At 42.6% G+C, this 144,179-nt stretch overlaps 7 protein-coding genes across 10 annotated transcripts in view; 2 read left to right on the forward strand and 5 right to left on the reverse strand.

Moving 5' to 3' along the window:
• Positions 1-4,843: 4,843 nt before the first annotated feature.
• On the forward strand, positions 4,844-6,297 carry h1-0 (H1.0 linker histone). The gene has a single exon (XM_024007901.2). It carries the CDS (start codon positions 5,076-5,078, stop codon positions 5,670-5,672), a length of 597 nt encoding a protein of 198 aa, XP_023863669.1. The 5' UTR covers positions 4,844-5,075; the 3' UTR covers positions 5,673-6,297.
• Positions 6,298-13,944: 7,647 nt separating this feature from the next.
• Positions 13,945-25,183, reverse strand: rhot2 (ras homolog family member T2). Its single transcript, XM_024007862.2, has 19 exons — positions 25,007-25,183; positions 23,975-24,033; positions 23,348-23,429; positions 23,053-23,096; positions 21,835-21,888; positions 21,603-21,655; positions 21,338-21,446; positions 21,046-21,147; positions 20,829-20,927; positions 19,447-19,555; positions 19,148-19,268; positions 18,738-18,822; positions 18,332-18,477; positions 16,436-16,536; positions 15,527-15,657; positions 15,211-15,291; positions 14,990-15,112; positions 14,612-14,814; positions 13,945-14,423 (listed from the first exon to the last, which is right to left on the reverse strand). The coding sequence occupies exons 1-19, from the start codon at positions 25,041-25,043 to the stop codon at positions 14,306-14,308; spliced, it is 1,857 nt and encodes a 618-aa protein (XP_023863630.1). The 5' UTR covers positions 25,044-25,183; the 3' UTR covers positions 13,945-14,305.
• Positions 25,184-29,939: 4,756 nt separating this feature from the next.
• Positions 29,940-40,942, reverse strand: LOC111978052 (adhesion G protein-coupled receptor E3-like). 2 transcript variants are annotated; one of them, XM_024007824.2, is made up of 10 exons: positions 40,331-40,942; positions 40,018-40,107; positions 39,557-39,700; positions 36,010-36,373; positions 35,774-35,887; positions 35,500-35,659; positions 35,217-35,339; positions 34,749-34,903; positions 34,149-34,310; positions 29,940-33,990 (listed from the first exon to the last, which is right to left on the reverse strand). In XM_024007824.2, exons 4-10 carry the CDS (start codon positions 36,226-36,228, stop codon positions 33,841-33,843), a joined length of 1,083 nt encoding a protein of 360 aa, XP_023863592.1. In that variant the 5' UTR covers positions 36,229-36,373; positions 39,557-39,700; positions 40,018-40,107; positions 40,331-40,942; the 3' UTR covers positions 29,940-33,840. The 2 variants fall into 2 exon arrangements, with proteins under 2 accessions (XP_023863592.1, XP_023863593.1); XM_024007825.2 differs by lacking the exon at positions 39,557-39,700.
• A 126-nt stretch (positions 40,943-41,068) lies between these two features.
• Positions 41,069-45,557, reverse strand: LOC139029144 (WD repeat-containing protein 90-like). Its single transcript, XM_070448409.1, has 6 exons — positions 45,489-45,557; positions 44,287-44,461; positions 43,942-44,072; positions 43,575-43,718; positions 42,082-42,286; positions 41,069-41,767 (listed from the first exon to the last, which is right to left on the reverse strand). Exons 1-6 carry the CDS (start codon positions 45,555-45,557, stop codon positions 41,610-41,612), a joined length of 882 nt encoding a protein of 293 aa, XP_070304510.1. The 3' UTR covers positions 41,069-41,609.
• Positions 45,558-45,634: 77 nt separating this feature from the next.
• wdr90 (WD repeat domain 90) lies at positions 45,635-92,271 on the reverse strand. Of its 2 annotated transcripts, XM_024007118.2 has the most exons (36): positions 91,940-92,271; positions 91,682-91,773; positions 91,200-91,376; positions 85,110-85,248; positions 84,722-84,892; positions 81,285-81,411; positions 80,905-80,972; positions 80,592-80,704; positions 80,123-80,383; positions 79,895-79,957; positions 79,684-79,752; positions 78,580-78,690; positions 78,171-78,316; positions 77,830-77,887; positions 67,897-68,015; positions 67,308-67,469; positions 66,471-66,601; positions 66,205-66,321; positions 65,109-65,344; positions 64,610-64,746; positions 62,120-62,250; positions 61,193-61,323; positions 56,099-56,260; positions 54,337-54,465; positions 54,047-54,180; positions 53,859-53,899; positions 53,567-53,698; positions 53,097-53,285; positions 51,053-51,135; positions 50,844-50,946; positions 49,251-49,372; positions 48,850-49,006; positions 48,512-48,702; positions 47,983-48,151; positions 47,678-47,801; positions 45,635-45,863 (listed from the first exon to the last, which is right to left on the reverse strand). In XM_024007118.2, exons 1-36 carry the CDS (start codon positions 91,950-91,952, stop codon positions 45,650-45,652), a joined length of 4,722 nt encoding a protein of 1,573 aa, XP_023862886.2. In that variant the 5' UTR covers positions 91,953-92,271; the 3' UTR covers positions 45,635-45,649. The 2 variants fall into 2 exon arrangements, with proteins under 2 accessions (XP_023862886.2, XP_070304427.1); XM_070448326.1 differs by lacking the exon at positions 45,635-45,863 and having other exon boundaries at positions 47,713-47,801; positions 47,904-48,151.
• Positions 92,272-97,212: 4,941 nt separating this feature from the next.
• Positions 97,213-113,593, reverse strand: LOC111977616 (glucagon receptor-like). Its single transcript, XM_024007120.2, has 13 exons — positions 113,534-113,593; positions 109,903-110,005; positions 103,913-104,020; positions 102,768-102,889; positions 102,243-102,349; positions 101,787-101,943; positions 101,432-101,588; positions 101,278-101,338; positions 101,101-101,170; positions 100,825-100,916; positions 100,485-100,623; positions 100,329-100,370; positions 97,213-97,602 (listed from the first exon to the last, which is right to left on the reverse strand). The coding sequence occupies exons 1-13, from the start codon at positions 113,591-113,593 to the stop codon at positions 97,531-97,533; spliced, it is 1,290 nt and encodes a 429-aa protein (XP_023862888.2). The 3' UTR covers positions 97,213-97,530.
• A 15,163-nt stretch (positions 113,594-128,756) lies between these two features.
• cluap1 (clusterin associated protein 1) overlaps positions 128,757-144,179 on the forward strand; it is a 27,566-nt gene continuing 12,143 nt past the window's right edge. For both annotated transcript variants that reach the window (XM_024008137.2, XM_024008138.2), the window contains exons 1-5: positions 128,757-128,870; positions 129,145-129,215; positions 142,450-142,561; positions 142,678-142,762; positions 143,201-143,380. In XM_024008137.2, the coding sequence (XP_023863905.1) occupies positions 129,194-129,215; positions 142,450-142,561; positions 142,678-142,762; positions 143,201-143,380 (399 nt within the window). In that variant the 5' untranslated portion in view covers positions 128,757-128,870; positions 129,145-129,193. The remainder of the gene's footprint in view (positions 128,871-129,144; positions 129,216-142,449; positions 142,562-142,677; positions 142,763-143,200; positions 143,381-144,179) is intronic.

Raw genomic sequence — 144,179 nt, forward strand, 5'->3', positions numbered from 1 at the left:
ATTACATTTTACTTTCTATCTCACATCTTTCTTCTGACACAAGATTGAAAACAAGACTGCCCTGGCGAAAAACATAGGTCGAGGTCACCCTAGACTGTAAGCTATATGTAGGCTAAGGTTAATACTGTTCTAGTGCCCCTATTAGGAGGCTGCTGCCATCTGTTGGTGAAAAGAGTTAACATCAAGGAGCAACTTCAGAGCTAAAGCCCGGGACCAAAAAGTATTTGTTTTCTTTCAAATACCTACGGTGCGTGGGCGGGGTTTGTACTTTCCCGTTGATTCCATTCTGTTAATTCAGGAAGCTATATGAATCAAGTGCACCTTAAGTATTTGAAAGAAAACAAATAGGCTGCCGCACGGCAAGAGGTGCTGGAGCGCCAAGTCTAGGTCCAAAAGGCTCCATAACAGCTTTTACCCCCAAGCCATAACACTGCTAAACAATTAACCAAACGGCTACCCGGACTATTTGCATTGTCCCCACTCCCCCTCATTTTTTAAATTAATACTACTGCTACTCACTGTTTATTATCTATGTATAGTCATTTTACCCCTACCTACAGGTACATATTACGTCAATTACCTTGACTAACCTGTACCCCCACACATTGACTCGGTACCGGTACCCCCTGTATAAAGCCTCCTTATTGCATTGTGTTACTCTAGTTTATTTAGTAAATCTTTTCTTGTTTTCTTAAAACTATTTTGTTGTTTAAGGGCTTGTAAGCAAGCATTTCACGGTAAGGTCTACTACACCTATTCGGCGCATGTGAAAAATACAATTTTATTTGATTTACTATTTCAAACCAGGTCGTGATATCTGTCAGTCAGCAACCAAGCTTTATGTTTGAAGCTTAAACAATGCTCACACATCAAGACATTGTTAGGCTCTGTGAATAACTAAGGGTTTACAAAATAATTCTGATGATAAGAATGGTTTCATAACACCTAACTACGCTCCAGTGAAATATGATCAATATATCTAACCTCAAAACCAAATCAGCGCTGAAAGAGGTAGCTAGGATACATCTAGATGACCAACAGAGAAAAAGCCTTGACAGTCTTGGACCTCTGCTGCTGGTCCAAAAACAAGGTGTCCGTTGGCCACACAACTTTACTGCATTACTTTACTGAGAGCTGTAGATTATGTAGCCTTATGTTTTCAGTGCTCGTGATGTCAGCTAAAATGTACGCTGCTCTAGAAAGGAACCTGCGACACCATGAAAAGATCAAAGGCCTTTCCCAAAAACACTGTGATAGGATGGTTATAGCACGTGATCAAATTGAAAGCGGTCCTTATATATTCAATGTCGGTGTTAAACTGAAATGAAACATACTTCTGCTGACACGACATATCAACTCAAAAGCAATAAAAAGTAAGTCAATGGTTATATCCTTATCATGGATCAAAGGCATGGACTATAATAGCTAGAATAGCCTTGATCAGACTAAATCTGCTGGCTTGACTGACATCACACAGATGCTTTTCAGATAATGGGACTGTCAGGGGGGGAGGGGGCGACAGCTGTCCCAGTGGAAATAGTTACCTGCTCTAAATACTCAGCTCAGGGGGAGATGCAGTATTTAGGGGGCAGGAAGGTCGAGTGACTCACAAAGAGAGCCTTTGGCTGGTGCCCCATACAGACAAACTGCTCACTGTGTGGCGTTGTGTGTGTGTGTGCGTGCGTGCGTGCGTGCGTGTGCGTGTATGTGTGTATGCATGAGGGTTGTGCTGCAGGCGGCTGCACTTGTTCTCTGTCACCTGCTCACACAGACACACGTGTTGTCACAACTGTCAAAAGTAAACACACACAGTAACAGCATGTGTGTGAGTGGACACAGAACAACTGTGTAAGGACATAACATCAAACAAAATAGTTTTACAGTGCACCGTCAGGATAATTGATTTACTCTTTCATGTGCACTCACTTCATCTGAATGTATTCAAAAGTGACGAAACGCTACAGAGTGTCTAACTACAGTTGAGGGTCTCAGATGGAAACCTTTTCATATCACGTAGTATATGTAGATCCAATTTGCTGTATTTGTTTGCACCCTAAGACAATGGTTCCATGGCAACCATCCATATTAAACACACAAGACTTGAGCAACATGGAGATTTACATTTCCCATAATACTTTGAGACTGTGGCACCGCATGCCAGATCCAGAGAGGGTTTAATAAAAGGCTAAAATTACTATTTGGCAAAGGGATACATTTAGATGTAACTAAGACTAAGAATTTCTGACACTATGCTTTAGTTCTCCTCTAAGAATATATTGACGTATATGTGCAAACTTAGACCTCACTTGCCTATACTTCTTAAAGTATTGTAAACTACCTCACTTGCCTATACTTCTTAAAGTATTGTAAACTACCTGACTTGCCTATACTTCTTAAAGTATTGTGAACTTTGATTTCTGAATATGCAAGCTTTGAAATATGTAATTATTATTATAGCCCTACAGGATATGCGCATGACAGGGAGTTGTCATACGAAAAATGCTGAATAACAATTGTGTTTTCTTAACAGTCAATTGTGTTCTTATCATTAGGCTGCACTGTCCTCAAAAGTTAATTGTTAATAAGTTAATAAGTTATTGATTGCCTACGCCTGTCATAATAATTATTGATAAAAAATAATAATTAATAACAAACAATAATGTATAATTATGTTACTTATTATTACTAATTCCATAATTCTAACAACCATCACCATCATTAATCAATAATTGTACATTTCCTACATCTAACAATCACAACACACCTTACATCAGAAACAGGAGCAAAACACCCAAATATGGCACTATTATGCAATGATTGCGAGGTGTTACAAATGGCTGTAGATCATGCACAGATTCAAGTGAGGGTATGTTTACAGTAGCCATAAGTCAATTAATTTACAAACCCTACAGTTGGCGCATTGACTACTGATTCATTATGGTCTTCAAATAATCTAAGAATAATGCGATGGATTCTGTTGACCCAACAGGCCGTCCGTCCATTGTTAAAGACGTCCCTCTGTTGGTGAAAGGAGGGAGTGGCCTTGTAGCGCGAGAAGTGCGTTTGGGTGCTGTTTTCAGCACCAAACCCTAGGCACAACCCCCGACGGAAGAACTACCCTTCTTCTGACACTTTTGAGTGTTCTGTGACCATAATGACCCACTAGAAAATTGACAAAAATATCGATTAAGGAGGCCATGAACGTCCGAAAGAGGTCGACCACTACTGCTCTCAAATTGTCGGCACTCGTCAGCGTGAATACGAATTTTCACTACATACCGAACGACAGTGCGCGCGCATTCATTCGTTCATTTAGCGCGCTCCCTTATGAACACTCACTCCTTCACCCACTAACAAACACATACTGTCGCAGACGCACTTATAGGCTACTCATCTGAGAGAGGGAGGAGAGAAAGGGTCAGAGCGAGAGCATACAGCAAAACTGTTTTGGTCCGTCTTTGTGCAGTCTATTCCATAAGATTTTGAATACATTTTTCATACGATTTTGAATCCATACGCTATGATGACTAATAGGCTATTGGCATAACTAGGTATCCTACGACTTGAATAATGGTCAAAATTGGAAACATCACCTGCTACAATTAGCCTAAACCTGCTTGACAGTGTTATGTGACGTTATGGACCAACTGCAAAGAATGACATAAAAAGTTGTGATTAATATATATATATATATATATCAGGAAAAATAGTACGTCACAATTACTTTATTAAAAACAGTCATAAAGGCCTAATAGCAGAAAATGAATTAAAAAATAATATGACTTTTACTAAGGGATCCAAGATGGCGTTTGGGCTACAGGGAAAAAATATCAGATGAAAATCTGAAATAAAAACAAACAATTGCAATGTTTCCTGTTGTAACAAATGTAGCCTGTATCACTGCGCATTAAACATTTATAGCAGTGGGAAATATGTGTTGATCCACGCATAGTCATGTCGTTCAGTCGACGGTCCTATAGACTACCAGCCACTGAACAAAAGAATGTCATCAATGCGCCCTATGTTAAATGATAGGTTTAGTTTTGTGTAGATAGTAGTCACTCCACTTGAGCGAATACCACGTCAAATATCAGATAATCATGTTTCTTTGATGAAAATGTGGACAGATTCCGTGAATTATTATCAGAGAAGCAGATCTTTGGAGGTGTTGGCAACTTTCCTGACAATGGAGCACAGTCGCAAGAAGCATAGTGCCAGTTTGTTTATTCCCAATTCTGCCTTAAAACATCAAAGAAATGAAACGTAACCATTCCACTAAAGCCTATATAAATCTATATTAACATCAGATGCTTTACCCATACATCAGATATTCTGTCATTTATTTATAGGAGGTTTAACAGTAAATAATCTCGACCACGTCACTCAAAGTCAATGGCCGGACTGTGTTAGTTCGAAAATTATATCGGTGTATTAAAAGCAAAAACGAGCTGTTGCACGGGTCAAACCACGTGCATTCGTTAAAGTATTGATTCATTTTCATTATGCATTCGTCATTTGTCTCGTCGGTTCTGTCTGTTTGGGTCAATTTAATAGGAATTCTTCAATATTGATAACAACGCGCAGTGCTTCGGGTAGGTTTTCATGAAATAAAAGTTTATCGGTCAGCGAATTCTATAAAAATATGAATATGCCCGTAAAGCCCAAAGTGTCTACTTTCAAGCCAGTCGATTTTGTAGACATATGCAATTCAATACTTTTTAAATTTAGCAAGAGTTCGAGGATGAAGAAACACAAACGGGACTACGTGAGTTCCATGGAGCCTGCTGGATCAGCTGCTGGCGGTTGGTGTTCTCAATCACGTCCGCGCTTACGCTTCATAAAGTCAGAGGAACGTTTGTAGAATAAGATGCCTTAATAGAAAATCAGCTGTGACGCGCCATCGTGTGTGGCAAATTTACATTAACTTATATGTTAATAGCAAACCCGGACCTTTCCAGGACTATTACAAGTTAGGAAATATTTATTTAGCAGCTTTTGACGTTTTCTGACAGACGGGAATACTTGAACTGAACCCGCATATTCTCACAGAATTCAACAACTCTCACGAGTCAACTATGGCAGAGACGGCGGCAGCTCCAGCCCCAAAGGCAAAAAAGGCGAAGGCACCCAAGAAACCTGCTTCACACCCGAAATACTCTGATATGATTAAGGCAGCCGTCCATGCAGACAAAAGCCGTGGAGGTGCGTCCAGACAATCTGTCCAGAAGTACATCAAAAGCCACTACAAGGTGGGGGACAATGCCGATTCTCAGATTAAGCTGTCCCTGAAGAGGATGGTGAGTGAAGGGGTCCTGCGCCACACCAAAGGCATCGGCGCGTCAGGCTCCTTCAAACTGGCTAAAGCAGAGGACACCAAAAAGGCACCTAAAGTTAAAGCCGTTGTGAAAGCAAAGAAGTCGCCTGTTAAAGCCGCCAAGCCCAAGAAGGTTGCAAAGCCCAAGAAGGTGGCCAAATCACCAGCAAAAGCAAAGAAAGCAAAAGTGGCAGTGAAGAAAGTGAAAAAGTCCCCGAAGAAAGCGGCACCAAAGCCCAAGAAAGTAGCAAAGAAAACCAAGGTGGCCAAGCCAGCCAAGGCAACGAAATCCAAGAAGGCCAAAGCTGCGAAACCCAAACCCAAGGCCGCAGCCAAGAAAGCCGCAAAGAAGAAGTAAATGGACATTTCAGAGAGACTTATTATAATAAAAGTCACTGTAAATACTTTGAGGAAATGTTTTTCGTATATGTAATATTATTTTTGTATGGTCTCATGCGAACTTATACGTTTTTACCTATTGTTTTCCACTCCATTGATGCTGTAAAAGAGGGTCTGGAATTAAATTGTTGGTGTGTGACAGCATTAATTGTTGGGCTACTATGTACGCTATTAATCCCCTGTGATCTTTGGAAACCTGTAGCATATGGACCTGTTAGAAAATATATGTGACACTAATCTGGAATTATTATTGTTTAGGCTATTGGAACAAGTGAATAGTTATTGTTCTCTTTGCACGAGGTCATTCTGAAAACACACGTTTCAATAGCGAGCATTGTTAAACTATACAATGTATAGAACTGTGTAGGCAATGGACGTCAGCAAGATTTTTAAGTGATGCGTAATGGCTCCAAATGCGGACTCTATGCTACTACTTTGTAAACCAACCATGTTCAATTAATTAATGCTACTACTTTGAAAACCAACCATGTTCAATTAATTAAGTATATTTGTAATACACTGCGGACTATGTATTGCATTACTTTTGAAACTGTTTATAATACAATAAACTTTTCTCATCGAAATATGTGTCACAACTTCACGCGCATTTTAAGCATGCGTAGGCGTACATGTCTAAACTACCGTTCGCAACACTTATTTGAATGAATTGCACAGATTACGTAATCGAGGGGCTATTGACGAATGAAACAATTATTAACTAAATTCTACGCATATAAAACGAGTCAAAAGGAGAGCTTCCTTGACATCTGCAACCAGCTGAAAATGTTCGACTCGTATGAAGTTATGAGCCCCGGTATCCAAATTGGTAACATAATGAATAAATGTTTTATGTGGTTTATGCGGTTTGACTGAAACTATTAGCTACCGTAGACCTAAAAATGTCATATATGATTGAATTACCTAGAATTGGGGTCATTGAAAGCCCACTTCAAGGCTTTTTCTTTTATTGACCAGATGTAGGCCTACGCTACAGTTAGGACATCACGTCTGAAGACAAAAACAGACATCAACCAACACTACAACCATACATAACACTACCTACACAAACTGACGAAGCTATTACAGTTTCAGAACATGTACCTATCAATTACCAACAAATGGCGGAGTATTAAAAAAAACAGTGTTGTTAAATAAACGACTTGTCATTTATGTTCTCAAGGTACACCTTTCAAGAAAGTACATTTTCCAAATCCTGAACCAAGCCCATAGCCCGAACTAAAGGTCAGGAACTGAGTCGAGCTAAAGAAGCATCCTTCGCTAATTTCCTTGTATCATTTCTCTGTAATGTAGGCCTAAACTATAGGTGAAGCAACATTATTTGTTGAGCGGAGCATCTGTTTTAAGCCATCGCTTTTTTCTGTCCTACTGTACAGTGCAGATGGGATTTGGACAAGGAAAGGATGCCACCCCTAAAGAAAACAGTTTTTTTCTACCTGAAGTTAACTCGATACTTCCATCTCCTGGTCGCTCTCCATATTTTCATGCGGTTTTCAGTGCAGCAGTTAAAATGTTTCTAAAAGGACAAGAATATTCAAACGTTCTTTTCTTCAAAGTAGTATAGCATTTATTTTCTATTACTTTTGAACTTTAAACATCAATATTTCAGTTATTCAGCCATGCTACTTACTGCTTGTAAAAAAGGAAAAACTCTTGGTTGGCCTGGTAGGCCTATCCTACCATTTCAACTTTACAGCTGCCTGTGGCCAAGTGAACAGCTATTTTGCGTTCAGTAGTTCTTCATGGCAAATATGCCCTGGGGTTGAGACAGGAGTTCATTCCAAATATAAAATACACTGCTCAAAAAATAAAGGGAACACTTAAACAACACAATGTAACTCCAAGTCAATCACACTTCTGTGAAATCAAACTGTCCACTTAGGAAGCAACACTGATTGACAATAAATTTCACATGCTGTTGTGCAAATGGAATAGACAAAAGGTGGAAATTATAGGCAATTAGCAAGACACCCCCAATAAAGGAGTGGTTCTGCAGGTGGTGACCACAGACCACTTCTCAGTTCCTATGCTTCCTGGGGCTGATGTTTTGGTCACTTTTGATGCTGGTGGTGCTTTCACTTAGTGGTAGCATGAGACGGAGTCTACAACCCACACAAGTGGCTCAGGTAGTGCAGCTCATCCAGGATGGCACATCAATGCGAGCGCTACCTCCGCTTCTTGCACAAAGGCGGAGGTAACGGTCCTGCTGCTGGGTTGTTGCCCTCCTACGGCCTCCTCCACGTCTCCTGATGTACTGGCCTGTCTCCTGGTAGCGCCTCCATGCTCTGGACACTACGCTGACAGACACAGCAAACCTTCTTGCCACAGCTCGCATGATGTGCCATCCTGGATGAGCTGCACTACCTGAGCCACTTTGTGTGGTTGTAGACTCCGTCTCATGCTACCACTAGAGTGAAAGCACCGCCAGCATTCAAAAGTGACCAAAACATCAGCCAGGAAGCATAGGAACTGAGAAGTGGTCTGTGGTCACCACCTGCAGAACCACTCCTTTATTGGGGGTGTCTTGCTAATTGCCTATAATTTCCACCTMTTGTRTATTCCATTTGCACAACAGCATGTGAAATMTATTGTCAATCAGTGTTGCTTCCTAAGTGGACAGTTTGATTTCACAGAAGTGTGATTGACTTGGAGTTACATTGTGTTGTTTAAGTGTTCCCTTTATTTTGTTGAGCAGTGTATGTTTTAAAAGGTTGCCGTTTTTCACATTCCAAATATAAAATATGTTTTAAAAGGTTGCCGTTTTTGAATTTGTGAATGTTTTTGGTCACAATATAGTGACATGCCCATATATTATTCTTAACCGCAAAGTTGTCTAATTAAATTCAGAGGATGCCAACTGCTCACGTGCGAAAGAGTTCGAAAAAAATAGGTAAATAAGCAGAGGGCATCTCAGAAACTATTATTTTTTAAAGAGTTCTGATAGCATAACTAGTCACACCATTCTGTTAGGCTATACCTTTTACCATATTGTCAATGCATTTATGTAAAACCTGTATCATTTTATGTGGAGTTCTGCACAAAATCTATTTGATATTTAATCATTTGCCTTTGGGCCCTCACATTAAGCACACATTGAACCAGTGCACACTAGTGGTGTGTATTAATGGATTCAAAGGGAAGCCAGGCTTCCCAAAGAAATGGACAAATAAATAACAAAATAATTAATATTTTGTCTCTCTGTGTTTCATAATGTTCCGGCTGAATGGATCTCACAGGACAAAGCATTCGAGCGACATATTGCCCCTCTGTCTCTATGTGTATGCCATCTACAGTTGAAGTCGGAAGTTTACATACACTTAGGTTGGAGTCATTAAAACTCGTTTTTCAACAACTCCACAAATTCCTTGTTAACAAACTATAGTTTTGGCAAGTCGGTTAGGACATCTACATTAATTTTTCCAACAATTGTTTCCAGACAGATCACAATTCCAGTGGGTCAGAAGTTTACATACACTAAGTTGACTGTGCCTTTAAACAGCTTGGAAAATTCCAGAAAATGTTGTAATGGCTTTAGAAGATTCTGATAGGCTAATTGACATAATTTGAGTCAATTGGAGGTGTACCTGTGGATGTATTTCAAGGCCTACCTTCAAACTCAATGCCTCTTTGCTTGACATCATGGGAAAATCAAAAGAAATCAGCCAAGACCTCAGAAAAAAATGGTAGACCTACACAAGTCTGGTTCATCTTTGGGAGCAATTTCCAAACGCCTGAAGGTACCACGTTCATCTGTACAAACAATAGTACGCAAGTATAAACACCATGGGACCACGCAGCCGTGATACCGCTTAGGAAGGAGATAAGTTCTGTCTCCTAGAGATGAACGTACTTTGGTGTGAAAAGTGCAAATCAATCCAAAATCAATCCCAGACAACAGCAAAGGACCTTATGAAGATGCTGGAGGAAACGGGTACAAAAGTATCTATATCCACAGTAAAACGAGTCCTATATCGACATAACCTGAAAGGCCGCTCAGCAAGGAAGAAGCCACTGCTCCAAAACCGCCATAAAAAAGCCAGACTACGGTTTGCAACTGCATATGGGGACAAAGATTGTACTTTTTGGAGAAATGTCCTCTGGTCTGATGAAACAAAAATAGAACTGTTTGGCCATAATGACCATCATTATGTTTGGAGGAAAAAGGGGGATGCTTGTGTAACGGATGTGAAATGGCTAGCTAGTTAGCGGGTACGCGCTAATAGCGTTTCAATCAGTTACGTCACTTGCTCTGAAACCTAGAAGTAGCATTGCCCCTTGCTCTGCAAGGGCCGCGGCTTTTGTGGAGCGATGGGTAACGACGCTTCTTGGGTGACTGTTGTTTATGTGTGCAGAAGGTCCCTGGTTCGCGCCCGGGTATGGGCGAGGGGACGGTTTAAAGTTATACTGTTACACTTGCAAGCCGAAGAACACCATCCCGACCGTGAAGCACGGGGGTGGCAGCATCATGTAGTGGGGGTGGTTTGCTGCAGGAGGGACTGGTGCACTTCACAAAATAGATGGCATCATGAGGAGGGAACATTATGTGGATATATTGAAGCAACATCTCAAGACATCAGTCAGGAAGTTAAAGCTTGGTTGCAAATGGGTCTTCCAAATGGACAATGACCCCAAGCATACTTCCAAAGTTGTGGGAAAATGGATCAAGGACAACAAAGTCAAGGTATTGGAGTGGCCATCACAAAGCCCTGACCTCAATCCCATAGAAAATTTGTGGGCAGAACTGAAAAAGTGTGTGCGAAGCAATAAGGCCTACAAACCTGACTCAATTACACAAGCTCTGTCAGGAGGAATGGGCCAAAATTCATCCAACTTATTGTGGGAAGCTTGTGGAAGGCTACCTGAAATGTTTGACCCAAGTTAAACAATTTAAAGGCAATGTTTCCAAATACTAATTGGGTCTTTGTAAACTTCTGACCCACTGGGAATGTGATTAAAGAAATAAAAGCTGAAATAAATAATTCTCTCTACTATTATTCTGACATTCCACATTCTTAAAATAATGTGGTGATCCTAACTGTCCTTAGACAGGGAATTGAGTGAAAAACTGATTTCAAATGTATTCGCCTAAGGTGTATGTAAACTTCCGACTTCAACTGTACATGATGCTGTCTGGTCCGAACCAGTATGACATTGTTGCTGCCCATAGCACTGAACGCAAGGAAAGCATCTGGCCTCCCTTGACAAAAAAAAGTATACTAAACTGTGAATGGTCCTGGCGCACCAAAAAAAGTGACAGACTCAGCGGGGATTTGGAGTCACTCCTACAAAGCCCATTGAGAGCATACATCATTGCCAGAAAAACACGAATTGTTGCATCTCGTTGTGTTGTTGTCCTCCGGTGGCTAGCTAGCTAAAATTGGCCCTTTCCTTAAATTAGCCATGGATGGAGATAAGGATTTGGACTTGTGGTTTTACTTAATTCTCCATACTGGCCAATGATTATAACGGTGATTCTGATCCAACCATTAATTCATACATTGTTGTGCTCCTGGCCGGACAGGATGGAAGTTCAATATGTTGCTAGATGTAGAAGGCTAATGTTAACTAGCTAAGGTTACCCATTATTGGAAGGTAGGCTGGCAAGCAATTAGCCAGGTAGCATAGGACAACATTTTTTAAACGTGTACTGTATGACAGTGACAGACCATTTCATCAACATGAAAGAGGATGGCATTGGCGTTTCTTTAGAAGTAGGGTGAGTTAACATGTTTTTCTACTTCACAATGTCAATTACAAAATAGCCTCCAACACTCTACTCAGCAAATTGGATGCAGTCTATCACAGTGCCACCCGTTTTGTCACCAAAGCCCCATATACTACCCACCACTGCGACCTGTATGCTCTCGTTGGCTGGCCCTAGCTTCATATTCGTTGCCAAACCCAACTCCAGGTCATCTATAAGTCTTCGCTAGGTAAAGCCCCGCCTTATCTCAGCTCACTGGTCACCATAGCAGCACCCACCCGTAGCACGCACTCCAGCAGGTATATTTCACTGGTCACCCCCAAAGCCAATTCCTTCTTTGGCCGCCTTTCCTTCCAGTTCTCTGCTGCCAATGACTGGAACGAATTGCAAGAATCACTGAAGCTGGAGTCTCATATCTCCCTCACTAACTTTAAGCACCAGCTGTCAGAGCAGCTCACAGATCACTGCACCCGTACATAGCCCATCTGTAAATAGCCCATCCAACTTCCTCATCCCCATGCTGTTATTAGTTTTGCTCCTTTGCACCCCAGGATCTCTACTTGCACATTCATCTTCTGCACATCTATCACTGCAGTGTTTAATTGCTAAATTGTAATTATTTCACCACTATGGCCTATTTATTGCCTTACCTCCCTTATCTTACCTCATTTGCACACACTGTATGTAGACTTTTTTTCCTATTGTGTTATTGACTGTATGTTTGTTTATTCCATGTGTAACTCTGTGTTGTTGTTTGTGTCACACTGCTTTGCTTTATCTTGGCCAGGTCGCAGTTGTAACTGAGAACTTGTTCTCAACTAGCCTACCTGGTTAAATAAAGGTGAAATAAAAAAAAATATATTTTTCTATGTTTTTCTACTTGCATTTCTACTTACACACACAGAAATCATAACCATGGACAGCCACATATTTAGCTTATGTTGATTGGACTAAATTGTTTTTGGTATATTTTAGTTGTCACTGTCTTAAGACTTAGCAGAGTTGATTTGATGATGTCGAAATGTTGAAGTTCAAATGGTGCTGGAATAGCGGAGGCACCTCCTGTTTGCTTTGTAACTTTCGGTAACTCTCTGGGGTTCTAAATCAATAGTCGCTTAGTGGTCCGAATATGTCAGAAACATTAACTTGCTTGACCATGCAACTGTCTGTTGCTGTACATGCAATATGCTTTGTGGACGTCACTGGACAGAGGTTGTTATCCGGTTTTGTGATAAAACAAAAGGTGTGATTGAATTTATTCTACCACTGTCTTATTATCTCTGCCTTTTTGGGGGGGGGGGGGGGGGGGGGGGGGGGGTTGGCTTCCACAGTGATTTTACTCACGCACCAACAACACACTCTAATACTCAAACAGTCTGACAGTCAAGGATATAAGTTTGGCAAAGCAGTAAACAATCCTTGTTTTGTTTTATTCAGCATTTCACTTCAGTTGTTTTGATATCACTTTCAATCAATAAGATCCACATAACTTTTTCTGTGGCAATAGCAGGTCCCCAACTAAAATAACCCACCAATAAAAATTTGTGATTCCCATATTAAAAAAAGAAAAAGAAAAAAATACGTTTTTTTCAATTATACAATCAAAATCTTGACACACAGGTCCATGTAAGCACACATGCAAATATACATGTGCACCCACCCACACACATGGCTGATTTAGCAGAAATAACATTTGGGGCCTAAATTCCTATTTGTGGTGAATGCACATAAAAGCCAAGACTAGTGGAGGCAGATAATTTCCTTATAATGATCATTCAAAGCGTTAATTTGCACGGGGCAGGATTTAGTCTTAATACCATAAAATAAAAATGATTCGGCTGTTTTAACATGACTGATTACTTTGAGTAAGGAGGATGCATTACAGAGTTTAGTGTTTCTTTTTCATCAATCTAATACAATAGTCACTTCTCTCAACAAGACATTGCTTCCTTCTCAATTCTAATCTGGCAAGCCACAACTACTGCTATTTTGTATTATTATTTTTTACATAAATAAATGTATCTAGTTAATTTCACCCACAACTGTAGTATTGTAGCAGAAGTTAATGGAGTGATAAGCATGTATTTTACTGGAACGGTCCGTAAGAGAGAGGCTTCTGTATTTGGCAAATCAGGTCTGAAAGTCTATCTCAGTGGCTTGGTCAATGGGAAGACAAGTCTTTAGCTTCTGCAGGGGACTTCCTGTGCCCGCTCAGAGTGTATGTTGCTCGGTTACGTCCGTGCAGCAGGGTCCTCCATACCCCCCCCCCCGTGATATGGACTGTCTAAATTTGCCATTTTGGTTTCTAACCAGCACCAGACTTTTTAAAGTTTGATATGTTCTTCCAAATTGCATTATTACATTTTGAGATTCTTTTCCTTAGGAAAGACCACACATTAAAAATAAATCTATCCATTCTCCTGAACACCTTGTGGATGCATGTGGAAAAGTCTTCTTGTATCTGTATATCCTCATTTGATAAAGCAACCACATATTCTTAGCAGGTCTTGGGGGAATCGTTGCATTGCGCACAGGGAGGCTGCCTCCTTAGCCTGGATTTTGACACCATAAGGCAGAGCGAGCAAAGGTGGTCAAGAGAGGGTGAGAGATATTGTCACGCGCCTCCATTTTGACTGAGATTATTACAGTCAGTCAAGAAGACGTGACTAACTGGAGTAGACTGGAAGAGCAGAGTAAAGAAGAGGAGAGGGGAGGTTAGGGTATAAATCATGACAAAGTAAAACGTATCTGTGTTTTGTCTGTCTGGTCTAGGATGGTCTAGTGTGTCTAGGCGCTTGGTCTGGAGGATTGGTCTGGAGATTGGGGTTGTGGGAAAAAAGAGGGAAGGTGGGCTCCGGTCAGGACCCTAGTCATTTCTGTCGGGCGAAAGCTCTGTACATGGCAAAGCCTAGGACCGCGACTACTGCTGCTCCTAGCGTCACTCTCAGCCAGAAGGATGTATTGCTCATGTCGGAGCCGTTCAGGTGTCTGTGGGGGGGAGACAAAGGCGTCAATGAAAGGACATATGAAACCGCCTAGAGGTGCAGACATGAAAAAAGTGACATGATTTTCCAGTTTCTCAACACTGAATCGCAAAAACTATAGATTAAATGGCGAGTGATTGACAGAGGGACCAACAGTTTGCCAAATGTGACAGTCAGAGAACTAATACGTACGGGAACATGGCGGCCCAGGCCAGCTTGGTGTAGATGTTCTTGCTGGTGGAGTCCAGGGACAGGCCGGAGAAGGGGAGCGGCGGAGGCAGTCGGTGTTTGTAGCAGAACTCTGCCGGGGTCATCCCGTGGAGCTGTCTCACCTCGGGGAGGTCTGCTTTGGAGGCCACCATCACACAGGGAATACTGCTGTCCATGTAGTGTTGCTACAGAAAGGAGACAGATGTGGATGAAGAGGAATGGGATATGGCGAAGAGAAAGAGGATGTGGGGAAGAAAGAAAGGAGGGAGCGAAAAAGAGAAGAGTGAAACACTGAACAGATTCCTGATCATATCTGTGAAAACCAGAGAAGCTCTGAAGAAGACATGAGATGCCACACACCTTGTAGATGCTGGCACAGTAGTCGAAGGAGTGGGGGTCGCTGACATCATACATGAGACAGGCTACGTCACACACTGCGTCCGACTCCTTTAGGAACTTTGTTTCCACATCCACCTCGTAGAGCTGCCAGGGGAAGACGACAGATGGGAGGTGAGGCTAATGTACTCTACCAAAAGGTCAGGGGTCAGAGTTGAGGTCAAAGTAAAAGGTACGGAACTCACGATGAGGAACTTCTCCTGGTTGCTAACTTGAACAGTGTTTATGGTGTAGAGGGAAAATGCACCGGTGGAACACTCCTCTCTCTGAAACAAACACACCGACTGTTACTCTCATCATTAGTTGTAGCAATGCTAGTAGTTGGGGCTTTCAACATCCTTTCTCAGCTCGAACACGTATTGACAAAGTGGAATGGTTTTACAATGAAGAGTTCAAGGTGTACTACTAGTAACAAAGTACTAAACGGTTCTTCCAGGAATGTGTGATTCTGTATCGCTATTTAGTCTAAATAACAGGTCAACAACAGCGAGATAATCGTACCGCTGTGTTTCGGCCGAGGAAGGCCTGGAGGAAGGCAGACTTCCCAGTACCCCGTGGTCCGATCACCTTACATAGGAACACTGACCGCTGAGTCTGGCTCTTCTCCAGGTCCATAGCCTTCTCCCGCGTCACTGCAGAGGGACACACGCGGATAGCGCCAACACAGACACACCGAAAACACAGGGAGTACACATACACGGAAAAACAGACATATCAGGACAGGGAACCATTGATTAATATGATGGAGCGCTATCAAAGCATTTCAAACATAATCGTATTTCCCCTTGTGGGTAACGCGGGATACATTTTGAATCTGATCTAAGGTGGTAGGACCTCTCCCACATTTATAGCCGCGTCAGCTAAACCTTCTCGACTCTGCTGGACAGGCTGAGTGGGTGTGAGACTTACGTCACCCTACCCTAATCCTGCTACCCCATGCAGCCACGCCCTCAGTTTTACACACACAGACACACACACACCAACCAGCGTTCCTGAAGCACCCTTGTGGATGCAGGTTTTCGCTTCAAACAATCCCACTCGGTTTCACTGGATGGTGGGTTGAGGTTAATTGACTAATTGACCAATTGAAGGAATGCGACTACGGCATTATTGGTACCCTCAAATAAATGTGTGAATTTTGTGTTAGCAGCGCATATAATAACTACACAACACACACTCTGGTAGTCTTCACACCAGTCAAATAGCATATTCAAAAGTTGACCTTTCAGAGTCACTGTACATCCTCAGAAGGCATACATGTACTGTATATAATTCTGTCTGTAGGGCCTATAGTGAACCAGATTATAGTTCTAATCCTCCTCTATGTACAGCGAGTGAGGTTTATAGGTTCTTGTTAACATACATAAAATAAAAATAAAAAGATGTGTTGACATGCGTACAGACACAGACCTGTGACTGCAGTGGTTTGGGAGTCCTGCTCAGTGAGAATAGGGTAGCCCAGGTATCCCAAGTACTCCAGACAGCGATGGATGTCAAGGTACGCTGAAAGACTTTATATGAAGAGAAGTCACATTAGTGAAATTAGGAGGGAATAAGAACACTCACTGTCCTAATCTAAATCCCCTAACACATTCATTTGTACTCACGGACCTCCTTACACTGAAATTCTAAACATAAAAACCCCCATAGCTGACATACACACATTGTCTGGCACACAAAGCTACAGTGCCTTATTCAGACCCCTTGACCTTTCCCACATTTTATTACATTACAGCCTTACTCTAAAATTGATTAAAATGTTTTTTTTACCCCCATCAATCTACAAACAATACCCCATAATGACAAAACAAAAACAGGTTTAGAAATATTAACTAATTTATAAAAAAAGATAAACTGAAATATCACATTTACATAAGTATTCCCTTACTCAGTACTCTGTTGAAGCACCTTTGGCAGCGATTACAGCATCGAGTCTGTGGGTATGACGCTACAACCTTGGCACACCTGTATTTGGAAAGTTTCTCCCATTTTGCTCTGCAGATGCTCTCAAGCTCTGTCAAGTTGGATGGGGAGAGTTTCTGCACAGCTATTTTCAGGTCTCTCCAGAGATGTTCAAGTCCAGGCTCTGGCTGGGCCACTCAAGCACATTCAGAGACTTGTCCCGAAGCCACTCCTGCGTTGTCTTGGCTGTGTGCTTAGGGTTGTTGTCCTGTTGGAAGGTGAACCTTCCCCCCCAGTGAGGGCCTGAGCGCTCTGGAGCAGACTTTCATCAAGGATCTCTCTGTACTTTGCTCCTTTCATCTTTCCCTCGATCCTGATTAGTCTCCCAGTCCCTGCCGCTGAAAAACATCCCCACAGCATGATGTTGCCACCACCATGCTTCACTGTAGGGATGGTGCCAGGTCTCTTCCAGACATGACGTTTGGCATTCAGGCCAAAGATTTCAATCTTGGTTTCATCAGTCCTTGGTCTGAGAGTCTTTAGGTGCCTTTTGGCAAACTCCAAGCGGGCTGTCATGTGCCTTTTACTGGAGTGGCTTCTGTCTGGCCACTCTACCATAAAAGCCTGATTGGTGGTGTACTGCAGAGATGGTTGTCCTTCTGGAAGGTTCTACCATCTCCATAGAGGAACTCTAGAGCTCTATCAGAGTGACCATCGGGTTCTTGGTCACCTCCCTGACCGAGGCCCTTCTCTCACAATTTTTATTTAAAAAAATGTATTTAACCTTTATTTAACGATTGCTCAGTTTGGCCGGGCGGCCAGCTCTAGGAAGGGTCTTGGTGGTTCCAAACTTGTAGGCCACTGTGTTCTTGGGAACCTTCAATGCTGCAGAAATCTTTTCATACCCTTCCCCAGATATGTCCCTCGACACAATCCTGTCTCGGAGCTCTACGGACAATTCCTAATGGCTTGGTTTTTGCTCTAGACATGCACTGTCAACTGTGGGACCTTATATAGACAGGTGTGTGCCTTTCCAAATGATATCCAATCAATTGAATTTACCACAGGTGGACTCCAATCAAGTTGTAGAAACATATCCAGGATGATCAATGGAAACAGAAGCACCTGAGCTCAACTTCGAGTCTCATAGAAAAGGGTCTGAATACTTATGTAAATAAGGTATGTTTAAAAAAATAATAATAATACATTTGCAAAAATTTCTAACAACCTGTTTTTGCTTTGTCATTATGGGGTATTGTGTGTAGATTTTTTAACCGTATTTAATCCATTTTAGAATACGGCTGTAACGTAACAGAATTGAGGAAAGGCCCAGGGGTCTGAATACTTTCCGAAGGCACTGTACATACCAAGATGGCTACAAAGCGAACAAAGGTCAATACTCACGTCCATTGACACATGTAGCCATGATTGGAGATGTAACCCTCGTCTGTGGTTGAGACCGCCGTGTACACGTCTGCGCCCCAGGGCATGTAGGGAAACACACTAAAGAGATTCTTGAGCTCCGCGGGAGAGAGGGCAGAGTCCTTATCCTGGTGTAAAAATAAATATTGATAGAGGGGTAAAACACACCATTAAGTCCTAACAAACTTTCAGCAGCCCTAAAAACAGCCATGCTGTTGGAGAAGAGGGGTACATTTCAATGCCTAAAATGAACTGGGGGCATTCCACTTAAAAATGTGTATTCTATTTCCACTTAAAATATAACCTGCTTAGTGCTTTGTTGACAAATAGACAGATGGATATAAATAAATGGACTTCCTGATTGATGGCCACTGAGGTGGTCACACACCTCGTCATACTTGTCAAACAGCCTCTGGAGAAACTGGTGACCCAGATGATTGAGCTCGGTGGTGCAGCCCACGGGCACCCGTAACCTGGCAACACACAACAAACAGCCATATAAATACCTGGGCTTACCGTACACACACACACACACACACACACACACAAACCCACGAGACGTTACTTGCCTGAGGTTTAGCTAACGGAACGATCTATCGCTCTGGCTTGACAAATGAACATAAATCGTGTAAGGGCAGGATGTTTTCTGGAAAACACTGACTCACCAAAAACCTTTGTGACAATACTCGTGCAGTATCCTCTTCAATATCACATTACAACATGGGGGAGGTAACCAACTGTCTCTAACACGTCTGTGATTGGGTCAGAAACACAAAGTAGTGGAGCCAGAACACCTACTGTGGGTATAGGTAGTCATCCGTCAGCTCCAGCGAGTCATCGTAACCAAACTTCCTCAGGATGGTCCACGTGGTCTCGTGCCGACCCCTCTGGATGAACAACGTGTTGAGGAACAGGAAGCCTGGTGATAGAGGATACAATAGAATCATGTCTGTTATGTCGCCATCTTATCACGTCGGCTCCATACTAACTATTACCGCTACTAGCAACATTGAATTTCACCATTTTACCAGAGGCTAAACCCAACAAGTCCTATATCATTAAAGGCTGAGCCATCTCACTGTCGGTTCATCCCTCACCGTTCAGGGTAAGGCCGTTGTCCTGCACCCCGTCGCTTGTGTTCTTCCACACCACAGTCTTCACGTCCTCCAGAGCTTGAGAGGCTAGAGGGTTCCCGAAGCACGATTTCTGAGGAACCGCGCACACACACACACAGAGAGTTAAAACTATACCCGGCTGTTCCAACGGCCATGCCAGTTTTACACCTTGCCAGCAATTTATCTCTTACGTGTGGTACGTTATCTCTTACGTGTGGTACGTGTGGTGCGCGCATGTACACTTCCGTTCAAAAGTTTGGGGTCACTTAGAAATGTCCTTGTTTTTGAAAGAAAAACTATTTTTTTTGTCCATTTAAAATAACTACAAATTGATCAGAAATACAGTGTAGACATTGTTAATGTTGTAAATGACTATTGTAGCTGGAAACGGCAGATTTTTTATGGAATATCTACATATGCGTACAGAGGCCAATTATCAGCAACCATCACTCCTGTGTTCCAATGGCACGTTGTGTTAGCTAATCCACGTTTATCATTTTAAAAGGCTAATTGATAATTAGAAAACGCTTTTGCAATTATGTTAGCACAGCTGAAAACTGTTGTTCTGATTAAAGAAGCAATAAAACTTACCTTCTTTAGACTAGTTGATTATCTGGAGCATCAGCATTTGTGGGTTCGATTGCATGCTCAAAATGGCCAGAAACAAAGACCTTTCTTCTGAAACTCGTCAGTCTATTCTTGTTCTGAGAAATTAAGGCTTTTCCATGCGTGAAATTGCCAAGAAACTGAAGCTCTCATACAGCGCTGTGTACTACTCCCTTCACAGAACAGCTCAAACTGGCTCTAACCAGAATAGAAAGAGGAGTGGGAGGCCCCGGTTCACAACTGAGCAAGAGGACAAGTACATTAGTGTGTCTAGTTTGAGAAACAGACACCTCACAAGTCCTCAACTGGCAGCTTCATTAAATAGTACCCGCAAAACACCAGTCTCAACGTCAACTGTGAAGAGGCGACTCCGGGATGTTGGCCTTCTAGGCAGAGTTTCTCTGTCCAGTGTCTGTGCTCTTTTGCCCATCTTAATATTATATTTTTATTGGCCAGTCTGAGATATGGCTTTTTCTTTGCAACTGCCTAAAAGGCCAGCATCCCGGAGCCGCCTCTTCACTGTTGACGTTGAGACTGGTGTTTTGCGGTTACTATTTAATGAAGCTGCCAGTTGAGGACTTGTGAGGCGTATTTCTGATCAATTTAAAGTTATTTTAATAGATAAAAGAATGTTGCTTTTCTTTCAAAAACAAGAACATTTCTAAGTGACCCCAAACTTTAGTGTATATATTAGTAGATCAATTGATGTATGGTTGATAGATTAAAGGATGGATGGAAGAGTGTTATTTGATTCTCACCTGGAAGCAGTTGAGTTCAGTGTCACTGAGGATGCGGTCATGGTCCTGGTCTGAGATGCTGAAGACTCGGCTGAGTGCTCGGACACACATTGACTTTAACTGGAAGTAACATCAGCACACAGACACAGTTAACACTCAACAAAGCAAGATTCCGCAATAAAACCAGGTCATTCCAAAGGTATAAAGCTAAAGCGATCCTCAAAATGTCCTCCCTGACCTGTTTGTCTTCCGGGTCGTAGAGTGGGGCGGTGGGGTGGAGCACAGCCTTCTGAGCGTAGTAGAACAGTTCAGAGATGTTCTTCAGGTTCTTGGCAGAACACTTGGGAGAGAAAAGTCAAAACCTCAGGTTTGCCTAATCATAGGTGTGTTCAAACAAAAACAGTTCAACTAAATATTGTTTGCATAAGATCGGTGGGAGTAATTATTGGTGCGAAATCAGGTCCTCATTGCGTTGAGTGAGTGGGGAGGCAGCTGAAGAGAGCAGAGTGAGTTTGAGATGCAAGCCTTACCTCTACACAGGTCTCAATCTCAGAAAACTGGTTCATGATAGGTAGAATTGTCTCCATGGAGCTCCCAGAGCGAAGGTCCGATTTATTCCCCACTAGGATTATGGGAACTCTGTGACATCATAAGGAATGAATTTAAGATCAAAGATATCTAAATGTTTTATGACACAAAAGGCCAAAGAGGCTAGTTCAAGCACAACACTTTTAGGCAAGGACGACGCACACAAGCTTCTAAGCACATGTCATTAAAACAACAGTATGTACATACTTATTCCCCTTCTCTGCTTCGCCATTTACCAAGGGGATCCATTTTGTTCGGATCTGAAAAGTGAGTATCATAAAAAATTATAGCAAAACACAAATAAAATCTCTAATTTATCATACTGTAGGCTACATTATACAAATGCTTGTTATACCATGCCAAATGCTTCCATATTGGTTTCTCCAAGAAGGAAATGTAAGATCTATAAAAGACAGTGTACATGTGTGAGAGAGGATACCTTGTCTATAGTTTCCTCCTGGGTGACGTCATAGACCACACACACCACGTTGGCCTGCAGGAGTTGGGAAATCATGGTTGGAGTGCAAGGTCTTTATCATCAAAATCATCAAAGCACGCAATCGAACACATTCTTCAAATGAACTCAAATGATTGTGAATTTGTAAGGCACAGCTGGGAAAGGCTCACTACAACACATACTCAACACATTATTAAATAATGAGGCGAGATCAACTGGTGGTCATCTACAGATCCTTCTCCTGTTCGTTAGTGCACTTTGATGTCTGTTAGGTTTTGGTTAGATTAGTAATTTTATTTTTACATAAAAAATGCACTATGCATTATGTGGGTTGAATACTGTAACACAGAATAAAACTATTAATAAAAGACCCATGATGGTAGTGACTACCCATTACAGCTTATCACCTATTAACCATCAGTTAATACGTGAGGGCACATACTTAGTGTGTTGTGAATTCTGTAATGAATGTATTGTAATGTTTTTAAAATTGTATAAGTGCCTTAATTTTGCCGGACCCCGGGAAGAGTAGCTACTGCCTTGGCATCAGCTAATGGGGATCCATAATAAATACAACACAAAGTTATTCACATTACTTTAATAAAATATTTATGTTGTGTATATTACATTTGTTTTATTTGATCACTATTATTTCATTCCAAGTCATCAGCTCATCTCTTTAGAGCTGCTGCCTATGCTGTCTGACAAAATCACTATTTTAGTAGTTTTCAACGTAAATAAGGCATACTTTTATGACTGCTGAATAACAATACCTCGCAAAGCAACTGCTCTCTATGTATCCCCTCTTGATTGCACATTCTTCTATCTCTTACGTGGCAGGCGTAAAAGAAACAGACCAGACAAGTAGCCATGGTCATTGTAGTATATTATCATGTTTTCTGCGCATTGAGCTCACAGGGAAAAAAATTATAATAATTTAACCGACGTCAGTCAATTAGTTGTTTAAAAACAGAAAAATAACATATTTCGATTAATAGCTTAGCATTACCTGTTCAGCTAGGTGTAGCGTGTAGTTTCCCCTAGACGCTGATCTTGGGTCAGTTTAGTATTTTCCCCAACTAATGGTTAAGGTTAGGATTGAGGGTGGGGAAGCTGATCCTAGATCTGTACCTAGGGGAAACTTCACCCTTGAGCGTTCAGCTAAGGAAGAGGTGGGTCAACACTGAGAACTAGCCTTACCTTGATAATCTCCTCTCTGAGGACCTCATCTGTCTGTTCCGTTTCTGTAGGGCCAAAACAATGCACTCAATTTAATCAACTGATAACCAGTTGATAACATTTACAGCACCTCATCAGCAGCAGCACTGAATTGGACCGATAAGCAAGCAATTACACTTAACCAGGAGTTCTGTTAGCTTGCAGACAAGACTTTCTGGCAGCTAGGAAGATATTCGGTCTCCATAGAGACACACAGGTACATACATAGACTATAGCAAGAGAGTTGTATTAGGCCACTGAGCGAGCAGCACCTCACCTGAGTAGTCCACTATGTGTGTGGGAACCTTCTCTGGAGTGACATCGGCAGGGATAGTGATCTCCTCAGCTCGGAGGGGCACCTAAGGGGGATTACACAAATTCAACAGTCTGACAGAGGGACTCCATTAACCTTTAATTAGCTTGGAACTGACAGGCTGAAATTAACTTCATGGTTAGAGTGTGAGGAGTGTTTAGGCATTACACTGTCTGATACTGGGATAATGACTTGGAAATGTCCTCTTTTTGGATGAGGTGAGGAGAAGTGGCATATTATGAGTACCATATTACAATAACGAGTGCTTATAAATGCAAAGTAAAGAGGACTAGTGGAGGTTTATTTTCCCTACCAATCACACTTTCACAGTTGAATATAGCCACCCTCTGTGTGCTGTGGCGTAGATAGCAGACAATGTGTATGCAAACTTTGAATGTTCCAAGTCAATGAGAATGCTGCTTTTGTAAGGTTGTAGCAGTAGCCAGTGGATACATATTTTATAAATAAGCGGACTATTTAGTCATCAATGTAGTGTTTGCATTCGGTGGGTATAATTTCTTAGATGTGTCAGCACTGCACACAAAACGGAGAAATAAACCAGTGGGAATGTACAGTCATAGCTACACTTACATGCTCAGGAAATTCCTCCCCAACCAATGACATGATGAGTGATGTTTTGCCCACCTTGGCTGTTGACAGAGGGGTGAAAAGTGGAACGAGACATTATTGAAAAAGGAGGAAAATGAAGCCTGGAAGAAGAGTATTTCTGGTCTGCAAAACACATTTCACCTTGAGGTCATACCCTCAGGTAAATATATCACATTCTCCAGCTCATAAGTAGCCAGAGCTGGATTACATGGGGGGCTAATACTTAAGCTGAACTATAACTAAGTCCTAAGTCTAAATTTAGTCTAAGTTTATTATAAGTAGCTAGTTAAATGTATTTTATTTTATTAACAGCAGAGTACGGCCTGATAAGGGGTTCTCTCTGACATTCTCTTGTTGAGTTTCCATGAATAGGTCTGTTCATGAATAGCCTATTCAAAAAGAGGGGCAAACAAAGTAGCTAAAGTTACAATGCAGCTAGGGATACAAAGATAATTATTAGGAAAATACTTGGTGGTAGTTACTTGTAACAGTTTGCTAACTAGCTAGAATATATCTGTTTATATCTATATCTTTTTCTCCAAAAACCAACCACCAATATTGTCAGCAAAACATGTCAAATAAGAAACATCCTCTTTAGCACACTTGGTGGCAAGGTATCTAAGTTAGTTTGCTAGCTAACGCAGAGAAAACATTTGGACAGTTAACTAGTTAGCTAAATAGTTCTACCTAGCTACTAACTTGGCTAGCTAACGTAGGCTAGTACTGTAAGTACATGTGCAAAACAACACGTACTGACTTGTACTGTCAGATTTGGTGCTGGCTAACTAGCTAATGTTAGACTAACTATGTTATGTAGCTAAAACATAATGATGGGATGGCTGCCAATGCTATAACATTGGGTAATTAACTAGTAATTCACGGGGGGGCAGATTTATAGAAAACTGCAGGTTTCCATCAGGCAGTCTGTAGTTAACAACAATGCGTTAGCTGTACAGTAGCTAACTAACGTTAACGCGCTAAATATGTGTCAATATTAAAATAGGATTTACTTACGTTCCCCCAATAACAGTATCCTGACATCTCGTTTCATGTTTCGCTCCCTTTTCCAATGAGTGTACTCTGCTGGGTCTTATGCGTCTAAATTATTTTGACTTTTTAACCGCAGTTCAGGTAGCTAGCTACCTCTCGGACCCATTCCAGCTAGCTAGTAGCTACAGTTAGCTAGCAGCATCCAAGGAGAAATCTTGTGGCTTCCGGTTCAAGAGAGCCAAAAATAGCGCCCACTGTCGTCCATAGAGTGGGCGAACTTGCAGCTACTGTAACAATATAATGTGTACCAAGTACAGTAAGTTGAGGTTTTAAGAATGTCCTCTATAAGCCCGAGGCAAAAAAAGTAAAGAAAAAGCAAACAACCAATTTATTGACTCGACAATGTCAGATTTCATTTTTCCCAATACTTATATGAAATCAAATCGAATCCAAGTTTATTTGTCACGTGCGCCGAATACAACAAGTGTAGACCTTACAGTCAAATGCTTACTTACAGGCTCTAACCAATCAGCCTGATGGATAAGTCAGATGCTGTATTATAAATGTAAAAATTGCTAATCAGTATTTTTAGTATGTTTATTGGTCTTACCAAACCCTCTTTAATGTAACCTAAGTGTTGTGGGCCATGGCGGCTATCACGTTACTTTAAATAACAATCATATCATCTGCACATTGTCGAACTAATCAAATCAAAGATTGGTCACTGTTCAGACGTATGGTCCAGGTCTCCAGGCAGCCAACTAGACAATTTCATATACGTAGGCACAGGCTAGTTGTTATGCACATCATATAAAAAGGTTAAACAAAATCTGACAGATTGAAACCAATTGAAATAGTTCACTTTGCAATTTGTTATATCTATGTTGTAATACATTTATGTATTTTGGGGGGTTCAGACTATATCCACAACTTTATCTTGAGCTATTATGGGTCAGGGTTGCCTCTAGTAAAATCACAAGAATGTAAATAAAATATTAATATTGGCATGAGAATCTTAGAACCAAAACAATGACCATGTTTGTGACAATTAAAATGCCAAACATACAGAATCGTGTATTCAAAAAATACATATAATTAACCTTTATTTAACTAGGCAAGTCAGAATGGCGAATAACGACAAATTATTGGCAGACTATTGATAACATGTTATGAATGTGTTCTAGTGCATGAAGTTGCAGGAAAAAAACATTGATTTAAGTTGAGGTTAAAATGCTGTCGCGACCGGTGGCCTCCATTGCGTTTCTTAGCTGATAGAGTGACACCACAGGCCTTAAGCAGGGATAGGACCACACAGGCCAGCACCACAGAAATTCCAACCCACCCGCATCACCTGGTCACTTTTCTGTCAATGAGGAGTCAAACACAGAATGTCTAAACATGGATACTCAACTCACATCGAACACACAGCCTTGTAAAACAACATAAAACATGACAAAACTATCACCAAGCATAAAACACACTCAAAATGACATAGGCTGTAGTGTGTTTCTGTCACAGATCTAAGACTCTGTCATGGATGACAAAGTAGGCAACGAGACACACTGAGATATGTTATGCAAATATTAGGAGTTTTATTCCTTAAATTTGCAAAAAATACAAATTATGCCAGGAGAAGATAAACCAAAAAGTATTAAAATAGACAAACTGAATTGAAATTAAAACAAACTGTCCTAAAGCTTCAACTTCAAAAATAATTGAAGTCAAAAAGTGTAGAACAGAATGTAACATAAATAAACTCATGAATCAACTTCAAAAATAAAAAACTGACAAGAGGAAGTTACCTCATACACAGAGTACACAAAACATTAAGAACACCTGGTCTTTCCATGATACATTGACCAGGTGAAAGCTATGATACCTTATTGATGTCACTTGTTAAATCCACTTCAATCTGTGTGTAAATAAAGGGGAGGAGACCGGTTAAAGGATTTTTAAGCCTGGAGACAATTGAGACATGGATTGTGTATGTGTGCCATTCAGAGGGTGAATGGGAAAGAAAATATTTAAGTGTCTTTGAACGGGGTATGGTAGTAGGTGCCAGGCGCACCTCTTTGTGTAACGAACTGCAACGCTGCTGGGTTTTTAACACTCAAACATTTCCCATGTATCAAGAATGGCCCACCTAAAGGACATTCAGCTAACTTGACAACTGTGGGAAGCATTGGAGTCAACATGGGCCAGCATCCCTGTTGAATGCTTTCGACACCTTGCAGAGTCAATGCCCCGACCAATTGAGGCTGTTGTGAGGGCAAAAGGGGAGGGTGCAACTCAATATTAGGAAGTTGTTCCTAATGTTTAGTATACTCAGTGTATGGCGAGTGGACAGTTCCATTGTCTGGTAGAAGGTGAGTTTTGCAAGACATACATTTTCAATATACATGATCGTGATATAACGTTTCAGGGTACTGATCAAATTTGAAATACATACAGTTATTTTAGCATTAACAGTATCAATGTATGAAAGGTACTTTGGAATTTCGACATGTGAATCAAAAAGTGTTCCCCCCCAACTCCCCTCCGGAACCATGCTTTAACAATGGAAATCCGGTCGGACCTCCTTCACCAGAACACAGCTGGCTTCCATACTGCAGACATGGGGCTGGTAACTGCGGAGACAAACAGAAGACATTACCTAGAACTTTGACTGTTTGTTGATAAGGATATTAGTTCAATTATAACGTTAGATGATACCAGTGACTGTTACAACGTAATATGATAAGTCGACTCAACATAGAAAAACGATAATAACAAATGTCAAGACTAATTGTGCATTTCTGCAATAAAGCTATGGATGGGATATATGAAACCAAAACCAAGTGTCGTGTTGTTACTTATATTATATGTATAGCGCAAAGGCAGGGGGGTTTACTGTGCGGGCCGCGATGTGGCTGTCAGACTCCTTTCCCTCTTAGTAGTTCTACAGTGTTGTGCGTCACCTTTCTCTCTTGGATTCCCCTGAACAGGTTGAAGCTGATGAGATGGGTGCAGGGAGAGGCGAAGCGAGACGCTTCACTCTCGCCAAAATCTGTCCAAAATAAGACCAGTGCGTTTCTATGGGCTTATTTTGACCTAAGCTTGTCGCCTGCCTTACCACCTTTGGGACAACAGCTCCCAAAGTTAGGGCGGAGGCATGTGCATCTCGTCATTATATACAGATCTCTGGTGCAGGAGCATACAGCGTGGGTGGAGTTGGACAACATATTAGATGCAACGTTGGCTTGACCTCTCCACCCTCTGACCAATTAACCTAACGTAGCAGGAGAAAGAAACGCCTGAGTGGGGTCTTCATCAACCGGAATCATCTGGATTTCAGGCTTCGCCTCTTTAAGCCTGTTGTCACTAAGAAGCCTAATGCCACTGCTGCTGAGTGGGACTGTACTTGGGTAATTCCTGTCCTTGCTGATCGCTGTCTCCAAGGTGGTGTCAAGTAGGGCGTTCTCATTGGTCAGTCTGACTGGTCCTCGGGGTGGTGTCCTGTCCCTCTTCACCACAACCTCTACCTCTGTTTTACAAAAATCAACACTTGGCCATTCTTTCTCACCAATGTCTCCTAAATATACAGTTGAAGTCGGAAGTTTACATCCACTTAGGTTGGAGTCATTAGAACTCGTTTTTCAACCACTCCACAAATGTCTTGTTAAACTATAGTTTTGCCAAGTCGGTTAGCACATCTACTTTGTGCATGACACAAGTCATTTTTCAAACAATTGTTTAGAGATTATTTCACTTATAACTCACTGTATCACAATTCCAGTGGGTCAGAAGTTAACATACACTAAGTTGACTGTGCCTTTAAACAGCTTGGAAAATTCCAGAAAATGATTTCTGGAATTAGAAAGTTTTAGAAGCTTCTGATTGACTCATATGATGTCAATTAGCCTATCAGAGGTGTACCTGTGTATGTATTTCAAGGCCTACCTTCAAACTCAGTGCCTCTTTGCTTGACATCATGGGGAAATCAAAAGAAATCAGCCAAGACCTCAGAAAAAAATGGTAGACGTTTCACATCATCAGCATCAGGTCCTTTGCTGTTGTTCTGGGATTGATTTGCACTTTTCGCACCAAAGTACGTTCATCTCTAGGAAACAGAACACGTCTCCTTCCTGAGCAGAATGACGGCTGCATGGTCCCATGGTGTTTATACTTGCGTACTATTGTTTGTACAGATAAACGTGGTATCTTCAGGCATTTGGAAATTGCTCCCAAGGATAAACCAGACTTGTGGAGGTCTACAATTGTTTTTCTGAGGTCTTGGCTGATTTCTTTAGATTTCCCCATGATGTCAAGCAAAGAGGCACTGAGTTTGAAGGTAGGCCACAGGTACACCTCCAATTGACTCAAATGATGTCAATTAGTCTAACAGAAGCTTCTAAAGCCATGACATCATTTTCTGAAATTTTCCAAGCTGTTTAAAGGAACAGTCCATTTAGTGTATGTAAACTTCTGACCCACTGGAATTGTGATAGATTATTTCACTGTGTCTGTAAACAATTGTTGGAAAAATGACTTGTGTCATGCACAAAGTAGATGTACTAACCGACTTGGCAAAACTATAGTTTGTCAGCAAGAAATTTGTGGAGTGGTTGAAAGACTAGTTTTAATGACTCCAACCTAAGTGGATGTAAACTTCCGACTTCATCTGTACATTCAATATGAAAATATATTCAGGTCAGTCTGGCTGCAGTGAAACAAGTGATTTTAAGGTTGCAAATGAAAGGTTTTTATACTGTTCAAGACTTACGGCATGGGAATATATTTCAGGATGTAGAAGACATGTAGAGAACCCTGGAATGAGTAGGCGTGTCCAAACTTTTGACTGGTACTGTATATTCGCATTAACAAAAATGTATTTTTTCCCAAAAACGATTTATCAAGCAATAATTTTGCTAGGACTGTCTGGGTGGGTAGGGAAAAACTGAAAACAAGATGTTATTGGCAGAGGGGTTTGGAACTCTTTATTGGTCTATTAACCAATTTACTGCATAGTGATGTCACCATGGAAAGCCCAAAACTCCCACCCATGCACTCCTGCGTAGATTGTATTTTCAACCAGCAACTATCAGGAAGAAAAACAGTTCATATTTTTTTCACACTTTTACAGTGTTAGTTTCATCAGCTGTTCTTTTGATCAACATGATACAAAAAACCCACATTTTGTCTGCACTGAGCCTTTAAAAATAAAAGGAAGTAGTGCACACAGAGATCAGTGTGATGACAAGGAAAGGCTTACACTTAAGACAAACGCATACATATTATTTCACAATTCTTACCCAAACATTGTACAATTGCATCAACCATGAACCCAGGTTGGCACTGACAGATGTAGTTGCCGATGCAAATGTTCTCCACAGATGGAGGTGTGACACTCATCGATATCTATATGATACATACGGCTGAAAGACAATATATGTGTCAGCCAAAATCACAGGAGGTTGGTGGCACCTTAATTGGGGAGGACGGGCTCGTGGTAATGGCTGGAGTGGAATCAGTGGAGTGGTATCAAATACATTATTATGAGCGTTCTCAGCAGCCTCCACTGGTCAAAATACATTAAATCGTCAAGGATGCTCAAAAGCTGTTTTTCTGGTCGATGTGTTCATACATCTTATCACATTTTTATTGGGCGCATACATAAGACCAGCATCATGACAGATAAGTTGTAGAGAAGCACATTCTGAAACAGTTGCACACACACAACAAAACATTAAGAACACCTGCTCTTTCCATGACAGACTGACTAGGTGAATACAATTGAAAACTATGATCAGTTATTGAGGTCACTTGTTAAATCCACTTGAAATTAGCGTAGATGAAGGGGAGGAGACAGGGTAAAGAAGGATTTTTAAGCCTTGAGACATGGATTGTGTATGTGTGCCATTCAAAGGGTGAATGGGCAAGACAAAAGATTGAAGTGTCTTTGAACAGGGTGTGGTAGTAAGTGCCAGGCGCAACAGTTTGAGTGTCAAGATTTGCAATACTGCCGAGTGTACAAAACATTAGGAACATCTTCGTACTATTGAGTTGACCCCGCTTTTGCCTTCAGAACAGATTCAATTTGTCGAGGCAAGAGCGTTCCACAGGGATGCTGCCCCGTGTTGACTCCAATGCTTCCCACAGTTATGTCAAGTTGACTGGATGTCCTTTGGGTGGTGGATCATTCTTGATACACAGGAAACTGTTGAGCATGAAAACCCATCAGCGTTGAAGTTCTTGACACACTCAACCCGGTGCACCTGGCACCCACTACCATTCCTCGTTCAAAGGCACTTAAATCTTTATCTTGCCCATTCACCCTCTGAATGGCACACATACACAATCCATGTCTCAAAGGCTTAAAAATCCCTCTTTAAGCTGTCTGATACCCTTCATCTACACTGATTGAAGGGGATTTAACAAGTGACATCAATAAGGGATCATAGCTTTCACCTGGATTCACCTGGTGAGTCTGTCATCGAAAGAGCATGTTTTGTACACTCAGTGTTTATATACTGTGTATATACAGTGCCTCCAGAAACTAGTCACAACATGTATTTTTGGGGGGTTGTATTAAAGCTTAAATGTAAAATTGGTAAAATTTAGATTTTGTTTCACTGGCCTACACACAATACCCATAATGTCAAAGTGGAATTATGTTTTTAGAATTTTTTACAAATTAATAAAACATGAAAAGTTGAAATGTCTTGAGTCAATAAGTATTCAACCCCTGCTTTCCAACATAAACTGGGGGACAAATTCACCTTTCAGCAGGATAATAACCTAAAACACAAGGACCAATATACACTTGAGTTGCTTACCAAGACGACATTAAATGTCCCCGTGTGGCCTAGTTACACTTCCGACTTAAATCTATTTGAAAATCTATGGCAAGACTTCTCACACACTCTCTGTTAATATTTATCATTTGATCTATTCTTGTGTTTCCTCCCTTTCTCAATCATACTTTTCATTTGTGAGGATATGTACAGTATTTCATTTAACAGCAGAATGCGTAACTACAGCTACTCAGTTGCTCTATCAACATTAGGGGAACGGAGATAAAGGGTTAAAGCCATCCAGTCACATAACAAAAATAACTGATACACATGAGCTTTCGAGTATAACCCCAGTTACAAAATCGGAAATCATAAGCTTAAAAGGTCCAGCAGTCATATATTTCCCAAAGAAAATAGCGTTTGAGTGACTAAAACATCACCCATAATAACCCCCCCCCCCCCCCAGAATGAAATGCTCAGAATTGACCTTCTCTCATTTCCAACTATCAGTAAGGCCGAAGGACCAGTCTGAGTGGGTGGGGAGCTCACCTTGATTGACGGCAACTTAGATGCAATACTGTGAGATCAGCAGTGAGATCATCTCAAGCAAATGTGCTGATACACAAAGCTCAACTCAAACAAGATTCCAATCCTGTCATACATCACGGTTTCACAAATTATTTGTCTATCCAACTGCTTGGTTATTGTAACCACATCGATAGACAACATCCTGTCTCAGTTCATGTTGGACAATTTCAGTTGAAACTGGTTGGGAAAAGCCTGGGTTGACTTCATCAATTACATTTGCTGACTGCCAGACCATGTACATAAACCATGCCTTGATGTCAATAATTTTGTATACATCGTTTGGCATGTCTCTTCTGTTGCAGTTCATAGCAGCACTGACATGACAACTGAGTCGGAGTTCCAAACATAATTTCTTCCCCCATGCTGGCCAGTAACTAGCTAACACCAGATACAGATGAAAGTGAAAACCTAGAAGTATATTTGCCACAGATAAATAGGAGAAACCTATAACAGCCTGGAGTCAAATTTTGACACAAGTAGTCTAGCTAGCTATGTAAACCACGTCCCTTTGCGAACACGTCTTCTGCAATGATGGTTACAAGGCAGTACTTATTTAAACAAGGTATGAGAATAAGACGTTACGATTGGTGTATTAAAATGAGCGGCTAAATGTGATGTTTCACCGATCCCCAATAAGCAAATAGTATCTGGATTCCTGAATTCAAGATTTTGACATAGAGGAAGCAAGTCACTTTATGATCTAACTTTATCACTGTACCGGCGACAGTCGTTTGTCATACTCTGATAGGGTTTAATCCAAGTCATCCAATTTGATGATTAACATGATTTTGACTGTTCGGGACCTTTTAAAGATACTTTTCATTCTCTGACGTTCTAACCAAAACAGAAACTCAACCTGGACCGTCTGTTCTTCACCTACCCGTTTCAGGAAAGCCAGGTTTTAGGAACCTGCTGCTGATGGACTTGAGCTTTACTACGCAGCACTCTAATTTGAGCTTTCCTACTTAGGAAGCCTGAAATATTGAAGAGGGTTGCTGTTTTGTTCTCATCGTTTCATGTTTTCACGCAATCTGCCTGATGCACTTGAACTGGTCTCCAGGCCGCCGATCATAGGCCACATTACAGTATGTATGTAATGTAGGTACGCATGTGCAGTTTGTCCCTTTCTACGTGTACCGTATACACAGTGAGCGTAAAGGTGTGTGTTCCGTCTTTCATGAACAAACATGTACGTCCTTCCTTTGATTACAACAGAGCTGCTATTTAAACTTGTACAATAATACTGTATGGTAAGCTCGTCTACGTACAATTGAACAGAGATAAAAGTAAATTGACATTGATGGGAATCGAGAACAATCAATAATCTATCATTTCAAAATACATTTATATATTTCATGAAATCATGTTTATCAATTGACTGAGGTAGAAACTGAAACTTCATATTTACATTTTCTAACAGTTGACATAGGGTGGGATTATATACAAAACACAGGAAAGAGAGATTTTAGAAATCCCTGCTGTCTAAATTGAGGTGCTTTAGAGGTTAAAATGCTGTTCTGGTCGGCTCCCTCCATTGCTCTTTTTGCTGATAAAGCGACACCACAGGGTCATGAGCAGGGATAGGACCGCACAAGCCAGCGCCACGGAAGCGCCCGCCCACATCACCAACGGCAACTGTCTGCATTTCTGTCAATGTCAATGCGGAATAACAATAATCAAATACAGACCATACTACTGCCCCAAGGAAGGTCTGCTCGGGGTGTGAGTTTTAAGGCAAAAAGACCTTCTCACAGATCTAAGACCCTTTTCCCTCTTAGCAGTTCTACAGTGTTGTTGTGTATCACCTTATTCTCTTGGATTCCCCTGAGCAGGGCAAAGCTGCTGAGATGGGTGCAGGAGCACACAGTGTGGGTGGAGTTGGACATCACTGAGGTGCAGCCCTGGATTGACCACACCCCCTCACCATCCTCTGACCAATAAACACAGGTGGTATTCGCATCACTGGACTGGGGCACAGAGGAGATGAGACTCATATAATTAGAACAGCTAGGGTCTACTGCGTGCATATCTGTTAAACAAATGTATTTTTTTTTTTTAAATGTCTAATAAAACCTGTTTTAAAGGGATAGTTCACTTTATTTTGACGTTAAATCCAGAATAATCTGGCTAGCATTTTTTTATCCGTTAGTGGTGCATTCAAAAGCATGGGGACGTAGATTTTGAACATATCGCTAATGGATACAATACATTTCCACTAGCATTGCTACATTCCCCAAAAAATTGTAGCTAGGAGATTATAAACATTGCTAAATAACCGGCAATTTTTTTTTTTTTTTTACTTGTTTGGAGCAAACAATCACAGTCTAGGGAAGTCAAAGATAAGCGAAAGAAGTTAACTATCACTGTAACTGACAGTCAGCCTTTTAGAGAAACACAAGTGTTACCTTCAAGTGATTGAAGGTGAGAATGATAGGTTCAGACAGGTTTGTTGTGTTGGGGTTGCTAACAGATACAGTCACCACTCTGGAGGAGAGCTGCTCAGAGCTGTTGGTCAAAGTCTGCAGACTCTTGTAGCTGAGCAAAATGGCAAACCCAAATCCTGCAAACATCATAACACAAAACCAATCCACTTAAAACATACAGAAACACAAACAATATAAAACAAAACCAATTCACAAATCATCAAGTATACAAACCCATCAACCTAAAATAAAACACACACGGTACATAAAATATGCCCCATATAGAGTATAATAAGCCCTGCACAAAACACAAAAACCTCCACACAAATCCTACAAGATATAAAATAAAGAAACGTATAGAAATGTCAGTAAATACTTGTCACTCAGAAACTCCCAATTACTTTGTTTTTTTAAGAAGGCTAATGCCACTGCAGCTGAGTGGGACTGTACCTGGGTAATTTGTGTCATCTCCGATCGCCGTCTCCCAGGTGGTGTCAAGTTGGATGTTTTCATTCGTCAGTCTGACTGGTCCTCGGGGTGGTGTCCTGTCCATCCTCACCACAACTTCTACCTCTGTTTTTCAACATAGGGACAAAAATCTATACCGAGTAGAAATCACCATTATTGAAAGAACAAGTGGTCACTTAGTGGTCAATGTGTTCTGTGTAAGGTTAAGTTGTGGTACCGGTGATGTTAAAGTGATCACCAAATGTGTTTTCATTATAAGTATTACCTGTATGGCTTGTATTTATCCTGCTCACATTTTCTCTCAGCTGTGGAGCAATCAGTCTGATAGAGTTTTCTACTGTCCTCAGTAGCGTAGTCACTTTACCGCTGTTACCACCTTGACCATTGTACTGGAGTTGAAGAACAGCAGTGACATTGGCCAGGACCTTTAGAAAAGACAGACAACAGAGACGTGATGTAACGTGTGTGTGTGTGTGTGTGTGTGTGTGTGTGTGTGTATATCCGCGCGCGCTTGTATGAAGCTCAGGGAGGCAACATACTGTCAAAAGCGCCTCTCCAGTCTTTTCTGTAGCTCCAGCCAACCCAGAGGAGTTACTCAACACCAAACAGTTGTTTCTCAGGAGAGACAAGAGGCTGTCAAAACCTGGTAGAGTCTGAGAGAGACAGAGGAAGTACACAGAAAGAGAGAGAAAGATAAATGAGAAGAATATGGTGAATAATCAAGATGAAGAGAAGTACTTGAGAAAATAATCATTTAAAAAGAGGAAGAATTTACCTGTTCAGGTGTACTCTGAGTTGCAAAAGGGTCACAATTCAGCTCTAAAGGAAAACCATGAATGCAGATGACCTCAGATCGTACAAATACAACACAATACATCAGGCCGGTCATCGTGATTGCGAAACTGGTAACTGGTAGGCTGGGTGGAGGTTTCAAAAGATGGCCACAAGCGAAGACAACTGAGGTCAGCAGAAAATGAAAAGGTAGAACAAGCATTTCTCTCACCTTGACTTAGATTGGTTGTTGCCATAGGTAGTGAATCCAGGGGGACAATGACACCTGTAGCTGCCCTCCAGATTCCAGCAGGTTCCAATCTCGCCACAGGGGTATTTGTTCCCAGCCCCTATACACTCATTTACGTCTGTGAGTGAGTGAGAGAGAGAAAGAGGAAGTGGGGGAATAAGAAAGACGATGACGACATGGATGTGTCGGACAGTGACCTAACAGAGTGATACTAAAGACACGCAATACCCGAAACACAATGTGGATAAGACGTTTCAATCAGAAGAGATTGGTGGGGTAAAAAAGGTGGGGAGAGAGAGATGATGAAAGTATATGTGATGAAAATGGGGGGGTAACAAAAAAATACAACATTGCAATTGTCTGTATATACAGTGCATTTGGAAAGTATTCAGACCCCTTGACCCCCCCCCCACCCCAAAATACATTACAGCCTTATTCTAAAATAGATCATTAAATCTACACACAGTACCCCATAATGACAAAGTGAAAAAAACAGAAATATATTATTTACATAAGTATTCAGACCCTTTGCTATGAGACTCGAAGTTGGGCTCAGGTGCATCAGGTTTCCATTGATTGACCTTGAGATGTTTCTACAACTTGATTGGAGTCCACCTATGGTAAATTCAATTGATTGGACATGATTTGGAAACGCACACACCTGTCTATATAAGGTCCCACAGTTGACGGTGCATGTCAGCGCAAAAACCAAGCCATGAGGGCAAAGGAATTGTCCGTAGAGCGCCGAGAAAGGATTGTGTCGAGGGACAGATCAGGGGAAGGGTACCAAAAACATTTCTGCAGCATTGAAGGTCTCCAAGAACACAGTGGCCTCCATCATTCTTAAATGGAAGAAGTTTGAACCACCAAGACTCTTCCTAGTGCTGGCCACTCGGCCAAACTGAGCAATCGGGGGAGAAGGGCTTTGGTCAGGGAGGTGACCAAGAACCCAATGGTCCCTCTGACAGAGCTCCAGAGTTCCTCTGTGGAGATGGGAGAACCTTCCAGAAGGACAACCATCTCTGCAGCATTCCACCAATCAGGCCTTTATGGTAGAGTGGCCAAGTAGAAGCCACTCCTCAGTAAAATGCACGACAGCCCGCTTGGAGTTTGCCAAAAGGCACCTAAAGGACTCTCAGACCATGAGGAACAAGATTCTCTGGTCTGATGAAACCAAGATTGAACTCCTCGGCCTGAATGCCAATCGTCACGTCTGGAGGAAACCTGGCACCATCCCTACGGTGAAGCATGGTGGTGTGATAGACACATTACAAGATTATGTTTAATACTGTTTACGCATCAAATGGTTGTTTTATGCAATAGAATAGGTTTCTATTAGTACTTTCTCATGTGACTGTGTGAACTGAGAGGAGCCTCTGATGCTGACAATTTATTTATGAATGGTTTGGTGATACTATTTCATAGAATGAGTTGATGTTTGTACCAGGGAGAGATCGCTCGGGTATGGATAATAATAACGAGAGGAACCTTTTCTTAGGGTTCAAACTGGTTTCTATACAATAAGACCAGTCTTCACAGCAAATGCTATCTCGCTGGGGGATACTCCTTTCTCACATATCAAGGTAGAGAGGAGATAGTAATTCAAAAATAATGTTAAACACTATTATTACACACAGTCAGTCCATGCAAAATATTATGTGACTTGTTAAGCACATTTAGGATTGCCATAAAAAGGGGTTGAATACTTACTGACTTAAGACATTTCAGCTTTCATTTTTTATTAATTTGTAAAAAATTCAAAAACATAATTCCACTTTGACATTATGGGGTATTGTCTGTAGGCCAGTAATGTGGAAAACGTAAAGGGGTGTGAATACTTTCGGAAAGCATAGGATGTTGTTCAGTAACAGAATGACTACAAGGGATATTTAGGAATAGTTGATTAAGACCGAATTCCTTCATCCAAAGAGGATATGACTCACCAACTAAGCACTAATGCAATAGATAGATTTGTTATATTCCCGAGGTTTCTTATGTCTTAGATATAGGACAGACAGTTCAAAACCTTATGATTACATTTTTTGACTGTCTGTTTTAGACTTTTAGAGGTTAACAAGTAATACAATAAAAATCTTTAAAAAGTTAGGATCAAAATTATTGACACCCCTATTATCAATACCTCACCTTGTGAGGATAGGGGCATTTTAGGGATCTTAGAACATTCCTCCATACAGAATCCTTCCAGATACTTGATATATCTTTTAACTGCGCTTATGGACTGCCCTCTTCAATTTAAACCACAAGTTTTCAATGGGTTAGACATTTTTATTTGGTGGACAATAAACAATTTCTTTGTGGATTTTGATTTGTGCTTGGGGTTATTGTTTTGCTGGAAGATCCACTTGCGGCCAAGTTTCCGCTTCCTGGCAGAGGCAACCAGGTTTTTGGCCAAAAAATTAACAAGGGCTCTAGGACCAGTGGAAGCAAAATAGCCCCATAACATCAAAGATCCACCACCATATTTTATAGTAGGTAAAAGGGGTTCTTTTCTGCTTATGCATTGTCATTTCCACGCCAAAACCATCCCTGTAGTGCAAGTCCACTGGTCCTGAGACCCTTGTTAAGGTCAATGGCATCATGAACTTTACCCAGTAATTTAACCAAAAAAAGGGTTGCCTCTGTCAGGAGGCTGAAACTTGGCCATAAGTGGATCTTCCACCAAGACAATAAACCCCAAGCACACATAAAAATCCACAAAGAAATGGCTAATTGGACAAAAATATATATTTTTTGGAATAGCCATCTCAGTCTCTAGACTTGAAATCCATTGAAAACCTGTGGTTTGAATTGAAGAGGGCAGTCCATAAGCGCAGACACGTGATATCAAGGATCTAGAAGGATTCTGTATGGAGGAATGGTCTAAGATCCCTCCCAATCTGTTCTCCAATTCCAAACATTTTAGAAAAAGGCTCAGTGCCGTTATCCATGCAAGGCGAGGTATTGAAAACAGGTGTCAATTTTTACCCCTACCTTTGAGGAAAAAAGTATTACTTGTTTAACAAAATCTCCTTCTCTGAGCAATTGTACAAGTATAAAATCACATAATTTCCCAACATTTCTAAGCATACAATATAGCTCAGTATTTGAATTACGTATTTATTTTTTGATAAATCTTTATCAAGGGTGTCAATAATTTCAGACCCTACTGTATGCTACATTATCATAATGTTAAAACTGACAGAAAGTGGTAGCTATTAATTATCCTGTTTTATTCATATTAGTGGTAAGGAATTAAAGCTGTTATTAGTTATTAATAACATCTTAAAAACACAGTATTGACCTGTACATCCTCCATCTGCAGAAGTGAAATAAGTGATCCTAGATTCGAACCCAGGATGACACTGACAGTGGTAGCTACCAAGGGTGTTGAAGCAAGTAGAATGGTTCCCACAGATGGAGGGATCTTCCACACACTCATCTGTATCTACATAACACCAAATAAGTATTTGAGGTTAGGACAGATCTTAGGTATTAGTCAATTAGTTGGTTGGCTTGAAATGAGTGAGAATAGAGAATAGTTTCAGCTAATGAACAGTGAATGCATTCTTTTAGACACCATCATTCTCACTCTAACCTCTTGGTAAGTCTGAATTCTAAACTTCTTATCCTAGATGTGAACCTGTAAAAGGCACCAGTTAAATTCAAACAGATAGAGATGAATGAAACAATAGCCTGCTGTCTACACTTGCCATTAAAATACAGTGATCTTTTTCATCACCTGGGTAAATCAGTTGATCTTACCAGAACAGCCACTTCCAATCTTAGTAATGTTATGCCCTGTTTGATAGAGTGGAAGACATATCCCTTCCAAAGGTAGGGCCAGGTAGAGACCTGTAGGAAAAAAGAGAAGAAATATCAGACAAACAAACGATGCCTCTATATACATGCAAGCATATCCTTTAGACCAGTGCAGTCATGCCATTGGGCAGTGTCAAATTACAAACAGATATTCTCTCAATCTCTGAGACACCCTCATCTTTATTTCAGGCAACAACAAAAAAAACTCCTACAGTTGAAAGGCCCTCCAGTACTATGGGGAAATGAGCTAACTCACCAAGAATCCAGAAGCATAAATTCACTCCCATTACAAAGGCAGTTTTGTTGTTTGTCGATTAACTGTGTGTGCCGTGTAACTGACAGAGTAGTACTTCAACACGGTCACGTTATTCTCTCTCTGCAAATGTCTCCCATTTATTACTTTTCTCAACACCGTCATCTGAAGAGATTTCATCTTGAAGTAGAAAAGGGAAGTCACTAAAGCAGTTCCTCATCATCATCTCCACCTCCTCATTTACTCGATCAGTGATGGGGAAAGAGATGGGTAAAAAAAAAAAAAATGTCAAAGATATCACAAACATTAAGAGCTTTAGCGTGTCACCCTACTTAAGGAATACAAAAATCTGCCACTTTAAAAGATGCATTCTTCCCTCATTTCCCCCCCTAAATAAAACAAAAAACACAACTTGCAAAACTATGCATCATCCCAAACCTGGTTGTGCAATCAGAATCACACATTCAATAAACAAAAACATAATTTCTCAGTACTGGCTAAAACACACGTCACACTAGATGGTGAGCGATAATGCAGCTTCCAGTACATAGCTGTCTAAATACTTGCAATTCAATGCCTCTCTGCCCCTTCAGCTCAACCAAAGTCACAATTTAATTTGATGACATAACATTAGTGGAAATATACTTATCTTGCAATTGCATCACAAAAAACAATCACATTAATGAGACAATTTATGGTTTCATTTGAGGTGACAACCTTTATTGAAATTTCTTTGTTGAAAAAAATATATAAGTGTAGAACATTGATGGACAAAACATTTTTAGTGCATAATTTAGACTGAATGACCGTATTGGCTGATGGACATACCGTTTTATAATTTTAAGAACATAAAATGTCAACAACAACAAAAAAGACTCCCATCAAGTGTAAAACCACTGAACAGACAAAGGAGGCTCCCATATAAATAAAAATAAAATATTTTCTTCAAATATGCAAAGTAATTTACAGGACTGATAAAAACCTCAGAATTAAAATGACTAAAGTAAACAATTGATCAATTATTCCGTTTCCTTCGTCAGTTGAACTGAGGCACTTGCGTGCGTGAGTATTGATGACTTCTAATCTACACCCAACCGAGGGTTGATGCAGACAGGAGAGCAGTGTTTCAATTAACCTACATTACCACCACCCAACACCTCATGTCAATCTAGAAATCCATACTAACTAGGACCAATGGTGAAAGCTTGGGTCTATACAACCCCCTGATTGTCCTTTAATAATATAGTTCACAATCTACTAATGTATAGTGGTCTATCTTGTTCTAAAGGCCCTGCACCTCCCATAGCAGGATCTCATTGTAGGCAACGGTAAAAAGGAGTTTCCCTGAGGGGGAGAATCGACAGGTCTGCAAAGAGTCACTGTGGTGGAGGAAGTCCTGGAACCTACCACTGGATGATTTGATGAGCTTCAGCACTCGCTCTGAGAGAGAGAGAGAAACAAAACACACAGCTTCATGCAACCTATTTACATACATACACAATGTATCATTGCGTACAGTACTGTGCAGAGACACACATGCTGGTGGTCTGTCAAACTGATGCTGTATTGTAAATTCGAAAATACCAAGCAAGCCTGTGCCAAGCTGGTCTGCTTTTGATGGGTTTTTATTGCAGTTTATTTTAATGCTTCAGTCCTTGCTAGCAAACAAAGTGCTTTTTACAACACGAAACACAAGACACACCAGTCGCATTGTAAAACTGAAGCGAGAGAGGTAGAAGAGAAGTGACATGCACCTTTTGAGCCCACAGCTATGAGGCGACCCTTGGAGGAGAGGCTGAAGCACATGGCCCAATGGGACAGGGCAATCTTCTTTATGACCCGTTTCTTGGCCAGGCTGTAGAAGGACAGCTCTCTCTCCACTCCATAGCCTGTGTACACCACCAGGCCAGGGTCTATGGGGCTGAAAGCAGCCAGGCTGGGGGGAAGGCTGTCTGACTCCTGATGAAGACAGAGATAAAGAGAGGACTTTTAAAACACAGAAATGTTCACGGTAAAACTATTCAATGCTTGCAAGGTTGAGAAAAGTATTTCAAGTAAAAAAACAGTCATTGACTGATATCACGTCTCATCTTGCACTTCACGTCGGGGCCGATTCAGACTTTTTTAAAACCCGTTTTGATTGAAGCTCTTCTCAGTATTTAGTATTCAGACCTACCCTATGCACATGCGCAATGGGGTTTGCGGTTGTGGCTCCCTTGCAAGCGCTGAATAAATGTAATTCAAATCACAGAAAACACACCCCGTTTCCCACAGTGTAGTATAATATGTTTGTATGTTTGTTTTTTTATATACTTTTTTTTGTGGGAAATGGGGTGGAAATACCTGTCATCTTGATATGCTTTCCAGTTTGCTTCCATGAACGGTTTCACATTAGTCTCCAGCGATCAGAAGGAAAAATCATCTAAAACAATTGCTATTTGTATTTTACAATCCCCTTCTCCAAACAGATTACTAATTTACCTAGCTCTTATCAATTTGTAAATTAAATTGCATGGAGAGCGGTGTGTATTTCTAATCATTTCAACAACAACAAAAAATCCACTTGGAACAAACAGGTAAACTCAAACTTATTCATGATTCCCGTATCTGTAGACACACCTCTGCCACACCTTCAATTTCTGTGATCTACCCCCCAAAGAAATACCTTGCTGGCACATGCATTTCCCCATGCTTAAAGGTGCAATATGCAGAAATCACTCCGCCATTTCCTGGTTGATAAAATTCAAATAGTTCGCCTAATTTCAGTTTATGGTGACAAAACAAGCAGTCATTACGTAGAGAATCATTGTACCAGCTAATCCGCTGTGAAATCAATTTTCTATAACCAAAAATATTGKATTTTCATCTGTTTGAAGCTGGTGTACAAAACCGAAATGAAAAGACGAAAAAAACGATACTTAAGAATGGGAAGCATAGAAATTACACACATAGAACAAATCCACCAGTTTTTAGACTCGCTTTCAACGAGAATGACAGATCTATAACTTACTTTTCTATGTGAATTTGGTCGGGTCGCCTACATATTGCAGCTTTAAGTCCAAGTTCAGAATACATAGAGAGAAAAGTGCATAAAAAGGGAATAAAGTTACATTGATGCTAACGCGCATAACTTGGGTCTGAATTCCCACCATCCTGAACAAAATCCTCACATGAAAGTGCTTGTCTAACAGACTGATTTCCATGCTATTCATTTTGTGTGCATGTATGCCTATGAAGATAGGTTTACCTCAGGATTGGCAGGGGCTGGAAATGTGAGCCAGTCCAGGAGCTCACACTTGTCCTTCATCCAATCAGCTGCCCAAACGCTGACCCGTCTGTCTGTACTGGCAGCCAACCACATCTCGTTTCCTTCAAGCCCAAATTCTTTGTACTGGTGGACAAAATGCATGACGACACAATTCCTTCATGTAGATTCTTAGTAGCTCCTCAAAAACAGTTACACTAGTAACTTCAGAAGACGTCACACAGAAGTATGTTCTAGTCATTCTATTATACTATAGGATGGGGTCCCCCCTTTTATTCATTATAATTTGAAAGGCAAAACTGATCCGAGATCTGCACTCCTACTCAGATGCGTGAATATGGGCCCTGACCTGTTTCTTCACACACTGGATGGTAGTGATGGGTGCCCCCTTGTGGTCGCTGATAAGTCGGACGGTAAGCCCGGTTACTGGGCTGCTGACAGCCATCAGGCCGTCCCTCCCCGCAGAGAGGATCACCTGACCTGAGGGTCAGAGGTCACATATAGCCTCCGTTATTGGCAATGTGTATTATTATACATCCCAGTGAAATGACACAAACGGTGTCCCAACAGAAAGACTGCTATCACATCCTAAACATGAATAGGAAAGCAGAGTCGGCAGTGTCCGACTACCAAATTCACACACGAGACAATGTCCACTGGTAGCATTGACAGTGACCTTCCCAAACACACACACCGTTAGCAGAGTACTGGATGGCGGTGACGGCCACAGGGTGCGGGTGCAGCTTGAGCTCCATCTCTGAGGAGGCCAGGCGAAAGATCCTTAGGGTCCCGTCGCTGTACCCCCCCACCACACAGGCATCTCCTTTAGAGGGACTGACGACCGGGCTCCAGCACGCACTACCACAGCTCTGACAGACAAGATGGGGGACGGGGAGGGAAATCAGGTGTGTAGATATTGACAGTCAGACTCCTAGGCTTATAACTGGTGCATGATATGAGATCGAGAGAGCTCTCTCTCTCTCTCTCTCTCTCTCTCTCTCTCTCTCTCTCTCTCTCTCTCTCTCTCTCTTGCTCTCGCTGTCCTCTCTTCTCTCTCCGTCTCCGCTCTCTCGTCTCTCTCTATCATCTTCCTCTCTCTCTTCCTCCTCTTTCTCATCGTCTCGTCTGCTCTTCTCGTCGTCGGTCTCCTCCTCTCTCAGTCTCTCTCTCTGCTCATCGTCTCGTCCTCTCGTTCCTCTCTCTCGTCTCTTCTCTCTCCATGCCATTTAGCCTGTGTATAGGGCGGTAGTTGAAGATAAAATAGCTGCGGTTCATCGTCATAGGCTCTCCATTTAATGATCACATGCTTCACAAACCAGTTTTTTTGTTGTTTATCGAGTCGCGTTTATAATATTTTGTGTGCTATTAAAGATACCATATGGCGGCGGTTAACATTAAATGATGTATTGTAATGGTTATATAGTGTGTACCCCCCCCGTGAATAGGGCGTTAAAAAAGAAGCAAGTAACAGACGAAAAAATGCCCATGACTGGAAACTAAGTTGGATCGTCATTCGATTGTCTGCTGCCGCCAATCCCTCGTCCTTCCATTTAAAAGTCATGCATGACAGGCTTTAGGGAGAGGATGCATTTTGGGGGGGTTAAGTAATATTCGTAAGAACTCTAAAGAAAATTGGCGTCCCAACACTTCCCAGTCCTCCTTGATGATTAGAAGGAAAAGAAAAAACACAAAATAATGCAACCCATTGCCATACGAGTGGAAGTCCGTCGACAATATAGCGCGAAAGCATAAGGTAGCGTCTTTTTTTTTGAAAATCCATAGCGAAGCCTTTGCCTTGAGCGTTCGTGTTAGGGTTTGTTTGGATCTGGTGCAAGCCTCACGGCTGTTGAGACAACCTTGAAACTGCCCGACTCAGTTGTTTGTTGGGGCCGTCACAGCCTCGAGAACGGCCACCCCCACACGGGCAAAGTGGCGCTTCCGTGCGGCGTGAAAGAAACGTGTCATTACCTGACCACGTGGGGGGGGGGGGGGGGGAGTGGGTCAGTCAATGTACGGATAGAGGCGTCAACAATGAACGCTCATATAGGCTCCAAAAGTCACAAACGCATGCACACGCTGGCAAAAATGCTGCACTGTACCTTGCTCTTGTGTCCGCTGATGAGGCGGATGCTGGTGTTGTCCACCCAGTTGATGTACCACAGGGTACCCGCCGTGGTGCCCACGATGCCCATGTCCATGACGTCGTCAAAGGCCGCGCTCACCACCGTCCCGTCCAGCATCATCTCCTGCTCCAATAGCACCCGAGCACCTCTGATAGACAGAGGAAAGGACCAATGAGAGTAGACCATTAGATCAAATAAGCCAATTCATTGAATAAGAGTGGTTCTCTATATAAAACGTAATAGCCTCACAAGATCGCACTGATGCAATACATGTACACCGAACCAAAACATAAAAACACAAATAAACTGAGTTACAGTTCATACAAGGAAATCAGTCAATTGAAATAAACTAGACCCAGATCTATGGATTTCACATGACTAGGAATACAGATATGCATCTGTTGGTCACAGATACAGTTCCTTTAAAAAAAAAAGTAGGGCCTTGGATCAGAAAACCAGTCAGTATCTGGTGTGACCACCATTCGCTTCATGCAGCGCGACATCTCCTTCACATAGAGTTGATCAGGCTGTTGACTGTGGCCTGTGGAATGTTGTCCAACTCCTCTTCAATGGCTGTGTGAAGTTGCTTGATATTGGCGGGAACTGGAACATGCTCTCGTACATGTCGATCCAGAGCATCCCAAACATGCTCAATGGGTGACATGTCTTGTGATTTTGCAGGCCATGGAAGAACTGGGACATTTCAGCTTCCAGGAATTGTGTACAGATCCTTGTGACATGGTGTCGTGCATTATCATACTGAAACATGAAGTGATAGTGGTGGATGAATGGCACGACAACGGGCCTCAGAATCTCGCCACGTATCTCTGTGCATTCAAATTTCCATTGATAAAATGCAATTGTGTTGGTTGTTCGTAGATTATGCCTGCCCATACCATAACCCCACCATGGGGCAATCTGTTCACAATGTTAACATCAGCAAACCACTCGCCAACACAACCATATAAAGCGCTGTCTGCCATCTGCCCGGTACAGTTAAAACTGGGATTCATTCGTGAAGGGCACACTTCTCCAGTGTGCCAGTGCCCATCGAAAGTGAGCATTTGCCAACTTAAGTCAGTCACGACACCAAACTGCAGTCAGGTCAAGACCCTGGTGAGGACGACGAGCACGCAGATGAGCTTCCCTGAGACGGTTTCTGACAGTTTGTGCAGAAATTCTTCTGTTGTGCAAACCCACAGATGGGTATTCTCAGACAATCCGGAAGGAGAAAAAGCCAGATGTGGAGGTCCTGGGCTGGCTTGGTTACACGTGGTCAGCAGTTGTAAGGCAGGTTGGGCGTACTGCCAAATTCTCTAAAATGCCATTGGAGGAGGGTTATGGTAAAGAAATTAACATTCAATTATCTGGCAACAGCTCTGGTGGACATTCCTGCAGTCAGCATGCCAATTGCCCTCTCCCTCAAAACTGGAGACATCTGTGGCATTGTGTTGTGTGACAAAACTGCACATTTTAAAGTTGCCTTTTATTGTCCCCAGCAGAAGCTGGACCTGTGTAATGATAATGCCGTTTAATCAGCTTATTGATATGCCACACCTATTTAACAGGGATGTTAGACAGGTGTGACTAACAGGGATGTAAACAACACTTTACATGTTGTATGCTGAAATCGATCCGCCGTAAAAGACAAATAAACTAGAAGCATAGAAATAGCGCACATAGAACAGATCTACTGCTTCTTAGACTTGCTTTCAATGAGAATGACAGATCTGTAACTACCATTTCTATGTGAATTTGATCAGGTCCCCTCAAAAAGTTACATATTGCAGCTTTAACTAAATACCACATTTTCAAGGTATATAAATCAACAGGCCACAGAGATGAATGGGCTTTAAAGACATGTCATGAGAAGATACACTATGTAACATAGGAGGATGAGGGAAAAGGTATGTAAGGAGTAGAATGTGTAGGCTGAGAAGGAGTGTGCGGTGAGCAACAGACCTGTCCTCTGTGTTAGAGGCCTCTCCTCCAGGCCTCATGCCCTGTACAGCTGCTACGCCCCACAGCCCCAGCCTGCGAGTGTTACTGCCCGTCAACAGACGGTTCCCCCGACACAGCAGCACTCCTAGAAACACACACAAAAGTACACTAATACTGTACATAGAGACTCACAAACCTATTTTGGAGACGGCTTTATTTGCAAGGATTGTGATATGTGTTTATTTACCAACTTTAGTTGAATGAAGTCTGGATAAGCTTCGGATAAGAGTGCCTGCTATGAGTAACATTTTTTAAATGTAACTGACCGATCTCCCCCTGGTCAGCCTCCCAGGTCATGAAGCAACGCTGGGTGTTGCAGTCCCAGGCACACACATGTCCACTGTTGGTGCCCGTGAAGAGGATGGAGTTGGCGTTGTAGCACAGAGCTGTCAGCTCCACGTCACCCACCTCCTCTGGCACACATACTCTCTGCACCTAGAATTTGAATTAGAAAAACTTTATTGTCCACACAACGTGGACATATTTCTTCAAAGTCTTTGTTTAAAAAAAACGTTGTTGTCCTCGTTATGTGGAAATATGTCTTCCTATGAGGGAGGACATGTAGAACATACCTGGTGCTGGCCTGATTTTTATCCAAGCAGAGGGGCTCTAGTTAGCTCGACATGCCCAGCCCAAACCAGGCAGGAAATAAGCAGTGTTAAACAAAAGAAGGCTGGTATTACACCGAAACATGTTCTCTAGAAAGCAGGCCAAAAAAGCATAGATTGGGTCGGTACGATAGTTACCTTCTTAGAAAAACAATTAATTAGAAATTCATTCTAATTCTATTGTTACCTTGAGCTCCACGTCCAGGCCCTGTGTGTGGGTGTTGCAGAAGTAGAGTCCCTGGCGGCCCACACAGGCCAGCTGGCTGGCTGCAGAGGGGCTGAAGGCCACGTCGTGGAGCGGGCCGGACACACTGACCCTAGACAGCAGCTGGTAGGTCCTGGTGCTCCACAGTGCCACCTCCGGGTCGGTGAAGTCCCCTGCAGGAGGGCAGATTCAAATACCATAAAAAAAAAAAATGTTCTCTCTCATCCTTGAGGTAATCATTGATCTGTATGTGACTGGATAAGTGAATGCTATGTAGTGAAACTCTACTACACTTGTCCTTGAAGGACTGTTCCACTGACCCACAGTGAGGAAGAAGAAATCATCCCTGGAGAAGGACAGAGCCTGCACCGCCCCCCGGTGGTAGGAGATGGTATTACTGCAGGTTCCGTCCTGAACGTTCCAGATGCAGATGAGGCTCCTGGTGCCACCGCTGCCCCCTGCCGCCGAGGCCACCGTCTGAAAGAGAACAACACACCGTCAGAGACGTGCAATGACTCATAAAATCACCTGTCTAGTTAGAAGGGATCAAAGTCACATAAACACTTTAAACAGGATAATTCAGACTTAGCACAACTAGTCACAGAGAGAAACCACATTCAGACAGTGGTTGAGACGCAGAGAATGCATCATCCTTATTGGCACCAGCAGTCCACCACCTTCATCATCATCGCTCATGCTAGAGAGGAGACTGGAGGCCTACCTGCGCGTCATTGGTAACAGCCAGACAGGAGATCTCCTCAGTGTGGCCCAGCCAGTGTCTCTGGGAGCCAGTGTGTAGGTTCTCCACCACCACCACACAACCACAGGAGTACGCAAACAGACCTGCAATCAGTCAACACAACTAGGGCTGTGGCGGTCACGAAATTTCGTCAGCCGGTGATTGTCAAGCAAATAACCTCTAACCTCTAGTCTCTCACAATTTGACAAGCACTTGATGATGCCTCGAATTTCATGGCGGCATCTCCTTTGTGGTCGTAATGCACCATTAAAAGATAACCATGCCTTTTGAAGCCCGGAGTGCTGCGTTGTGCCCTTCTCCCTGAGTGTGCTGCGCAATCCGAAACGTCTCTCACTCACACGGCTCTCTGTCACGTGATCGAGTCTTTCTCATAGGCTACAAGTGAAGACGGACACGTCGGGGACGCAACTGTGCGAGTCATTATCCAATTCTGAGGTGCATATTGAAAACATCGGATGAACTGTCCACATTTACTTTTCGTCAACCAACAAGATGAGTAGGCCTAACGAACAGAAAAAGCACTAGCATATGTCAATCTACTATGCCCACAAAAGTCAACCAATTCTATTCTGTGCGAGAAATAAATATTCCAAACATAGTCTGGGACAGTTGTGGGATGCGATAGATCCCAAATTAATACAACCACTAGCATCAAAAAAACGTTTTATGCAATGTGGCTGACGCAACAGATCAGAATGTTTAGCTTAAAATGTTGGTAAACGATTAGGCTATTTCTTCACGTTATAAGCGCAGTAATGCGCACATGGTAGTAGGCTATACGTGTGAATGTTCCATTAGCGGAAAACCCCATTATCAATAGTGACCGCAAATGTGATTATGCCTGTAATGCTTTTATTATGAAGGTGCATTTTTATGGTGAAAATTATCTTCCCCAAACTTGAACTTAACGCGGTGCGTATATATGCCAGTTAGGCTCTACACCCCTTGTAAAGCAGATTGATGTGCTTAATTTTAAGAAGTTATTTGGCCATTTCAGTTGTGATACAAACCTTAAAACGCAATTAAATAGCCTATAGAAATGTTGCGCAACATGAGATCATGGGCTCTCATGAAGTGTTTGATTAGATTTTCAAATACATTTGCATTGATGTCAGAGTGATTAGAGGGACAATAGAGTGCTGAGCACCAGGCAGTTAGCAAGTTTGGTAGGCTACTAATGACCAGCAGCAGCATCAGAACTTGGAGAAGCCTAATTACCGTGACTAAACGGTCATGTGGAATTTGACTGACTTCATGACTCGTGACTGCCAGTGTGGCGGTAATATGGTCACCGCAACAGCCCTAAACAAAACCACATAACCCCCACACAATCACAGGAGTACGCAAATAGACCTGCAATCAGTCAACACAACCACATAAGATAAACAAACAGCGATGAAACTGTAAATAAGAAGGAAAGAGACAAGGGGTCGGGTCATACATGCTTACGCCAAGTCTTACAATGCATTATAACTTGCATCATAATATTTTCTGTATTCTATCAGTATATTTTAGTCAGCCAATAAAATCAGTTGAACAAGCGCAAGGTTTTACCTGTTTCTGGATTCCACACCATGTTGGCCCGCCCATTGCCATTGTAACCAATTACTGCCTTCAGACTCAGGCCCTCTTCGCCCAGTTCGGGAGTTGCAGTACTCTGAGATGGAGACAAGCAGACAGAATGCTTGGAAAGCAAGTCTTAATAATGCAGGCTTCCTTATTTCTCAATGACAGGACCTGAGCTGGCGAGAGGTGCTCTCTACCTGGTCGAGGGTGGAGGTTTTGAAACGTGGGGTGAAGTGCTTGTAGCAGTCGGGGCGCACTGGCTTCTCCACCTCCAAAGAATCTGTATTACATACAACAAAGTAAGAAAAGGTTAAAGACATGCTCCGGAACATTGGTAACTACTGAGTATTTTTAAACCTCCCGCTTTGGGCAGGATGTGTCAATGTGTAGAAGCTATGCTGTGCCATTTTCCCTACATTTCCCCCCCCACGTGGGCCCCTCCTCGAGCAGCTCAAGCAATGACCTTCAGCCCCTCACCGTATAAGTGTCCACAATATGCACATGAAGCACCCAGCAGAGCGAGAGAGAAAGCAATGAAGTGTTGCACGAATCTGCACATATGTGACATTGTACGCAATGTTTGGGTGACCATTTTTGGCTTGTTAGCGCTACTTTCAGAACTACTGGCTTAAAAAGTATACACAAGTACCGGATAATCCCTTTAATAGAGAGAGGAATGGCTTTGTCTAGAAATATCCACTATTGTCAAAGTCAACTATAGAGCATACTATATTGAAATAAATATTGAAATAAGTATATTAGACAAACACACACACATATATATATATATATACACACATACACATATAGCGCATTCGGAAAGTATTCAGACCCTTTTACTTTTCCCACATTTTGTTACGTTACAGCCTTATTCTAAAATGGATTAAAAAAAGAATAATCCTCAATCTACACAAAATACCCCATAATGTCAAAGCAAAAACAGGTTTTTAGAAATGTTTGCAAATTTATTATTATTAAAAGCAGAAATACCTTATTCAGACCCTTTGCTATGAGACTTGAAATTGAGCTCACGTGCATCCTGTTTCCATTGATCATCCCATACCATCCCTACAGGGAAGAATTGTGGTGGCAGCATCATGCTGTGGGGATATTTTTCAGCGGCATGGACTGAGAGACCAGTAAGGATCGAGAGAAAGATGTACAGAGAGATCATTGATGAAAACCTACTACAGAGCGCTCAGGACCTCAGACTGGGGCAAAGGTTCACCTCCAACAGGACAACAACCCTAAGCACAAAGCCAAGATAATGCAGGAGTGGCTTCGGGACAAGTCTCTGAATCTCCTTGAGTGGCCCAGCCAGAGTCCGGACTTGAACCCAATCGAACATCTCTGCAGAGACCTGAATATAGCTGTGCAGCGGCGCTCCCGATTGACTGCAGGAATGTCCAACAGAGCTGTTGCCGGAGAATTTCATGTAAATTTCTCTACCATAAGCCGCCTCCAACGTAATTGTTATAGAATTTGGCAGTACATCCAACCAGCCTCACAAACGCAGAACACGTGTAGCCCCGCCAGCCCAGGACCTCCACATCCGGCTTCTTCACCTACGGGACCATCTGAGGGGGGTGCTGAGGAGTATTTGTGTCTGTAATGAAGCCCTTTTGTGGGGAAAAACTAATTCTGATTGGCTGGGCCTGGCTTCCCAGTGGGTGGAACTGGCGACCAAGTGGGTGGGCCCATGCCCTCCCAAGCCCACCCATTGCTGCACCCCTGTCCAGTCATGTGAAATCCATAGATTAGGGCCTAATGAATGTATTTAAAATGGACTGATTTCCTTCTATGAACTGTAACTCAGTAAAATCTTTGAAATTGTTGCGTTTATATTTTTGTTCAGTCTGTACGCATGTACAGTACCAGTCAAAAGTTTGGACACACCTACTCATTCAAGGGGTTTTCTTTATTTTGACTCTTTTCTACTTTGTATAATAATAGTGAAGACTTCAAAACTATGAAATAACACATGGAATCATGTAGTGTGCAAAGCTGTCATCAAGGCAGAAGAAGAATCTCAAATATATATATTTTTTTTTTAAACATTTTTTGGTTACTACATGATTCCATGTGTTATTTCATAGTTTTGATGTCTTCACTTTTATTCTAGAATGTAGAAAATAGTACAAATAAAGAAAAAGCCTTGAATGAGTAGGTGTCCAAACTTTTGACTGGTACTGCATGCATGATGATATTCTTTGCCACTGAATTTATAAATAAATAATTTACCACTGTCCGCTGCTCTCTTCAGACTAGACTTCAGGGTTGATGAGTCTCCACCTGCTGCCATCTCAGTGACTTTGAGAAAGGAGCCAGACGCAGGGCGAGGGGAGGGGCCTGCCAGGTGGGCAGGGAGGGGGGCAGCGCGGGGAAGGACCTCGTCAATGTCCTCCTCACACAGAGACAGGTGGCTCAGAGCTTAAGAAGGAAAGAGGGAGACACAGGAGAAGGGCAAAGTGGTGGAGAACATGATACTTTAGGTCAGTTGTAAAACAACACCTTGCTCCTTATCTTTCTGTGTTTGCAGGAAGTCATAAGAAAAATGGTGGAAACCCATTGGCGGGCTAGGTGGAACGATCACCATCGTTTTTTGCACACTTTTCCAGGGGTTGGTGCTAGGGGTAATTTTACAAGTAAGGGTGAGAGATAAAAAACAAAGCGTAAAAAAAGTTTATGAAAAAGGGAGCAGCGATTCTCACCTTGTCCAATCCTGTCTATGGAGCTGATGTCCAAACAGGGCGGAGGTGAGGAGGGAAGGGGAGCTGTCCGTCGAGGCATTCCATTGGATAGCAGCCGACCGTTGACCTCTGACTCTGAATGACCTTTAAGGGCTACAGTAGAACCCCCAAATTCTGAATATCTATCGATAGCCAGAACTAGAAGACTTACTTCTTTCTGTAAATGGTATTCTATTCACTGGCAACCTTTTAAAATATGGTGTGAATGACATAGAAAGAAATGATGATTCTTCATCTCTGTTTTTGTATTTACCTGGTTTAGGAGGGGAAACAGAGGCGGAGTTGGGTGGTGAACTGCGAGAGAAAAATGAAAACTGATAAATTACACACAGATGCATGAATACAACCTACTTATACAATTTACAACAGTACAGTAATGCAATGCCACTGTGGATAATTATTTGGGAGACAGACAGACAGACCCAGAGGCAAGACTCTCACCGTCTGTCAGTTCCCGTCTCCTGAGGGTGGGCCAGGAAGTCCCAGAAGAAGATGGCGTCTCCTACTGAGACCACAGCCATCTGGTCTGGGGAGAAGTTCACCTGGCGAATAGGCTGGCTGTGGCCTATGAACATCTGGGATGGAATGTCGTCTTCAGTCAACACATTTCAAATGAATAACGTCACAACTTTAAAAACTACTTGAAATTTGGTAAGATCACAACACTGAAATCCATAAATTGCTAATACAAAATGCAGGTTGGCATGGTAACCGAACACAATCAACTTTACCTGCGAGTTGACATGCAGCTGCATGCTGTAATCCCACACCTTCACAGCATTGTGTCCTGCTGTCAGTAAGAAACGTCCATCCTCACTCACTGCCAGAGAGGAACACTGGTGCTTGTGTACCTTAGACACCTGGCAGGGAGACCATACAAACACTGAAAAACTCCACCAAAACAACGTAGATATATTAAGTACCTTGATTAATATATATTTTTTTTTTAAACACCAAAACACCCACGCTTTTCTTTTCTCACTAGCTCTGACTTTGCTGATAAGTTGCTTTGTTGAGGAAATGTTTTACTTACTACGATCGTGATATATGGTTGTCTCACCGAGCTACCTTATTAAGATGAATGCACTAAGTCCCTCTGGTTAAGAGCATCAGCTAAATTACTAAAATGTAAAAACATCTCTTTAGAAAAGTCAGTGGCAAAGAAAATCATCACCTTCATTACAACACACATCACTGTATTATGCACATCCACGATGTCACACACAAGCACACTATATACACAAAAGTATGTAGACACCCCTTCAAAATGTGTGGATTTGGCTATATCAGCCACACCCATTGCTGACAGGTGTATAACATCGAACACACAGCTATGCAATCTCCAAAGACAAACATTGGCAGTTGAATGGCCTTACTGAAGTACTCAATGACTTTCAACGCGGCACCGTCATAGGATGCCACCTTTCCAACAAGTCTGTTCATAAAATTTCTGCCCTGCTAGAGCTGCCCCGGTCAAATGTAAGTGCGGTTATTGTGAAGTGGAAATGTCAAGGAGCAACAACAGCTCAGCTGCGAAGTGGTAGGCCACACAAGCTCACAGAACGGGCCGCAGAGTGTTGGAAAAAATTGTCTGTCCTCGGTTGCAACACTCACCACCGAGTTCCAAACTGCAACGTCAGCACAAGAACTGTTCGACGGGAGCTTCATGAAATGGGTTTCCGTGGCCGAGCAGCCACACAAAAACCTAAGATCACTAAGCGCAATGCCAAGCGCCGCCATTGGACTCTGCGGCAGCGGAAACTCGTTCTCGGGAGTGATGAATCACGCTTCACTATCTGGCAGTGCGACGGACGAATCTGGGTTTGGAGGATGCCAGGAAAACGCTACCTGCCCCAATGCATAGTGCCAACTGTAAAGTTTGATGGAGGAGGAATAATGATCCGTGGCTGTTTTTCATGGTTCGGGCTAGGCCCCTTAGTTCCAGTGAAAAGAAAATGTAACACTACAGTATACATGACATTCTAGACAATTCTGTGCTTCCAACATTGTGGCAACAGTTTGGGGAAGGCCCTTTCCTGTTTCAGCATGACAATGCCCCCCCCATGACAGTGCAAATAGAGAGGTCCATATAGAAATGGTTTGTCGAGATCCGTGTGGAAGAACTTGACTGGCCTGCACAGAGCCCTGACCTCAACCCCATTGAACACCTTTGGGATGAATTTGAACGGCGACTGAGAGCCAGGCTTAATTGCCCAACATCAGTGCCCGACCTCACTAATGTTCTTGTGGCTGAATGGAAGCAAGTCCCAGCAGCAATGTTCCAACATCTAGTGGAAAGCCTTCCCAGAAGAGTGGAGGCTGTTATAGCAGCAAACGGGGGACCAACTCCATATTAATGCCCATGATTTTAGAATGAGATGTTCGACGAGCAGGTGTCCCCACACACTACAAAAGTATCTCCCACACTAAAACGCAGGCACACACACACACAGCTCAGAAACAGAGAGACGGCATGCATATCAGTACCACTACCTCTCTGAGCAGTCGTCCGGTGTTCGCGCTAATCCACAGGATCTTGTTGGCGGAGGTGGTGACCAGTAGGTGTCCAGTGGAGGCCGGGGAGAAGCACACCTTCAAGGCCGAGTCCAGACTGGTGCTCTCCACATCCAGGATACTCACGTCCACACGCAGCAGCTGAGTGATGCGACGTAGAGCATCATGTTACCTCGGCTCAGATACACATCCGAACTAGTTCAAATCGCATTTTAATTTGTCACATGCTTCATAAAAAACAGGTAAAGACTAACAGTGAAATGCTTACCTTCCCAACAATACAAAGAGAAAAAAAATATACAAATAATAGAAAAGTAATAAGTTATAATAAATACACAATGAGTAACGATAACTTAGATATATATAAACAGGAATCCAGTACCGAGTCGATGTGAAGGGTAATTGAGGTAGATATGTACATTTAACATATACAGTTGAAGTCTGAAGTTGACATACACCTTAGCCAAATACATTTAAACTCAGTTTTTCACAATTCCTGACATTTAATCCTAGTAACACATTCCCTTTCTTGGGTCAGTTAGGATCACCACTTTATTTTAAGAATGTGAAATGTCAGAATAATATGAGAGAGAATGATTTATTTCAGCTTTTCTTTCTTTCATCACATTCCCAGTGGGTCAGAAGTTTACATTCACTCAATTTGTATTTGGTAGCATTGCCTGTAAATTGTTTGACTTGGGTCAAACGTTTCGGGTAGCCTTCCACAAGCTTCCCACAATAAGTTGGGTGAATTTTGGCCCATTTCTCCCGACAGAGCTGGTGTAACTGACAGGTTTGTAGGCTTCCTTGCTCGCACACGCTTTTTCAGTTCTGCCCACCAATTTTCTATAGGATTGAGGTCAGGGCTTTGTGATGGCCACTCCAATACCTTGACTTTGCTGTCGTTAAGCCAGTTTGCCACAAATTTGTAAGTATGCTTGGGGTCATTGTCCAGTTGGAAGACTCATTTGCAACCAAGCTTTAACTTCCTGACTGATGTCTTGAGATGATGCTTCAATATTTCCACATAATTTTCCATCCTCATGATGGCATCTATTTTGTGAAGTGCACCAGTCCCTCCTGCAGCAAAACACCCCCACAACATGATGCTGCCACCCCCGTGCTTCACGGTCGGGATGGTGTTCTTCGGCTTGCAAGCCTCCCCCTTTTTCCTCCAAACATAATGATGGTCATTATGGCCAAACAGTTCTATTTTTGTTTCATCAGACCAGAGCACATTTCTCCAAAAAGTACAATCTTTGTCCCCATGTGCAGTTGCAAACCGTAGTCTGGCTTTTTTATGGCGGTTTTGGAGCAGTGGCTTCCTCTTTGGGCTGAGCGCCTTTCAGGTTTATTCGAATAGGACTCGTTTAACTGTGGATATAGATACTTTGTACCTGTTTCCTCCAGCATCTTCACAAGGTCCTTTGCTATTGTTCTGGGATTTATTTGCACTTTCGCACCAAAGTCCGTTCATCTCTAGGAGAACGCGTCTCCTTCCTAAGCGGTTATGACCGGCTGCGTGGTCACTGGTGTTTACTTGCGTACTACTGTTTGTACAGATGAACGTGGTACCTTCAGGTGTCAAGCAAAGAGGCACTGAGTTGAAGGTAGGCCAAAATACATCCACAGGTACACTTGACAATTGACTCAAATGATGTTAATTAGCCTAACAGAAGCTTCTAAAGCCACATAATTTCTGGAATTTTCCAAGCTGTTTAAAGGCACAGTCAATTTAGTGTATGTAAATCTCTGACCCACTGGAATTGTGATACAGTGAATTATAAAAGTGAAATAATCTGTCTGTAAACAATTGTTTGAAAAATGACTTGTGTCATGCACAAAGTATGATCGCTAAAAGACTTGCCAAAACTAGATTTTGTTAACAAGAAATTTTGTGGAGCGTTTTGAAAAACGACTTTTAATGACGCCAACCTAAGTGTATGTAAACTTCCGACTCAACTGTAACTAAGAATAGAACGTCAGATAATAACAGTAGCAGCAGTGTATGTGGAGTCAAAAAAGTTGTGCAAAAAGGATCAATGCAGATAGTTAACCATCAGCTACCCAAACTATTTAAATAACTATTTAGCAGTTTTACGGCTAAGCTGTTTAGGGTTCTGTTGGTTCCAGACTTGTCATCGGCCGCTTGAGGTGTGGATGCAAAGAAAACAGTCTATAACTTGGTGGCTGGCCTTTGACAATTTTAGGACTCCCTCTGACACGGCTGGTATAGAAGTCTGGATGGCAGGAAGCTTGGCCCCAGTGATGTACTGGGCAGGACACAGTACCTCTGTAGCGCCTTGCGGTCGGATGCCAAGCATTGCCACACCAAGCAATGATGGAGCCAGTCAAGTTGCTCTCAATGGTGCAGCTGTAGAACTTTTTCAGGATCTGAGGCCCAGTGCCAAATCTTTTCAGCTCTCTGAGGGGCAAGAGGTGTTGTTGTGCCCTCTTCACGACTGTCTTGGTGTGTGTGGACCATGATAGATCCCCGCTCCACTAGAGCGTGCCGATGTCAATGGTCTTCGAAAGCCAAGTCAACAAACAGATCATGACCATCTTGAATCCCAGCGTACTTTCTCCGCTGTGCAATCCGGTTTCCGAGCCGGTCACGGTGCACTCAGCCACGCTCAAGGTACTAAACGATATCATAACCGCCATCGATAAAAGACGTACTGTGTGCAGGCCGTATTCATCGACCTGGCCAAGGCTTTCGACTCTGTCAATCACCATATTCTTATCGGCAGACTCAGTAGCCTCGGTTTTTCTATGAACTGCCTTGCCCTGTTCACCAACTACTGAGACAGAGTTAGTGTGTCCAAATGGAGGCATGTTGTCCGGTCCTCGGGCAGTCTCTATGGGGGGACCACAGGGTTCATTCTCTCAGGCCGACTCTTCTCTGTATAATCAAGTGATGTTGCTTCTTGCTGCGGGCGATTCCCTGATCCACTACTCACGACGCACATTACTGTATACTTGTGCCCTTCCTGGACACTGTGCTATCTAACCTCCAAACGAGCTATGCCTGATACAACACTCCTCCGTGGCTCCAACGCTCTTTAAACGCTAGTAAAACCAAATGCATGCTTTCAACCGTTCGCTGCGCTGCACCGCACGCCCGACTAGCATCACCACCCTGGACGTTCCGACCTAGAATATGTGGACATCTATAAGGTCATAGGTGTTGGCTAGACTGCAAACTCTCTTTCCAGCTCATATAAAAATCGCCCAATCCAAAATCAAATCTAGAGTCGGCTTTCTATTTCGCAACAAAGCCTCCTTCACTCACGCCGCAAACTTACCCTAGTAAACTGACTATCCTACCGATCCTCGAGACTTCGGCGATGTTCTACAAATAGCTCTCAATACCCTACTCAGCAAACTGGATGCAGTTTATCACAGTGCCATCCGTTTTGTTACTAAAGCACCTTATACGACCACACTCCGGCGACCTGTATGCCCTAGTCGGCTGCCCTCGCTACATGTTCGTGCGTCAGACCCACCTGGCCTCAGGTCATCTACAAGGCTATGCTAGGTAAAGGTGCCGCGTTATTCTCAGTTCACTGGTCACGATGGCTACACCCACCCGTAGCACGCGCTCCAGCAGGTGTATCTCACTGATCATCCCTAAAGCCAAAACCTCGATTTGGGCCGACTTGTCCTCCATTCTCGTGCTGCCTGCGACTGGAACGAATTGCAAAAATCTCTGAAGTTGGAGACTTTTATCTCCCTCAACAACTTTAAACATCTGCTATCTGAGCAGCTAACCGATCGCTGCAGCTGTACATAGTCCATCGGTATATAGCCCACCCAATTTACCTACCTCACCCCCATACTGCTTTTATTTATTTACTTTTCTGCTCTTTTGCACACCAGTATCTCTACTTGCACATGATCATCTGATGAGTTATCACTCCAGTGTTAATCTGCTAAATTGTAATTATTCGATTTATTGCCTACCTCCTCATGCCTTTTGCACACATTGTATATAGATTCTCTTTTTTTCTACCATGTTATTGACTTGTTTATTGTTTACTCCATGTGTAACTCTGTGTTGTTGTCTGTTCACACTGCTATGCTTTATCTTGGCCAGGTCGCAGTTGCAAATGAGAACTTGTTCTCAACTAGCCTACCTGGTTAAATAAAGGTGAAATATAAATAAAAATAAATAAAAAATGGTGACTTGCTTGGTCCTCCGTTTCCTGTAGTCCACAATCAGCTCCTTTGTCTTGCTGACATTGAGGGAGAGATTGTTGTCCTGGCACCACACTGACCTCCTCCCTATAGGCTGTCTCATCGTCGTCGATGATCAGGCCTACCACTGTCATGTCGTCAGCCAACTTAATGATGGCGTTGGAGTCCTGGGTGAACAGGGACTACAGGCGGGGACTAAGCACACACCCCTGAGGGGCCCCCGTGTTGAGGGTCAGCATGGCAGATGTGTTGTTGCCTACCCTCACCACCTGGGGGCAGCCCGTCAGGAAGTTCAGATGCAAACGGAGGTGTTCAATCCCAGGGTCCTTAGCTTAGTGATGAGCTTTGAGGGCACTATGGTGTTGAATGCTGAGCTGTAGGCAATGAACAGCATCCTCACGTAGGTGTTCCGCTTATCCAGGTGGGAAAGGGCAGTGTGGAGTGCAATAGAGCTTGCATCATCTGTGGCTCTGTTGGGGTGGTAGGCGAATTGGAGTGGGCCCAGGGTGTCTGGGATGATGCCGTTGATGTGAGCCATGACCGGCCTTTCAAAGCATTTTATGGCTACAGATGCGAGTAGTACGGGGCGATAGTCATTTAGACAGGTTACCTTGGCGTTCTTGGGCACAGGGACTATGGTGGTCTACTTGAAACATGTAGGTGTTACTTTGTCTCTGCCAAAATTACTGCAGAGACACACCAGTTGGTCCTGACCTACCATTTGGGAAGTACAGAGTAAATCACAATTTTTTTACACTATAAATTGAACAATAAAGTTGTCCAAGCCACATATAGGATAACAAAGCTCAAAGACTAATTGATTGACACAATAACAGGGGGCAGAGATTTTGTTGATCGTAAGAGAACCAACAGTACCTCATCCAGGGAGCGGGCGGCCATGATGGTGACGGTGTACTCAGACGGCCCGACGAAAGCCAGACAGCGATTGTCACTGCTTACAGTGAGGGCGTCAGGAGCACGTTCAGTGCCTCGCGCAACCACATTACCTACACAAAAATAGAATGAGGGAGGGTGTGTTGGGGCATAAAATTAACTTTTTGGGCTATCAGCCACTGTTGCAGGTAGATTGAAAATCTACAAGCCACTCAGATTTTTTAGCAGCCAAAATAAAAAAAAGTCATTAAAATTACACCAACAAAACACACAAAAAACAGATATGCTTTCTAATGTTTCAAAAACAAATGTATTACCAGTAAGAAGTAATGTGGTATATTGTTTAATTTCATTTTTTGTGTCTAAGGTATTTTAACCAAAATATCACAGCCTCCAGCCAGGCAGTGTTTCAGCGAGAGGTGGAATAGGCTATAGTAGGATTCGTAGTTCTTTGACTTTGTGCGATTAATTTACCGGCTATGAAACAAAATGTCAGAAATACTTTGAGAACAGCTACTGCAGCATTTATTTTACTATAAATGTGATCATACTTGACTACTTTTATTCACAAATCCGAGTGAAATGCTCGCACTGTGGAGCCCTGACCACTCGCCATTGTGGCTAGTGAAATGGGCATCTTACCCGCAAATGCCAAAATCTACCCACATTTGGCTAGTGGAGGGTGTTAATATTAGGCCCTGCCTGTAAGTCATTGAAAATTGAAGATACAGTACCTTCACTGGAGATGGAGCTGTCTGACAGGTAATATCAGAACAATACAATACACTGAGTGCAGTCCTTGTCTTTCTGAAGGTGAAAGGTTCCATCTTCCATTCCATTCATAACATACCAGCTAATTCAACCAGCTCCAGGTGTATTGTATATGTGTGGTTGTCAGTGTTAACTCACCCAGTACTCGGAGTACATGGTGGTCTTCCTGAGAGGAGTTGTAGAGAGCCAGAGAGCCCAGAGAGCCAGCGCTGTACATGAACTCGCCATCTGGAGAGAAGGCCAGGCCCACCACCTCCCCTCTGTGCTGCCTGCAGAAACCAAAAAAACACAAGGAGGACTCGAGGTGTTCTGAAAGATGAGACGTCGAGGATTATAATAAATAGCACTTTGATGTCATAGAAGCAAACCACACACACCTGTGAGTCCAAATGCGCACTTCACATTTCCATTTAAAACTCATGTAATTTACAGTATGATGGATTCTATCAAAATGTAACATGTTTCAAGTCAAACTGCAGTTTGTTAGTATTGTGTTTAGTGAATGACTTCTGTGAGTATTAATGGAGTTTAGGCCATGTGTACGCTAATTTAGAAAGGTTGACCTCATCAGATAAGAGGAAATTGCCTAGGATCAGGGTCAAGAGAGCAGGGTCAAGCCCAGAACAGAGGATGGACGGGGCGCGATTCTGACATCTGGCAAAACAAAGAGAGAACCATGGACATTCCACAGCGAAAAGGAGGGAAACTCATTGGGGTCATAAAATGTATAGCTGGGGAGGTGACGCCTACAAAGGAAGAGTCCAAAATGTGTTGTGCGCTTTCTAAAATGTATGCACTCAGCAGACTGTATCCTCAGTAGTAAACACTTCCTTATTGCAAAGAGGTGGCAATAGCATTTTTCTTTTTAACAAGTATCAACGTTTCTGATCGCTATGTTTGATGGACAGTTACAAGGATACCATGGCGTCATAGCCTGGGTTGCCCTTAACAGAATGAGCCTGTTTGTTTATTGTGAAGAAAATAAGCAGCGTGTGTGGTTCACACACTTAAATGCCCCCGACTCCATTCTATAAGCACCAAAATGACTATCCGTTTCTATGAAGTGCCTTGTGACAGCCTAATTTAGCTAGTCATGTTGGCAATAGAACAAGCTTTAAATGATGCCCACCTGACCCAGATTGAGATTTAAATAAAAAAATAACAGTAATTGTGTGATGGTGTAAATAACAACAGTAATTGTGTGATGGTGGGGACGCAGGGCTGTGTTCCAAACAAACATCTACAAGTCTGCTTCAGTTACTAAAAACGGCACAACTAAGAGAGCTCAAAAAAGCACTGAAAAGTTGAAAGCGCTTTCCTTTGAGTCATAAAATCGCATTGAAAGTACTTAGAAACGGTGCACACTGGACAGGTGTGTGGCCACCAGTTCGACCCCTCACTCAAACCCTTCTCATTTTATTTTGTCTTACATTGCACCTACCCCCACATTCTTCATGAATATTCTTACTACGTTACAGAATGTATGCAGAGTATTTTCAGATTTCATTGTCGATAAACGCTGCGAAAAGCACAGTAAAACGTCAAATGCACGTAAAATCAACAGTTATTTTAGATTCAGTCGTGTCAGGTGGACAGGTGTCCTCACCATAATCTCCAAATTGTTCCCTTTCAATTCCTGCCATGGTTATGCATATGCTTCTCATACTGTAGTTATTCAGTTAGAAACATTTCAATTGGGCCCTATCCATATAGGCCAATTCCCACGATTGTAATGGGTTAACAAATACCCATGAGTCACAGAGCGAGAGCCAAAAACACTGCACTAATCATATATTTAATAAAACCATTTCCATTCTCCCTCCCTCTCTCATTCTCTAAACCTTTACACCGGTTAACACTGAAGTGTTCAAACTGCGGCAGGGGTCTCGACATTCATACAAGACCTTATTAAATGTGTCTATAATAGCCTTGCTGCCAACTCTGTCCCACAGACTCTGTGTGTGTGTGTGTGTGTGTGTGTGTGTGTGTGTGTGTGTGTACAGTAGGTGCGCGAGGGAGCGTGGCTCAGTCACGAATCACAGATTCTCTCATCTCCAGAAGGCCTCTGCTCGATTCCTCAATAACGAGATACCACACTGGTACCAACTGACAGACTGTGACAAGAGCCAAATCTCTGTCACCCTTCCTACACCGCCATTGCCCATGCCTGTAAGAGGCCAAAATAAAAAAAAATGTGCAAAGAGAGCGAAAGATAGAGGCACAGCAGATGTCACAGGTGTGACACTTCCTTGTGAGGGGTGGTGGTGGTGTCCGAGAGGTTTATGGTAGGTCACAGTAATGACATGACTCAGCTGGCGGGATAAACAGTCACTGACTTAACTGGCTATATATTCAAATCAGTACCAAGACGTATGATCCACTGACAGCGACAGCTAGTCACGTCCGGCAAATTGGCCGTCGGGTTACGGCGTCTTACAGCACGTGATCAGAACTGAAAGGATTATTGCGAGTCAAGGCAAAACTGTGCTGAAGGTCTTTTCCTGCTCAGAGACTGTATCTAGATTCTGTTGGATCAAGGCACCACATAACTTCTGTTGTTCATTAATCTATCAACTCCAGAACCCACTATGTATACGACAGTATCTCCTCTAGTCTGGGTCTACCTACTTGTGTTCTGCCAGTAGTTTGGCGCTGGCGATGTCAAAGACCCTGACAAGGCCGGAGCTGGATCCACAGGAGAAGACTTGCAGGCTGGGGTGGAAGGCCACGGAGCAGGGCGTGTCTTCAGAAACAAAGTCATACAGCTGGAGAAGGCCCAGAGGACACATAGCAGTCATGAGGTTACAGCGATTCAGTCAGATAAGATCACGGTGGAACAGTCAGAATTCTAAGGAGGAGAGGTCAGTTACTTCAGGTGAGAGAAATCTTACAATAATTCTCGAAAAACATAACACTGACCATTTTCTTACTATTGCGTCGACCTGTACCAAACTGTGGCATTATCCTTATCAACACTGTTCAAGCAACTATGGTGGACGCATGACCAGGCCAGCTCAGTTTCCCTCAATTCGTCTCAGCAGTGCAAAAAAAATATGTGGGTTTGAAAATGAGCCTTGTAGCTTTGAGCGTCAGTGTGTGCTATCAGTTCCAGGGCTCCAGTTCCCACCTGCTGCATGGAGTCCATGTCCCAGACGCGCACGGTGCGGTCGCAGGAGGCGGTGGTGATGCGCCGACGGATACCGTCCACGCTGAAGCCCAGCACGCTGTCCGTGTGTGACCTCATCAGGGTGCTGTAGCCCCGGCTGCTCACGTCCAGGTAGCCCAGGTTACCGCCGGTGGTGGCCGCCATGACGCTGAGGCCGTCGTCGGACACGGACACAAGGCTCACAGGACCCTCGTGTTCTGGGGAGGAAAGACAGGGGGGCTGAGGAACACCGGAGTGTGTGTCTGTGTACTGTAGGCTGAGAAAGTGCGTTGGCTGAGGAAATGGGAGGCAGCGTGCGCAGAATGTGGCTTTTGATTAAATGGCAGCGATTACATTACTCTAAAATCCCATCAAGACTCCTTTGAAACCCTTCATACGAGCAATAAGATTTTAGCTCTTTGATAAGTGCTTTGACTGGGATTCAACCTGGAAACCCCTTTGATATGGGTTGTGTTCAAACACCTTCAGTTTATCAGAGACATTTACTTCAAACAAGTTACCAATTCTTTAGATGCCAGTCAATATTGACACGTTGAATGCGGCAGATGTACTGAATAAAACAAATGACTGTGGCTGAGTGAGATGTCATTTCTTCCTGCCACTGGTTTTGCAGATGACTTTAGGAATGAGTGATGTGGTTGTTTTTTATATATTATATATTAGGGAAAGGGAGATACCTAGTCAGTTGTACAACTGAATGCCTTCAACTGAAATGTGTCTTCTGCATTTAACCCAACCCCTCTGAATCAGAGAGGTGCGCGGGGCTGCCTTAAAATCGACCTCCACGTCTTTGGTGCTCGGGGGAACGGTGGGTTAACTGCCTTGCTCAGGGGCAGAACGACAGATTTTTAGCATGTCAGCTCGGGGATTCGATCCAGCAACCTTTCGGTTACTGGCCCAACGCACTAACCACTAGGCCACCTAAGTCACTCTGGATTAGAATGTCTGCTGAATGACTAAAATGTTCAATGTAAATGTAGATGATTGACAGACCGAGCAGGGATGGAGCTGAATGTTAAAATAAGGGGCCCTGCTGTTGAACTGTGCCTGTTCTCACCAGCCTCCAGGAACACGGTGGAGAAGTCTAGGGGCCAGAGCCGCAGGAAGCCGTCCTCAGAGCCTGTGGCGCAGAACGCTGATGACACGCTGATGCTGTTGACAGCGATGCCCAGACCTGGTGGGAAGGAGAACATTTTTATTGTTCAACACAGCACAGTTTAAAGTGATCTCATGTCTCACCTCAAATTACCTTTATCCCTCTCTCTCTCTCTCTTTCTCCCTCCCTACATCCCTCCCCGCCCTCCTCCTCCACCGTCCTCTCACCCATGCCGAAGGTCTGTTTCTCACGGCGCTGAGCGTGGGGCTGCTGGGCAGGCAGCAGTCTCCTGACGTTCTTGATCGCCACGCTCCCGTAGTCTATCTCCAGGATGTGGCCACTGCGGCTACTGGCAAATCTATTGGAAACAAGAAAACCGAGGCTCCATAATGGCTCAAAGTCTTCTGAATTAGAAAATTGAGCACTTATGGCCTCCTCTCCGAAGAGTGGGCGGGATAATGTACTTTAGACTGGGTTATTAGGGGATTGAGTGGTGTGGCTCCAGCAGGTGAGGTGTCAGTCACTCAGAGGCAGTGATGTGTGGATCTTTTCAAACCTTTCATAGGCTCAGCGGGAGAGAAGTAGAGAGAGAAAGAGAAGGCACTGGGTTCTGATTCCCCGAAATAGAACTACGCAGGGCTTGGAGGAAGACATAAGTAAGCTCACAGTTTGGAGAGCCAAATTTGCACATATACCAATTTAAAAATGTTATTCCGCCATGTTTTAAGGTCAAGGTAATTTATCTTAGATGGTAAAATGCTTAGTGGGTCAGATTTAGCCTCGTAAACACCAGACTGAGTCACGCTGCGCTATCAGCAACATTCATGTAAGCTCGCGGGATCAGGCAGCTTTGTGAGGCTAGGTCAGATTTACTGTAGAAGGGTTTCTAGATATATTGTGACATTTGCACCCTTCCAGAAGTTATAGACTGCATCTCAAAATGGTACCCTATTCCCTCTATAGTGTACTACTTTTGACTAGAGCCCGCACTATTTGGGATGCAGCCATAGCCTACCTATAATATATGAAAAGTTTTTAAAAAACTGAAAGGAGTGTGTGCTCACAGCGTGCGGTCCTCAGGCTCGCGGTCAGCAGAGTGACCCTCCTCAAAGGCCACGTCAGTGAAGTCCAGGGCGTGGTACTCCCCCAGGTTGACCGGACAAGACCGCAGGACCCCGCTCCGCACACGCCACAACCGAACGTTATCCCGACCACAGGACACCATCCTGGGGCGTAAATACACAAAATAACATATTTACATTTTGGCTATTTAGCAAAGGCAAAACAATTATAATTATCACAGTAACACAAACTCAAGGTGACAGAATGGACACATTCCTACACACATTTCTTTTAACCTCTAATGAATCCTGAATGAAGCCTTACATATTTGTATTTATTATGGATCCCCATTACTCTTCCTGGGGTCCAGCAAAAGTAAGGAAGTTTATACACTTTTAAAACATTACAATACATTCACCGATTTCACTGCCAGAGGGCACACAGAACACACTGTGTGGCCTCAGGCCCCTACTCCACCACATATCTACATTACTAAATACATGTGTATGTATAGTGCGTATGTTATCGTGTGTGTGTGTGTCAATGTTTGTGTTGCCTCACATATTGAAGTATGATAGACTGTAACGTTACCGTGTGTCATCAAAGAAGGCAATCTTCATGGTCTGTATGTCCACGTCGGTGTGTGCTTTGGCCAGGACAGACACCTCTCCTCCTTTAGTGACACGCAGGGTGTTCCACACAACCACCATCTGTGGAGGAGAGTTAAAAGAGTGAAAAGATTTGACATGGGCCCACAGATGCTCAAAAGTTCTATAGCTGCACCATTGAGAGCATCTTGACTGGCTGCTTGGTTCGGCAACTGCAAGGCACGACAGAGGGTAGTGAGTATACCCACTGCTGCTACCGTCTATGATATATCCTGTTCCCTAGTCACTTTAACCCTACCTAAACTCAGCAAAAAAAGAAACGTCCTCTCACGGTCAACTGCGTTTATTTTCTGCAAACTTAACATGTGTAAATATTTGTATGAACATATCAAGACTCAACAACTGAGACATAAACTGAACAAGTTCCACAGACATGTGACTAACAGAAATGGAAAAATGTGTCCCTGAACAAGGGGGGTCAAAATCCAAAGTAACAGTCAGTATTGGTGTGGCCACCATCTGCATTAAGTACTGCAGTGCATCTCCTCCTCATGGACTGCACCAGATTTGCCAGTTCTTGCTGTGAGATGTTACCCCACTCTTCCAACAAGGCACCTGCAATTTCCCTGACATTTCTGGGGGGAATGGACATAGCCCTCACCCTCAGATCCAACAGGTCCCAGACCTGCTCAATGGGATTGAGATCCGGGCTCTTCGCTGGCCATGGCAGAACACTGACATTCCTGTCTTACAGGAAATCCCGCACAGAACGAGCAGTATGGTTGGTGGCATTGTCATGCTGGAGAGTCATGTCAGGATGAGCCTGCAGGAAGGGTACCACATGAGGAAGGAGGATGTTTTCCCTGTAACGCACAGCGTAGAGATTGCCTGCAATGACAACAAGCTCAGTCCGATGATGCTGTGACACACCGCCCCAGACCATGACAGACCCTCCACCTCCAAATCGATCCCGCTCCAGAGTACAGGCCTCGGTGTAACGCTCATTCCTTCGACGATAAAAGCAAATCCGACCATCACCCCTGGTGAGACAAAACCGCGACTCGTCAGTGAAGAGCACTTTTTGCCAGTCCTGTCTGGTCCAGCGACGGTGGGTTTGTGCCTACAGGTGACGTTGTTGCCAGTGATGTCTGGTGGGGACCTGCCTTACAACAGGCCTACAAGCCCTCAGACTAGCCTCTCTCAGCATATTGCGGACAGTCTGAGCACTGATGGAGGGATTGTGCGTTCCTGGTTTAACTCGGGCAGTTGTTGTTGCCATCCTGTACCTGTCCCGCAGTGTACCTGTCCCGCAGTGTGATGTTCGGATGTACCGATCCTGTGCAGCTGTTTTTACACGTGGTCTGCCACTGCGAGGACGATCAGCTGTCCGTCCTGTCTCCCTGTAGCGCTGTCTTAGGCATCTCACAGTACGGACATTGCAATTTATTGCTCTGGCCACATCTGCAGTCATCACGCCTCTTTGCAGCATACCTAAGGCACGTTCACGCAGATGAGCAGGGACCCTGGGCATCTTTCTTTTGATGTTTTTCAGAGTCAGGAGAAAGGCCTCTTTAGTGTCTTAAGTTTTCAGAAATGTGACCATAATTGCCTACCCTCTGTAAGCTGTGTCTTAATGACCGTTCCACAGGTGAATGTTCATTAATTGTTCATTGAACAAGCATGGGAAACAGTGTTTAAACCCTTTACAATGAAGATCTGTGAAGTTATTTGGATTTTTACAAATTATCTTTGAAAGACAAGGTCCTGAAAAAGGGACATTTCTTTTTTTGCTGAGTTTATATGTACATAGCTACAACAATTACCTTGTACAACTGCACATCGACTCAACACTGGTACTTCCTGTGTATAGCCACACTATTTTCCACGTCATGTGCATAGCCACGCTATTTTCCACGTCCTGAATATAGCCACGCAATTCTCCACTCCCTGTATATAGCCACGCTATTTTCCACTCCCTGTATATAGCCACGCTATTCTCCACTCCCTGTATATAGCCACGCTATCTCTCCAGCTCTCTGTAATATTAGCTCATTCTTACTCCCTGTAATATAGCCACGCTATTTCCACTCCCTGATATAGCCACGCTATTCTCCACTCCCTGTATATAGCCCATGTATCCACGCTATTCTCCACTCCCTGTATATAGCCACGTTATTTTCACTCCCTGTATATAGCCACGCTATTCTCCACTCCCTGTATATAGCCACGCTATTCTCCACTCCTGTATATAGCCACGCTATTTCCACTCCCTGTATATAGCACGCTATTCTCCATTCCCTCCCTGTATATAGCCACGCTTTTCCATCCCTGTATATAGCCACGCTATTTTCCACTCCTGTATATAGCCACGCTATTCTCTCACTCCCTCCCTGTATATAGCACGCTATTTCCTCACTCCCTGTATATAGCCAGCTATTTTCCACCCTGTATATAGCCACGTCTATTTTCCACTCCCTGTATATAGCCATGCTAATTTTCCATCCTGTGTATTAGCCATGCTATTTTTCCATCCCTGATATATAGCCATGCTATTTTTCCATCTCCCTGTATATAGCCATGCTATTTTCCACTCCCTGTATTAGCCATGCTATTTTCCCTCTGTATATAGCCATGCTATTTCCACTCCCTGTATATAGCCATGCTATTTTCCTCCTGTATATAGCCATGCTATTTTCCACTCCCACTCTGTCATATAGCCATGCTATTTCCACTCCCGTATATAGGCATGTATTTTCGCACTCCTGTATATAGCCATGCTATTTCCACTCCCTGTATATAGCCATGCTATTTTCCACTCCCTGTATATAGCCATGCTATTGTTCCACTCCCTGTATATAGCCATTGCTATTTCCACTCCCTGTATATAGCCATGCTATTTTCCACTCCCTGTATATAGCCATTGCTATTTTTCCATCCCTGTATATAGCCATGCTTATTTTCCTACTTCCTGTATATAGCCATATTTTCCACTCCCTGTATATAGCCCGCTATTTCTCCACTCCCTGTATATAGCCACGCTATTCCCACTCCCTGTATATAGCCACGCTATTTTCCCACTCCCTGTATATAGCCAGCTATTTTCCACTCCCTGTATATAGCCACGCTATTTTCCACTCCCTGTATATAGCCATGCTATTTCCACTCCCTGTATATAGCCTAGCTATTTTCCACTCCCTGTATATAGCCATGCTATTTTCCACTCCGCGTATAATAGCCATGCTATTTTCCACTCCCTGTATATAGCCACGTCTATTTGTTCCGCACTCCTGTATATAGCCATGCTATTTTCCACTCCCTGTATATAGCCATGCTATTTTCTACTCCCTGTAAAGGCACGCCCTACTCAGAGACACAGCTGCATGTGAGCTCTTACATTTTTCAACATGTTTTTTTACAAAAGGATAGATTTGGAGTTGGATAAACTTGGATTTTTCGGCAGGTACATACACAGGATGCTACCCTCCACAGCATGGCCTTCGCTCCAGATCAAAACTCCAAACCTACAACCTAATTTTGATGAAAATTAACCGGAGAGATGACTGCTTCCAAGGTTATTTTCCCAAGCTATACGTAGGGTGCTCTAGCAAACAAACAGCAGAGACCTGAGGACACCATCCAACCTGGAACTGAGTGAGCAGTGTTTGGTCTGATGCTATTTTGAAAGTCAAGAAGAAAAAATAAGAAAAAAATAAAGTACATTACAATGATATATTTTATGGGGACTGAATGCTGAGTTAAGGCTCCCAAGCTTGCAAGGACAGACCAGATACAAATTCAATTAGCATGAATGTGTGAAGTAAAAGGTGTCGAGGCCTTTGGGCCCAACAAGTGGCAGGAGTTTTTGAAGCATCCTCTGAAGCCCCCTCCCGCTGTTCTAAGACCATTCACTGGCATTTCCTACAAGAAATCTGCCTCCAGAAATAAAAACTTCTCCCAAGTGGGCGTGACACCTATTCCCGTTGCCTGCTACACTGCTGCTTGGATTCCACCTGGCGATCTGTTCACCGTCTGCCCCTGTCTGGTACAGGTACCCCCACCCTCACCCCTCTCTCCCGAGCTTTCGCACGCCTCCAGCACTCATGCAGTTGGGCGAGTGACTCTGAAGTCATTATATATATTTTTTGTTTCTTGTGCATTTTGCTATTTGCCTCATGACTCCTGCATACTTTGTTGACTACAAACTTTCTTTACCCAACCGTGGGACAGACTGTTTGTTCCCACACTCGGGACTCTGACCCTCTATTGGTTACACTGACTTTTGGCCTCCCATCCTATTCTAACCACCTCTCGCCGGCTTTGTATTCATGTTACCTGATGAAATTGCTGTTCAATATGATCTTGTTGCCATCTGATGCACATTCAGATGTCATATATCAGCACTGCAGAGCTCTCCCTGCAGAGCTCTCCCAAATTCTGACTTGTGCTCTGATATCTGCATCACTGATTTCTGCACTCGTAAAAGCCTGGGTTTTCTGTACGTTAACACTAGAAGCTTATTACCTAAAATGGATCAATTGAAAGTGTGGGTTCACAGCTCCAATCCAGATCTGTTGGTCATTACGGAGACGTGGTTAAAGAAGAGTGTTTTGAATACTGATGTTAACCTTCCTTGTTATAACCTTTTTCAGCAAGACAGATCTTCCAAAAGGTGGGGGAGTGGCAATCTTTACCAAGGATCACCTTCAGTGCTCGGTTGTCTCCACCAAGTCTCTCCCCAAACAATTTGATTTGCTGGTTTTAAGCATTCAACTTTCAAATAGCTCTTTGTTGACTGATGCTGGGTGCTGCTTGTCCTGCTTGGTGACTTGAACATGCTTAAACCACCTGATCAAGTCCAAAAGCAATGGGACTCCCTAAATCTTTCTCAGATTATCACCAATCCCACAAGGTGGGACTCCAAACACCCAGAAAAGGCTACTCTCCTCGATGTTATCCTCACAAATAATCAGTCTGGTGTTTTCTGTAATGACCTTAGTGATCACTCTTTTACAGCCTGTGTTCGTAATGGCTGCTCAGTGAAACGACCTGTCCTGATTTGTCATAGACAATTGCTAAAAACACTTTAATGAGCAAGCTTTCTTTCATGAACTGGCCTCTAAAATGGTATAGAATCGGCTTGATCCCCTCTGTCGAAGACGCTTGGACCTTCTTTTTTGATATTTTCAGTGGTATTGTATTAACAAACACACCGCTATAAAGAAAAGAATTCAGCCCCTGGTTCGACCGTGATCTTGCAGAGTTACTCCACCTCAAGAATTGCATTTGGCGAAAGGCTCGGCACACGCATTCTCAGGTTGACTGGCTATCATTCAGGCAAATTAGAAATAAGTGCACTCAGGCCAAAGTTAGTTACTTTAAGGAGCAGTTCTCTTTTTGTGGGTCTAACCCCAAGTAGTTCTGGAAATCGGTTAAAGACCTGGAGAATAAACCCTCCTCACAGCTGCCCGTGTCCCTTAATGTTGATGATGTGGTTGTTACTGACAAGAAGCACATGGCTGAGCGCTTTAATCACCACTTCATTAAGTCAAGATTCCTATTTCACTCAGCCATGCCTCCTTGCCCGTCCAACATTTCCTCATCTCCCACCCCTTCTAATGAGACTATCCCCGATGCTTCTCCCTCTTTTTCCCCTGCCCCGCTACAAAGTTTCTCCTTGCAGGCAGTCACTGAGTCCGAGGTGCTGAAGGAGCTCCTTAAACTTGACCACCAAAAAACATCTGGGTCAGATGGTTTAGACCCTTTCTTCTAAGTTTGCTGCAACTATCATCGTCAAGCCTGTCTCTCCTTTCTGGGGAGGTTCCCATTGCTTGGAAGGCAGCCACGGTTCGTCCTTTATTTAAAGGGGGAGATCAAGCTGATCCTAACTGTTATAGGTCTATTTCTATTTTGCCCTGTTWATCAAAAGTGTTGGAAAAACTTGTCAATCAACTGACTGGCTTTCTTGATGTCAATAGTATTCTCTCTTGTATGCAATCTGTTTTTTGCTCAGGTTATGGATGTGTCTTAAAAAGGTCCTCAATGATGTCACCATTGCCCTTGATTCTAAGCAATATTGTGCTGCTATTTTTATTGACTTGGCCAAAGCTTTTGATACGGTAGACCATTTCATTCTTGTGGGCCGGCTAAGGAGTATTAGTGTCTCTGAGGGGTCTTTGGGCTGGTTTGCTAACGACCTCAAGAGTGCAGTGTGTAAAGTCAGACAATCTGCTGTCTCAGCCACTGCCTGTCACCAAGGGAGTACCCAAAGGCTCAATCCTAGGCCCCAAGTTCTTATCAATTTACATCAACAACATAGCTCAGGCAGTAGGAAGATCTCTCACCCATTTATATGCAGATGATACAGTCATATCCTCAGCTGGCCCCTCCGCGGATTTTGTGTTAAATGCTCTACAACAAAGCTTTCTTAGTGTCCAACAAGCTTTCTCTACCCTTAACCTTGTTCTGAACACCTCAAAAACAAAGGTCATATGGTTTGGTAAGAAGAATGCCCCACCTCCCACAGGTGTGATTACTAGCTCTGAGGGTTTAGAGCATGAGGTAGTCACCTCATACAAGTGCTTGGGAGTATGGCTTGATGGTGCACTGCCCTTCTTTCAGCACATATCAAAGCTGCAGGCCAACGTCAAATCTAGACTTGGTTTCCTCTATCATAATCGCTCCTCTTTCACCCCAGCTGCCAAACTAACCCTGATTCAGATGACCATCCTACGAATTGCTAGATTACGGAGACATCATTTATAGGTGCTCTCGAGCGGCTACGGGTGCTCTCGAGCGGCTAGATGTTCTTTACCATTTGGCCATCAGATTTGCCACCAATGCTCCCTGTACACATCACTGCACTCTATACTCTTCTGTAAATTGGTAATCTCTGTATACCCGTCGCAAGACCCACTGGTTGATCCTTATTTATAAAACCCTCTTAGGCCTCACTCCCCCCTATCTGAGATATCTACTGCAGCCCTCATCCTCCACATACAACACCCGTTCTGCCAGTCACATTCTGTTAAAGGTCCCCAAACATCCCTGAGTCGCTCCTCTTTTCAGTTCGCTGCAGCTAGCAACTGGAATGAGCTGCAACAAACACTCAAACTGGACAGGTTTATCTTAATCTGTTCATTCAAAGACTCAATCATGGACACTCTTACTGACAGTTGTGGCTGCTTTGTGTGATGTATTGTTGTCTCTACCTTCTTGCCCTAATGTTTGTACCATGTTTTGTACTGTTACCATGTTGTTGTTATGTTGTGTTGCTACCATGCTGTGTTGTCATGTGTTGCTGCCTTGCTATGTTGTCTTAGGTCTCTCTTTATGTAGAGTTGTCTCTCTTGTGATGTGTGTTTTGTCCTATATTTATATTTTATTTATTATTTTTAATCCCAGGCCCCCGGCCCCGCAGGAGGCCTTTTGCTAGGCCGTCATTGTAAATAAGAATTTGTTCTTAACTTTCCCAGTTAAATAAAGGTTCAATAAAATTATATAGCCATGTTATTGGCTACTCCCTGTATTATAGCCATGTTATTTGCTACTCCCTGTATTGATAGCCATGTTATTATGCTACTCCCTGTATTATAGCCTAGTTATTTTGCTACTCCCTGTATTATAGCCATGTTAATTTGCTACTCCTGTATTATAGCCATGTTATTGGCTACTCCCTGTATTATAGCCATGTTATTGGCTACTCCCTGTATAGTAGCCATGTTATTGGCTACTCCCTGTATATAGCCATGTTATTGGCTACTCCCTGTATATTAGCCATGTTATATTGGCTACTCCCTGTATATAGCCATGTTATTGGCTACTCCCTGTATAAGCCATGTTATTGGCTACTCCCTGTATTAGCCATGTTATTGGCTACTCCCTGTATATAGCCATGTTATTTGGCTATCTCCCTGTATTATAGCCATGTTATTTGCTACTCCTGTATTATAGCCATGTTATTTGCTACTCCCTGTATATAGCCATGTTATTGTTGCTACTCCCTGTATATAGCCATGTTATTTTCTATCCCTATTAGAGGTCGACCGATTAATCGGAATGGCCGATTAATTAGGTTACAGGAAATCGGTATTTTTGGGCGCCGACATTGTCCTGATTTTTATACCTTTATTTAACTAGGCAAGTCAGTTAAGAACACATTCTTATTTTCAAGGACGGCCTAGGAACGGTGGGTTAACTGCCTCGTTCAGGGGCCAACGACAGATTTTCACCTTGTCAGCTCGGGGGATACAATCTTGCAACCTTACAGTTAACTAGTTCAACGCAATAACGACCTGCCTCTCTCTCGTTGCACTCCACAAGGAGACTGCCTGTTACGCGAATGCAGTAAGCCAAGGTAAATTGCTAGCTAGCATTAAACTTATCTTATAAAAAACAATCAATCATAATCACTAGTTAACTACACATGGTTGATGATATTACTAGATATTATCTAGCGTGTCCTGCGTTGCATATAATCTGACTGAGCATACAAGCATACAAGTATCTAAGTATCTGACTGAGCGGTGGTAGGCAGAAGCAGGCGCGTAAACATTCATTCAAACAGCACTTTCGTGCGTTTTGCCAGCAGCTCTTCGTTGTGCGTCAAGCATTGCGCTGTTTATGACTTCAAGCCTATCAACTCCCGAGATGAGGCTGGTGTAACCGAAGTGAAATGGCTAGCTAGTTAGCGTGCGCTAATAGCGTTTCAAACATCACTCGCTCTGAGCATTCTAGTAGTTGTTCCCGTGGCTCTGCATGGGTAACGCTGCTTCGATGGTGGCTGTTGTCGTTGTGTTGCTGGTTTGAGCCCAGGGAGGAGCGAGGAGAGGGACGGAAGCTATACTGTTACACTTGCAATACTAAAGTGCCTATAAGAACATCTAATAGTCAAAGGTTAATGAAATACAAATGGTATAGAGGGAAATAGTCCTATAATTCCTATAATAACTACAACCTAAAACTTCTTACCTGGGAATATTAAAGACTCATGTTAAAAGGAACCACCAGCTTTCATATGTTCTCATGTTCTGAGCAAGGAACTGAAACGTTAGCTTTCTTACATCATATTGCACTTTTACTTTCTTCTCCAACACTTTGTTTTTCCATTATTTAAACCAAATTGAACATGTTTCATTATTTACTTGAGGCTAAATTGATTTTATTGATGTATTATATTAAGTTAAAATAAGTGTTCATTCAGTATTGTTGTAATTGTCATTATTACAAAAAAATAAAATAATAATAGGCCGATTAATCTGTATCGGCTTTTTTGGTCCTCCAATAATCGGTATCGGCGTTGAAAAAGCATAATCGGTCGACCTCTACTCCCTATATAAAGTTATTTTAACTGGTCATTGTTATTCAATCTTATTCACCATTTTTTTATCTTTAACTCTGCATTGTTGAAAAAGGACCCGTAAGCATTTCACTGTTACTCTACACCTGTTGTTTACGAAGCATGTGACAAATAATTGTTTTTTTAAAGTTAGGCACCCACCGCCAAACAACAAGCAATTAACTTTCTGTTCACAGTCACAGCAATCAGTCAACCATAAGGTGACTAACACTGATTGCGAAGCCATGGTAAAAGTCATGATGATGATAATGAATTGTTTCCAGCAGTGCGCTGAAGTGTTTTTCTATTGACCTTGGTTGCTCCCTAGCTGGGTAACCATGGTAAACAGACTGTTTTGTTTTCAGGTAAGAAAGCAGCTAGAAGGCCAAAATAAAGATAATTGTTTAACCTGAAACAAACTGAGTTTAAGACTGAATAAGGTCGTCTTGGCTGTAGCCAAAACGTGACTAAGAAGAATTGTTTCGACAGAATTGTATATATGGTTCATATTAAGAATACAATCTGTATACAATTCTTCCGAGTCACGCATCATATCATGGCTATGTTGGCTGTGGCGCTTACTGTTTTACTGTGTCCGTCTTTCCCCACTCCACATAGAACCCCACCGCTGTAGGAGAAGCTGAGGACAACAAGAAGCACAAGTCAGGAACAGAGTGAATATCAGTCCTTAAAGCAAATGTGTGTGTGTTGTATTATACTGTATAGGCGTGTGGTTCGCTCAATGAGGACAATGGGCCAGGAACACACAGGGGAAAGTCAAATGTGAAGAGGAGTTACATAAGAGGGGAGATGTGAGGTGAAGAGGTGTGTGCGTTTATATGTGAAGGGTCACCTTAGTGAGGTCAGCAAGTGAGCATGGGTATTGTGGCCGAGCGTGTGCGTTTGTGTGTGTGAACGGTCACCTCAACGAGGACAGTGAGTGAGCGTGGGTCTTGAACATGGCCAAGCAGTTGGCCTTGAGGTAGTTCCAAACCCGCACCACACTCTGAATGCCGGTCTGGGCCGAGGCCAGCACTGTGCTGTTCCCATTGAACGTGAGAGCAGACACCTGACAGCACAGAGACAGCACACTGTGAGGTGACATTGACGCCACTTTGACAGTGACAAAATGCAGCGCTAGTGTCAAAAAAGACCACGGAACTCTCATTACCTGCTGTGGCATTTCATTCAAAACCTGTTATAGTACAACGTCTACAGCACCAGCCAGGCCAAGTATTTGAAGTGGCATGGCCTACTATGACAACAGCGGCGCTGTTTGTGAGTGTGTGTTGTGTGTGTATTCAGGATATTTCATTAAACTGTGTGTTACACCTTATCAGTGTGGCCGATGAAGAACCTCTGCTGTCCGGAGGAGATCTTCATGGAGACGATGATGGCGTGACAGGGATACACCACTGTATCCCCAGACTTAGTCCATAGAGCCTACAGGGAGAGAGGTAGTAGATTGCTATTTATAAATCGAGTAGTTTGAATCCTGGATGCTGATTGGCTGAAAGCCATGGTATATCAGACATTATAAACTGGGTGGTTCAAGCCCTGAGTGCCGATTGACTGAAAGCCGCAATATATCAGACCGTATACTACAGGCATGACAAAATGTACATTTGTACTGCTCTAATTACGTTGGTAGCCAGTTTATAATAGCAATAAAGCACCTTGAGTGTTTGTGGTATACGTCCAAAATACGGCTGTATCAAGGCACTCCGAGTTGTGCATAAGAACAGTCTTATGTGGTATATTGGCCATATACCACACCCCCTCGGGCCTTATTTCTTAAATATACAGTATTTGTGTATATGATGTATCGTTTTGTCATATATGATCTCACAGAGAGAGAGAAACTCATATCTGATATTATATTTGTAACATCTCATATACGGCAACGATGGATCATAAGTTTTCCTTTATTTATTTCACATGACGTACAGGACATTTTAACCCCCTTTTTCTATCTTGTCTCATCGCTGCAACTCCTCAACGGGCTCGGGAGAGGCGAAGGTCGAGCCATGCGTCTGCCGAAACATGAACTGCCAAACCACGCTTCTTAACACCTGCCCGCTTAACCCGGAAGCCAGCTGCACCAATGTGTCGGAGGAAACAGCATTCAACTGACGACCGAAGTCAGCCTGCAGGCACCCGGCCCGCCATAGGGAGTCGCTATAGAGCGATGAACCAAGTAAAGCCCCTCCCCGGCCAAACCCTCCCCTAACCCGGACTACGCTGGTCCAATTGTGCGCCACCCTATGGGACTCCCGGTCACGGCCGGTTGTGACACAACCTGGGATCGAACCCGAGTCTGTAGTAACGCCTCAAGCACTGCGACGCAGTGCCTTAGACCGCTGCGCCACTCGTGAGGCCCCTGTGTGAAAACACATCTCATAGCGTAAACAAACACAGTGCCACCTTGAGACTTACACATTTCATAGTGGCTCCCCCGAAACCAATGATTCTATTGAGCCTGAGGATAGGGTCAGGATGCAGCTTCTGAGTAGACAGAAACAGGATTCACACAAATAACTGCATGGGTTCACACAATATTCTGTACAATATCATTGTACGGAAACTAACAAAGTCGTCAGGTGTTTCAAAAACTGAAGTCAATCTCTTTTTTCTTGTCTTTTCTTACCCGCTGTTGGGATTCCTTGGCTATTGGAAGAGTGACAGGTCTTGAGACTGCTGTACAAACAATCTAGAAACGCAAAGAGACGAATACGGAATCCTTCAACAATACAGAAACAAAGCAGTGTGTAGGAGCAGGGAAGCACAGGAAGTGGCTTTGTGAAAGAGGTCTGTTACATAAAGGTGGGGTGTAAATTGAGAGGCGTGTGTGTAAGTGCTAAATGGTGTGTCTCACCTCCTCTACGTCACTGTCATCTCTGTGGGTGTTGATGTCATCCTCGGTGTGGGCGTAAACGTGCACGCCCCCATCGTCCGTGCACGGTATCCTGACAGCCGAGCGGTGCGACCTGGAGGTCCTCGACCCCTGACCTTTTCCCAGGTTGTCACCATGGCAATGCCAGTCGTCCTGTGATGTGTCTTGGCCGTTCAGGCCAGATGTGACCACTCCCAGCTCAGCAATACTGGACGTCTCCAGAGTGGTGCGATGCCTCGGGTGCTGGGGGAGGAAACGGCACATCAGGTTATGACAATGCGAAATACAGCCGTTTGTAAATGTACACAGAACAGTCAGTCTGACACAGACTGTATACAGAAAATGGGACGACCACAGATATAGACATATACTTAGAGCATGAAAATACCATTTCAGACACAAAGAACACACACACAAACCAACCACCCACCCACCCAGGCTATTGTCTTACTAGTTTGGGGGTGGTGATCTGCTGGATGAGTGACACTCTGTCCTGCACTGGTTTGCTGATGTTCACACTGCGAGACATCTCTCTCATGGGACTCCTCTCTGCTGGGGAACATGCTGGGGCAAGACAACAATAACGTGCTGTTACTACAGAATTTGTACTGTGCAATTAATGTTTTCATTCTACTGTAATTATACACTAAGATAGTAATCACTGCATTTGTCACAATTGCTGCTTAGGCACATGTATTCTTAACTTCATAGGAATTACTGAGGTAAATCAAACATTCATAGGCGTTATAGTGCTGTCCACTTACTAGATACAGCGCTGGGATAGCCTTTCTGAATGGAGTCAAAGGGCATCTTGGCTCCGTCTGATGGAAACCTGTTAGAATAAACAAAGTAGCAGTTTTAAACATAAGAAGCATTTGAAAGGCAAGATGACACTTCAATACCGACTGTAACTAGAAAATGTGCATAGCGTCAGCCATTGATTTGAATTGTGACAGTAGCTCGATTCACCCTGTCTATGGTAACTGGATAGCGGTTCATTAGGGCATACCGGTGCAAAACGTTTGAAAATGTTATTTAACAGACAATGAAAACAAGCAGTTATTTTTGGACAAGTCCAGGTAGTCCCTCGCTTTTTTAATTCAGTTTTCTCCCATTTGAATACCACCCTGGTAAAGCCACCCACCTGATGTAGTCATAGAGGTCATGCCAGCTGCCTCCCTTGGGCACAGGGAAGGACATCTCCCTAGGCATGGGGCCTGTGCCCAGAGATGATGCCAACCCGGCCTGCTTTGCCTCATTGAAGGACACTCCTGGAGGGAAATGAACAAAGGATAAAAAGATGAGGAATTTCTTGAAGAATATTGAAGAGATAGATTAGCCTTGGAGCCAGGATAGAACCTTGAGGGAGGCACATTGAATGAACGCAATTGATTGCATCCCCACACAGCCTGCTCAATTGCACTGTGGTTGAATTGAATAATTAATAAAAATAAGTACTTCAAACTCAGGAGATAGCCATGAATAAATAGGTTCAGCTGTTTTTGAAAAATTTCAAGTACCAAAAAATGCACCACAAATTCAGGAAATGGTCTGAAATAAACAGGTTGAAGGTACAGCTGTTTAACATGTTCTAAACTAAAAAAATATGCCAAACTAAGGAAATGGTCTTGTAAATAGGCTCAGCTGAAGGATTCTCTGCATTTGAACTATTTCTATAAAAATGCAGAGATAAGGCCCTGGCCTTTGAACATCCTGAAGAAAATGAGCCCTTAACCGAAATATATTTTTGTTTAACTGTGGTAGCTATACACTCACCGGACAGTTTATTAGGTACACCACCCCGTTCATGAAAATGGATCGCTCCTACAGACAGTGAGTCACGTGGTCATGGCTTGCTATATAAAGCAGGCAGACTGGCATCGAGGCATTCAGTTACTGTTCGATTTAACGTTTGAATGGGCAAAACGAGTGACCTAAGCAACTTTGAGCGCGGTATGATCGTTGGTGCCAGGTGTACCGGATCCAGTATCTCAGAAACGGCCAGCTTCCTGGGCTTTTCACGCATGACAGTGTCTAGGATTTACCGAGAATAGTGCGACAAATAAATTAAAAAACATCCAGTCAGCGGCAGTTCTGTGGGCGAAAACAGCTTGTTGATGAGAGAGGTCAAAGGAAAATGGCAAGAATTGTGCAAGCTAACAGACTGGCAACAAACACAGATAACAGCGCAACACAACAGCGGTGTGCAGAACGGCATCTCGGAACACACAACATGTCGATCCTTGTCACAGATGGTGTGGTCATCTGCTGCAAAAGCCAGAGTTCCACTCCTATCAGCTAAAAACGAGAAGAAGCGGCTCCAGTGGGCACACGATCACCAACACTAGACAATTAAGGAGTGGAAAAACATTGCCTAGAACATGACAGCGAGTTCAGCTTACTTGAGCGGCCTGCTCAGTCCCCAGACCTCAACCCAATAGGGCATATTTGGGATGAAATGGAAAGGGCTGTTCGCAGCATGAATGTACCGCCGTCCAATCTGCAACAACTGCGTGATGCCGTCACGTCAGCATGGACCAAAATCCCTGTGGAATGTTTCCGACACCTTGTAGAGTGCCTCAAAAAATTCAGGCTGTTCTAGGGGCAAAGGTGGGTCCGCCCCGGTACTAAATGGGTGTACCTAATAAGCTGGCTGGTGAGTGAATGTTTCTACACTGAATGGGGTCTTAAGTGCAGTGCTCTGTTCACAACCACGCGGGCCTTGAAAGCTCCCCGGACCTGCCAACCCTGTCCAACTTTTTAGAGTACCAGACGCATGCGGCAAATTGGAGATTCATGTGCTTAGACAAACATTATGGATCACACCTGGTTCAGTTCGGTCCTCTGAAAAGGTATTTACAAAACATAAATAAAAATGTCATACTGATAAGTACAGAACATATAAAATAAATATGTTTTGTGGAATTAGCACAGATTGTCTGTATGTTTATTCCATTACATGTACAGTATAGAAAGGAGATAATTTTATATAACGTTTTTCTTAGCACATGCCCCCAAGTTTAGTCTCTATAGTAGAGGAACGCTTGTCACCTCTCAAACAGGGCCAATCACTAGGGCCAGCTCACAAGTATTGGCTTTTTAGACACAGTTCCTAATCAACACTAAAAGTAAAATCATTTTGAAAACATTAAAACAAAAACAAATGATTGCATCGACACAGACCGCAAACTGACAACACAAAGCTTAAGTAGGCTACCGCAAAGGGAATCTGAACGCTGTTCGCTAGAAGAGTCCGCTGTTTCAGCCTACGTAGAGGTGCCTATTGTATTTCTTTGCAGCGCATACATAATTTCAGAGTTTTGAAGATGTATAAAATCTCAAATCTAGTGCAAAGGCATTTTAGAAGCATTGCCTCTATAGCAAATACCAGACACTCATTCATTCTTCATCGCGCAGTCTTCTAAAATCCCGACTCCATTTAATGCCAATATGTATATTTATTTTTGATTATACTTTTGTAATGCTTTTTGTGACGTGGATCATAATTACAGTTACAGTCTATCAGGTTGCGTGATGCTCGTAATGTTACGTGGAAAATACAACTAATGGGACGCAGGATTGTGCAACCAGTTATTTTTCGAACTTTCATTTAATTTCTTTCACTAGCAAATGGAGTGAACTGCTGGTACTTTACAGGCCGACTACACCGCCCGCGTCGCGTGCGCAAGTGTTGTAAAAGAAATGTAGAAATCTATATTATTCAATTATTGCACCCACACTGCTCGCACATGCCAACGAGCGTCTGCGTTGCCAAACGCTAACACGGAACCCAAACCGGCTGCGCGCGTGCGCCATCGTGCATAAATGTATTTTGTCCCCCCACACCAAACGCGCTCACGACACGCAGGTTAAAATATCAAAACAAACTCTGAACCAATTACATTAATTTGGGGACAGGCAAAAAAGCATTAAACCTTCATAGCAATTTAGCTAGCACTTGCTAGCTAATTTGTTCTATTTAGCTAGCTTGCTGTTGCTAGCTAATTTGTCCTGGGATATAAACATTGTTATTTTACCTGAAATGCACAAGGTCCTCTACTCCGATAATTAATCCACACATAAAACGGTCAACCGAATCGTTTCTAGTCATCTCTTGTCCTTCTAGGCTTTTTCTTCTCTTGACTTTATATTGCGATTGGCAACTTTCATAAATTACGTGCATTACCGCCACCGACCTATTTTGTCTTTCAGTCACCCACATGGGTAAAACGAATGAGGAGATGGCACGCGACGCGAGCGGTGTAGTTAGCCTGTAAAATAGAAGTCAGTTCTATTTGTGACGCAGATCGCGCTGCAAGTGCTGCCTCTCCCATCTCAGGGAACATTCTTCCTCAATGACAAAAGCTGACACATTACTACTAATAAAAAAGGTAACTAATAGCTAGTTCTGTGGAAACAAAAACATTGAGCCAGGAATTCTCTCTCAGATTGCTCACCAGAATGCAGTTTCATTTTGTGCACATACACAGTGATTGGTAAACCTGACATGAAGCATCTAATACTATACTACATTATAATCCTATTATAAAATCCTGTAATAGCTTTGGGTCTCAGTCTCACCAGGGTCGAGCACCAGGTCACTGGTGAACATGTTCTTCACGGACATGTTGGCACACAGTTTGACTGTCTTCAGGTGGCTGTGGCGGCGGTTGAGGTAGACAGAGAGAACGTACTGCAGGTCCATCATCAGACAGGTCCAACGCACCGTAGAGGGGGCGGGACCCACCAGTCCTGGCCAATAGAAGAACTTGGTCATGATCAAGGAACACCACAGTACAATTGTAATTAGCTGGTTTAGCCATGTTCAGTGAAGACATCACAGAAGGCAAAACTCGACAAATCTGTTTCAAATTACCAGCTTTTAGCTGTTACAATTCAACCAGTTTTGCTTGAACATGATTGTTGTTGGACATGTGTCACTATGTTCAGTGAAGACGTATGTTTTTACCGTGTCTGGCTGTTTTTGCAGTGCTCTCGTACACCGAGCCCTTGGCCGCTCCACACAGGAAGGGGAACTGCAGCCAGGTGGCTGTGGACTTGAACTCCTTAAACAGGTTGGAGAAGGAGACACGGATCACCTGGCCCTCCTACAAAAAACAGCAGAGGAAACAGGGAGGTCAAATATAGTACCTGTAATTCTTATGGTGGGGTTGTACTGGAAATTGGTAAAAATGTGAATACTTATGTACAGTTTAGTTCGTTTGAGGTAAAATGGACTCTAAACAACGTGATGAAACTTTGCTAGTTTCTTGATTCGGCAAGGAGCAACAAAGTCTTGGGTTGCAGAAGTAACAACCCCCATAATGTAGCAGCAGCACACATAGAAATATAATTAATAGATGAATTCTGATTCTATGGCAGCACATGCAATCAGGAGCGAAGGAGAAAATGTGTGTCTAAAAATATGTTTTTATTTTTGCTATTCAAACTGTTACGGAGACCGCGTCATTAGCCTGGCCAATTAGTCATCCAAAATTCCAGGACCGTCACAACCCTGCATCTTTGCAACCATGATGAGAGTGATAAGTGATCCACTAAACCCCTAGGCAAATCTAATGACAGAATGATATAGTGTGTCCAACTTTCAAGCATGGCTTTGGGTGCCCTTGGGTAGAAGAAATCAACCTTGTCAAAATGAGGTACTAGGTCTTGTGTATTGGGGTTCTGCCGCAGAGCATCATAGGGGTTTGTATGTGTTAAGATGAGCAAGTTCAAATAAATGGTTGAACTCATTCCTGGTCTCCCGTCTCATTATTATAAAGATTTGGTTTTGAAACTCACGAGACATAACAAAAGACTGCCGACGAGTGAGTCTGAACATACAGAAACTATTCTGTCTGGAAGAAGTCCGTTTCAACAAGTTTAAATTGTTATTTTCCCCGTGGTACAGTCTAGGCTAATGTTAGCACAGTGTATTGCTAGCAGAGGCAAGTGCAGTTGAACTAGCTAAGAGAGAGAGAGTAAGCATCGTCATGGACGGACGGAGCAGGGGGGAAAAAATGAATTTTAAAGGGAGGAATATTCAGTGAGTAAAGGAAAATAGATGAAGATGAACTTTGAAATTAAAAAAACTGCTACATTAGCAAACTTGAGGATGAAACGTTAGTGAGTGAGATGAATGACGATCCCGTGACAGAGGAAAATATTGCTGTGGCAGAACAGAATGTTGCCATGGTTGAAGTGAGTGATAATCAGAAAAAAGCCTTTTGAGAAACATTTTTTGTTGTTGAAATTGTTGGAAACACTGGACAGTTTGATGAAAGCATTGAGCAGTGGAGCTCATATACAGAACGGTTTGACTATTTTGTTCTTGCAAATTACAATGATGAGGACAAAATTGTGGTTACATTTTTTTGTGTTATGGGGCCAGGGACATTTGGTTTGCTATGCAGCCTGCTACAGCCAGACAGGCCAGATATTGTGGAAATACTGAAAGGACACTTTTCACCAAAACCACTAGTTGTTGCTGAAAGGTTTAGGTTCCACCAAATAAATCAGGAAGAGAGAGATTCAGTGACAATGTTTGCTGCTGCATTAAATAAACTAAATCAGAGCACCGTGAGTTGAATGATGTTCTAAATGACACTACTAGAGACAGAGTGAAACTACTATAAGAACATTTTGAAGATAAGTACACAACGCAGAGGATGAGAGGACTAGGATTAACAATCAATAGGAGTTGGTTTTCAATTCAACATCTGTTTAGAATCTGTGGAATGTCACTCCTGAACTCAGAGCTGTGTGTGCTACGGTCTGTACATTGAGTCGGGAGCAGGACACTTATATGGCCATTGGCCAGTTGTCCTGCAAGGACTTCTGATTGGTCAACCTTAAGCTAGGGTGAGGGGTTATAAATGGAATCCTGTTCCTTTGTTCGGTGGAGAAAAGCTGAGGAGAGGGGAGATTGAACATCTACCTCCCAGCATAACATCTTGATTTGTCCTTCTCAAATAAACCTATTTTTCAGCCGCTGATTTGCTTTGGAGTTTGTGTTATTGAAGAATAACATCAATTGCTAACACTACACAAGAGACTATTGACTTAAAGTAACCTGACCGTGGCAAGGGCCATTGAAGTCAGTGTGTCCATGGACCTAGATGATAGAGGCTCTGCAGTTGTGTACTTTTCCTGATGAACTCAACTGAGAATCAGAGACAGGGAAATCAAGGCACATGCTTCCGCTGTGGCAAAGCGGGACATCAGGGGGGGAGTTTGTTATAAAGACGTGCTGATGTAAGGACTACAATTGCCGAGCCTGTGAGAAAAAGGGCACCATCGAGCTCAGAGAAAACGTCAAAGACTGAAAACAAACAGATATTCCAACAAAAGAAAAATAGATGTTCACGCTGTTGAGCAGGAGAACATTGAGGTGAGAGACTCAGACAAGGAAGTCACACTGAAAATCCTGACTGTTGCTGGGGGGGGGGGGGGGGGGCATGGCTACTATGTCTCTCTCTTACTAGATGGGCAGCCAGTACATATGGAGATTGACACAGGGGCAGCTGTATCTCGTGTCAGACACAAACCAACGTTTTTGAAAGCACAACGCTTAACTTATACTATCAAACCAAAAATCGAGGCTGACTTCGAAGCTCTAGTTAAGAACACAGTACTGGAGCTGGTCAGCGTGAGTGAATGGGCTACACAACAAACACTACGAGAGATAGGCGGGCACCTCAACGCTTGGACTTATAGAATAGACTCTCCCAACAGTTCATGTAGGAGGAGTTGCGTACTGGGGTTGTGCCGCAGAGCATAATGGGGGTTTGTATGTGTTAAGATGAGCACGTTCAGATAAATGGTTGAACAAATTTATGTCTCATCATGATTTAATTGTTATAAAGACGTGGTTATGAAACCCACGAGACAAGGAACCCAGATAGAGTCAGAGACAAGGTAGATGCGACAAAACGTATAATGGTGGCAAGAAACCATACGGGCAATCCCAGGGGGAAGGTCACCCTGACAAAAAAAGTGAATTATTCCAAAATGAAACCATGCTCATACAGTAATTATCCTTAAGGTATATATACTGACCAAAAATATAAACGCAACATGTAAAGTATTGGTCCCATGTTTCATGAGCTGAAATTAAAGATGTCCCCCAGAGCTGTTGCCAGATACTTTCATGTTAATTTCTCTACCATAAACCACTTCTAACGTTGTTTTAGAGAATTTGGCAGTACGTCCAACCGGCCTCACAACGCAGACCACATGTAACCAAGCAAGCCCAGGACCTCCACATCAGACTTCTTCACCTGTGGGATCATCTGAGACCAGCCACCCAGACTGCTGATGAAACAGAGTATTTCTGTCTGTAATAAAGCCTGTTTGTGGGGGAAAACTCATTCTAATTTGATGGGCTGGCTCCCCAATGGGTGGACCTATGCCCTCCCAGGCCCACCCATGGCTGTGACCCTGCCCAGTCATGTGAATTCCATTGATTAGGGCCTAATGAATTTATTTAAATTGACTGATTTCCTTACATGAACTGTAACTTAGTAAAATCGTTGAAATTGTTGCATTTATATTTTTGTTCAGTATATTTGGAAGTGCAGACATTATTTAGGTACTATTCCATCTGCTGACATTTTATAAAAGTTCCAGGATGACAACAAATGTGTTACGATAGATGTTTATAAAGAAATCTTTAAGATTTGAATGTCAATGGGTGTAATATCCATAACGGTTGTATTTCCACTCTAAAGTAATAATGGAAATTACATCCTTTTCAAATGTTTCCTTTTTTCTGTGTTCAACCAAGCCTTTCCTTCAAAATGCCTATTCATGTTGACCTAAGAGACTTACAAACTCAAGACTTCTGCTAATATGTTCAGTCTCCCCAAAATCTTGCCCATTTCATGTTACAACCATAATGCCTCTTTTTGTTTTATTTGGCCAACACGCCAATATTTGGGTATACACTATATTCCAAGGGGACCTATAGACACACACATCAGAAGCTTCATTTACATTTTGTTTGTCCATTCTGTGAGACATTCAAGTTGTGATTTTGCCTGCAAATGTAACATCCATAAAGATGGAATCAACAATACCAGTCATGATTATGTCTGGTAACTTATCAAGGAGAGTTCCATGGTTGAATATCTGAACAGCACACGAATTCATAAAAGGTCTCGGAATAGTAGTACTGATCTAGGATCAGGTCCCCTACTAATCTTATTCATTATGATCTAGAGAAAACTGATTTTAGACCAGCACTCCCACTCAGAGGCTTTATGAATATGGGCCCTGGCTAAATGCAAGGATATTAGAATAACATAATCCCCTAAAACCCTAGACAAGACAATAACAGAGCTGAACGTGAGACTCGAGGTGCTAAAACCTAGACTGTATTATAGAGACACTAAAACAACTAGCCTAATGAACTACTGTAGGCTTAAAACTTAGAGAGATTTATATTACTCGTTCAATAATTTTATGGATAAATCTAAGAAGCTTAGAAGGCTTATTTTCCCAATTAAGATCTCAACTAAATGCCATAATCCCCAATGAACGGTGGCAAAATAACCTTGGGTTTTAAATCCATAGGAATTACAGCACTTCCAAAATGAAAGGTTGGGTATAAAACACATGAAGCAGCCAATTCTAGCAAGTAGATCAATACCACAAGGAACAAGTGGTGTTCTACTGAGAATCAGTTCCAGAGGCATGCTACTATACTGAACAAAAATATAAACGCAACATGTAAAGTGTTGGGCCCATGTTTCATGAGCTGAAATAAAAGATTCCAGAAATTCTCCATATGCACAAAAAGCATCTCTCTAAAATGTTGTGCACAAATTTGTTTACATCCCTGTTAGTCAGCATTTTTCCTCTGCCAAGATAATCCATCCACCTGTCAGGTGTGGCATATCAAGAAGCTGATTAAACAGCATGATCATTACACAGGTGCACCTTGGACTGGGGACAATAAAAGGCCACTCTAAAATTTGCAGTTTTGTCACACAACACAATGCCACAGCTGTCTCAAGTTGAGGGAGATTGCAATTGGCATGCTGACTGCACGAATATTCACCAGAGCTGTTGTCAGAGAATTGAATGCTAATTTCTCTACCATAAGCCGCATCCAATGTCATTTTAGAGAATTTGGCAGTATGTCCAACCGGCCTCACAACCACAGACCATGTGTAACCACGCCAGCCCAGTGGGTGGTCCTATGCCTTCCCAGGCCCACCCATGGCTGCACCCCTTCCCAGTCATGTGAAATCCATAGATTAGGGCCTAATGAATTTATTTCAACTGACTGATTTCCTTATATGAACTGTAACTCAGTAAAATCGTTGAAATTGTTGCATGTTACGTTTATATTTTTGTTCAGTATAAAAACAGGTATTGAGTGTCGTGGAAGTGGGAGAGAGAAGAGACAGACTGTTCTGAATAGTAATGTTATTTGACCTTTAACACGGCAAATTCCTTAGAATWATGAGGCATATATTTCTTTTATCAGTGCTATGCCAATCCATCATACTATCAAAATACTAAGTACTATGCCCTTGTTGAATAATAACATGCCTCACAACACAGAGATCCTATAAAAATCAGTTTTATAAAGTATGTAATTACATGCCTGATAATGCCATTGTGTTCCTTCCTATTCTCGAAAACCCAACCCTAGGCAACACAGTGACTAGGGTCTGGTTTGATGGACTCTTTTGGCATTGAGGAACTACGTCACTTCCTAGGTACGCTTGAATAAAATACTAAATATTTGCTAGCAAGATGGAGATCACAGAGGTTTTTTTGCAAGAGGTTAGTTTGTATTAACTAGATTAACTAAAACCACTGCAAATGTTTGCCTCGTGATTTGTTGGTTGAGTATTTTTTACGCTTATTGACAAAGGCAGTGACATAGGTCCTCTATCATTGAAACCAGACCCTAGTTCCTTCAATTGGAATGACAACCACAATGGAGTGTGCCAACACAGAAAATAATGGCACACCCAAGCTGTACATAACAATGCTGAATTCAACCCAAGAAAGGGCCGGGGTTGAAAACCATGTCCCCAGTCAGTACCTCAGCAGCGATGTCCAAATGCACTACAAAGTGTTTGGCAGGGCTGGGTCTGAAGAGCAGGTAGAGGTAGCGTCCTGTCAGCCCCAGGGACTGAGTGCTGGTCTTGGGCAGAAGGATGTAATTGCTGGCTGGAATGGACCCCCGGATCCGAAACACTGAACACATCAGTGTTTTGTCCTGTCAAAATGTCATAATGAAAAGTCACAATTAAAAGCAAACTGAAGACCTGGGGTGAATCTCAAAAGTAGTTTCTGATTCCTCACTTCCATCTGACATGAGCAGGGGCTTTGGATGAGAAGGTCTAAAGGGGGTCAACCTCAGAGCTTCTCCTCACTTCTCTGATATTTTGAGGAGGGGAGAGAGTGGGCACAAGGTATTGTGTACTTTTGACATGATTGCCACCCCAGGTTGCCTCCTCTCTCCAATGCAGGGTTGATTAATAACAGTGATTTGATAAGGTATAAGAGTAGAATGTTGCCTACCATATAGGTTGTCACATCTCCCTCTCTTGAGGTCTTCTTCCATTCCTCAACTCTCATGTGTTTGAAGATGTTGACATAGGGGTGTTGCCACACTGTCAGGCACAATAAACATTGAATGGCACTAGTTTTAAATACTGTAAATGCATTTAACGTTAGCTAGTTGGAATAGTTGTCATAATTCATTACTCTGTATTTTAACAACTAGCAGTGAAATACGTTCGCTGGTAACCTGCAGTGACATGCAAATAAACCCTTTACCTCTCGACGTCATTGTAGCAATATGTCAGGGAGTCCTTTCAAGTTACTTAGCTAACGTTAGCTAGTAAGTGAATTCACCTGTTGATATCTGGCAAAATATGTACTATACTGCTGTACGGTGGCTTTGCTGTGCTATCAACTCGACCTTTGGTAACAAAGGTATAATCAACATTTAACGTGCTTTACGAAAGAAGTACATATCTTGTCTCACTCCATACTTTACTTTAAATTTGTGCAAGCAAGGTTTTTTATGTTCTTCGCCATGTAAACAACAGATTTTGGCATGGCAATCTGTATTCTCCCGCTACAATCGCCGCTGTTTCCAACGGTAATACGTAGTCACGTCTTTACGTCCCACGGTGCCTCTGGGAGCGGTAGTTCAGGACCATAGAGAGCAAAAGTAATGGCGTTTTTTTGTAGGCATTAACGCCACCATGGCTCGTTGTGCAAATTAATGTGGTTTTGTGGTAAACACAGGTTTATGAGATCTTATACGTTTTGCTCTATGTGATAATCTTCATCAGCTAACATCCCATTTTGGTAATTTCTAAGCATTTATGCAATCAAAACAAGCACACAAATGCTTCATAATTCATAAAGGTAATGTTAACTGACTGATATATCATAGAACAAAACATACACTATATATACAAAAGTATGTGGTCACCCCTTCAAATTAGTGGATTTGTCTATGTCAGCCACACCCGTTGCTGACAGGTGTATAAAATCGAGCACGCATCCACAAAATCGCCATTGACAAACATTGGCGGCTGTAGAATGCCCTTACTGATGAGCTGAGTGACTTTCAACGTGGCACCGTCATAGGCTGCCACCTTTCCAACAAGTCAGTTCTTAAAATTTCTACCCTGATTGAACTGCCCCTGTCAACTGTAAGTGAAGTGCAAATGTCTAGGTAGCGCCGAGTGCTGAAGTGCGTAGTGCTTAAAAATGGTCTGTCCTCAGTTGCAACACTCACTACTGAGTTCCAAACTGCCCCTGGAAGCAACGTCAGCACAAGAACTGTTCGTCGGAAGCTTCATGAAATGGGTTTCCATGGCCTAGTAGCCACACAAAAACCTAAGATCACCATGCGCAATGCCAAGTGTCGACTGGAGTGGTGTAAAGCTCACCGCCATTGGACTCTGGAGCAGTGGAAACGCATTCTCTGGATTGATGAATCACGCTTCACCATCTGGCAGTCCGATGGACGTTTGGCGGATGCCAGGAGAACGATACCTGCCCAAATGCATAGTGCCAACTGTAAAGTTTGGCGGAGGAGGAATAATGGTCTGTGGCTGTTTTTCATAGTTTGGGCTAGGCCCCTTAGTTCCAGTGAAGGGAAATCTTAAGTCCACAGCATACAATGACATTCTAGACAATTCTGTGCTTCCAAATTTGTGGCAACAGTTTTGGGAAGGCCCTTTCCTCTTTCAGCATGACAATTCCTACATGCATAAAGCAAGGTCCATACAGAAATGGTTTGTTGACATAGTGTGGAAGAACTTGACTGGCCTGCGCAGAGCCCGGACCTCAACCCCATTGAACACCTTTGGGATGAATTGGAATGCTGACTGAGAGCCAGGCCTAATTGCCCGAAGTCAGTGCCCGACCTCACTAATGCTCTTGTGGCTGAATGGAAGCAAGTCCCTGCAGCAATGTTCCAACATCTAGTGGAAAGTCTTCCCAGAAGAGTGGAGGGGGGACCAACTCCATATTAATGCCCATGATTTTGGAATGAGATGTTCGACAAGCAGGTGTCCACATACTTTTGGTCATGTAGTGTATAAGATCTCCTAAACCTGTGTCTATCCCAAAACCCCATTCTTTCCCCATTAATTTCCCCCATAGGAATGGTTGAGCCAGAGAGTATGAGGCGAAACAAGAGGTTTTACTCTGCCCAAAATCTGTCCACAGAAATAAGCCCATGAAGTGAGGATTTTTTATATGGAGGTCAATGAGATAAGAGTATCAAATTTGGTCAACAATAAAAAAAGTATTGCTAATTTGCTAACTGGGCTTATTTGACCAAATAGAAGTTTGGTTAGGTTAGGAATGCACTGATATAGGTGGACTCAAGTGGCATTTCGGCAACTTAGAGAAAATAACTTGATATTGGAGTTGTGTCTGTTGTCATAGAGAGACTCATTATGGATAAAAACCCATTTTAGCATGGACATTGCCATTGAGGGCTTCCACCATTTTAAAGTAGTCAACTGGGTGGGGATTCCTATGAGTTGGGAGCAATCAGCCAATGAAGAAGAAAATGTACTACTTTAAAACAGCGATAGCCTCAATGGCGATGCCTATGCTATCACAGGCGCTATAATGGCACAGATACAAAGATGAGTCCTTTATCTATTTCTATGGCCTGTTATTAACGCGCGTTTCTGCTCTCTCATTGGAAAGAATGGTCCTACCTGATCTCACCTCTTCCCGCCTGCCTTCCATCTTTGAGGACATATATTTCCATTGTTAGAGCGGTCACTCGACTATCTTGTCAATAAAATAGACAATCTTTGGCTGAACAACCAGAGGTAACTAATTTCCGGTTTTTAGAACTACAAGCTGTTGAGCTTTATTGGTCAGGATAGGTCATGGGCGCATTAATCTGCCCAGGCGTTGCTGACACATGACAGATCTTAAAATGCCTGGATAGGTATTTTACGTTTCAGTAAACCACATCGTTTGTTCTATCAATCTGTCAGTCGATGAAACAGTCAATGACGTGGCCTGCAACCATTGGTTGATGCATGCAGCATCTGAGCAGGGGAGCCCGACCCATGTCTTGAGTTGGATAAGGATAATTTAAATCATAAATTCCACGCTAAACATGATATGGTAAAAGGTCATGTTAAATTGCGTAAAGTGACTGATGCATTCAGGGTTCACATACGCATCACTGACATAAACGTGTTTGAGTTATCCACCCTATGGCCTCCAGAAAGACAACAGCATGAAAAAGTATGATTTTTTATGTCATATTTCTCTTTATCTATTGACATTTCAAAAGTTAATAGAGCTTCCCTCATCTCGAATACAAAATGACTACTTGAGACACAATCGCTAGTGAAAGTCTACACACCCCTTGCACAGTCTTCACATTTGGTGCCTTAAAATGAAATCTAAAAAGGAAATAAATGTGTTTTTTTTTTGCCCCCTAACGATCTACACAACCTACTCCGCATTTTCAAAGCGAGAGAAAAAATATAGAACAATTTCCAAATTAATCAAAAATGAAGATGTTTTGATTGTGTATGTCTTCACACCCCAGAGTTAATACTTGGTGGAAGCAGCCTTTGGCAGCCATTACAGCTGTGAACAATTTTGAATAACATTCTAACAACTTTTATTTTCAACTATTGTGGTGGCAGCATCATGTTATGGGTATGCTTGTCACCGGCAGAGACTGGGGTGTTTTGTTAGGATCAAAATAAATATGAAAGGAGTAAAGCCCAGCTAAAAAGTTAGAGGAAAACCCACCTTAGTCTTCTGAAAACCTAACCCTGGGATAGTTTTATTTTTCAATTACACAAATGTTAATGCCAAACATACCAGAATGGCTTTCCAAGAGGTGCTGAGTGGTCCTGCGTGGTCCAGGCCAGAAGGTTTATATATTGCTGTCCATCAATTAACCTTAATTTACTGAGCTTGAGCAATTTTGACAAAAACAATGTACACTGAGTATACAAAACATTAAGAACACCTGCTCTTCCCATGACATAGACTGACCAGGTGAATCCAGCTGCAGCTATGATCCCTTATTGATGTCACTTGTTAAATCCACGTCAGTGTAGATGAAGGAGAGGAGACAGGTTAAAGAAGGATTTTTAAGCCTTGAGACAATTGAGACATGGATTGTGTATGTGTGTCATTCAGAGGGTGAATGGGCAAGACAAAATATTTACAGTAAGTGCCTTTGAACATGGTATGGTAGTAGGTGCCAGGCGCACCGTTTTGTGTCAAAAACTGCAACGCTGCTGGGTTTTTCATGCTCAACAGTTTCCCGTGTGTATCAAGAATGGTCTACCAGCCAAAGGACATCCAGCCGACTTGACATAACTGTGGGAAGCATTGGAGCAAACATGGGCCAGCATCCCTGTGAAACGTTTTTGACACCTTGTAGAGTCCATGCCCCGACAAATTGAGGCTGTTCTGATGGAAAAAGGGGGGGGTGCAACTCAATATTAGGAAGGTGTTCCTAATGTTTGGTAAACTCAGTGTATGTTGCCCTAAGAGTTGTGCAAATGTAACAGTCTTTGCTTCCGTCCCTCTCCTTGCGCCAACCTAGGCTCATACCAGGGATCCTCTGAACCCATCAACACCTGTCTCCCATGAAGCATAGTTAACTATCGCTACACAAAAGCCACGGCCCTTGCAGAGCAAGTGAAACAACTACTTCAAAGTCTCAGAGCAAGTGATGTCACAGATTGAAATGCTACTGTCTAGCTAGCCATTTGACACCGGTTACATCTTATTTAAAATGATTCCCAGCTGTAATGGCTGCCAAAATACTTCCACAAAGTATTAACTCTGGGGTGTGAACACAAATGCAATTTAGACATGTTCTTTTTTCTTGTGGAACATTTTCCATAATTTTCTTTAACTTTGAAAATGTGGAGTAGGTTATGTAGATCGGCAGGATTTGTATTTATTTAATCCCTTTTTAGATGTAATTTTAAGGCATGGGGGTATTTGGATGTGTAGACTTTCACTAGGCACTGTACCACTCATCATTTGGAAATACATTAAAATACTGTACATCAACAGAGTGACACACAAATAATATCTTACTTACAGGCCCAGTGCAGTCAAATTTAAGTTTCCCTGTGTTTTGTATCATATTGTACAACAGCTGATGAAACTAACACTGTAAAAGTGTGAAAAATGTGATCAGTGTAACTTTCTGGTAGTTGACCATTGAAAATACAATTTACACAGGACCTTCTAGTCTGCAGGTTTTGCATGGGCGGAGTTGTCTTGCATGGTGACATCCCCAGGCAGTATAAGTTGATAGACCAATAACAAAAAAAGTGTTAAACCTCTCTGCCAACAGCTAGTTTTCAAGTTACATTAGGCACCCCCAATTAGACCCCTCACTCAGACCACTCCTAGACAGACCTCTGAAACTTCTGGCTTGCGAAACAATTATTTTTGTCATTTTTTTTACATTTTAATTTAAAACTATTACACTACGGTACTTAATTGTTACCCAGAAATGATTCGATATTAAGATAAAAATGGCTGCATTTGGGCCTTTAATCTGAATAAATATTTACAACATGTGGAGGTAACTCTACTGGGTCATTTAAGTGAATGAGGAATGACACCTGCATAGATGGACTAGACCCTGTGGTCTCATTATGAGTTAGGTGTGTGCAGTCTGTACTCTTGTCCAGGGTTGCCGTTGTGGTACGACAATGCAGTTGAGCGAGAGACTCAGGTGTTATGGAGGTGTTCCGAGCATGCTGTCTTGAACTTTGAGTCTGTGGAGATGGAGGACTATCAGGCTGGACTCCTGTTGGTGGTGTAGAAGCTCCATTGTTCTCTGGAACTGTGGCGATGGAGAATGGTTCTACTCTTGTCTCGGTTAGTCACTGTCCACAGCACACCACCTCCATCTCCATCCTCCAGCTTCGCAGTTTCTTCGCAAGCTCTGTCTTCACCTGCAACCAACAGAGGAAAACACATTCTTCCCTCCCTTCAACTGAAATGTGTGAGTTTGTCCTTGCTGGTCACTGATGCACGGCCTACTATTCTTCATACAATTCTACTCCCTCAGTAAATGACAGCCTGTCTTTTTGCAAAACCAATTTTTAATCAAAGGATGTTGGATTGATGCATTTTTCCTACTCAGGAAGGGCGATTACAGAGCAAAAGAGGACATCTGCAACTATACTGTACATGAGAATGGAAGAAGCTACCTGCGCCCGGATCCACGAGGGGGCTAAAGGGGGCTTTGGCGCAAAAAAATGATCTGTATCTCCGTTGCGCTGTGTCAGCACAATGGGCAGGGAACGCCGTGGTGTGAGTAGGGCGGCTATGAAAAGTCACTGGGTGGTAAGGTATGACTCCTTTTGGTTTCCATAAAAAGCAGGGGGAAATGCATGCGTTCCTAAAACACAGAGGTAAGACTCGAGGCTGCAAGGTTGCTGGGGACAGTGACAGACCCCGGCTTTAAGTTTACACCCACCATGGTGCACAGAATCCTCAGTCTTCTCGATCCTCCAAACAAATTACTCCAGGCAAAAGCAACGGATCTTTACACTAGAGTCAAAGTGGTCCACAATGTATTGGAGTGTGTCAAGAAGCTGTGGGGCGACAGTGAGTTCGAAGCCATTTAGGCACAGTGCAGTGCCAGTGGCACTGATGCACCACCACCAGCTCCAAGCAAACAACGATGTTACAGTATATAAGTATAAACCTCCAGGCCTACATGATGGCCAGTACAGTAGGCCAGCAGGACTGAGGAGAAGAGACTGAGTGGAAAACACCGTTCTTCAGCACGTTGGATACTGTCATTGGTGAAATGTCAGAACTGGTGAAGGCCCTGTGTGCCTTTGACCCAGAGAGCCATGACTTTCTAAATGAGTTAAAAGGTGAATCCACTGCTGGATCTAAGCAAAACAGATTTGGTGGAAGCTGAGTTTAGTGCCGTTCGCTAGGTTTTCCTGCAACGATTCTCTGGGCCTCTTTCCGCTATGCCGACCATGCTTACTACACTGAAACACGGACTGACTTTTTGGGCGTCCAATCAGAACAGAACAAACACGCTACACCCGAGGAAAGCTCAACTAATCCAACTGGCATTTGAGGGGGATCTCACAAGAAGATTTCGGGGAATGATCGATTGATCGATTATTCAGGAAATTCCACAGAGCATCAAGGAAGCTGCAACCCTTTTGAAAACGTAAGATTGTTTCAATCTAGCTGGTTGGTTTTGATCAAAATCTTGCTTTAGGGTTTAGGGCGCTGTCCATGGTGTTGATGGAGCGCAGCGAGATGTTGTGGCATTGAACCTGTCACTTCTTGGTCAAAAGCAGTTCTTGAACTTTTATGTTTACTGTGGTGTAGCGTAATGCAAACTGAATTCCATATAATTCCAATGTAAGAACCCAATGACGCCCCTGGGTATAGCTACATATCAGTATGTTTCATCATAGAAACAGAACCAGAATCAAATTGAGCCTTTCTTCATAGCCTATTGGTTTTCGCTGCTGTAAATGGAACTGTACGTATTGGAAACGTGTTTATGGTAGGCTGGCATTGCTTAATTGATTATGTGGATCGAATTTGATTCACAGAAGTGTGTTCACAACCTGTTGCTGAACTCGTGAGCAGTATGATTTTCCATGTTTGAAGCAGGCCTGTATAGGCCTATTTGTTTGGCAAGACAGCTGTGCATGGCTGCATCTCACTGTACTAGGCTGTAGGCTATGTTTTGGTTATTTGGATCTCCATTCGCCTTTTGTTTACTGTGTTTGTTCACTGTTAATGTAACTAGCCTAAATATAGATTGTGTCATGCCTTTATCGATCGGACATTTTGTTTACTAAGCCTAGTACTTGGTTCCGCTGTTGTGTTCTGGTCGCATTCATTCATTCATTCGCAGTTGTGTCGTATTCTAAGTCAAACGGCTATTCAGTATTTATGTTTGCACGCATGAATAACTAGGCTACTACTATTTTGGTAAGACAACTGTGTGTATCACTGCATTCACATAGGCTGCTTGTAATAGATGAATTTCCCTATCTATCTTGTAGCCAATATTCATGACCAAAACAGGCTAGCTGTATGGCGTGGTCCATTGTGCTGATAGAGCGCAGCAGAGATTTCAGATTTCAAAAGCACTCAATGATCTTGGAGTCTCAGCTTTTGAACTTTATGTTTATTGTGGAATAGCGTGATTATATAAGCAGAATTCAATATCATTCCAATGCAAGAACACCCCCAAAATCTAGCCTCCTCGCCGATTTCAACTGCCCCTTTAGTCACTTTATCCTGAGGCCGGGTCTGAAGCTACCGCACATTAGAATGAACAAGTCTGACGTTCAAAAGGCATTCATCTAATAATAGTAGTTGCCCATTCTTAAAGTAATTCAGAATATCATTAACATTTCTTTCAGACACTAGTGAACCTGTCAGATACTTGTGACCCATCTGACATCACATCACACCATAACCCAGACCATTTACAGCAATTGTCACAGATAATCGAAGTAGCCAAATGAGTCTTCAATCAGGGATGTGCAGTTGGCAGTAAGTGTGTGCGTTACAGCTTATATAGGAAAAGATGGGGCAGCTCAGGGGGAGCATGTGATGAGTTTGATGGATGGAAAACAATAGAAAAACATAGAACATAACAGAAAAAACACAATAGAATCTTACAAACCTCTTTGTTACAGTAGCAGTACAGCACAGCCACCAGAAATCCCTATAGAGACACAACGCTTGGGTTAAAACAGAACACTGATAGGATTCACTTGCTAGGTAATAATGCAAGGCTATGGTTTGTTGACCTGGGTAACCTGGTTTTCAGGTTCCTCACCTGAAATGAGTTGAGGAAGAGCGTGAAGAAGACCTTGGTGTAGCGCAGGATGCCAGTGGTCTGCTCATCAGTGGCGAAGATGAAGATGACCTCATGGATGCCAAATAGAGGGATGAGGGTCAAGGTCGCCTTGGCCAAGCTATCAGGAGATAGGACATAGGGGGGCAATTTGTCTCACTGTCTCAACTCATTTTCCACATGTCTTGCTCTCTTTCTTTTAATCTGCCCCTTTATCTTTCCTTCTCTCTCTGTCACCAACTATCAAATTGGATGCCACATCGGTAAAGTTAGAGGCCTGTGTGTAATATCATTATATCAGTCTCTTGTCCTTCTTCCTTACCGAAGCTTGTAGTCAGGATAGCCATTCTGATTGTTGGCACGTAGTTTGGATAGAATCACCTTCAAAATCTTCATGAAAATCAATAAGTTGATCTGTTGACAGTAGCATTTGCAATCATTAAAAAACAAACACACATACACAGCCATGTATGACAAGTAGGCTATAAATATGCAGACCAACACTCAACAACACAATCCAGACAGGCACACACACACACACACAGACACAGACAGAGAGAAAAATGTACATAACAACAGAGCCAATAGCCACCCTCACCAGTGACGCAAACAGAATGGGGAACCGTATTATCCACCAGTAGCTCATATTTTCATTGACTGCCCAGCACCTGAGGGTACCAGATTGGGACATTCATTGTTTACGCCTGTCTCTAAATCAATACAAACAGGCCGTGCAGTGTGCACTGATTGAGGTGACACATGGACACCCACTCACTCTTTGTTTTCTCTCAATAGCTTGGCCAACATCCAAGGAAGGACAAATAAAAGAGGGGTTCCTGACAAAGAAAGACATTGAGCATTAATAAGACACAGTGGGTATAAAAGGCTGAAGTGGTATTTTGGATGTAAACAAAGGATACGTTACTCACCCCAGCCGAGGCAGATATAAGGCAAGTACTTGTTCTCAATTAATACGGAGGCGATGAGCACCGAATACAGGTAGATGGCCTCTCCAAAGAACCAGTAGTGATTGGCTAGAACACAATACTGCATCACCACCTGGGCCATCCTGCAGCCAATGGCAGCCTTGAGATAAATATTGCAAAGATGGTGATTACTATAAAGGTCAAGCAGTGATGACATTTTGCTGAGTCCAAAAACAACTCCTAGTCTCCACAGATCACGTCACCATATTCAAGGGTATTCAAGTGTTTGCAGACTTGAAGGAATAAATATGATAGGCACAAGCAATACGGTGCGCCACCTACACTGCTCACAACCCACCTCGTGACTCAGCATTTCTCCCAGGTCGGCCTGTCTCATGATCTCCCGGCCCCAGTGACGCTCCAGCATGGTGTCCTTGACGATCACCGACACAGCTCGCAGGATGAAAGACACAAACAGGTTTGCGTGGATGTAGTTGCGGGTGCAGTGAAGCTTCCTGACGGGGAACGATAGAGGCAGATGGCCAAGAAGTATTACTACCCCCCAAAAAATACCATCAAAGAACACTACCAAGAAATCTTCTCAAGATGTCCTTATGTTTCGTCACACTCACAAACCTTCCCATACTGTTACTTTTCTAGGGTTGCTTTTCCCAATGCTCATCCAAAGCATTCTTTCGGGCTTTCTGTGGTAAATATGACTTTGATGTAAGTGCTTGATTACTGGAGTAGAGATGAGTGAAGTGGACCAGTGTTTCAATTTGAAGAGTGGTGGTGAACAGAAGGACAAGTGTACCTGATACTCAGTAGAATGATGAGTGCTGAGACCAGGGTGAAGAGGGACAGGGTGTAGCCAACCGTGTAAAGCATCCTGAAGCTCACCATCAGCTGCTTGAACCACAGCTGTGGGGGAAAAAAACAATGCAGAGTGGCGTTACCATGGAAACTCATGTCAGAAGAGATTATGTTAATTAGGACTTTATATACACATCTTCTCAACGACAAAGACAGAAACAACTCTTTTTTTTTAAGAGTTGGCCGTTCCCAAATTGCTTCCTAGCCTTTCCCCTTAGCCTTAATCCATTAATGTTTGCAGATCTGTAAGGTGGAAACTCCATCATTACACTGCTTATACCTACAATATCCAGACCCTTCAGATCTGCAGACATGGAAGGCTTTGCGTTATGGGACTGCATAAGTTGACAGTAGTACAGCCCCCCAAATGACGGAACAGAAGGCTGATTTACCTGAAGAGCTCAGGGGCACAGTGCTCATTAACACCTGCAAGTAAAAAACAATAGATAGTGTTTTTGTCAGGTACCTCCTGAGATGTGATTTCCTGTTCCTCTTCACACTGAGACATGTCCCTCCAGACTTCCCCGTCCTCCTCCTCCACCCAGTGGCCATCAGAGCCACACCGCCGACGCACCACACCCTGAGACACTGGACATCCCGCAGACATGTCCAGTGTGTGCGCACATATGCACACATGCACGTGCGCACACACACAACATAAATACACATTGAGTGCACAGACAAAAATATTTTTTCCACAGAAACACGCATACAGCTTGTGCCCACACACACCCACACACTATTCTGAAAGCAACACGCACAAACAATGTTTCCGAATTGGCATAATTATTGGAGATGTGTCTCAGAGTAGGCGTGCTAAAATAGGATCAGTTCTGCCATTTAGATCTGTTGGGTTCTGAGAATATGAAATGTGACTTATTCATGTCACTGATGGAGTGCTAAGGTTGAGGGTCTACAACAGAAGTTAAGGGTTATAGGAGGACGGTATATAGTGGGTGCAACTAAGCTTGGAATGTGTTGAGTGCAGGGAAGCGATTACATGTGGCAGGCATTGAGAAGGGGAGACGGGTGGAGAGCTTAGAAACGAACAAATGTCACTAAGGGAGAGAGGGTAATGTATAACGTTTACATTATGTCCGGATATGTTATTGTTAGCCGTCAGGGATCCTCTGGGAGGAGGAGAGACACAGTCTGGTATCAATAACCATGACAACCTTGAGTTGGGGAGGAGTGAGCACTTTGGGGCAGAGGTCAGGTCAGATGAAGTGAGGAAGAACAGATATCACTATGGTTCTGTCTAGCAACAGGGATGCATTGGCTGTTCGGTTGTGGAGGAGGAGACTCAGCCTAGGAGAAAGGGTTAAATATCAGTGCTTGTGTGAGATGTTTTTCTGTCTGAATTACAGCTGTAACGACCCTTTGGGAAGAATTAAACTTGGTTAAGCTTCTCTAGTGTTTGTGAGTTATTTACTCTGAAAAATAAGAACCTAACAGATCATAATGAATATGATTATATGAACAGCACGGCTACTTTTATATGTTTTATGAATAGGTCAATATATTTTGGGGTATTATTCTGTGACATCATATCACAATTCAATAGATGACCATCGACAATACAATGTAGATGAAAGTAAAAAAGTCAGTCACCTTTGTCAAACCAGGGCAGGTAGGAGGGACAGGACACGTTGACCACCAACCCAGGAGGACTATCAGGCCAGCAGGCATAGCGGTCAAACGTCCTGTTACAGAACAAGCCTGGGAGACAGAGAAAGAACATGACCACGAGAGTTCCATTTACAGCCTGGTCATCCAGACTGACCAAAATAGTGTGTGCAGTGTTTAGAATGCTTTACGAGGCAATTCTATTTGACCAAGGATAGGCAACTACAACTAGCTGCACCTCAATGTAAACTTACAGCGTATTTGGAAAGTATTCAGACCCCTTGACTTTTCCACATTTTGTTACATTACAGCCTTATTCTAAAATTGATTAAAACAAATTAAAAATACTCATCAATTTACACACAATACCCCATAATGTCAAAGCAAAATGTTTTGGGGGGATTTTTTTTGCAAATGTATTAAAAATGTTAAACTGAAATATCACATTTACACACTAAGTATTCAGACCCTTTACTCAGTACTTTGTTGAAGCACCTTTGGCAGCGATTACAGACTAAAATCTTTTTGGATATGGTGCTACAAGCTTGACACACCTGTATTTGGGGAGTTTCTCCCATTTTTCTCCGCAGATCCTCTCAAGCTCTGTCAGGTTGGATGGGAAGCGTTGCTGCACAGCTATTTTCAGGTCTCTCCAGAGATGTTTGTTCGGGTTCAAGTCCGGGCTCTGGCTGGGCCACTCAAGGACATTCAGAGCCTTGTCCCGAAGCCACTCTAGCGTCGTCTTAGCACTGTGCTTAGGGTCATTGTCCAGTTGGAAGGTGAACCTTTGCCCCAGTCTGAGGTCTTGCGCACTCTGGAGCATCAAGGATCTCTTTGTACTTTGCTCCGTTCATCTTTCCCTCGATCTTGACTAGTCTCCCAGTACATCATGCTTCACCGTAGGGATGGTGCCAGATTTCCTCCAGACGTGACACTTGGTATTAAGGCCCAAGAGTTCAATCTTGGTTTCATCAGACCAGATAATCTTGTTTCTCATGGTCCTTTAGGTGCCTTTTGGCAAACTCCAAGCGGGCTGTCATGTGCCTTTTACTGTGGAGTGGCTGCCATCTGGCAATCTACCATAAGTACCTGATTGGTGGAGTTCTGCAGAGATGGTTGTCCTTCTGGAAGGTTCTCCCATCTCCACAGAGGAACTCTGGAGCTCTGTCAGAGTGACCATCAGGTTCTTGGTCACCTCCCTGACCAAGGCCCTTCTCCCCCGATTGTTGAGTTTGGCCCGGGTGGCCAGCTCTAGGAAGAGTCTTGGTGGTTACAAACTTCTCCCATTTAAGAATGATGGAGGCCGCTGTGTTCTTCGGTACCTTCAATGCTGCAGAAATGTTTTGGTACGCTTCCCCAGATCTGTGTCTTGTCACAATCCTGTCTCAGAGCTCTACAGACAATTCCTTCGACCTCATGGCTTGGTTTTTGCTCTAATATTCAATGTCAACTGTGGGACCTTATATAGACAGGTGTGTGCCTTTCCAAATCATGTCCAATCAATTGAATTTACCACAGGTGGACTAAGGACTGTGGCAGTCACGAAATTTCATCAGCCGGTGATTATCAAGCAAATAACTGTCGGTCTCATTGACCGTTAATTAACATAAACACATGTAGCATCTCCTGGCTTCCAAACATAGCCTACAAGCCACTGATGCAGATCTTTGGAACATCTACATTTGAAAAAGTCTAACAAATCCATGTATTATAGCCTACACCTTCACAATAAATTCATTATTTATTTTACAGGTCTAAAGAAACATAATATGGAGAAAATGCACTCTATTTCAGAAGAACAGAATAGCATACCCTGAGTTGTCCTTATGTTAGGTCTTGATCTGGCTATGCCAAATGGCTGTGGGCTATACTATCTCATTTAGCAGACAAGATTTGCTTAGAATTATGTGGCATTATTTTATAGTATGAAGAATACAATTGAACATCGCTGAATAAAATAGAAAGGATATTTTCTCCAAACGATTTGAGGGAGTGCGCACATGCGGCTATTCTGTGTTGAGCGGTTAACAAAGAAATAGGTATTGTAACGGCTTTCATCCATCTCTTCATCCGAAGAGGAGTAGCAAGGATTGGACCAAAGTGCAGCGCGGCTAGTGTTCAACATGTTTAATAAAGAACAAGTGAAACACTACAAACAACATACAAAATAACAAAATGTGCAAAAACCGAGACAGACCTATCTGGTGCAGACAATCACAGAGACAGGAAACAAACACCCACAAAATCCCAACACAAAACAAGCCTCCTATATATGATTCTCAATCAGGGACAACGATTACCATCTGCCTCTGATTGAGAACCATATTAGGCTGGACATAGAAACAGACAAACTAGACACACAACATAGAATTCCCACCCAGCTCACGTCCTGACCAACTAAACACATACAAAACAGAAAACAGGTCAGGAACGTGACAGGTATTCCAATAAGCTTAATTTAGAGTTATTAATGTAACTTTAGTTGTTCTACAAATGTTGGGATATATGTTTTGATTTTTAATACATTGTAAGGCCGTATGATGCGACTCTAATGATGATTTTTAAAAAGTTGCTTCAAATGAATGAGCTCTGCTTTTTTATAAGCATACTTTTCGTCAGCCAACAAGATGAGTAGGCCTAACAAACAGCAAAAGAACTAGCCGATGTCAATCTACTATCCCCCATAGTACAAAAGTTGACCTATTCTATTCTGTGCGAGAAAGAAATATTCCAAACATAGTCTAGGACAGTTGTGGGATGCGACAGATCCCAAATTCATACAACCACTAGCATAAAAAAAAAAACAGTTTTTCATGCAATGAGGCTAACGCAACAGATCAGAACATTTAGATGAAAATGTGGATAAACGATTAGGGTACTTCTTCACATTATAAGCCAGTAGGCTATAAGCGCGAATGTTCCATTAGCGGGAAAATACCCTTTATCAAAAGTGACCGCAAATGCGATTATGCACGTAATGCTTTTATTATAAAGGTGCATTCTTAAGGTAAAAATCATCTTCCCCAAACTCACGCGCTGCTTATGTATGCCAGTTAGGCTCTACATCCCCTGTAAAGCGGATTAATGTGCTTAATTTTAAGAAGTTATTTGGCCACTTCAGTTGTGATACAAACCTTATCAAAACATATAGGCCTATGGGCTAGGCTAAATGAGGTGTGCGACTATGATTAGAAAAAGTAGCCAAAAAAAGGCATTGATTCTTGCCTTATGCTGGGCATCATTCACAAGGGATAATACTGTATATAATTCACAAGTGATAGGCTAATATTGTCGCCTATCAGACTATTCTTGATTTAATCTTGCCTTCAAAACAGCATAAATTCTTCTAGGTCACACTTGCGCACAGTATTTGAAGGAACTTGGCAGGTAGGTTGGCCCAAACATCTTGGAGAACAAACCACAGTTCTTTTGTGGATTTAGTTAGCCTCAGGTGCTTCTCTCTCTTCATGTAATCCCAGACATACTCGATGATGTTGAGATCAGGGCTATGTGGGGGCCATACCATCACTTCCAGGACTCCTTGTTCTTATTTACGCTTAAGATAGTTCTTAATGACTTTCGCTGTATGTTTGGGGTCGTTGTCATGCTGCAGAATAAATTTGGGGCCAATCAGATGCCTCCATGATGGTATTGCATGATGGATAAGAATCTGCCTGTACTTCTCAGTATTGAAGAGACCATTAGTTCTGACCAAATCCCCATCTCCATTTGCAGAAATGCAGCCCCACCATGCTTCACTGTGGCCTGCAGACACTCATTTGTGTATCGCTCTCCAGCCCTTTGGCAAATAAATTGCCTTATGCTACAGCCAAATATTTCAAATTTTAACTCATCACTCCAGAGCACCTGCTGCCATTTTTCTGCACCCCAGTTCCTGTGTTTTCGTGCATAGTTGAGTCACTTGACCTTGTTTCCACGTCGGAGGTATGACTTTTTGGCCGCAAGTCTTCCATGAAGGCCACTTCTGACCAGACTTCTCCAGGCGGTAGATGGGTGTACCAGGGTCCCACTGTTTCTGCCAATTCTGAGCTGATGGCACTGCTGGACATCTTCTGATTGTGAAGGGAAGTAAGCATGATGTGTCTTTCATCTGCTGCAATAAGTTTCCTTGGCCGACCACTGCGTCTACGGTCCTCAACGTTGCCCGTTTCTTTGTGCTTCTTCAAAAGAGTTTGGACAGCACATCTGGAAACCCCTTTCTGCCTTGACATTTCTGCCTGGGAGAGACCTTGCTGATGCCGTATAACTATCTTGTGTCTTGCTGCTGTGCTCAGTCTTGCCATGGTGTATGACTTTTGACGGTAAACTGTCTTCAGCAACCTCACCTTGTTAGCTGAGTTTGGCTGTTCCTCACCCAGTTTTATTCCTCCTACACAGCTGTTTCTGTTTCAGTTAATAATTGTGTTTCAACCTACGTATTGAGTTGATGATCATTAGCACCTGTTTGATATAATTGTTTAATCATACACCTGACTATATGCCTACAAAATCTCAGACTTTGTGCAAGTGTACCTAAAATAATTGATGCTGTGTTGAAGGCAAAGGGTGGTCACACCCAATATGGATTGATTTAGATTTTTCTTCTGTTCACTCACTTTGCATTTAGTTAATTGATAAATATAATCTATTAACATGTCTATTTTTGAAAGCATTCTTACTTTACAGCATTTTTTCACACCTGCCTAAAACTTTTGCACAGTACTGTATGTGTGAAATTTGTTTTGATTTAGAATGGACAATTATCATGCACCTGTCTGGAAACAGGGTGCAGGGAAAAAAATACATGCCATCTTATGTACTTAAATAGCGAATGGAAGACGCTTTTCCCATGCTTAACTTTCATGCCAGCCAGATAGGCTATACTCTTGTTGTAAAGATACGCAAAGTGCTTAATATTAGGAAAGTTGAGAAAAAAATTGTAGGCCGTCTATAGAAAGTCTATAGAAAGCTGATGGGACCCTCCTCTTTTTAATAGAGGCCATCACTCTGTTTTCTCATGCCTATAGAAAATTTGCGAAACATGACTTCATGGGCCCGCATGAAGTGTTTGATTCGATTTTCAATAACATTTGCATTCATGTTAGAGTGATTATAGGGACAATAAAGTGCTGAGTACCAGGTAGTTAGCAAGTTTGGTAGGCTACTAATGACCATGAGCAGCATCAGAGCTTGGAGAAGCCTAATTACCGTGACTAAATGGTCACGTGGAATTTGACTGCCTTCATGACTCGTGACCGCCAGTGTGGCAGTAATACGGTCACCGCAACAGCCCTAGGTGGACTCTAATCAAGTTGTAGAAACATCTCAAGGTTGATCAATGGAAACAGGGTGCACCTGAGCTCAATTTCAAGTCTCATAGCAAAGGGTCTGAATACTTATGTAAATAAGGTATTTCATTTTTACATTTGTAATAAATGTTAACAAAAAAATGTAAACCTGTTTTTGCTTTGTCATTGTGGGGTATTATGTGTATATTGATGAGGGAAAAAATGTTTTAATCCATTTTAGAATAAGGCTGTAACAAAGTTATGTGAAAAAAGTAAAAGGGTCTGAATACTTTCCGAATGCACTGTATATGTATATGTTTCCTGTATACATAAATACTTGGCCTATCCATAGGGGGTACTTGAAAAGACTTGTGAGACCATAGGCTTACTGGTAAAATGCACATGAGGGGGTACTTCAAGGGTACTCTGGGCAGAGCAAAATTCAGTTGGTTGTACAGTAATCCAAAAAGGTTGGAAACCACTGTTCTACCAGAAGCCTTCTGGCCCACTTCATAATATAAAACAACAAACAAAATATGCCAATGGAACCAATCATATTTTATCCTTAATTAGTCTTGCTTGTCAGACTTATGGCACTCTACTCCCAGTTGTGTGAGAGACTGTGGGAAGTTTACCAAGGAACCACTTCTAAATGCCAAATCTATTTGAGTCGAGTTGTGTTCTTACCTTGAGGAAATGGCTCATAGTCAATCATCTTCACACATTCGTCTTTGTAGTGGATCCACCTCATGTAGGTCTCCTCCAGGACTTTCCCACCAACCATCTCCACCTGGAAGAGGAAACAAAAAAACAGGAAGAACCAAGAGAATAATAAGTACAGTACATTCTATCATACAGTATTTTCTGGTATGTGTAGATGTGTGTGTTTGGTAACACTTTTTATTTTTTTTATATATAATTATTGATATGTTTGGTAACACTTTGCTCTATGCTTTTACAGTTTTTCTCAGTCGCTTTGGTGCATTTCTTAGATCAAAAGTGAAATTCTTGATACTACTTGTACAAATTCCAAATCATCTAGTCACTTGTGCACATCATTAAAGCAATTTCTTATTCCTTTGAACAAATTGCAATTGATAATGTACAAGTGTCAGCTTTTTTCCACATTATCAATTGCTCATGTCATGTTGATCAAAATATAGTAGATGGTTCTCTGTTGAATAGTCTTACCCCTCAAAACATCTAGGCATTAGTTCCTTGCATAAGCCATTACATGCAAAATTGTTGAACTATTTGTCATAAACTGTCAAGCTGTCACGATCGTGTGGAGGAGAGACGGACCAAAACGCAGCATGTGGAAAATAAGCCATCTTCTTTTATTTTACTACGAAGAATGAACATGAAACAAACACTATTAAAACTATACAAAACAACCGTGACTCTATAAACGTAGTACAACACACACACACACACACACACACACACACACACACACACACACACACACACACACACACACACACACACACACACACACACACACACACACACACACACACACACACACACACACACACACACACACACACACACACACACACACACACACACACACACACACACACACACACACACACACACACAGGCTACAAACGTTCAACATAGACAATTCCCCACAAACAGCTAAAGCCTATGGTTGCCTTAAATATGGCTCCCAATCAGAGACAACAATAACCAGCTGTCTCTAATTGAGACCCAATTCAGGCAACCATAGACTTTCCTAGATACCTACACTCAACCATAGACACAGCTAGACTACTATACTAAACATAAACCCAACTACTCTAATAAACCCCCTAAACCTTACAACCACCCTAGACACTACAAACACCACATACATTCCCCATGTCACACCCTGACCTAACCAAAATAATTAAGAAAACAAAGAATACTAAGGCCTTGGCGTGACACAAGCATAGTTTTACACATTTCTATTAGACCTTTTGTACAAAAACGTGAATTGATGAATCGTGCAGGTGAAATTGACCCTCACTCATGAAGGAATGTAAAGTGTTAGTTCAACCAACAATCAACCAGTTGTCTAAATTGCTCAAAGGTGCATCTCATGAAGAATCAATTGGCAAGCATATATAGACAGACCACAACACAGAGTTGCAATTTTCCAATAATGGATGGACCAGGAAACGAACAGGGTCAACAGCCAAGAGGAGGAAGAAGAGGAGCAAGGATGCGTGGTGGAAGGCAAAACAGATGAAGAGGCAGAAAAGGACATAGGCGCATATCTGATGACATAAGGGCCACTATTGTAGACCATGTTGTCAATCATGGCCTTACAATGGCTGAGGCGGGTCAAAGGGTGCAGCCGAATATTGGGAGATCAACCGCGTCCTCAATAGTTCAAACGTTTCGAAGAGAGAACAGGTATGTCCACCAATGTACCACTGTTACTGTATATAAGCAGTATACTGTATACTTCCTACAATGCTTCATATTACAGTAGTCCACTTGTATTTCACAGCATACAGAAATATACTCTATACAGATACATACTGCACCTTACATGCACCCACCTGTATGTTTTACAGTAAAATGTGTGTTCGCATAGTTTTTGTCTATGTGAAAGTGTGCGATGCATCACTGCATTTTTCCCCACATAGGACTGCAAGATTACCTCAAACCGGTGGCAGAGGACGCCTTTTCACACCTTAACAGGAGGAGGCTATTTGCACCATGGTTCGAGCAAACAATGCCATGAGACTCAGGGAAATACAAAGGACCATTATAGAAGGCAACGATGTCTTTGAAAACATCCATACGGTTAGCATCTCAACCATCGACAGGGTGCTGCATAGAAACCAGACGAGTATGAAACAGCTGTACCGTGTACCATTCCAAAGGAATGAGGACAGAGTTAAGGAGCTACGGTACCAGTATGTACAGGTAAAATATATATCTATGTAACTACTTTACAGCAACATTTTATAGTGATACATAGTACAGTAAGCATAAACTGCACACATTTCCATTGCTGTCGAAGGAACATGCAATATATGTACATTTTATGTCACTCTTCCTTACCAAAACAAATTCAGCTGTGTGTTCTGGGATATAGCGTATAATGGAGTTGGAATCAAGTGAACCCTCTCACAACTTTGTATACGTGGATGAGGCTGGCTTCAACCTGACCAAATGCAGAAGGCGGGGTCGGAATATCATCGGTCACAGAGCTACTGTGGATTTGATAGGCCAACGGGGAGGAAATATCAGCATGTGTGCTGCTATTTCGGAGCATGGTGTCSTAACCCATATCCCCCTTATAGGGCCATACAACACCCAGCATCTACTCAACTTTTTAGAGACTCTCTACAGGGCTCTCATCCCTGATGATGAGAGGGGTCTGTTTAGAGAGGATTTGCCAAAGTATGTGGTCATTTGTGATAATGTGAGTTTCCATCGATCAAACTTCATAAGGCAATGGTTTGTGACCCACCCGAGGATGCTCATAGAATTCCTCCCACCTTATTCACCATTCCTTAACCAAATTGAGGAGTTCTTTTTAGCATGGAGGTGGAAGGTGTACGATCGTCAGCCACACACACAGATGACCCTGCTGGCTGCAATGGATGTAGCATGTGAGGACATCACAGTAGACGCCTGCAGAGGATGGATAAGGCATTCCAAAAGATTCTTTCCACGTTGCATTGGAAGGGTAAAATATCCGGTGTGATGTGGATGAGAATATGTGGGCCGACAGACAGGAACGTCTGGATGTGTAGAGACAGCACAACAGTGCTGCGGGCAAAGTTGTGCCTTAGGGGTGGTTTCCTGTGTTTCTTTCTAATTTAGTTTTTTTTCCCTTTGTGCCCCTTGGGTTGTCCAGTCTCTTTCAATCAATATTATTTTGCACATGTTAGGGATGATGTGAAAAATGCACCAAAGCGACTGAGAAAAACTGTATTACTGAGTTAATGGAATAGCCTTCTTCTCTTTTGCCATCTAGTGGGATTTCAAAAACATGATTGAATGAATGAATGAAAGGTTTCATTGGAGGGGGCAGCTAAAAATGTATTGCTCTGTACGACAGTAGCTACGTTCTGTCTCACCACAGTCCAACCACTAAACAATAGGTGTTTCCTATGTATAGACTCAGCTCACTGTACACTGGACACTCACTGTACTCTACAGTGTCCAACAGTTATAAGTGGCTCTTGATAGCACTTTGGCTATTATAGTGTGTCACGCTCAACAACACACGACTGTATGGTTCTGCTCAAAACAACACAACATTTGCATGTAACAGATACAGTCTCAATACAGTATTTTGTTCACATCTCACCTTTAGCATCTTCAGCAGCAGTAGGCAGGTCAGGGCCATGCTTCCCACGGTCCAACTCATCTCTGTTCGGGGGATGAGCGCTCTCTGTGAGGTCAAGAACAGAGACAATCATCTCTTTTTACCAATCTGGACAAGCAGTGCACAATACACATACTGCATAAAACCTAAAACATATATATTCTGTGTACGACCTTATGGTAGACTGCACAAAAAGCAGAAATAATCATTCACTCTGCCCTGTAATTTCTTGATATTTCTCTATACAGCACCTGGTCTCTGACCTCTCTTCAGTCAGGAATTTTATATTCATACATTTCCCTCAGAGATTCAAGGCGATCCACAGCAATATTTTCAAATGATAAATATCTTCCAATTATTCTGTTATTCATTTCTGTGTTTAGTTTTTTTTTWATGAGATGCCAGTCAATGGGTAAGTCCTATAGATGGTGGATCTTCATTTTATCACCCTTTTGTTGCTGCACAGCAGGAAAAGCTTTCTAAAGTTTGTAATTTCAACTTTAAATTGTCAGACGTGATTTGTACTAACGAAAAATGTATCAACCGCTACAAAAAATGTCCAATACTTATAATCCACATAATAATTCACATTTCCTGTTGCTGCAGGATTATCTTACTGCTCATGACTTTTTAAGGAACTCAGTCGGGTTCTCAACTTACTGTTGAGCGTTAAAATAGTAGAATACAGCAGGTGCAATTTCGAAATGTGGTTGTGCGTCAGCAGTTTTCCTCTTGTTATGTCAGTCACTGACAGTCACTCAATTAGCCCTTCAGTAAAACATTTCTGATTGGTAAGTTTGTCTACCCAGGTATCAAAACTTGTAGTAATCATGGCCGAATTACCGACCGGGCACGAATGGCACGTGCCCAGGGGCCCTGACCTCCATGGGGTCTCCATTGATTTTGTTAGTCACTCTCACTCAGATATCATATTAACATGGCATAAGTCATGGCAAAATGTGTATAATTTCAGAAAACGTGCTTTAGAACTGCCAAAATTTCTCTCTCCAGCCCATGGCAAAATGTGTAGAATTGCAGCAAATTAGCTGTAAAACGGCAAAAAGAATTCTCTGCCCCATGGCAAAACAAGTAGAATTGCAAGAAAGTAGTTATAAAATTGCTAAATGTTTTCTCCAACCCATAGCAAAATGTGTATAATTTCAGCAAATTAGCTGGAAGACTGAGGAGAAGAAAATATCGTGTGGAATGTGTAGTAAATTAACTTTAAAACGTAAAATGTTTCTCCGCCGTCAAGAGGGGGTCACTAAAATGTTTTGTTTTTATAACCAAATAGTCCCCCCCCGCGTCACAATGAGATGTGATAAACTATTAGCGTCCGTTGCTATATCAACAGATAATTACAGCCAAAATTATGTTATTTTCATCCCCACTATGTTTAAAGTAGTTTTGTTTAGCTATTAAGATGAAAACAAACTTCAAACTACTTTTAGGTACCTTGTTAACTAGGGATGCACAATACATCGATGACCATATCGGAATCGGCCGATATTAGCTAAAAATGCCAACATCGGTATCGCCTGATGTCTAGTTTAACGCCGATGTGCAAAACCGATGTCAAAGCTGACACGCCACGTAAAATTTTGCGCTACACGTGCAACACAGCATTCCTAAACTAGTCCACAATGTCTGTTGTATGGCTTGAGCAGTCAACAAGTCGATCAGTCATTTGAAAGAGTAAGAAAATTTCAGCGAGACAACTCAAAGGTGAAATCCATTAACGCCAAGATAATGGAATTCATTGCCCTTGACAATCAACCGTTCTCTGTCGTGGGTGATGTTGGCTTTCGCCAACTGGTCGAGCACCGGTACACACTACCTAGTGGGCTATTTTTCAGATGTTGCCCTACCGGAGTTACACAGTAATAGCGTCACTGCTATTAGCTTCACGACTGACATTTGGACCAGCGATATCAGCCCCATGAGCATGCTGAATCTGACAGTACAGTGGTTTGTCGAGGATTTCGTACTGAGGAAAGTCGTATTGCATGCTCATGAATATGCTGGTTGTCATACCGCTGCTGCCATTTCAATGGCATTTGAGAACATGTTTCAAACTTAGAAACATGAAAACACTAGCTAGCTCAATTCGAACAACTGACTCGAGAAATAAGCTCATCAACTGCGCCTGCAGCAGACGTGATACACTCTGTCATGGCATTGAAACGCCTGCTCAACAAAACTGCAGACACAGGCTGTAAACAAGCGATTCGGTAGCATTCTCTCTTTACTGTGTCGCCACCATGCTCAATGCTATGTACAAGGACCGCTACTTCGATGCAGACAACAAACAGGGTTTACGTGAAATGTTACATACACAGCTGGACAAGATGGAAACGGACACAGTGACAGTGCGCATCGAGGAAGAAAGGCCACGGACAGACAGAGCTGAAACTTCACTGCTTGACATGTAGTATGATGAAATCCTGGTTGAAAATGAAACGACAGAACAAATTAACAACGAAACAGCACAGCAAGTAAAATAAATAAATAGGTTTTGATTAAGTTTTACTGGTAATGGGGACATACGTAAATGTCGACAAAACTTTTTGGTCAGTGTGGTGTGCGTGTGTGTGTAACCTTTATTTAACTGGGCAAGTCAGTTAAGAACAAATTCATATATATAATGATGGCCTACCCCGGCCAAACCCGGACAACGCTGGGCCAATTCTGCGCCACCCTATGGGACTCCCAATCACGGCCGGATGTGATACAGCCTGGATTCGAACGACGGACTGTAGGGACGCCTTTTGCACTAAGATGCAGTGCCTTAGACCGCTGCATCCATGTGTGTGTGTTAACTATTTAACTGTACTAGAATGCTTAAAAAGGCCGCTAACATTTTAAATATCGGTTATCGATATCGTATTTGTTGGGGCAAGGAAAATATTGGATATTGGTATCGGCCAAAAATGTAATATCGGTGCGTCACTATTGTTAACATTTCAACAACACGAATGATACAATTAAATGAACATCACTCCTACTTTGATATGTTTTATGAATAGATCAACATATTTGCGGTATTATTCTACAATATCATTCCCTTGTCTTGTCTACACTGAACTTTGAAAGTTTCTTCAAGTGCAGTCACAAAAACCAACAAGCGCTATGATGAAACTGGCTCTCATAAGGACCGCCACAAGAAAGGAAGACCCAGAGTTACCTCTGCTGCAGAAGATAAGTTTATTAGAGTTACCAGCCTCAGAAATCGGTATTTAACTGCATCTCAGATTGCACCTCACAGAGTTCAAGTAACAGACACATCTCAAAATCAACTGTTCAGAGGAGGCTGCATGAATCAATCCTTCATGGTCAAATTGCTGCAAAGAAACCACCACTAAAGGACACCAATAATAAGAAGAGACTTGCTTGGAGCATGGAGGAGGAGGTGTGATGGTGCTTTACTGGAGAAACTGTCTGTGATTTATTTAGAATTCAAGGCACACTTAACCAGCATGGCTACCACAGCATTCTGCAGCGATACGCTATCCCATCTGGTTTGCGCTTATTGTGACTAACATTTGTTTTTCAACAGGACAATGACCCAACACACCACCAGGCTGTGTAAGGGCTATTTGACCTAGAAGGAGAGTGATGGAGTGGTGCATCAGATGACCTGGCCTCCACAATTACCCAATCTCAACCAAATTGAGATGGTTTGGTATGAGTCGGACCGCAGAGTGAAGGAAAAGCAGCCAACAAGTGCTCAGCATATGTGGGAACTCCTTCAAGACTGTTGGAAAAGCGTTCCAGGTGAAGCTGGTTGAGAGAATGCCAAGAGTGTGCAAAGCTGTCATCAAGGCAAAGGGTGGCTACTTTGAAGAATCTCAAACATTTATTTAACACTTTTTTGGTTACTACATGATTCCATATGTGTTATTTCATAGTTTTGATGTCTTCACTATTATTCTACAATGTAGAAAATAGTAAAAATAAAGAAAAGCCCTTGAATGAGTAGGTGTGTCTAAACTTTTGACTGGTAATGTATGTACCTATTTTAGGTCCTAGGATACAACAATGAATAATGTTCAACTAACACATACCATTGTAATGGAGGGGGACACCTTTGGGCAGGGGGACATTATTCGGCATGATAGGCCCCCCAACAAAATTTTGCCTGAGGGCCTCAAAAGGATATAGCATATATTCTGACACATAAACGGATCAGTGCCAGCCTTCAATCATCACAGATGGTTTTTAGCACACTGAGAAACCTTATTATACTTTATTATAAATAGGAATGAGTCATCCTCCTTCATGTGCTCTGCAAATATGCCCATTCATCAATATATCATTCAAAGAGGGAGATCTCTAAACAAACAGAGCAAGATATCCACTTACCCCACTTAGCTAGGAGAACATTGCATCCTAGGGCAATAATTACCCCTGCACACCTTTGAAACACTTTTTTAATCCCAAACTGATGTACCATATGATTAGGCTTTTTTTCACACTAAAGCACATCATTCTGGGAGGGGGTAAGAGGGGAAGAAACAGAGAGAACAGAAGCAGTGTAACGATTATCTTCCTCTTCTGACGAGGAGTAAGAAAGATCGGACCAAAATGCAGCATGGTAAGTGTCCATGTTACTTTAATAGAATAGAACAGAACACGAAAATACAAAAATAACAAAGTGTAATAACAAAACAGGAAACAACTACCCACAAACTCAGGTGGGAACAGGCTACCTAAGCYTGGTTCTCAATCAGAGACAACGATAGACAGCTGCCTCTGATTGAGAACCACACACGGCCAAACACAAAGAAATAGACAACATAGAACACCAGACATAGAATGCCCACCCCAACTCACGCCCTGACCAAACCAAAATAAAGACATAAAAAAAGAACTAAGGTCAGAACGTGACAAGCAGTGGGTATTGTTAGAGCTGCAATAGGTAGTCCATTCGTGAGAATCACACAAGATGACACAAGTTAATTTTGTTGCCATCACAAGTGTTCGCCCCTACCCTCAAATCTTCAATGCACAATTGGAAAAGCCAGATGAAAGAAGGACGACAATTGAGAGTGAACCCAGCAAACCAAAATTGGTTCTGTGAAAGTTCCCAGAACATTTGTTATGTCACGGCAAATGTTCTCATAACACAAAAACTGTCCAGTCGTGGTGATGATTATAGAATGTTTGTATAAAACATTCTCCTGATGTTGCAAGAACGTTCCTAGAACACATTTAACCTGTTCTTATATGTTCCCAGAATGTTTCATTAGGTTGTGGAAACTGTCTGGTGAGAACAATGTTGGGACATCACAAAAGATATGTTCCCAAAACACAAAAACTATCCAGTTGTGTGGATGATTCTACAATGTTTTTTTAGGGAGCAAAACACCTGATGTTACCAGAATGTTCTCAAAATGCATTTTGTCTGTCCTTCCAAGGAATAGCTGTGTGGACCAAATAGATGAGCTGTGGGTACTCAAATTAAATATAATTTTGTTCGGCACATGCTTCGTAAACAATAGAATAGAAAAGTAATAACACGTAATAATAAAAGTAATAATAAATACACAATAGGTAAAGATAACTCGGCTATATACACGGGTTAACTAGGCAACAAATAGATAATAAACAGAACCAGCAGAGTATGTGATGAGTTAGAAAAATAAGTTGTTGCAAAAAGGATCAATGCAGATAGTTAAATAAACCAAATAGCTACCCAGACTAACTATTTATCAGTCTTAAGGCTTGGGGTAGAAGCTGTTCAGGGTCCTGTTGGGTCCAGACTTGGTGCGTTGGTACCGCTTTCCGTGCGGTAGCAGAGAGAACAGTCTATGACTTGGGTGGCTGGAGTCTTTGACAATGTTTAGGGCCTCCTTCTGACACCGCCTGGTATAGAGGTCCTGGATGGCAGGGAGCTCGGTCCCAGTGATGTACTGGGCCATACGCACTACCTTCTGTAGCGCCTTCCAAGCAGTTTCCACACCAAGCAGTGATGCAGCCAGTCAAGATGCTCTCAATGGTGCAGCTATAGAACATTTTGAGGATCTGAGGGCCAGTGGCAAATCTTTTCAGCCTCCTGAGGGGGAAGATGTGTTGTCGTGCCCTCTTCACAACTGTGCTGCTGTGTGTGGACCATGATAGATCCTTACTGATGTGGACACTGAGGAACTTGAAGCTTTTTAAAATTTATTTATATAAGAGTCCGGATTAGTGTCCCGCCCCTTGAAATCGGCAGCTCTAGCCTTTAGCTCAGTGCGGATGTTGCCTGTAATCCATGGCTTCTAGTTGGGATATGTACGTACGGTCACTGTGGGGACAACGTTTTCGATGCACTTATTAATGAAGCTGGTGACTGATGTGTGAAACTCCTCAATGCCATCAGATAAATCCCGGAACACATTCCAGTCTGTGCTAGTGAAACAGTCCTGTAGCTTAGCATCCGCTTCATCGGACCACTTCCGTATTGGGCGCATCACTGGTACTTCCTGTTTGAGTTTTTGCTTGCAAGTAGGAATCAGAAGGATAGAGTTATGGTCAGATTTGCTAAATGGAGGGTGAGGGAGAGCTTTGTATGCATTTTTATGTGTGGAGTAAAAGGGATTTAGAGTTTTTTTGCCTCTAGTTGCTCAGGTGACATGCTGGTAGAAATGAGGTAAGACGGATTTCAGTTTCCCTGCATTAAAATCACCAGCTACTAGGAGTGCAACCTCTAGATGAGCATTTTCTTGTTTGCTTATATCCCTATACAGACAGCTATAATAGACAGCTATGAAAAATCTAGATGAAAAATCTCTTGGTAAATAGTATGCTCTACAGCTTATCATGAGTTATTCTAACTCAGGCTAGCAGAACCTTGAGACGTACTTAACAAAGAGACTCACACCTCCCCCCTGTAGGGGGGGGGGGGGATTTACTGTTTTGCTTGGTTATTTGTTTGCTAGTTTGTTGAGAAATTGAATGTGGCAACATAACCTGTGTGGGTGGTGACATAATATCCACACCTGCTGGTAAGAGTATACACAGTGGACCTCCCCTGCAATCAGTCAGTCAGTCAGTCTGTGTGGAACAATGCTCATCACTGTGCCAGACAGACACCTGCAGACCCTGGAACCTACCCTCACCAGGAACCCTCTTCAGGCTCCAGACTAACACACACTGGTGGGCTGAGATTGGCAGATCACATTTAGTGATTTTACTTTCTTGGCAGGACCAATTTCACAGTCATTGCCAGTGGCAGCTCAAACAATGGTTCCCTATGGAGAGAAAGACTCTTGGGTCTGTTGAGTGACACAATAGCAAAAGACAGTGGATGTCTGTGTGCTCCCTGAGCAGTATGTGTTAGAGCAGGGATCCCCAATTACATTCAGCAGTCAGACGATTTTTCCTTGAGCGGATGGTCCAGGGGCCGGAACATAGTTATAAATAATTTGTCCACTGCAAATTCGCAGCAAGAATCCCAAACAGATATAGTATTTGACAACAATTTTTTTTATTTCAAACCTTGATTACATTTGGGATATGATCACATATGTCTCTATATTTATGCGTGGGAATACTTGGGAACAGATTTCCTAAACTAACATAACTTTGAGCTCATTTCCTGGTAATGTTACAGCAGTGGAGGCTGCTGAGGGGAGGACGGCTCATAATAATGGCTGGAATGGAGTCAATGGAATGGTATCAACCACATGGAAACTACGTGTTTGATGTGTTTAGTACCATTCCATTGAATCCATTCCAGCCATTATAATGAGCCGTCGTCCACTCAGCAGCATCCACTGCTGTAACATTACCAGGACATGAGCTTAAAGTTATGTTCATTTAGGAAATCTGTTCCCAAGTATTCCCACGCATAAATAAATGTTACAATCTGATATTTCTAAGAAAGAAAAAAAGTATATATATTTTTTTGCTCCTGAAAACTTGGGCCACTTACAGTGTCAGGAAAAAGTATGGGAACCCTTTGGAATTACCTGGATTTCTGCATAAATTGGTAATATATTTTGATCTGATCTTCATCTAAGTCACAACAATGGACAAACACAGTCTGCTTAACCAAGTAACGCACAAACAATTATACGTTTCATGTCTTTATTGAACACACCGTGTAACCATTCACAGTGTAGGGTGGAAAAAGTATGTGAACCCTTAGATTTAATAACTGGTTGACCCTCCTTTGGCAGCAATAACCTCAACCAAACGTTTTCTGTATTTGCGGATCAGACCTGCACAATGGTCAGGATGAGTTTTGGACCATTCATCTTTACAAAACTGTTTCAGTTTAGCAATATTCTTAGGATGTCTGGTGTGAACCGCTCTCGAGGTCATGCAACAGCATTTTAAATCAGGTTGAGGTCAGGACTCTGACTGGGCCACTCCAGAAGGCGTATTTTCTTCTGTTGAAGCCATTCTGTTGATGATTTACTTCTGTGTTTTGGGTCGTTGTCCTGTTGCATCACCCAAATTCTGTTGAGCTTCAATTGGCAGACAGATAGCCTTACATTCTCCTGCAAAATGTCTTGATAAACTTGATAAACATTTTTCCGTGGATGATAGCAAGCTGTCCAGGCCCTGAGGCAGCCCCAAATCATGATGCTCCTTCCACCATACTTTACAGTTGGGATGAGGTTTTGATGTTGGTGTGCTGTGCCTTTTTTTCTCCACACAGTGTTGTGTGTTCCTTCCAAACAACTAAATTTTAGTTTAATCTGTCCACAGAATATTTTGCCAGAAGAGCTGTGGAACATCCAGGTGCTATTTTGCCAACTTCAGATGTGCAGCAATATTTTTTTTGGACAGCAGTGGCTTCTTCTGTGGTGTCCTCCCAAGAACACCATTCTTGTTTCGTGTTTTACATATTGTAGACTCGTCAACAGAGATGTTAACATGTTCCAGAGATTTCTGTAAGTCTTTAGCTGACACTCTAGGATTCTTCTTAACCTCATAGAGAATTCTGCACTGTGCTCTTGCAGTCATCTTTGCAGGACGGCCACTCCTAGAGAGAGTAGCAACAGTGCTGAACTTTCTCCATTTGTAGACAATTTATCTTAACGTGGACTGATGAAATTCAACGCTTTTAGAGATACATTTGTAACCCTTTCCAGCTTTATGCAAGTCAACCATTTTTAATCTTAGGTCTTCTGAGATCTCTTTTGTTCGAGACATGGTTTACATCAGGCAATGCTTTTTGTGAACAGCAAACTCACATTTTGTGAGTATTTTTTATAGGGCAGGGCAGCTCTAACCAACATCTCCAATCTTCATTGATTGGACTCCAGGTTACCTGACTCCTGACTCCAATTAGCTTTTGGAGAAGTCATTAGCCTAGGGGTTCACATACTTTTTTCAATCTATAATGTGAATGTTTAAATTATGTATTCAATATAGACAAGAATAATACAATAATTTGTGTGTTATTAGTTTATGCATACTGTGTTTGTCTATTGTTGGAACTAAGATGAAGATCAGATCACATTCTATGACTAATTTATGCAGAAATCCAGGTAATTCCAAAAGGTTCACATACTTTTTCTTGCCACTATATTTGTGAACCTTGTGTTAGAGTAACCTACACAGAACAAAATTATAAACACAACATGCAACAATTTCAAAGGTTTTACTGAGTTACAGTTCATATAAGGAAATCAATCAATTGAAATAAATTCATTAGGCCCTAATCTATGGATTTCACATGACTGGGAACACAGATATGCATCGGTTTGTCACAGATACCTTTAAAAAAAGTATCGGTGTGGATCAGAAAACCAGTCAGTATCTGGTGTGGCCACCATTTGCCACATGCAGCACAACACATCTCCTTTGCATAGAGTTGATCAGGCTTTTGATTGTGGCCTGCGGAATGTTGTCCCACTCCTCTTCAATGGCTGTGCGAAGTTGCTGGATATTGGTGGGAACTGGAACACGCTGTCGTACATGTCGATCCAAAGCATCGCAAACATGCTCAATGTGTGACATGTCTGTTGAATATGCAGGCCAAGGAAGAACAAGGACATTTTCAGAATCCAGGAATTGTGTACATATCCTTGCGTGCATTTTAACAAAGCAAATTTGAGGAAAACGCTACCGAAGTTCTATCAACACATTGCCTCTAGTACTCGCTGGGCAAAAACACTTGACCATTGTTACTCCCCCTTCCGGGATGGCTACAAGGCCCTCCCCCGCCCTCCCTTCGGCAAATCAGATTACTACTCCATTTTGCTCCTCCCTTCCTATAGGCAGAAACTTTTTTAAAGTGCCTGTGCTAAGGTCTATTCGACACTGGTCTGACCAATCGGAAATCGATGCTTCAAAATTGTTTTAATCACGCGGACTGGGATATGTTCTGGGCAGCCTCTGAGAATAACATTGACACGGTGACTGAGTTAATCAGGAAGTGTATAAACGATGTTGTTCCCAGTGTGACTTTTAAAACCTATCCAAACCAAAAAACGTGGATAGATGGCAGCATTCGTGCAAAATTGAAAGCGCAACATCCCGGCCGGCCAAACCCTCCCCTAACCCGGACGACGCTGGGCCAATTGTGCGCAGTCTCATGGGTCTCCCGGTAGCGGCCGGCTGCGACACAGCCTGGGTTCGAACCCGGATCTGTAATGACGCCTCTACCACTGCGATGCAGTGCCTTAGACTGCTGCGCCACTCTGGAGGCCTAAATACCTTATTTTCCCGCTCTGATGATTACACAGTGCCATTGACGCGGCCCGCTCCCAAAGACTGTGTGTCCCATTCTCCGTGGCCGACGTGAGTAAGACATTTAAGCGTGTTAACCCTCACAAGGCTGCCGGCCCAGACAGCATCCCTTGCCGCGTCCTCAGAGCATGGGCAGACCAGCTGGCTGAAGTGTTTATTCAATCTCTCCCTATGCCAGTCTGCTGTCCCCATTTGCTTCAAGATGTCCACCATCGTTCCTGCACCCAAGAAAGCAAAGCTAACTGAACTAAATGAGTATCATCCCGTAGCACTCATTTCTGTCATCATGAAGTGCTTTGCGGATCATATGACCTCTACCTTACCTGACACCCTAGACCCACTTCAATTTGCATACCGCCCCAATAGATCCACAGATAATGCAATCACCATCGCACTGCACACTGCCCTATCCCATCTGGACAAGAGGACTACCTATGTAAGAATGCTTTTCATTGACTATAGTTCAGCCTTCAACACCATAGTACCCTCCAAGCTCATCATTAAGCTCGATGGCCCTGGGTCTGAACCCTGCCCTGTGCAACTGGGTACTGGACATCCTAATGGGCCACCCCCAGGTGGTGAAGGTAGGAAACAACACCTCCGCTTCGCTGATCCTCAACACAGGGGCCCCACAAGGGTGCGTGCTCAACCCCCTCCTGTACTTCCTGTTCACCAATGACAGCGTCGCCACACACACCTCCAACTCATTCATCAAGTTTGCAGACAACACAACAGTAGTAGGCCTGATTACGAACAATGACGAGACAGCCTACAGGGGGGAGGTGAGGGCCCTGGCGGAGTGGTGCCAGGAAAATAACCTCTCCTTCAACAAAACGAAGGAGCTGATCGTGGACTTCAGGAAACAATAGAGGGAGCACGCCCCTATCCACATCGACGGGACCGCAGTGGAGAAGTTGAAAAACTTCAAGTTCCTCGGCGTACACATCACTGACTATCTGAAATGGTCCACCCAAACAGACAGTGTGGTGAAGAAGGCGCAACAGTGTGGTGTGGTGACAGTGTGGTGAAGAAGGCGCAACAGTGTGGTGTGGTGACAGTGTGGTGAAGAAGGCACTGCCTGCCCTCCAGGACACCTACAGCACCCAATGTCACAGGAAGGCCAAAGAAAATCATCAAGGACATCAACCACCCGAGCCATGGCCTGTTCACCCCGCTATCATCCAGAAGGCGAGGTCAGTACACATGCATCAAAGCTGGGACCGAGAGACTGAAAAACAGCTTCTATCTCAAGGCCATCATACTGTTAAATAGCCATCACTAGCCGGCTTCCACCCGGTTACTCAACGCTGCACCTTAGAGGCTGCTGCCCTATGTACATAGACATGGAATCACTGGTCACTTTAATAATGGAACACTAGTCACTTTTAATAATGTTTACATTCTGCTTTACTCATTTCATATGTATATACTGTATTCTATTCTAATGTATTTAAGTCAATGCCACTCCGGAATTGCTCGTCCTAATATTTATATATTTCTTTATTCCATTCTTTTACTTTTAGATGTGTGTATTGTTGTGAATCGTTAGATACTACTGCACTGTTGGAGCTAGGAACACAAGCATTTCGCTACACCCGCAATAACATCTGCTAAATATGTGTATATGACCAATAAAATTTGCTTTGATCATGCTTCAGCATGAGGTGATGCCGGTGGATGAATGGCACAACAATGGGCCTCAGGATCTCGTCACAGTATCTCTGTGCATTCAAATTAACATTGATAAAATACAATCGTGTTTGGTGTCCGTAGCTTATACCTGCCCATAACATAACCCCACCACCGTCATGGGGCACTCTGTTCACAACCGTGACATCAGCAAACCACTTGCCCACACGTCGCCATAGACGCCATTGTCTGCCATCTGCCGGGTACAGTTGAAATCGGGATTCATCAGTGAAGAGCACACTTCTCCAGCATGCCAATGGCCTTCAAAGGTGAGCATTTGCCCACTGAAGTCTTACAACCCCGAACTGGAGTCAGGTCAAGACACTGGTGAGGATGATGAGCACGCAGATGAGCTTCCCAGAAACGGTTTCTGACAGTTTTTGCAGAAATTCTTCAGTTGAGCAAACCTACAGTTTCATCAGCTGTCCGGATGGCTGGTCTCAGATGACCCTGCAAGTCAAGAAGCTGAATGTGGAGGTCCTGGGCTGGTGTGGTTACATGTGGTCTGCGGTTGTGAGGCCGGCTGGACGTACTGCCAAATTATCTCAAACAACGTTGGAGGTGGCTTATAGCAGAGAAATTCTCTTGCAACAGCTTACATTTACATTTTTGTCATTTAGCAGACACTTTTATCCAGAGCGACTTACAGTAGTGAGTGCATACATTTTCATACTTATTTTCCAATACTGGTCCCCCGTGGGAATCAAACCCACAACCCTGGCGTTGCAAGTGCCATGTTTTACCAACTGAGCCACACGGGACCTTTCTGCAGTCTCAAAACATCTGTGGCATTGTGTTGTGTGACAAAACTGCACATTTTAAAGTGGCAGAGGTGCACCTGTGTAATGATCATGCTGTTTAATCAGCTTCTTGATATGCCACACCTGTCAGGTGGATGGATTATCTTGGCAATGGAAAAATGCTCACTAACAGGGAGTAAAAAAAATTGTGCAACATTTGAAAGAAATAAGCTTTTTGGGCATATGGACAACTTCTGTTTTTTTTCAGCTCATGAAACATGGGACCAACACTTTACATGTTGCGTTTATATTGTTGTTCAGTATAATATAGAAACACCTGAGTGGGGACGCAATAAACTGGAAGCATCTGGTTTTCAGGCTTTTCCTCTTCTCTGCTTTGCCCCTGAAAACTGGATGCTTCCTGTTTCTACCGACCTCGTTGAGGGTGGTGAAAATAGAGCTCTTTGGCTACACACACCAGTGGTGGGTTTGATGTTGAAATGATGATGAGGCTATTTTGCTTCCACTCGTCCTAGGGTCCCTGTCAACGACATCATGAACTTTACCCAGTACCAGGATTTTATGGCCCAAAAAATTGGATATTCTAGCAAGACAATTACTCTAAGCACATATCAAAATCCACAAAGAAATGGTTAATTGTCTACAAAATTAACATTTCAGTCTCTGGACTTGAAATCCATCGAAAACCTGTGGTTTGAGTTGAAGAGAGTAGTTCATAAGCACAGACAAAGGATATCAAGGATCTGGAAGGATTCTGTATAGAGAAATTGTCTCCAACTCATAAAACATTTTAGATAAAGGCTTATTGCCATTATCCTTGCAAGGTGAGGTATGGAAAGGTATTGATAACTTTTACCGCTACCTCGAGAAAACAAAGTATTACTTGTTAAACAAAACCAATGAACAATAAAGTTACATTGTATTCGGGTCTATTCTACTGTATTTCACATAACTGTAACTTCTTTAAGACATTTTTTTTCAACTCAAAAGGTTATAATAAGAGGTAATCACAACTTCAAACCCTTAATAATGGCATTACAACAGGTAACGCAAAAGAACACCTCTCGAGTCCGCACAGGTTGACAATTACAATTGTATAAATTGTCGATAAAAAGCTGCTGGAGGACAGTAGTCTTACGTTTCAGTAGGCTTCAGTAAATCAAACAAATTGTGATGGCAACTATACCATAAACTTTGTGAAATTGTATATACCATCAAGTGGGATACCAACAAAAGGTAAACAGAATAGAGCAAATGCACAAAAATATAATTTATTCTATATACAGTAGAATTTATTATATTTCTGCCCTCGCAAATACATTACATTTTCACAAGCAAATAGGTATATTTCTGCCCTCGCAAATAAAAAGGAATTCTCATATTGTCATTGCAATGAAGGGTATTTATGCCGGTATATAATTTAATCAACAACAGATCCATTCTTAATTGCTGTAGTCCACCATCAATTATTATATATATTATTCTTATATTGAAGAACATTGATTGTATGCACGTCACATTAAAGTTTGCCTACAGTAACCTACCTTTACAACATCAACTATAAAGTAAGAGCAGTTTAATACATAGCTAAACAAACATGGTACATAAAATAGAGTACAATATATAGAGTAGATAAAGATACTGTACCTTCAAGTAGAGATGCTGCCTCTTGGCGCTGGCGCTGAGATGCAGTGCACCTGTAGCGGTCCAGTGGCAGCATTATACATACAGAAAACTACGTGCGTACCATGAGTGCACCAATACTGACAGTTGATACCCGGTTGAAATATAATATTCTAGGGATTGAGGCCAATTATTATAATGCATACAATGTAAATTCACAGCCCCTATAATCTACGCATAGAATGGATTTTATTTCAACCAACTATATAATTAACCTTTATAGGCTATTTGGCTATACAAAGCTGACGTGATGACAATTAAACTATATTGACTATAAACTAGATTATTATAATAATAACGAAATGATCCTTTTTCCAGCTACAAACTTATTTTAGCTAAATTATGAGAATGCGTTCCATTAAAACCGACAGGTTTGTCTCCTCTATGATTCCGTAGTATTGGATTCCATAGAGACGGGCAAACATATTTTTTGGTGTTGCCAGATAGCTAACAAGCTATACCTCATAGAAGAAGCTAACCAATCTAACATCCAAGATAAGGTAAATCGTGTTTAAACTTCCTTGCTAAGGTATTGTGTTATCGTGTGCAACTTTTAAGAACATTATGCCGCAAATACGATATCAACTGGGTGTATTGCTCGAAGTGTATAGTTCATGTAAATAGTTAACGTTACATTACGGGCTGTCATGTTTCTGATTTGGCTAATGTTAACGTAGTTAGCTAGCTAAAGTAACGTTAGTGATGATGCCACCACAGTTGAATCGTCGACTTTGGTAGCATAAGCCAGTATCTGATTTTTCTCAAATCTCTCAGGCTCCAGAAGACTTCCTTGGGTGATTGAGTGCCACAACACGAACAAACTATGTCCTTTAGAGACTTACGAAGTAAGTAACGTTATCTAGCTATTACCACAGACAGAAGAGGTAGTTATAAATATATTCGCTATTAATGTCTGTAATAGAGAGTAATAGTAATGGCGTCTTTTTGTAGGCACTAATAACGCGGAGGCCCGCCGTGGCTCGTTAGTTAATGCTATAGGGAATTTAATGGGGGTATGAGATTAAAGCCGAAAATAAGGTCTGGTAAACAAAGGCTTAGGATATCTTATACGTTTAGTTCTAATAGATAATCGTCATCACCTAACGCCACTTTTTGTGAATGTTGAAGCTTTTGTGTAGCTACGTTAATGAAAACAAAGCACATCTTTACGAAGCAAGTCGAAGTCTACGCCCCTTCGTCGGTCATTGGTCAACATTAGGGATATATATATATATATTTATTTTTTCTTCACCTTTTATTTAACCAGGTAGGCCAGTTGAGAACAAGATAAAGCAAAGCAGTGTGACACAAACAACAACACAGTTACACATGGAAATTACAAACGTACAGTCAATGACACAATAGGGAAAAAATCTATATACAGTGTGTGCAAATGAGGTAAGATTAGGGAGGTAAGGCAATAAATAGGCCGTAGTGGCGAAGTAATTACAATTTAGCAATTAAACACTGGAGTGATAGATGTGCAGAAGATGAATGTGCAAGTAGAGATACTGGGGTGCAAAGGAGCAAAAAAAGTAGTTGGATGGGCTATTTACAGATGGGCTATGTGCAGTGATCTGTGAGCTGCTCTGACAGCTGATGCTTAAAGTTAGTGAGGGAGATATGAGTCTCCAGCTTCAGTGATTTTTGCAATTCGTACCAGTCATTGGCAGCAGAGAACTGTAAGGAAAGGTGGCCAAAGGAGGAATAGGCTTTGGGGTGACCAGTGAAATATACCTGCTGGAGCACGTGCTACGGGTGGGTGCTGCTATGGTGACCAGTGAGCTGAGATAAGGCGGGGCTTTACCTAGCAAAGACTTGGAGCCAGTAGGTTTGGCGACGAATATGAAGCGAGGGCCAGCCAACGAGAGCATACAGGTCGCAGTGGTGGGTAGTATATGGGGCTTTGGGGACAAAACGGATGGCACTGTGATAGACTGCATCCAATTTGCTGAGTAGAGTGTTGGAGGCTATTTTGTAAATGACATTGCCGAAGTCAAGGATCGGTAGGATAGTCAGTTTAACGAGGGTATGATTGGTAGCATGAGTGAAGGATGCTTTGTTGCGAAATAGGAAGCCGATTCTAGATTTAATTTTGGATTGGAGATGCTTAATGTGAGTCTGGAAGGAGAGTTTACAGTCTAACCAGACACCTAGGTATTTGTAATTGTCCACATATTCTAAGTCAGAACCGTCCAGAGTAGTGATGCTGGACGGATGGGCAGGTGTGGGCAGCGATCGGTTGAAGATCATGCATTTAGTTTTACTTGCATTTAAGAGCCGTTGGAGGCCACGGAAGGAGAGTTGTATGGCATTGAAGCTTGTCTGGAGGTTAGTTAACACAGTGTCCAAAGAAGGGCCAGATGTATACAGAATGGTGTCGTCTGCGTAGAGGTGGATCAGAGAATCACCAGCAGCAAGAGCGACATCATTGATGTATACAGAGAAAAGAGTCGGCCCGAGAATTGAACCCTGTGGCACCCCCATGGAGACTGCCAGAGGTCCGGACAACAGGCCTTCCGATTTGACACACTGAACTCTGTCTGAGAAGTAGTTGGTGAACCAGGCGAGGCAGTCATTTGAGAAACCTAGGCTGTTGAGTCTGCCGATAAGAATGTGGTGATTGACAAAGTCGAAAGCCTTGGCCAGGTCGATGAATACGGCTGCACAGTATTGTCTTTTATCGAGGGCGGTTATGATTAGAGGTCGACCGATTATGATTTTTCAACGCCGATACCAATTATTGGAGGACCAAAAATAGCCGATACCGATTAATCGGCCGATTTAAAATAATGTTTTATTTATTTGTAATAATGACAATTACAACAATACTGAATGAACACTTATTTTAACTTAATATAATACATCAATTAAATCAATTTAGCCTCAAATAAATAATGAAACATGTTCAATTTAGTTTAAATAATGCAAAAACAAAGTGTTGGAGAAGAAAGTAAAAGTGCAATATGTGCCATGTAAGAAAGCTAACGTTGAAGTTCCTTGCTCAGAACATGAGAACATATGAAAGCTGGTGGTTCCTTTTAACATGCGTCTTCAATATTCCCAGGTAAGAAGTTTTAGGTTGTAGTTATTATAGGACTATTTCTCTCTATACGATTTGTATTTCATATACCTTTGACTATTGGATGTTCTTATAGGCACTTTAGTATTGCCAGTGTAACAGTATAGCTTCCGTCCCTCTCCTCGCTCGAACCAGGAACGACAACAGGTCATTTAATATGGTCGAATCTGGAAACTATCATCTCGAAAATAAAACATTTATTCTTTCAGTGAAATACGGACCCGTTCCGTTTTTTATCTAACGGGTGGCATCCATAAATCTAAATATTCCTGTTACATTGCACAACCTTCAATGTTATGTCATAATTACGTAAAATTCTGGCAAATTAGTTCGCAACGAGCCAGGTGGCCCAAACTGTTGCATATACCCTGACTCTGCGTGCAATGAACGCAAGAGAAGTGACACAATTTCACCTGGTTAATATTGCCTGCTAACCTAGATTTATTTTAGCTAAATATGCAGGTTTGAAAATATATACTTCTGTGTATTGATTTTAAGAAAGGTATTGATGTTTATGGTTAGGTACAGTCGTGCAACGATTGTGCTTTTTTCGCAAATGCGCTTTTGTTAAATCATCCCCCGTTTGGCTGTCTTTGTTAGGAAGAAGTAGTCTTCACACAGTTCGCAACGAGCCAGGCGGCCCAAACAGCTGCAAACTGTTGCAAGAGAAGTGACACAATTTTCCTAGTTAAAATAATTTCATGTTAGCAGGCAATATTAACTAAATATGCAGGTTTAAAAATATATACTTGTGTATTGATTTTATGAAAGGCGTTGATGTTTATGGTTAAGTACACGTTGGAGCAACGACAGTCCTTTTTCGCGAATGCGCACCGCATCGATTATATGCAACGCAGGACACGCTAGATAAACTAGCAATATCATCAACCATGTGTAGTTAATTAGTGATTATGATTGATTGATTGATTGATTGTTTTTTATAAGATAAGTTTAATACTAGCTAGCAACTTACCTTGGCTTCTTACTGCATTTGCATAACAGGCAGGCTCCTCGAGGAGTGGAAAGTAAGACAGGTGGTTAAAGCGTTGGACTAGTTAACCGTAAGGTTGCAAGATTGAATCCCCGAGCTGACAAGGTAAAAAATCTGTCGTTCTGCCCCTGAACAAGGCAGTTAACCCACCGTTCCTAGGCCGTCATTGAAAATAAGAATGTGTTCTTAACTGACTTGCCTAGTTAAATAAAGGTGTAAATAAAAATGTTTGGCCAAATCGGTGTCCAAAAATACCGATTTCCGATTGTTATGAAAACTTGAAATCGGCCCTAATTAATCGGCCATTCCGATTAATCGGTCGACCTCTAGTTATGATATCGTTTAGGACCTTGAGGCTGAGGTGAGGTGCACCCATGACCAGCTCGGAAACCAGATTGCATAGCGGAGAAGGTTAACTTGTTAACTTGACTTTCGAAGACCTTAGAAAGGCAGGGTAGGATAGAAATAGGTCTGTTGCAGTTTGGGTCTAGAGTGTCTCCCCCTTTTTAAGAGGGGGATGACTGCGGCAGCTTTCCAATCTTTGGGGATCTCAGACTATACGAAAGAGAGGTTGAACAGGCTAGTAATAGGGGTTGCAACAATTGCGGCAGATAATTTTTTGAAAAAGAGGGTCCAGATTGTCTAGCCCGGCTGATTTGTAGGGGTCCAGATTTTGCAACTCTTTCCAGAACATCAGCTATCTGGATTTGGGTGAAGAAGAAATGCGGGAGGTTTGGGCAAGTTGCTGTGGGGGGTGCAGGGCTGTTGATTGGGGGAAGGGGTAGCCAGGTGGAAAGCATGGCCAGCCGTAGAAAAATGCTTATTGAAATTCTCAATAATCGTGGATTTATCGGTGGTGACAGTGTTTCCTAGCCTCAGTGCAGTGGGCAGCTGGGAGGAGGTGCTCTTATTCTCCATGGACTTTACAGTGTCCCAGAACTTTTTGGAGTTTGTGCTACTGGATGCAAATTTCTGTTTGAAAAAGCTAGCCTTTGCTTTCCTAACTGCCTGTGTATATTGGTTTCTAACTTCCCTGAAAAGTTGCATATCGCGGGGGCTATTCAATGCTAATACAGTACACCACAGGTTATTTTTGTGCTGGCCAAGGGTTGTCAGGTCTGGAGTGAACCAAAGGCTATATCTGTTCCTGGTTCTACATTTTTTGAATGGGGCATGCTTATTTAAGATGGTGAGGAAAGCACTTTTAAAAACATAACCAGGCATCCTCTACTGACGGAATGAGGTCAATATCCTTCCAGGATACCCGGGCCAGGTCGATTAGAAAGGCCTGCTCGCTGAAGTGTTTTAGGGAGCGTTTGACAGTGATGAGGGGTGGTCGTTTGACCGCAGACCCATTACGGACGCAGGCAATGAAGCAGTGATCGCTGAGATCCTGGTTGAAGACAGCAGAGGTGTATTTATAGGGCAGGTTGGTCAGGATGATATCTATGAGGGTGCCTGTGTTTACAGATTTGGGGTTGTACCTGGTGGGTTCATTGATAATTTGTGTTTGGACACACACTAAGCATGTGTTTAGTGCAAGGGGGGGGGCAAAGTAAGGCCCGCGAGCTGTATCCGGCTCGCTGGGCACTTCAATCCGGGCCGCGTGACATAAAAAATGTTTTACTTCGGGGTTATTTTACAAAAAAAATTCTCCCCAGTTTCTTGGTATCCAATTGGTAGTTACAGTCTTGTCCCATCGCTGCAACTCCCGTACGGACTCTGGAGAGGTGAAGGTCGAGAGCCTTGCGTCCTCCAAAACACGGCCCAGCCAAGCTGCACTGCTTCTTGACACAATGCCCGCTTAACCCAGAAGCCAGCCGCACCAATGTGTCGGAGGAACATACACCTGCGCCCTGCCCGCCACAGGAGTCGCTAGACCGCGATGGGACAAAGAAATCTCAGCCTGCCAAACCCTCTCTTACCCCAGATGACGCTGGGCCAATTGTGCGCCGTCTCATGGGTCTCCCAGTCACGGCCTGCTGTGACACAGCCTGGGATCAAACTCGGGTCTGTAGTGACTCCTCAAGCACTGCAATGCATTGCCTTAGACCGCTGCGCCACTCGGAAGGCCCCCGCAAATTGATTTTAACAAACAATTGGTCATCCAAAAAATGCGGCCCTCAATTGAATTTCAAAATCCCGATTTGGCCCCTGAGCCAAAAAGTTTGCCCACCCCGGTTTAGGGAGTCCGTCAGATCAGAGGCCGTAGGGATGACCTGGGATGTTCTCTTGATAAGTGTGTGATTTAGATAATATGAATGCTTAGCAGGACAGGAAAATTGTTACTTATCCTCTTGCTCTTTTGCACCCCAGTATCTCTACTTGCACATCATCATCTGCACATCTATCACTCCAGTGTTAATGCTAAATTGTAATTATTTCACCTCCATGGCCTCTTTATTGCCTTACCTCTCTACTCTTCTACATTTGCACACACTGTACATAGATGTTTCTATTGTGTTATTGACTGTACGTTTGTTTATGTGTAACTCTGTGTTATTGTTTTTGTCGCACTGCTTTGCTTCATCTTGGCCAGGTCGCAGTTGTAAATGAGAACTTGTTCTCAACTGGCCTACCTGGTTAAATAAAGGTGAAATACATTTTTTTTTTAAATAAACAAATTCACAAGGTAACGAGTACTTTTGGGTGCCAGGGAAAATGTATGGAATAAAAAGTACGTACTTTAACTTCATTCCTAAAGAAAAGTAAAAGTTGTCAAAAATGTTAATAGTAAAGACACTCCAAAAAACTACTTAAGTACTACTTTAAAGTATTTTTACTTAAATACTTTACACCACTGCTAATTTCTGATTTTTAAGACGACAAGCTGGCAAGCTCAATAGAACAGGGGTTCCCAATCTTTTTCATTCAGGCCCCCTTCCAGCATTGGGGAACATCTCGTGCTCGCGCCATTTCTATAGACACAAGCACTGTTCATGACTGTTCACACCCCTCTTGTTGGCTGAGAGAACATTCTGCAGGTTCAAAGCTTGTTTCCTACAATTCTACACATTTTGTTATGGGGGCAGAGAAAATGTTCCTATTTTAAAGCAAATTTTCTTGCATTTCTCTGCATTTTATCAGGTCTAATGTGTATTCAATTGATATTTAAGTGACTCAAACACTCAAACATAATCTATGGGCTAAAAAACGTGAGCTGACATTTCTGACAAGTTATAAATAACACTCGAGGACGATCAGCTGTCCTTCCTGTCTCCCTGTAGCGCTGTCTTAGGTGTCGCACAGTACGGACATTGCAATATTTTGCCCTGGCCACATCTGCAGTCCTCATGCCTCCTTGCAGCATGCCTAAGGCACGTTCACGCAGATGAGGAGGGACCCTGGGCATCTTTCTTTTGGTGTTTTTCAGAGTCAGTAGAAAGTGTCCTAAATTTTCATAACTGTGACCTTAATTGCCTACCGTCTGTAAGCTGTTAGTGTCTTAATGACCGTTCCATAGATGCATGTTAATTAATTGTGTCATTGAACAAGCATGGGAAACAGTGTTTAAATCCTTTACAATGAAGATCTGTGAAGTTATTAGGATTTTTACGAATTATCTTTGAAAGACAGGGTCCTGAAAAAGGGACGTTTATTTGGGCTGCAATCTGAAGTTTATTTAACTCTAATTAATTTATCCTCTACAACAGAGGTAACTCTGGGTCTTCCTTTCCTGTGGCGGTCCTCACGAGAGCCAGTTTCATCAGAGCGCTTGATGGTTTTTGCGACTTTTCCAGGAGCTACTCCTGCGTTGTCTTGGCTGTGTGCTTAGGGTCGTTGTCCTGTTGGAATGTGAACCTTCGTCCCAATCTGAGGTACTTAGCTCTCTGGAGCAGGTTTTCATCAAGGATCTCTCTGTACTTTGCTCTGTTCGTCTTTCCCTCGATCCTGACTAGTCTCCCAGTCCGTGCTGCTGCAAAACATCCCCACAGCATGATGCTGCCACCACCATTCTACACCGTAGGGATGGTGCCAGGTTTCTTCCAGATATGACACATGGCATTTATGCGAAAGAGTTCAATTTTAGTTTCATTAGACCAGAGAATATTGTTTCTCATGGTCTGAGTCCTTTAGGTGCCTTTTGGCAAGCTCCAAGCTGGCTGTCATGTGTCTTACTGAGGAGTGGCTTCCGTCTGGCCACTCTACCATACAGACCTGATTAGTGGAGTGCTGCAGAGATGGTTGTCCCTCTGGAAGATTTTTCCATCTTCACAGAGGAACTCTGGAGCTCTGTCAAAGTGACCATCAGGTTCTTGGTCACCTCCCTGACCAAGGCCCTTCTCCCCAATGGCTCAGTTTGGCTGGGCGGCCAGCTCTAGGAAAAGTCTTGGTGGTTCCAAACTTCTTCCATTTAAGAATGTTGGAGGCCACTGTGTTCTTGGGGACCTTCAATGCTGCAGAAATGTTTTGGTACCCTTCCCCAGATCTGTGCCTCGACACAATCCTGTCTCGGCGCTCTACGGACAATTCCTGGAACCTCATGGCTAGTTTTTTTTTTCTTCCCTTGGACATGCACTGTCAACTGTTGGATCTTTTAAATAGACTGTTATGTGCCTTTCCAAATCATGTCCAATCAATTGAATTTATCATAGGTGGACTCCAATCAAGTTGGATATACATCTTAGGGATGATCAATGGAAACATGATTCACCTGAGCTCAATTTTGAGTCTCATAGCACAGGGTCTTAATACTTAACTTATTTAAATAAGTTATCTGTTTAAAGTTTTTAATACATTTGCAAAAATAAATTGAAAACAATTTTCACTTTGTCGTTGTGGAGTATTGTGTGTAGATTGATGAGGAACACATGTAATTGAATACATTTTGCAGTAAGGCTGTAACCTAACAAAATGTGGAAGAAGTCAAGCGGTCTGAATACTTTTCGGATGCACCGTATTTGTATCATATCTTAGTTCTTTGAGGTTTGTCTTTTAGAAGAGCACAAAAGGCACATGTAGTGACAGCGAATTGTCCCAGCTCCATCGATTTCCATACAATATCGATGTGAGTGATTGAATTTGCGCTCACTATTGATTACAGTGGAACAAGCTTCGAGTGGACGCTTGGCAAACGTTGGTGTGTGTACAGTTTACAAGGTACAAATTTAGCAAAATACAAGTAATCTGAACACAAGTGTGCCGAAAGAAAGTCTGCACCCCTTTAACTTTTTTTCACAAGTGAAAAGAAATAAGGCTGTGTTAGAAAATCCACTCCAAATCATCCATTCTGTTTGCAACAAGGCTGTTAAGTAATACTGCAAGACAACCCAGCAAATAAATGTTCTTTCTGGTCTAAATTGAAAAACTACAGGGTTGGGTCAAATCCAATACATCACAGTGAAACCCTCTCTATTTTCAAGTATTGTGTTGGCAGAATAAACTTCAACTTCCGGCGCCGAAAAGAGATGGCCGCCTCGCTTCGCGTTCCTTGGAAAATATGCAGTATTTTGTTCTTTTATGTGTTATTTCTTACATCGGTACCCCAGGTAATCTTAGGTTTCATTACATACAGTCGGGAGGAACTACTGAATATACGATTAACGTCAACTCATCATCGTTCCACCAGAGAATATGACTTTCCCGAAACGGATCCAGTGTTTTGCCTTCCACCCAAATACAATGGATCTGATCCCAGCCGCGACCCTGTGCGACGCCGAAAAAAGGGCAAACGAGGCGGTCTCGTGGTCAGGCTTCGGAGACGGGCACATCGCGCTCCACTCCCTAGCATACTACTCGCCAATGTCCAGTCTCTTGACAATAAGGTTGATGAAATCCGAGCACGGGTAGCATTCCAGAGAGACATCAGGATTGCAACGTGCTCTGCTTCACGAAACATGGCTAACTCAAGGGACGCTAACGGAGTCGGTGCAGCCAGCTGGTTTCTTCATGCATCGCGCCGACAGAAACAAACATCTTTCCGGTAAGAAGAGGGGCGGGGGGTATGCCTTATGATAACGAGAAGTGGTGTGATCATCATAACAACACACAGAACTCAAGTCATTCTGTTCACCTGATCTAGAACTCCTCACAATCAAATGTCGACCGCCATTATCTACCAAGGGAATTCTCTTCAATCATAATCACAGCCGTATATATTCCCCCCCAAGCAGACACATCGATGGCCCTGAACGAACTTTATCTGACTCTTTGTAAACTGGAAACCACACACCCTGAGGCTGCATTCATCGTAGCTGTGGGATTTTAACAAGGCTAATCTAAAAACAAAACTCCCTAAATTCTATCAGCATATCGATTGTGCTACCAGGCTGGAAAAACCCCTAGATCATTGTTTTATACTAACTTTCCGCGACGCATATAAGCCCTCCCCCGCCCCCCTTTCGGAAAAGCTGACCCACGACTCCATTTTGTTGATTCCAGCCTACAAAACGAAACTCAAACAACAAGCTCCCGCGCTCAGGTCTGTTCAACGCTGGTCCGACCAATCTGAATCCACGCTTCAAGACTGCTTCGATCACGCGGATTGGAATATGTTCCGCATCGCGTCCAACAACAATATTGACGAATATGCTGATTCGGTGAGCGAGTTCATTAGAAGTGCATTGACGATGTCGTACCCACAGCAACGATTAAAAACATTCCCAAACCAGAAACCGTGGATTGACGGCAGCATTCGCGTGAAACTGAAAGCGCGAACCACTGCTTTTAACCAGGGCAAGGTGACCGGAAGCATGACCGAATACAAACAGTGTAGCCATTCTCTCCGCAAGGCAATCAAACAGGCTAAGTCCCAGTACAGAGACAAAATCGAGTCGCAATTCAACAGCTCAGACACAAGAGGTATGTGGCAGGGTCTACAGTCAATCACGGATTACAAAAAGAAAACCAGGCCCGTCGCGGACCAGGATGTCTTGCTCCCAGACAGGCTAAACAACTTTTTTGCCCGCTTTGAGGACAATACAGTGCCACTGACACGGCCCCTACAAAACCTGCGCTCTCCTTCACTGCAGCCGAGTGGAGTAAAACATTTAAACGTGTTAACCCTCGCAAGGCTGCAGGCCCAGACGGCATTCCCAGCCGCGTCCTCAGAGCATGCGCAGACCAGCTGGCTGGTGGTTTTCGGACATATTCAATCAATCCTTATCCCAGTCTGCTGTTCCCACATGCTTCAAGAGGGCCACCATTGTTCCTGTTCCCAAGAAAGCTAAGGTAACTGAGCTAAACGACTACCGCCCCGTAGCACTCACTTCCGTCATCATGAAGTGCTTTGAGAGACTATCAAGGACCATATCACCTCCACCCTACCGGACACCCTAGACCCACTCCAATTTGCTTACCGACCCAATAGGTCCACAGACGACGCAATCGCAACCACACTGCACACTGCCCTAACCCATCTGGACAAGAGGAATACCCATGTGAGAATGCTGTTCATCGATTACAGCTCAGCATTCAACACCATAGTACCCTCCAAACTCGTCATCAAGCTCGAGACCCTGGGTCTCGACCCCGCCCTGTGCAACTGGGTCCTGGACTTCCTGACGGGCCCCCCAGGTGGTGAGGGTAGGTAACAACATCTCCACCCCGCTGATCCTCAACACTGGGCCCCACAAGGGTGCGTTCTGAGCCTCTCCTGTACTCCCTGTTCACCCACGACTGCGTGGCCATGCACGCCTCCAACTCAATCATCAAGTTTGCGGATGACACTACAGTGGTAGGCTTGATACCAACAACGACGAGACGCCTACAGGGAGGAGGTGAGGGCCCTCGGAGTGTGGTGTCAGGAAAATAACCTCACACTCAACGTCAACAAAACAAAGGAGATGATTGTGGACTTCAGAAACAGCAGAGGGAGCACCCCCTATCCACATCGACGGGTCAGTAGTGGAGAAGGTGGAAAGTTTTAAGTTCCTCGGTGTACACATCACGGACAAACTGAATTGGTCCACCCACACAGACAGCGTGTGAAGAAGCGGCAGCAGCGCCTCTCAACCTCAGGAGGCTGAAGAAATTCGGCTTGTCACCAAAAGCACTCACAAACTCTTACAAGATGCACAATCGAGAGCATCCTGTCGGCTGTATCACCGCCTGGTACGGCAACTGCTCCGCCCACAACCGTAAGGCTCTCCAGAGGGTAGTGAGGTCTGCAGAACGCAACACCGGGGGCAAACTACCTGCCCTCCAGGACACCTACACCACCCGATGTCACAGGAAGGCCATAAAGATCATCAAGGACAACAACCACCCAAGCCACTGCCTGTTCACCCCGCTATCATCCAGAAGGCGAGGTCAGTACAGGTGCATCAAAGCAGGGACCGAGAGACTGAAAAACAGCTTCTATCTCAAGGCCATCAGACTGTTAAACAGCCACCACTAACATTTACGGCGCCGCTGCCAACATACTGACTCAACTCCAGCCACTTTAAAAATGGGAATTGATGGAAATTATGTAAAAAAGTACCACTACCACTTTAAACAATGCCACTTAATATAATGTTTACATACCCTACATTACCCATCTCATATGTATATACTGTACTCTATATCATCTACTGCATCTTGCCATCTTTATGTAATACATGTACCACTAGCCACTTTAAACTATGCCACTTTATGTTTACATACCCTACAGTACTCATCTCATATGTATATACGTACTCTATACCATCTACTGCATCTGCCATGCCGTTCTGTACCACCCTCATTCAGTATATCTTTATGTACATATTCTTTATCCCTTTACACTTGTGTGTGTGTGTAAGGTAGTAGTTGTGGAATTGTTAGGTTAGCTTACTTGTTGGTTATTACTGCATTGTCGGAACTAGAAGCACAAGCATTTCGCTACACTCGCATTAACATCTGCTAACCATGTGTATGTGACTAATAAAATTTGATTTGATTTGATTTGAATCATGTTATGGGTATGCTTGTCATCAGCAGGGACTGGGGAGTTTGTCAGGATCAAAATAAATATGAAAGGAGCAAAGCCCAGGTAAAAAGTTAGAGGAAACCCCACCTCAGTCTTCTGAAAACCTAGCCCTGGGATAGTTTTATTTTTCACACAAGAATTACACAAATTTGAATGCCAAAGACACACCGGCATGGCTTTCCAAGAAGTGTTGAGTGTTCCTGAGTGGTCTAGACTTAAATTTGTTTGAAAATCAGAGACAAGGTTTGAATATTGCTGTCCATCAATGATTCCCAACCAAATGTAATGAGCTTGACCAATTATGACAAAAACAAGTCAAGTAGTACCTGAAGTACCCACCCATCACCCATAGACACAAACAAACATTATCAGGAATGCCTCTTTACCATCTAAGTTAGTTAACTAGCAAGCTAGACTGATGGTTTATAAAAGCCAAAGAATGATCGACTTGTTTTATTGACTAATATCTAGTGTAGCCATCTAGCCAGGTTAATGTTGCTATCTAGCTAGCAACCATGAGCTAGCTAGATAACAATTATTGTGTAAACTTAAACTTACCTAACACAGTTCACAGAATTGTCCATTTTAAACAGATTTCAGTAACATGAGATAGTTAATCCAGAGATTCTTACCTTTGTAGTCTCGTCAAGATCGTCATGTTTTGATAAAATTCACCTTGTCAGAGAAAGATTTACATGGTTATCAAAATGTCACATTAGGGTAAGCCTACACAACACAGACCTTATTTGAAGTGGTAGTGAAATCCCCCAAGGGAAACATTTTATGGGGGGAAAAAACAATTGGAACCATTTCTGTGTTTGACCACTAGGTTTTATGGGTATTATGACTCATACTGTGATACTCTAACATTATGTAACGTTAGCTACGTGATGAAAACAAGATGTTTCTCCTAAGGTTTGCAATACAGGGTGGCTATTTGCCAAAGTAATCTAGCTTTCTTGCTATTTAGGGTAGCAGATAGGTTCAATATGAACTATTGGTCTAGGTATCATGACAATAGTTACCTTTTCTACTGGTTTCCAACTTATTGTGTATCAGCCAGCAGAAAGTAGTTAGTGGATCTCATTTATAATGCAAATAACCATCTCTTGACAGATTTCACAGAAATGATGCGGGCTCTGGGCTATCCTCGCTTGATATCCATGGAGAACTTCAGGACCCCCAACTTTACCCTGGTGGCAGAAATTCTCATTTGGCTTGTGAAAAGGTGATAAATAGGCAAAGTCTGACAAATGCAGTAGCTAGTCTTCTGACAAATGCATACGATACAGCACACTGCTGCAATGCTTTTTATTGTATCGTACGTTTCTGTCGTTCCAACAGATACGAACCGCAAATGGACATACCGAGTGACGTGGACACGGAGACAGACAGGATTTTCTTCATAAAGGCAGTGGCCCAATTTATGGTAAAGATGCATTGTCATTTGTTTAAGGCAGAGGTGGTGCCCGCGTCCCTGGATCCCTTTTCCCCAGAGCTAAAGTCCCGTCAGCCTTGGTCTTACTTTGTTAAATGGGCACCATTCGCCAGAGTACAGTAGAGCAGAGACAGTGTCAAGTATATGCACCGAAGCTTAGGGACCTTTAGCTGTCGGGAAGAGGGGTCCAGAGAAGTTGGATTCACAGCCACTCCGTTTGTTTCATTTATTTGTCTGTTTGTCAATATTTTGTTTATTTTGAGACCTCCCATATTTGTCTATCACATATCGTATTATTTTGTAGTAACTGTTCTACAAGGCCACTTTAATTTTAAGTGCTAACGTCTTTAGAAAATAAGGGAATGTGTAGTTTACGAGGCTAACAGGTTTTTGGAGGGGAACTCAAAATGTGTTTTCACCTGATTCCAGGCAACAAAGGCTCACATCAAGGTGAACACTAAGCGTCTGTACCAGGCTGATGGCTACGCTGTGAAAGAGATGTTGAAGATCACCTCAGTGCTGTACAGTGCCATGAAGACCAAGGAGATGGCCTCAGGGGACAAAGTGGAGGAGGACAATAGCAAATTCAAGTTTGACTTGGGTTCCAAGGTGAGAATGACACTGTAACATGTACCTCCATGTTGCCAACTCCATGTAGGCCTACCTCCAAATATGATAACTCCATGTACCTCCATATAGGCATTGAAGTTAAAGTATATCTACCGCAGTCATATACCCTTGAAAGTGCCTCCGCTACGGCGTTTTTGTTTGTCTGTAAAGGTACACTACGGCTTTTTAACACTAACCGCCTGGCCTTTCAGCCTATAAGTACCCGCTAGAGAACGTTGCCGGGGGTCACCTTTAGCATATGCATCAGATGCATGTCCACCCGCAAGGTGTACAAACATAAGCATCAACTCTTGCTAAATAGTGCGTAAAGGATGAATTGCATGAAGAAATATTATTGGAAATAAATCCATGTAGAAATTTAGCCACAATAGTGTAAATCTACAAAGTCCTAGTGAAAAACGTTGGCCTGGACTTTGTAGAATTACACTATTGTGGATACATTTATTTCCAATAATATTTCTTCATGCAATTCATCCTTTACAATTGTTTACGCACTATTTAACAAGAGTTGGTGCTTATATACTACTGTTCAATTATGTTCTTTGAATTAATTGTTCTTTTCCTATTTTCAACACAGCCAATGACACATCAACATTCGTAACAGTCTAATACATACATTTCATATATGCTATCGGAAGAATAATAATTTGGTTGTTTATGAAGGTCTTAGAATAAATACAATTAGAATACTAAAAAAAATATTAATTCAAAGAACATAATACCATTTTCATTAGTTTGTTACTTCTAGCTAAAAGTAAAAATGAAAAATCACTAGTTA

The sequence above is a fragment of the Salvelinus sp. IW2-2015 genome, linkage group LG18 (assembly GCF_002910315.2).
Source record: "Salvelinus sp. IW2-2015 linkage group LG18, ASM291031v2, whole genome shotgun sequence".
Lineage (NCBI taxonomy): Eukaryota > Metazoa > Chordata > Actinopteri > Salmoniformes > Salmonidae > Salvelinus > Salvelinus sp. IW2-2015.

Bases quoted from the DNA above. Each gene is read 5' to 3' on its own strand.
- h1-0 (XM_024007901.2), top strand. From the start codon at position 5,076: ATGGCAGAGACGGCGGCAGCTCCAGCCCCAAAGGCAAAAAAGGCGAAG.
- rhot2 (XM_024007862.2), bottom strand. From the start codon at position 25,043: ATGAAACGAGATGTCAGGATACTGTTATTGGGGGAAC. The intron at 19,269-19,446 runs GTGAGGGATGAA...CTCTATCACCAG, and splicing joins CAACGGCCTTACCCTGAACG to GCTTCCTGTTCCTCAACACG. The intron at 15,292-15,526 runs GTACGATTATCT...TGTTTGTTTCAG, and splicing joins TCCTCGGCCGAAACACAGCG to AGAGAGGAGTGTTCCACCGG.
- LOC111978052 (XM_024007825.2), bottom strand. From the start codon at position 36,228: ATGCTTGTTCTACCTTTTCATTTTCTGCTGACCTCAGTTGTCTTCGCT. The intron at 35,888-36,009 runs GTAAATTCTTCC...TGTCTCTCTCAG, and splicing joins CTCAGAGTACACCTGAACAG to ACTCTACCAGGTTTTGACAG. The intron at 35,340-35,499 runs GTAATACTTATA...GTTGAAAAACAG, and splicing joins GATAAATACAAGCCATACAG to AGGTAGAAGTTGTGGTGAGG.
- LOC139029144 (XM_070448409.1), bottom strand. From the start codon at position 45,557: ATGACACGTTTCTTTCACGCCGCACGGAAGCGCCACTTTGCCCGTGTG. The intron at 44,073-44,286 runs GTGTGTGTGTTT...TCTGACCCTCAG, and splicing joins CATCCAGTACTCTGCTAACG to GTCAGGTGATCCTCTCTGCG. The intron at 43,719-43,941 runs GTCAGGGCCCAT...TTTGTCCACCAG, and splicing joins TCCAGTGTGTGAAGAAACAG to TACAAAGAATTTGGGCTTGA.
- wdr90 (XM_024007118.2), bottom strand. The intron at 53,900-54,046 runs GTGAGAGTCTTG...TTTCTCTCGCAG, and splicing joins GAGACGGGAACTGACAGACG to TTCACCACCCAACTCCGCCT. The intron at 53,699-53,858 runs GTAAATACAAAA...GTTCTACTGTAG, and splicing joins TGTTTCCCCTCCTAAACCAG to CCCTTAAAGGTCATTCAGAG.
- LOC111977616 (XM_024007120.2), bottom strand. From the start codon at position 113,593: ATGAGTTGGACCGTGGGAAGCATGGCCCTGACCTGCCTACTGCTGCTG. The intron at 101,339-101,431 runs GTGAGTAACGTA...TTTCTTTGTCAG, and splicing joins TTATATCTGCCTCGGCTGGG to GAACCCCTCTTTTATTTGTC. The intron at 100,371-100,484 runs GTGAGGAACCTG...GTGTCTCTATAG, and splicing joins TCTTCCTCAACTCATTTCAG to GGATTTCTGGTGGCTGTGCT.